The sequence below is a fragment of the Lepisma saccharinum genome, chromosome 12 (assembly GCF_977018435.1).
Source record: "Lepisma saccharinum chromosome 12, izLepSacc3.1, whole genome shotgun sequence".
In the NCBI taxonomy this organism is placed as follows: domain Eukaryota; kingdom Metazoa; phylum Arthropoda; class Insecta; order Zygentoma; family Lepismatidae; genus Lepisma; species Lepisma saccharinum.
The window spans coordinates 10827997-10972175 of record NC_139240.1 but is presented as its reverse complement, the minus strand read 5'-3'; the positions used below and the strand labels follow the sequence as shown (position 1 = coordinate 10972175).

The 144179-nt window shown below is 38.8% G+C and overlaps 1 long non-coding RNA gene across 1 annotated transcript; it reads left to right on the top strand.

The window, feature by feature from the left end:
- Positions 1-67319: 67319 nt before the first annotated feature.
- On the top strand, positions 67320-120850 carry LOC145996381 (uncharacterized). The gene is made up of 3 exons (XR_014442769.1): positions 67320-67362; positions 82589-82771; positions 120355-120850. It is a non-coding gene; the product is annotated as an uncharacterized LOC145996381 (long non-coding RNA).
- The last annotated feature ends 23329 nt before the right edge of the window (positions 120851-144179 follow it).

Below are 144179 nucleotides of genomic sequence, written 5' to 3'. Positions count from 1 at the left end.
TCACATGAAATAGATTAAGGAATACAAAGTAACTTCCATTTGCAGGCTAGATCTCGAGCAAGGGAAGTTTGGTAGCGAGGCTGTGATTTGACTGCTCACCATGCATAGCCACCTAGGTGGTAGGTAATATAAAGTACAAAGTATAAAATAGGATTAAGGTTTAAACAGCATTCCATTCATGTTACCATAGCCATTGCCAGATAAACTGCCGCAAAGGATATATTTATTCTATCCATTATCTGTTTTAACACTGTGGTATTGAAGTCTTGTTTCAATTTCTAAATTAGGCATGCTCTTAATTTTGAATATTATGGTTAAATATATCATACCAAACTAACATTAGAACAAGAATGGTATTTTGTTTACAAACGATGTCATAAATTGTGCAAATAAAAAGGCAGTCATTGGAAAAACTAATCTATTTCCAAATATAAACAAACTACATTTGACAGATCTCATTAAATCCAGTCAATATTTTTAAATTAACAAAGACAAGAACTTTAATTTTCAATAAACTTCTGATTTCATTTGGTATGCATTTGCCGAGTGAAGAAATTTGTTATTGCAAACCAAACAATTAAACTTCACAATATGTTATAACAGGTATGTATTTCCAGGAGTTTGTTTTTGTGTCATGCATATGTGTTTGTGATGATCCCTTCATCGCTCTCATATTATCATCATTCATGTCCATCTTCGTGATTAGCCAAAGTTGCAGATAAAAGTGTCGTAAAATGAACAAAGTGAAACCAAATCAAGAAATAAAGATAAACTACAGGGGGTCATGTATGCAAAGTCCAATAAACCAGTTAAAGGGTTCTGTCTTGTGTTCTTTGGGTGTGTTAATTAGGATGGTAATTTGTCAAGGGGTGGATAAAATGTTAATATTTCAGCTGCTTTGGTGATTGTGTCTATGTCTGTTATAATTTTAGTATAAATGTATATCTAACTTAAAATGCTAATTTTTGTCACCTTGAAATTTCTTACATTCGCACTTTGATAAATATAACCCAATAAAATAATTAATTCCCCATACCCTTATTCCAATTTACACTAACAAATATAAAAAAAAAAAATAAACCAGTTAAAGGGTTCCGTCTTGTGTTCTTTGGGTTTGTTAATTAGGATGGTAATTTGTCAAGGGCTGGATAAAATGTTAATATTTCAGCTGCTTTGGTGATTGTGTCTATGTCTGTTTCAATTTTAGTATAAATGTATATTTAACTTAAAATGCTAATTTTTGTCACCTTGAAATTTCTTACGTTCGCACTTTGATAAATATAACCCAATAAAATAATTAATTCCCCATACCCTTATTCCAATTTACACTAACAAAAATAAAAAAAACAACCAAAAATAAGTGCAACCTAAAGTGTGCTACTCTTGAGACTTTCACTTATGCATAAAATGTACATCCACTCTTCTTAAACATTATAATATTTTTGGTTACTTAGTTCTACATCTTTTTGTTCTTTGCTTATATAGTATGTGGTCGCAGCTGGTAGATTGTTACTAGCGATTCATATACATTACATGTACAGTCAACGGCAAAGATAATGTTGGGCAAATTGTCCACTGCCATTTTCATTTTCTTCTTTATTCTACATCCTGTGTTGTTTGAAGGAATGAAACTATGTTGGTTCGAAGCAGGCATTGTTCTCTGCTTATTGAAGTCATTATTTCAATTCGTCTTCATCACATTGTGTAATTCAGACCGAATGAAAATCATGGTGGACAATTCGCCTACTGTTTCTTTCGCTATTGGGTGTACATATATATATGTGTTCTGTATAGGATGCCGAATTAGAAAATTAAATTAAAAAAGGGAAAATATCATGAAAATAGTTATACACTAGACTCTCGCTAATCCGGCCCTCAATAGACCGCCCTCTCAGTAGTCCGGCCCACATCCGGCCTGTAGTCACTCAAGCAGAAATGACACCCACAACAATGAATTATCGTGTTCAACAATGTTGTTAGTTAAAAATGTTAAACAATGCTATACATACGTACAGTATTTGAAATTGTGACTTTCTTACAGTAAAGTTCAGTAGGTCAGTACATACTATGGCTTCTAAAAGGAAACACGTAAAGTTCAGCCGGTATAGTCCCTATGTGTTTAAACTACATAGTAGTACGGAATTTCCGACCCTCTCGATAATCCGCCACTTCCGCGAATCAGGCACCCATATGTGCAAGGAATGGCCGAATTAGCGAGAGTCTAGTGTATTTCTCATTTATGTATGAAAAACAATGTTGGGCATATGTCCACCCCTACTGAGTATGGATGCATTTATACTCTCCACAAAATTATTGATAACCCTCTCGCAGATGTCTGTCCTGATGCCTCCAATCACCCATATGCTTTCTGCCTTCAGTTCCAAAAGGTTTTGTGGTTTGTTGGCGTACACCTGTGATTTCACAAACAGTCATAAGAAGAAATCACATGACTTTGCCGGTCATTCCTGGGCACCGTGCAAAGAGATCACTCGTTGCGGGAATTTTTCATGGAGTTCCATATCGTAACCAGAACAAACGAGTCAAAACATTGAGGCTACATTAATCTGCATAACAACAGATAAGAACAGGTGTGACAACATCAAAACAAAACAATAGCACTCGATTGAAATTCGGCATCCTATACGGAACACCCTTTATTATCTTCAAATTATTGTTGTATTGTTATTTAATTTCTCTTCTTGTGTCATTTTTGCTAATCATGATGAGGATAAGTGATTATTGGATGAAATTGATGGAGACACACCAACGAAGAACATCTATGAACAGGTTGGGACTCAAACATGGGAATTTCAGTGACACTTTTGAAATGTGATCACCTGATATATTCAGCAATCAAATCGACTATAAATTGCCGTTCATTCTAATTCATAATAATTGTAATCATAGAAACAAAGCTTGATGGAAAATAAGATAGAAAACATCTTGCCACTAGTGGTCCTCCCGAGTCTCCCTATCATCAATGCTTGAAGTGGAAATTCCTAGTTGGGCTGGTGGAATGGTTGGGGGTAGGACGGTGCTTTTATGAACCAACATGGAAACAATGCAGTAGGTGGGAAGATGTCTGTGCAAATTATACAAACTGAGGGATGCTTTATGGAAAATTTTCCATGTTACCCGCCACTTTGAGCATTTGTAACAATTATATACACAAGTTATCCTGGATTAAATACACCTATGCAACAGTCTTGTTAGGTTGTAAATGAAAAACTAGTGCAAATGCTCCTCTTTTGTATTGATATACAGAAACATGTTTTTTTCTTACTTAAGCATAATGCTTCAAATTTGAAACCAATGATGGATGCATACGAATCTAGAAAGTCCTTTACAATGCCATGTCATGAACGGGGCTTAAAGTGAGCTGGAACTCCATTCTGGTACTTTTGTGCCAGAACTTAGTTCCTGCCGGTCATCCATTTTATTTACTACACTACAAAAGTCTGTCCATTCTTACATTATTTTTTGCAAACAATAGATGAAGAGAAAGTTCTTGTACTAAATTTGTCTCTCGTCACTGAGCAGTGCGGAAATTTTGAAAAAAAAATACTATACTTGGGCAAGTGCTCTCTTTTATAATCCAAATGACAACTTAAATTTTCTGAAATGGTAAGAGTCTAGTTTACATCCTTTTCCTAAGGAATACGTGTCATATATCGTTGGAAAGGTTATCGTGCAAAGAATACAACAAACTAAATCCCAAGGCAAGGAGAAAATCGAGAAAAACCGATGTTGTCCGGATATGCATGATTGAACGTACTGAGGACATTTATCGATGATGAAGCACATATTTAGGGGTGAAATGAGTGCTAATGGAACCTAACCTAACCTCGTAGGCATACCTCGTTCCCGTGAATGGTTGTCTGCTACCCTAAGAGATGTCGGAGCGCTGGCTGTCTGCTAGCACGGTTTTGAACGTTGCACTGAATTATCACTGGGGATAAACGTATTTTACACTATCTAGAAGTTTTTGGAACCTGTTGTTCTTTAACATGCATTCACAACGCAGACACAAAGACGAGCATGCAGTGTTGTTAACTCCCATCGGTTACCACCAAAAGGCAAGAAGGATGTAAACTAGACTCTAGCCTTCTGAAATAACAGATGTGATAGTTTATGTTTATATTTACTTTGTATGCAATAATAATAATAATGCCAATCACCATTATATTGTCATCATTAGTAGTAGTACTCATGTTGATTCATTTGTGGTTGACATTCTGGCTACTGACTGAAACCACTTAAAGCACTGGTCGTGAAGGTATGTCTACAAGCAGCACTAGAAATCAGTGCATTTTAAGAGCAAGCAGTTAAACAATACATAAGTTTGTAATACCAACAAATTGTATTTGGCATGCTGTTTCTTCTATTCTGCACTGTGAAACCTGGGATGCTGACTTTCAATCCTGGACAAGGCATGCATGTTTCTTCTGGTTTGCAGGAGATGTAGAAAATAAATATAGGTACCAACTTTCTGTGTGTGTGTGTCGACCTTGCGGGCGAGAATATTCACGACTGGGAGATGATGTGCTTTGAGATGGGCTTTTAGGTTACTGCCCTGTGGAAAAGGGCATTCAGGATGGATAGGCATTGTTTCTTGTGATGGAAGCTACGGACTGGTATGGGGAATTTATTTCAGAAAGGTTGTATTTTACATCACATATTAACACCATAAAAACAACCAAGACAAAGTTGGTTGTGACTTTGCATTGCTTGTTTTTTTAGGGATTTTTTTACACCGAAGCAACATGTGTCAATTGAGGATGAGACAATCCAATGGTGGCTTGTGCAGTGGATCAGTGTGAATTGTTGCTATTCATTCCAAGTGACACATCATTTTAGTGTGAAGTGTCTCTTTAGTTTCCATATGTACCAATGTTTCAGAAACTGGTTCTGCTCCCGTTTTCTGGGTAGTGTACTGTATTTGCTTCCATGTTATCCCACGTAAGAGTGAGACAGAACCAGTCTCTGAAACATAGGCACATACAAACACTAAAGTCAGTGGTTACATGTAGAAACAATTCAACATGCCACTCCTGACCACTTGACTGGAACGTTTGGTGGTGAGATCATGAGTCAACTTAACTTTGCTTCATGAAGATTGTATAATGAAGTTTATTGGTCTGTACAGCATGTTATCTTTTGAGGTTTCTTTATATAAAATCTTCTGTGCTCTCCATCCTCATGCCTTTTGTGCATGGCTTAGTATTTCAAGATGTTCATCATTAACACACACATTATAATACCATCGAAAAAATGCAATTTCTTTGCTATTATCTTTTTTAAACTTTAGGTGGGAGTTTTTCAGTAAATGAACAAGTATAAAAAATAAAATATAGTGAAGACAGCAGAACTACTTGAAGTATTGCATTAAAATCAATCATTTTTATCCAAGATAAGAATCATTTCTAAGTTCACATCTATGAAGCAGGATATTTGAATATTAACATTTGTTACCATTAGCATACTTCTTTCCATGGTATTATTTGTTCACCAATTAGATTCTGTATAAGACTCCATATCAGTTTTTTTATTCACGAACAAAAATTTATGAAGTGCGAAGGTAATAAACCTCCAGTACTTGTGGACATTCTGAAATTATATAGTTGCAGTTGCAAACTAGTAATCAACAGTGGCATGTCAGACACTCTGGAGAAACCGTTCTCAAATCTTAGTATGTAAGGTAATGGTCACTGGTATGTTGAACAATAAAAATAAATAAATAACAAGCTATAACATGGATACATTTACAGGGTGGCTACTCTAGGTACATGATAAAATTCAATTATAATTGCCAGTTTTCAAGACGAACTTTCAAAAAATTTAGGGATATACAGGTATTTCCATCTTACATATTACTGCCTCTCACCATCCACACATATATACAAAGAGTCCGTGTGATTCAAACTTATCCAAAAAGTCTAATTCAATTAAATTGTGTATATACATTTAAAATAATTTAAGGTGCATAATTTACCACTGCACCATTGTGAAATGTTAAATTTGTTTACAATTGTGTGGGAAATGCTATTTAATATATGTATTTATTTACTGACTAAATTTTAGATACAGCATGGATAGGCATTTTACGCTCAAATTGTCAACAATTTAAAGAGCAAAATTAAGAATATCATAAAAATGATTGACAAATTATCAAAAAATAAGTAACACTACTTGATTATTTACAAGCATGTCATGTGATGGAAGACCAAAAGGTATACCTAGTGTAGGTTTTTCTGTGTAAAATATATTTGTGATACATCCTATGTGCATAGGCACTCGAAAGTGGAATTCCTGAAGGTGTGTGTTGCAAGGAATTTTGCCATTAACAATTGTGTATAGATAATTGATGTCATTCTGCAAATGGTGCTGATAGGGAGTCTCTAAGTTTAAACACAAGAAGAGATGCAGTGTTGAAAGATTGTGTAATGAGGGAACCCTGTAACGAACTATAGCTACATAAAAGTGAATCGATTCAAAAGGTTGTGGGGGTAGCACATGATGCTGAGATGTTAACAGATCATCATTACATATTTGGAGGAAGATGCCTGACATGATCGTCATTGCACACGAAGCAAAGGTGTAACAAAAATTATTCATTCTAAGAGCACTGTTCAATGTGCTTGTTCACATATGAACAAATTAGTTTGCTTAAAAACCCTCTACAAGTAATTACAAAGTATTAATACAAAAATTGTTCCACATGTTTGTTTTAAGACACTTTTTCTTTTTTTAAATTTTGTTTTCTATGAAGTGTACATGCCATATCATGATTAATTATTATTGATATTCTGATTTGGATACTGAACGATAATATCTCAGTGGACAGGAATATCATTACTTGTAGGGATGTGACGAAGCTGAAAATTTACTGATGCCGATGTACTCACCGATAATTTTTGGAATCAATACCGATTCCGATACATAACATTATTAAACAGAAATGGGATGTTATTTTCTGCATGACAAAAATAAATTTGGTATGTACATTTCTATTGCATATCATATGTATATACATATATATTCTCAAGAGATGCGAATGTACATTTGCATCTACAAAAGGTTATGTGAACCTAGAGCTTTAACATTAGTACACAAGCAGTTCTTTGAAATGCAAAATGAATTCCTGTTCTGCCAGATTCAACTTCAGAAATACGAGATTTGGAAGCACTTCAGGAAGTAACCTACTTCTTCTCTTATCGCAAATCTGTTCAGCAACACTGAACACTCAATCACTGAATACTGATGCAGCAGGTATGCTCACGTATTTTCTCAGCACTTGCTTCAGGTTTGAATAATCATTTTTGAATTTCCAATACAACAGCAGAACCTGGTTCAGCAATGTACCGTTTTATTTCCGATTTATAGTTAGGTTGATCCTCTGAATGAGAGTTTGCAATAGTTTTATTACAAAAACTCTACAATAATGACGAATCATATCCAAATTTTCAATAAATCTTACAAAACTAGAATATAAAACTTATTACAAGGTAAAACTCTAGTATAATCTGTACCGGTTTAAATATCGGATTTTTGCCGATGCCGATATGTCAATTTCTGCCGATTTTCATACATCTGTCATCAGCTTCGGCACGTCCCTAATTACTTGATATTTGGGCAGGCTATTATTTCATGTTGGAAACCATAATTAATTATTTTTGTTTACATCTTCAAACAGCTGATAACATGAAATAAATAATGTTTATGTTTGCGAACATATTATGCTATGTCATACTTAGGACAACTAATAGATATGTGTAGTAATCCCAGGTAAGATTCCTGTACTAGGTACAGGGCCTCCCTGGTAGCGTTGCCACCTGGTAATAAAGGGGTTCCGATTTCGATACCCAGTGGAGGCACATAGTGGTTCGGATTCCACTTTAAACTGTAGGTCCAGTCCCGATTAGCCTTACTGTGCATAAAGTGGACTTAAAACAACAATTCAATTCAATGTACTAGATACATTGCACACTAGTACTTAAAGGTTCGAAAAGGAACGGTAATTTCAGTGCCGATTAGCCTGTCTGAGCATAAAATCAACGTTTGAAAAAGACACTCAAGAGCTCTTAGGGTTGCTGCAAGTTTTTAATTAATACAAAGTTGTGAAAAAACACAAACTGAAAAGTGAAATCATGTAGATAAGATCTTGAAAATATTCACACTGAATTTTCGTATTTATTTATTTATTAGCGTTCAGGTCATACGTCTAACAGGCTGATCTTTCTCATTTATTACCAAGAAAAGGTTTTAAATTTACTAGCATCTTTGTAATTTTATTATTAACATTAATATGCCGCCTTCCTTTGACATGCTCATTTTTTATTCATTTTGAATTTGTTGTTTTACATATATCTCTTTCAAGGAGAAATATAAGTAGTCAGATGCATATGTAAGATTTCTCCTGCAAATGAAACATACAACTTATGAGCTATGTTCATTTGCATTCGATAATTGTTATCCATTGTGTACAAATTCTGAATAAGAATTCACTAAATAAACTTCATTAAATTTTAGGAACATTTTTATACAAGGTTTCTATAAATATTTTGAAGCCGCTGATTTTTTTTCTGAATAAATGTACAAATAATTATGTACCATCTCACGATTTACATTGAAACTTGTAATCAATTGATTTCCTTTAGGTGTCTTGGCATGGGAATTGCAAATTATTCAAATTTGCCAGAATCAGGCATTATTCCAGTAATTTACAGTACTACTCATTGATAAAATATTCCAAGTATATCTATGTTGCTTTCCCTCTCGCAGATAAAAAAAATGAAACGCAAATCAAAGGACGTACAAGAATTATTTTGCTTACAAAGCTTCACTAAGTTGGAAAAATTTAAAGATTCATTTTACGATTTAAATGAATGGATTTTATTTTCTACTAGCTACAGTTACCTTCCGAGAAACGTACCATCAGAATAAAAACACTTATTTTCATTATTTTTTTTAGAAAATAGTGTACATTTTACAATTCTCATTAGGCTACATTTTCAACAAATATATCGTGTGGCTACAGAATATGTGTCTTGCTTTCAAAATACCAGCAGAAGACAAGTGTTAGGTCACTTCCGCCAAGTCGACCAATCAGGAGCAAGAATTGTTCCTCCTATGCTGAACTGAGTGGGATCCGTAAATATGCGGACAGGACTAGCACCGGAAGTGATGATGAAATCCTGATTAAGGGGCCTCGCGCAATCGTCATGGAAACAAATGAAGATCAGTTACCGAAGCCGTGTTGTTTGTTGTTGTCCTAATCTGTATATTAATTGAATATATGTTAATTATAAAGAAGAGTGTGAATAAATTGTCGGATTGATATCATTTTCAAGTGAAATCCTTTTACAAACTCCCGAAAGTGAGTAGACAGTTGAATCAATAATGCAATAACTAGAGTATGAAATTATGGTATTGAAAACTGGAAGAGGAGCTATGACGAAAGAAATGTCTGTAAGAGAAACCTTAGCATTGGCGTAATGTAATGATCGTTTAGTGCAAGATTCCAGCAATATGCAACATGTTGATATGGGTATGTACTGCGATGCAGTGATTTATCAGCACAAACCCCACATTTTTTCACAAATGCCCAATTTACAGTTATTTTGGCTCTAAATTTACCCCTACATCCCTCTAACTCCCTCTAAATGCAATGTTAGACCTAGCCAGATTAATATTTCCGTATAAACCTCTTCTGCGAGTGGTTGTAATGCACTGTTGTTTTTTTTTTACATTAAATAGTGCATTTTAGTGCAAGCTTCTTGAAATATGTTGATATGATTGTGTTATGTGAGGCAGTGATATATCCGTACAACCCCCAAGTTCCTTTTGTTTTATTGCGATTTCATCATGCTACGTACGTAATTTTTACATGGTTCGATTTCGATTTACGTCTGTTAACACATACTGTGGAGTTTGGCACCCTTGACCCTGTGTACACCCTCTATAGAATGTGAAAGGTTTTGCATGGTATATGAATATTTTGTTGTTTGTGAACGTTTTCAGTTGATTTTAGCTCGCGAAAATGTGCCACTGTGAAATAAAGTGTTTTGTTACCAATAAGAGCCTGAAAGCTTCGCGCAATTGAATCTAGCACCCAAAAAGACATTCTACAACAGCAAGTATAATTTTACATAGTTAGGTTAGGTTTGGTACCAATAGTTATTATCGACTTGTTCTTTTGCTATTTGAGTGTGCATACAAATGGTTTTAAAACTGCGGAAGCACTCCAAAATGGCAGGTTTTTGCTTTTGCTGGTCATACTTTATGATCGAATATCTCCGTTATTTGTGTTTTCCGCATGCTGCAACTAATTTTATATTATGCAAAACATCAAAATCTGTCGATTAATATAAATTTCAATGTAATTCTGGAGGGGTATGGTGGGTAAACGGCCCCATGTGCTTGACACCAGTCATTCGTGTATCAAAATGTTTGAAGATTTTGTTCAATACCCTTCTACAGGTGCCATGATTGCCAAAATACTGCAATTTAAAGGTGTTGAAAAAATTGCACATTTTGCACTCATACTTTCGTAGTTAGGTGGGTCAGGTTTAGTTCTTTTAGCATTTTCACATGGAATGATCCTGTTTAGAATTTGATGATAAATTACAGAACAGAAAGTTAAAATGCCATTACGTCCATGATGAAAAGGACCAAAATATATACTTTAGGAAATGAGTTCATGTTAATCCTAGTATAAATTCTGCTTTTGGTAACAGTTAGATATAGTGAAAACAGAATTCTTCAAATTTACCGGAGAAATTATGGGAAAGTACTTGCGGAATTGAGTTCCTGTGGACTTTTGGAAGCTGGGAATAGTGTTCTTTCAATTCGTGCAACTTATTTGGGCGGTAAATAATGTCATTTTTGACATTAATGTATCTCCGTTGCACGATAGCTCGTGCCACCATTACCGTCGACTACGTGAATCAAATGTTCCGTGCATTCGGATATGTAACCCCCCCTGTCAGTGTAGCAACCATGCAATCGTTTTAAAAGATGACATTTGAGCGAGTTTTTTTTTTCCAATTTAATTTTCTATTTTTGCCTAACCTAACTGAACCTAACCTAACCTTCTGTGAATGGTTTGTGGATCAATGTTAGCCTAAAAACAATCATTTTTCGGTTAATAAGTGTTAGTGTAGCAACCACCTGGTAGTTTTACAAGATGACGTGTGAGCGGTTTTTTCCCCCAATTTAATTTTCTTTGTTTGCCTAACCTAACCTTCCATGAATGGTTTGTGGATCAATTTTTGCTTAAAAACCTTTTATGAATAGTTTGTGCGGCATTTTTTGGTTCATAAGTTTGGAAAAACTGCATATCAGCTGACGATAGACAACGTGAGTCAAGATTTGCCCGCCATATTGTGTGTAACGAAAGCGAATTAGCAACGACCAATAAATACTTGTAATGTGAAAAATGTTCCGCTATGCATATAAGGTAAGTACAAATGTAAATAATTTGGAAATAAACGAGTTAAATGTGTTTTCACTATATCTAACTGGTACCCTGCTTTTTATACAGTACCGCACAGGTTTCTGAAAATTTGATCTGGTGTACCAGATATAGGCCTATGTATAGATGTAATATATGTAATAGAAGAAAAAACACTAATGAAGGCATGCTAGTAAATAAAAGAAAATGGAAATCCAACAACTTGAAATTTTCTGCTTTTTTTAATTTTTCATAAAATTCCCTCTTTACCTACAATTGGACATAGGTTTTCCCTGTACCAAGATAAATTTCCCTTCACATAACAACACTGCCTCTGCCAAGCACCCTGAAGCCTCATGTTTTTAAATAACCACTCGTCCTACTTTCTTTTCGTCTTCCTTACCTACAATCTGGGAGGAAACCTGGTCATCAGAAGGGTGTGATAGAGACCAGTTTTTAAGTTTTTTTAAAATAATTTACTTTAATTCTGGTTTAGAAGCTTGTTTTCGTAGCTTGCAGAATATATAATAAGCAATAAACCATACTGTAAATGAAATACAATATGAAAAAAGTTGGTTTACTAGATGTAAACGTGGTAATTGGAGAATGTGCCACTGTAATTTACATACACAGATATGGATATCCGAAAGGAGCCAAGGAAAATGACTGTCCACCTAAAAAACTACATATTTCACACATAATTTCATTTCAGTCACGGTAATTCATGTTATTTATTATAAATTCATTGAAGAAACATGATAATTTCAGACTGAAATACTGTTTTTTGAGGGGTAAAAATATTCCTGCCCACCCCCCTCGAAAAGATCCTGGAGATGTCCATGTACACAGAAGTAAGACAACTTATAGTAAACTTTATTTATATAAAAAGGTTAGGCAATACCAAATTCAAAAAGTTACATATATTTTCAACCAGATATGATGCATCATATACATAGCTTAAACAGTTTTTAAGTATCAGTAAAGTGAAGTGCTCCCCTGTGTTATGCACCATGCCATGATGGCGTATAGGGGGTGTGAGGTTAGGTCCCCACAATTTTTGATCACAGCCGAAGGTGGGGGTGATGTGATCAGCACCATGCCCCTGGCTGCCTTTACCCCCCCCCCTGAGTTTTCTCTAGGTACCAACTTTATACGATGCTGGGTGGGCACCGGAGCTGCTTGAACATGTGGAAAAATTCCTGGTTCTCCCCCGCTGGTGATCGAACCTGGGTCTCTCACATGGTAGTCAGATGCCTTAATGACTGAGCTACCGCAACTGCTTTTAAATATCAGTAAAGAAATTATATGGGTCATTCCTTGTCAGACCAATTTCAGAAAGTCTTGGATTTGGATGATGGTCCAGTTATGTATGGATAGGTTCTATACACACATTAGGTTTCTCTGAGAAATAGTTCTAAAGCTATATCCTGTGGAAGAAGGTGGTGCACAACAAAAATTGTGACCCATATTTGACCAATAAGTATTGTAGCTAACTGCAAGGTTCAATAACTTTGGAACTATTGATCAATCACAGCTTGTTTAGCAAATACAAAATCAAAATATGTGTTAAAAGGTCTTGCATGCCATAACAGGCATATTTTATGTGCATAAAGTTACAACTGTAATCCACCCAGGAACATGGTATTAATAGTAACACTGATGTCAGCTGAATAGACACACATTAGATTATTTCAATATCTATCACATGTGGCTGAATCTACTAGAAATGGAAGAATCACTGGAAAATGTAGCACAAAAATGGTGATATCCAAGCCAAGTTAGACACACTATCTAATCAGACTTCTCCTTAATGAGTGACATAATACTAACTTGTTATTGCAAGGCATTACTGTACAGTAAAGGTTTATAAACATGTATTGGGATAGGTGATGTAAACAAAGTTTTAAAAATGTTGATTCGAAATCTCCTTCATTGCCATGCGCCATGATCTCATAGGAAAATCATTTGTAAATGATGAAGCGTCGAAGGTGAACAAGAAAATGGATGCTCTGAACAACAGTGGTTCTCTACATTTGTAAGCCCACAGCCCAGTAAATTCGTATTTTCAAAGTTGATGCTCCGATCCCAACAATTTTTCTCACAAATATCATCCTATTTTTTTTCAACTTTATACATTAATTAATATGTACCCTTGAAATTTAACATTAGTACTTGAATTATGGAATATTCAAAGAGAGTATCAGACCGTGTCCAAAAGATGCAAGACCATACTTGAAGCGAGTATACTTCGAGAATGATCTTGCAGTGTGGTCTTGAAGGTGTTGACTGGAAGTGTAAATCTTTCAAACTGCACTTCGACTGTAGTGCCAAATACGATCAATAGATATAACCGAGAACACGTTGCTTTTCCACATTTTAAACACTTGTGTTTCACCACAGAAATCACATAGCAAATGTTCTTATACATACATTTCCACACATTTGAAGAACTGCAACAAACAACTTGCTGGCTTTCTACCTCTGCAATTTCAAACAAATGAACAACAACTCCACTTGTCATGTGACCAAGCCTGTAACTTGGCATGCTCTTTAAAATCTCTGTGTATGCCACTTGCGGCTCCACCTTGAATAACACACAATAGGTTATAAATGATGGTATTTTCCCTCAGTTTTTTTTATCACCCTGTCTCTGAACCACCCATCCCAATTCTTCCATCAGGCATTAGTACACACTCCGAGCTACCCACATATAAAATTGGTGGGAAATTGAAGGGGGGGGGTATGGCACGAAATTCGCTATTGAAGTAAGTAATTTATTCTTCTAAAAATTACATGGAACTATACATAAAAATACATTCATCTGAAACCTTATTTGAATGAAAGCTTACACCATTTTTAACAAAAGAAAAGAAACTTGAAGTTTCTATGGCAAACCTGAGGAAAGATACTACCATTTATAACCTAATGCGTGTCATTCAAAGTGGATCCGCAAGTGGCGTACACGGAGATTTTAGAAAGTGCGTTAACTTCTGAATCCCTAGACCAATCTAAAAAATATTGTCGTTTTTGTAATCAGCATTAAAAATTGTATAAGTATACTGAATTTAGTCAAAATCGGGGATGGTGGGTGACATGACCTGGATGAATTGACATCCAATGACACCGAAGCAAGTGACACTTGTTACTTGGCCTGTACTATTTTCTCAGGGAACTTTCAGACCGAAGCAACAAGTGACATGTGTCAGTCACTTGGAAGCAGACTCTCAGTAAACCATTCCACCTTTTAAAACAAAAGTGTGACAACGACCTAAACATGTCACTTGCATGTTGCTCGGACTACACTGTTTTCTCAATGGCATGCACGGTGAATGTTTTGCTTTATACTGAATGAGACTGTGTCGCTCGTCATCTGTGACTTCAGTCTGAAAGCTCCTTCAATGGCGCACATCATTTCACCTCGGTCTTGCTTGTGCATGCATGGTGGATGTTTGCTTACAGACTGAAGGGGCCCATGTCAGTTGTCATGGCCCCCCACTGTCATGTGTTGCTTTGGTCTGAATATTCTCTAAACTTAACAAGATTGTTAGCTACATCATCAGACATTAAGATTTAATTTAGCCTGTAAATCACAGAGAACAAATTGCTAGTACTATTGTTGTAAAAAGGCCGGCTTTTTGATAGAAGTTTCCTTTTATAATCACGAATGGGCCTCTGGAGTGGAATAAATTATTAATGTTGCCTTGTAACAAGAAGATTGAACCTCAGTGATCAGAGTGCTTCGGATCTCATTTCAATCTGTAGGTCCAGTCCAGAGTTCTAAAATAGGATTTTTTTGCTTGACATTTGCGACCAGTCTTATTTGCTTCTGCTTCAGTTTTAGTGGCATTGTTTCTCAACTGCTGGGCCGCAAAAATCCATTTCACCCAGGGATTGACAACAAATTTAAATCTAATTTTATATTTGACAGCAAGTCTATACATAATTGAACCATGATTATGCCAGAGTTGGTATATAAATATTAATTAAGGGTGCATATTAATTTCCATATAAACTTTAAAGATCAGAAATGTATTTATCAGTGAAATTGTTGGGATCAGGGCATCGACTTGTAAGAAATAAATTTACTGGGCTGAGGTCTCACAAATGTTGAGAATTTTGCAACAAGCAGCGAAAATACACCACTAGTTTCTCTGTGACCAGGGTTAGCAGCCATTTATCCAAATTATGCATGATGTACTGGAAAGCCAGAATACAAATATACATATTTTACTGAACACAAAATTTAATGTAAAGAGATTTGATACTAGACTTTCTAAAGGTAGAGCAGTATTTTCTTTTTTGCTTCATGTACGTGTTCGTATAACAAATTCAAACATCGTAAATAGTATCTTACTGATCATACTATTAGGTTATATTAAAAAAAAAAACATACACAACTACTCTAATTACATGAATATGTTTATACTACATAGATTTATTTAATAAGCCAACCAAAATATGAAGATAACACTCGGTAGGAACCATTTCAACAATGTTTATGTCTAGCTACGAATTTCATATTGTAAATTGTATTTTATATTATGAAATGAGTGTCCACTTTACAGTAGGGAGCTAAACGAAAACAATGAAACAGGAAAAATACTGCCAACTCCTGTATTTTCATTGATTTGACACACTTTTGTGAAAAAAGCCGCAGAAACCCATTTTTTCCCGACCATTTACAATTCTAATTCTGCATGGATTTTTCTCTGTGCACGTGAAAATAGCAAACTTTTGTGAATCAAAATTCCATTGAATTTATACATGTCTATAAATTCACTGAGGCACGTTTTTCACAGTTCAGCTTTATTTTTATCAAAGAAGGAAAAGGAAGCTGCGTGGAAAATAGAACAGAATTCTCTCAATCCGTTTACTTTGTTAGTATCCTTTGCAGAACAATCTATGACTGCAAGATAAAATATCTTGAAGTTGATGTTAAATTGAGTTTGAAATTGTTATACAATTAATCTTTCATAGATTAGTATATGCCGTAATATTTGTGATTTATGTTTGTAGATGTTAAATGGCAAATGTAAACTCTGCACCATAAATTAAATATTTTTTAAGTATGTACACCATTTAATTGAATTAGAATTTTTGGATCCATTGGAATGACTCGACCCTTTATATTGTTACTATATCTGTGTGTGGGTGGTGAGAGACGGTACTAATATGTAGGATTGAAATAGAGAGAACATCTATCTGCATGTACCCTTGAATTTTTGGAAAATTCGCCTTTAAAACTGGGAATTATACATACTTGAATATTACCATGGTCCTAAAGTTGCCATCCTGCAAGATCACTTAAACAAAAAAAAAATGTTTAAACAAAAAAACAACTGTATTTTTGTTTAGTATCACTTTTCTGTCACTTTTGTCTATTCATGATGATAAGAATGAGTGATGATATGGTGAAGAGACAGTCATACAGAACACCCATGTCCAGACTGGGATTCGAAACCTGGGACACCCACCATCTTAGCACACTCTGGTCACCCGCTGCCACAGAGGTCAACTAAACAAATAATGAATACTATTTAGGAACAACACAGCAATAGAATTATCCAAAGGCACCCAGAAAATTCAATAGTGGTTCTTTGCAAACAATTTTTGTCAGACAACAAAGAACAAGGAAAAACATGTTATGGTGAATGATACAATGGCTAAATGTAATGAAGACAACAGTATTGAGCCATGAGAGATAACACAGGTCAATACAAAAGAAGTAAAATATAGGTTTGTGATAAGGGATGGAGTTAAATCCAAACCTAAATTGTAATGTGGTACAAAGGTGTCCACAGGGGATTTTTTCTCAGGGAGACTCAAAGTAAGATTTCATATCTTGACCCTCAGTTACAGAAGTTGTTACCTTTTCTTGTTATTATTATTTTACAAATTATAAAATTGAACTTGAGTGAAAATACCTTGGCGCTGTTGACAAATTCTGATTTGAGTCCACTGTTTAAATAGAATTTGGATTCGCCTTGCTTCCTTTCCATAAATATCTATCACTTTGATGATGATCAATTCTTTATCATTTTGAAATTTTTCATGATGCATTGATATTAAGCAGAGAGCACTAAATCTGCTCTCCATCGTGGCACCAGCAATCAATGTTTTTATGAATCAAAGGTTACTGTGTAAAAGAAAAGTAATTCAAAATGACAGTATGTGAATTGCCAACTTGGGGGAATGATTTTCGACTTTTCGAGATCCCGAGAAATCAAGAAATTCCAAAGGATTGTGTTGGGAAATGGTTATTTCTTGGTATTTTTTCTGCTAAAAGTGTCTAAATTTTTTGAAATTAATGGTTTTTTATTCCAGAAGTGCAAAAACAATCACTTAAGAGGGAGGGGGATAGTGTGTAGAATTCAAGATTTTCACCGTGAGATCTCTTCGTCAAGATGGGGGAGGATTTTCTCTTTATCGTTAATCAAATAGACATGTGTGCCAATTGTTGCAAAAATAGTCGCATACTCACAGCCAATGACTCCAGCTCCTACAGTTCACAAATTTTGTAAGTTTCCCAAAACATTGGGGAGGGAAATCCTATCATACGGAACTGATAAAATTTGCCATTTCTGGACCAGTTTCGGGATGGGAAACTTGCAAAATTTGTGAACATGGTGAAAATCTTGAATTTTACACATGTTCTCATCACAAATTTTATCCTTGGACACCCCTAGTTATGGCAGTCAAATGTTCTTCCCTTACTTTGTTCTACATGACAGTAATTGCTATAACTTACAGTTTGCAAGTCACAAAAAAATATTACTCCCTCTGTCCCATAATTATTGTCCGGTACAACTTTCTTTGTTGTCTCATAATAATTGCCCGATATTCAAACTGTGACATTGATGTAGGCAGAAGAACATGAAACAAGGGAATGAGTCATACAACTTTACTACTCAAGGATCAGTACAAATTGTGCTTTCCATCTGCCTCTTCGGCTGTCATTCCTGTACTACCATTTTGGCATAGGGGACTATAATTATGGGACAGAGGTAGTAGTATTTATCATAAAATGTCACCACTTGAATTACATGGTATTTTCTCATATCTTAGCTTTTAACAAGTCAGAATATTTTAATAGTTTAGTAAAACAACATTGCAATTATGCTATTTTAGTTATGGTAAGGGCTGGACCCCGTATAACGTGACAGGTGCAAAATAGCCTAGGTGCTGACGCACCCAAATTATTCAAATGCAAATAAATGTATCTCCAGAGTTTTTTACTCCTTAAACCACTCTATTCTTGTGAAAAAATTGTTGCGATTGCTGTACAGAAATCTGAACAATTTGATTGAGTTGGTGTTTTAAGTCCACTTTATGCATATTAAGGCTAATTGGGACTAGACCTGCAGTTTAAAGTGGGATCCGAACCACTATGTGCCTCCACCGGGTATCGAACCTGGGACCCCTTGATTACAAGGTGACAATGCCATCGGGGAGACCAGAAATCTGAACAAGAATTCATAAAATCAGTAGGACGGAGCCATGTTGGTATCGATAAGTATCTTTTGAATTTTCTCCACTGTTGCCAATGATCTTGAGTGACTAGACGAGCAGCCAAGAGAAACAAGTCTTTAGTCAAGATATGTAATTTTCAATGGTTCATTAACCTTTGTGACTTGGGGGTCCAACACAAGAAGTTCCACGTAGATTTTCGAGAAATGCTGTACCCTTCTGGAAAGCAGATGACAAGAACCAAGGCAGAACTGATGTGCTGCACCCAAATGTAACATCGAAGGCATGTAACTGCCTAGTGGTCAATGCTATGTGGAAAAATGAAACAAATCATCCATTGCCAATTCTTGCTTGCAAACTCTTGGGTAAGAACGTGGACATTTTCAAAACCACTATATCATCATGCTGGGCCGATTCCAGAGTTCTTGGGAAAGGAATGAATGTCACTGTGTGGAGGGAGGGTTGTGGATTCCTACCCTTCTGTGTAAGTCTTTTGTGGGACTGCTGACTGATACCTACACTGCAGCGGCTTGTTTTTGTTGCACATGACAGAAAAGAATGGGCAGCAGGGGCATAAACAGAGCTGGTCAAATAAGCATTATTATTTTTCCGTATTTGTATATATTTCTATGTCATTTTCCTCACTCTCCAGGTTAACCCAAACAACAAGAATCTTGATTACATCAAATTGAAGTAGGGACGCTCATAATAATCCACCAATTTTTCGGTGTAACTGCAACACTTTAAAAAGGCTTGCGAACTTTCAAAAACTACTTCTTCTTTTTGCATCCTGTGGGTCTAGACAGAAGTTCACATAAAATGTCACAAGACATTTTAAAGTGCTATAATGCTACATGAGAACAATTTAGGAGTTATTTAATGTGATGTGATGAGTTGTCATAACTCAGTAACTAGACTTTCTTATTTTAAACTGCTGTAATTATATAATCACACAGCCCTCCATTTTGGGGGGAAAATTTGGGTGATTTCAAATCAGTAGGCGATTCTGAAAGTATAATAGTATTCTGAGTGCAGATCACAGAAATGGCATCCATTTTTTCCCCATCATGTCAGGATTTATCAAAATTTCACAATTAAAATTCTCACATTCACCATTCCATTACACTTATTACAGAATGCAATAAACTAAATTTAAACATGGGAAATTTCGGTTGTTTACAAACCAATAGGCGATTCTGGAAGTATTTTGAATGCTGATGGCGGATATGACAAATTTCTTCCCATCATGTCAGATTTTTCTCCACGTCATTAGGTACAAATAAGCGCCACCGTATTATAACATTCTGTTTTCAACACCTGCCCAAACACTCAATGTGTAATGAGAAGAAAGTAACACATGCCAATAATGTTTTCTCTTTGGAACAGTTCTTCAGGTTATGAATTGGGTATAATATCACATCTTTTTTATTTGGAGTTCTTCATCTTGTTTCATTTATACATACGTGTATACATATATATATCTGTCTCTCTCTCTGTGTGTGAGAGAGAGAGAGAGAGATATGAAGGAATTGGGAGCATAAAAATTGAAATCTCCCATTTGTTAAAGCATAGCTCTGAAGCTCATTCGTTGAATGCTCATTCACCCCAATTTCTACCGGATGCAGAGTCTAGTAATAAGAAATTTCCACTCGGCTCTGCACAGTCAGCAAGGCAATGGCCCTTACCAGCAGTGATTGCACCTCCACTATAACTTTCCACCAGCATCATGGGATACCCCTGGTGAATATCTTGAGATGCCAAGTCCACCACATCTCAAAGGAATTCTGAAGTATAAAAATAAACCTGGAGATGGTAAATAGACACCACCGACGCTGATAGACAAGATCACATCATCACGAGGTCGCAACAAGCATGCGGTACGTTCCCAGCAGTCTGGACTACAGAGAGCCAGAAGACAAGAAACCAGCCCAAGTCCGGAGAAGTAGCGGTCCAGCAATAAGCCACCAAAACTCCTGCCGCCTCCTATCGCTGTCAACATCTAGGCCAGCAGTCTCCAGCATCTCCCACCATCTCCAGTGCACCCATCTCTGCCCGACTGTAGCCGACGCCAATAGCCGAGGGCCAAATCATCATGCAAGTGGTGAGTATCATTCAACCGACTAAAGCTCCCAACATCCTTAGTCCACACCATTCAGGGTAGAGGTGGTCAAGCGTGACCAAAATTGAAATCTTATGTTTATTTAATTGAGCTACGTCCCGGAGTGACTCGATCCCATAATTAACCAGATGCCACACTACAATATATATACATATGTGTGTGTGTGTGTGACACACACTCACTCTTCAGATAGACCCTGCAAAAAAATAGTCCAATCTCATTAAAGAACGTTACAGGAGGCAAAATATTTGTTGCTATTTTAATGTTTCAAAGGTATTATACTAAAATTCTGTGCAAAGAAGCTGTTTAACAACACCTGGTACAAGTATTTTTTTTTGGTATACTCAATCTAAAATTTTGTGTCAAGACATTCTTCTGAGGACGACAACATCATCTTTCTTTAGATGACTCATGCACTGTAAGTAGACTTCTGTCACAATATCTTGTCAACTTTCTAAACCCAATCCTTAGACTTATTTATGCACAACCATAATTCCTATTTTCCATATAAGGAAGGGGGAACACTAAAATTTTGTTGAAATTCAGTTGAAATAGCAATGCTTACAAAGGGTTTGTGGTTGCTGTGCATGAACAACATGAGTATGATGATAAAATACAGTTGTGTGTCCAGTTTCTTAATTTACTGGGCTTCAATTCTTGCTGACAGTTTACACGTTCGATTGCTAGTTGACGAACATACCACTGTTTTATGCATCCATCCTGAAATGTTTTTTTGTCCTGATCTGTTGAAATAGTTGGTTCTATTCAGTTCCTGTTTCCACTTCAAAAATTCTACAAGAATTGTACATGCTTGCAGTTGTAAGAAATGTAATCAGTGCATTAAAATCTCATGGTAATAGAAGAACCATCACATCAGATAATAAATACTTGCAGTAGTGGAGTGTCAATAGAGATGGGAGACAGTGTCTATCTCAAACTTTTCATTAGTAAAAGCAAATAAAATATATATTGATTTCTTTAAATGCTGTATCTGGCAAAAGGATGAGTGTAGTGCAGTTCATAATCTGACAGTAAAAACAGAACACTAATCCAAAACAAACCGAACCATACCTCGCCGGAGGCTGCAGCAGGAATGGGATGAGTACTGATGGATGACGTCTGGTTTCTATTTATACAGGTTTCTATTTGCTATGCAGAAGTAAACTAGCTGATTGGAAGAATTTATTTAATTACTAGTATCGACACCATCATTCTTGACCGATCCTCTATTGCTTGACCAGAAGTTTTGTGGAATGAACAAATGATGTGATTGATTATTCAGTTTGTGTCCTTGATTTCTTTGTTTTGAGCTTCCTCCATTGTTTGTGAATCCACTAGGTTTGGAAAACAATGTGTATCTTTTCTTGTTAGGCACAGTGCCAATCATTATTAACTTCAGTAGTAAACATGGTATCCCCCATCTAGCAAAATTTTCCCAAAGCATCCTTCAACAGTCCCATTGTCACCATGTCAAACCATAAGAGCATCTCCCACAGGGTGTTTACCACAATAACATCCAAAATTCTTGACTTTTTCATGACTTTACATTTTCTTAACCCCCTTTTTTTTCTTAACATTTATTTAATTGTCCTCTAATTAGGTGTAGTTGGAAGTAAGGAAAATATATATTTTTATTCAATGAAAAACCCCTACCGCAAGGCCAGTTAAGATGAAAATTGAAGCTCTACTTTAAAAAGAGATTTAGACTTGCTTTAATTATTAATACATGTAAAACTTAATGCTTCAGCCTTCATCCTGGATGGGGAATGGCCACATTATTTTAATAGTTTTACAAAACTTCACGCATACAAGAATGTAATTCTTGAGAAATAGTGAACAAATCTTTACCACAACTCAATACAATTTATCAAATCCCAGTACAATGTACATTCACTATACTGTAAAAAAATAGCAACAATTCTTGACCACAAGCATAATTTTGTGACTTTTTCTTGACTTTCTTGGCCTACCTGTTAATTGCTTGACTTCCTTGACATTCCTAACTGATAGACACCCTGCCCCAGATAAAATTTTTCAACTTCAGGTGCTAGTTTAATGCAAATATTACATCAAACTGCAAATTATGCCTGCAGGCTTCCTTGCCAACAATTTTTTCTGGCCTTCACTACATGCATATTTATCATATTGGCAGGGCCTCCCTGATGGTGTAGTGGTAACCATCTTGTAATCAAGGTGTCCCAGGTTTGATACCCAGTGGAGGTACATACTGGTTCAAATTTCACATTAAACAGTCGATTCAGTCGCGATTAGCCTTACTGTGAATAAAGTGGGCTTAATTAAACTCAAACTCTTAGTGGGTGTTGTCGATGTTAGATACAAGCCTTTTGATCATATAAGCAAATATCAGGAAGTAGTTTGGCCCCAAGCAATATCATTAGCTCAGGAGTTTGACAGTCAACATGTTAAAGGATCCCACATTCAATTTGCAATGGAGATACATTACCCAGTGGTTCAGATCCAAAGAGGCCTGAAAACAAAATTTGGAGACCTTGTATTATTCTGTAATACTGTTTACCATCAAATCGAACATGGCTTCATTACGAATATTTGTTTTAATTGTTTTTACTAATATGCATTTTAACTTAGTGGGTCCATACACATGGTTTAAATTCATGTAGCAATAAAACTAATACATTGTGCGAGAGATTTGCATCCTTAAAGACTCTTATTCGTTTCTCAGACAGTGTATCCACATAAAGTTATTGTGTTAAAATGTAAACATAGGTTCCCTTGAGTTTGTTCTGAAGAATAATCCACATTTTTGAGATCTTAGGGAGAATTCACACCATTTCGTCATTTCGAAGTGACACCAAACTGACAAGTGATGGGAGACACTTGTAACTTGATGATTTCACCAACGGTGCTATGGCTTGGAAATCTCATCTTAATGGACTTAATCACAGTACACCCAATCTGATTAATTTATCATTGCACAACAACTATTCCCCACAGTACCAGACAGTGTTTGCTTCATCTCTACTTGTGGATATTTGCCTTCTGTTATTGAAGACTTTGTAATTTTTCAAGTGTACGCGAATCTCTATAATCATATACAGGGGCATATCCAGAAATAGAATCTTAGGGGGGGTCCAGCCAGGGGTGCCCATTCCCAATGGCATGCCCCCCCCCCCACATCAAGTATTTAATGACGACAGGGTATCTATTATTAATAATAATAAAATTTACTACATACGAAGTGAATCATGTTTTGCTTAAAATCATGTTTCACACACTAACAAATAGTGTTTAATAGAACGAAGAAGAAAAAACAGTTTCGTGGATAAAGTGAGTATTAGTTTCTCCGTATTTAAATAGTGTTTCTTACTGTCTGGTAGTAATGCAATATATTGTTTTTAGGAATTCACCACTGCATGTATTATTCTGACGGGAAAAAAAACAACTTTACTTACTGTACCAAAACAGTTTCTCACGGTGGAGTTCGACATGGCTGAAGATAGGGCTACATTTACAGTATGACTGGCACAGTGTGCACACATGCCTTTTGGGTATTGTTGATTTATTCACGATTGAACACATCTGCCACTCACATCATAACCTTGACCTGTGATTTTTTTCATGTCAAGACAAAGTTTGTGACATTGTTCAAAAAGAACTGATGTCAGATTTTCAGCTGACATATCACCACCCAGTGTGAAACTTGTAAACTTTTAGTGGATATTATTCTCAGAATCCACAAACCATGCACACAGAAAGAATTCATCTATACCTGCTACATCGTGTCTCATCGGGAAGTATTATGAATCAACCATAGTATTTTCCAAATTTGGGGTGGCATGGAGTTCCAGACCCCCTGGATACGCCCGTGATTATATACACACATGTATGCATGAAACAATATTAACTAATAATAAGCATGATCATTTGAAATGTTGTGTGTTCATTTATAAGGAAGTGATTAGGATGGAGGCACCGGAGCATGAATTTACAATACCAGACCACTCTCCAATTTCTGTAAAATTTTGCCTACTTACTAATTTCGGTGTCCTGATGACGTAACTGTAGTTCATATTTGGCAATCACTTGTTAATATTGTACATTTACGTCTAGAAATTGTAAAATAACCTTGCGATTTACCACGGTGATTGTCCCTACACAGCAATTCGGAACTATCTTTCTTTCGCATTTCATTAATGGTGTTCCTTTATGCACAACAATCTTGCTGACGTAAGGCGAGGAATGCCTACGAGGTTAGGTTAGGCCTGTTAGGTTAGGTTCCATTATCATAAATACAAAGAAAAAATAATATTTTAACTACGAGAACTATACCTTGTCTTGCCTGTTGATTTCTTCATGTTGGGAAAATGGCACCTTCCGTGGAGCTATTGTTCTTATGGTAGGGTTACGTTACGTTAAGAAAACATAGTTTATTTAGTTTTTTCCTCGATTTCCATACTTGACCGCCAATTATTACATGCAGATTCGTGTTTAGGAGTTCACAATTAGTGAGTAGGCGACATTTCATAGAAATTGGAGAGTGGTCCGGTATTGTAAACTAGTTCCGGCAACGATTATGGTCACCTTAAGACATTTTTGTACTGTAGATGTAATCTTGTATCATAAAAAAATTGATATGGATTTTGGAAGATTTGAAATGTATAGTTTGACGTTTTGTGAATCTTGTCATATGGTCAAATTTATTCTATACATAATTTCCAAAAGATGAAAACATTTTAAATTTTTGATGACATGTTTCCCCACTTTTGGCCACTCTGTGTCTAGTTATGGGCATCACTTTCTCCATCTCTAGATTCTCTACATTTTAGAAATTTCTTTCATAGGGGAGCTACTTTATCTGTGCCTTCACTGCCCCTGTTGCAGCCTCCCGTTTACACAGAAATCTGTGAATTTGAAGGAAGGGCTGGAATACATGGTAGGCACTATGATTGAATATTGTGCATTCATTTTGTATGATGTATATATCTGTATCATCAAAATTATTTTAGTAGTCAAGTGTGTAGTAGAGGATGATGTCAGTAGCAGTCAATTAACACCTCAAGAAATGTTTTAGAAGATACATAGAAAAACTAGTTTTACAACACACACATTTAATACTGTTAAATTTTGTTAATTTTAAATACATTTAAATTTTGACTGATTTTCATCTTTTTTATATTTTTTTTCCTTGCTGTAGAGGATATTGCAAGGATGAGATGAAATAGAACGGTCTCACTGCAGTACATGGGCTGCTTTTTTCCTCTAAATAGACGAACAAAATTTATATCCCTTGAAAGTACGTACCTTCTAAATTCATTTTCCGGTGGTACTTTTGCAATTACTATTATATTATTGCGCATAAAAAAAGTTTTTCCTGCTACTAAAAGCAATGCATTTCTCCATTTGTTCACGTCCATATTGTTTACACACATTTGCTGTCATTTGTTTCGGGGATTTCCTCTCCGCACAAGAGTTTTGCTACCTTGTCTTCCAATGTCAGACGAGGAATGCCTGCAAGGTTAGGTGAGGCCTGTTAGGTTAGGTTCCATTAGCATAAATACAATGAAAAATTATTCTTTGGGCTAAGAGAACTAACCCTAACTACCTAACAACGTAGGCACTTTTTGCTTTCACTAGATTTGTGCAGAAATGTGTGCCACCATGTCACTTTTTCCTTCCAAGAGTGCCCAACCTGGATACGAATTTCTCGTTTCTTTCAAAGAAAATTTGGTAAATGTCTGTTATATCGGAGACACATTTCTTCATTTTTACAGAAGAAACTACTTACGGAAATGAGTTTCTTTAAGCATAGAACGGTAAAACTGCCCTTGCCCTGGCCAGGGTTCGAATCCCAGACTTTCGGCAACAAGATCGTGAGTTTCATGAAAATAACTTCCCTTCCAAAGAATCGAATTCACCAAATCTTTCTTACGTGAATAACTTCCTCCAAATTTCCAAGCACTTTATACTGGTGTCATTTCAAGCTGCAGCAATCCACTGACATGTAATATTACCTTAATTTGTTGTACATTTATGAGCTCATTTGGCATGTGCATTCAATGGCTCTTTATATTTATTTGTAGGTTTTTGCACAAATGTCGCAGAGAAAAATTTCCAGAAGCAAATGCGATATCTTTGCCACGAAGTTTATATTTGCGTTTGCTTGTGCCCCTAATCCGCCTAATCTGTGCTTGTGCCTTTCAGTCGCAATGTTGCTAACTAACAACTCTCATTTTTGTTTAAAGAAAACGGCATATTCGCTTACGTCCATAGCTTCTTTCTAAGGCTAATTATTTTTCTGGGTTGGCTACTCTGATTTTGTGAGGCTCCGGAATCTGGATTTCATTATCACTTCCGGTGCGGGTCCTGGGATATGTGGAAAAAGAAATTTCGCGGCCGGGTAATTCAAGCGCGTACTTGTGGCATTTCTTCTCGTTTTGTGTACCGGATGAAATGGATCATATAAAAGCACTTGACGACGAGGAGAATAAGAGATATCAGGGCAAAGTAGAGGCCTTTGCATATCAATTGGATGAGCAACTAGGAAGTAATACGGCATTATTCCAAGATGAGATCCATTTGCTGATCGTCGTTTCATTGGCGATATTTGTAGCCTACATATTAAATAGAAAGTAATTTTTCCTACAGAGCGAGAGCGCTTAAATGCATACATTTATGTTTTAAGTGAAAAAGTGCGAGATGTACGGACATATAAAAAACGGAAAAAGGAGCTTCTTTTCTTCTTTCTTCAGTCAGGACGAGTGTCAGAGGGATGCGATAATGCACACTTGGTGGTTTCGTTCTCGTTTGAACGCAGAAATACAAAACGCTCATTGTTATTTTAAGTCAATTTTCTGCTATTTGTGTTAAACATGACGATGAAGATGAATAATAAACTGGAAAAATTAATGATGGGACAAACACAATGACACACAATTACCTCACCATGGTGTTCAAACCTAGGACCTCTTCTCCATCAATGTTGATTTGATTGATTGAGTTGGTGTTTGAAGTCCACTTTGTGCACAGTAATGCTAATCGGGACTGGACCTACAGTTTAAATTGGAATCCGAACCACAATATACCTCCACCGGGAATCGAACCCAGGACCCCTTGATTACAAGGTAGTGAGACTATCACTGCGCCGTGGGGGAGGCCTTCCTTCTTTGGAAAGGATTGATTTCTTAATTCACTTGTGCGTTAAAATGTTAAGAAGCTAACTCTGGTGCAACCTATCTTGACAGTGACGTAGTAACAGCATTACAAACTTCCATCGTTGATACTTTCACTGTCTGCACTAAGAAAAAAGACAAACAAGGGAAAGAATTTCAATAGTTTGAAATGCAAGGGAAGGAAGTCCAACATGTCGCAATGCGAGGTTTCTTTTAGAATGGAATCATGTAAAATAAAGAGCAATTAAAACTAGCACGATGTATAAATACAAGAAAATGAACGGAATCGGATAATGAATACGAGATGGCAACGCGCCTTTGAACGGAAAGTTCGCGAGGCTTGAGCACAAAAATATAGTTCCTTAATGAAAACACGTTACAGCGTATACAGAGCATATAAATGTGTTAAAAATATTAGATACTTAAAAACTTGTTGAAATGTAGAGTATTCGGCACGATTATTTTGTTGCAAGTCAAAGTTAAAATTATATATACTGCTCAGCAAAGAAGAGAAAACACCCGGAAAATATGCGAACTAAAATCCACCCCCACCTGTTTCTGTCGCGGTGAACGGCAGCAGACGAGAATATGGGGGAAAATTTTCTTTTTCTTTGCTCTAAAATGGCACGCTGTTGCCACGATGCCTCACAGCTGTTCTCTGACAGATTACATTCTGGTGGACCTGCCGCAAAACGCGACGTTCAGGATAGCGGTCAGTGGTTGAAGAAGTATGGATAGCGTTCGTGACGATTCCCGATTTAAATAATTAATGACAATAAAATCTATTGTCAAGGTTGTGATTCCAGTCTTATTTGGGAAGGTTCTGAAATTCTTCTCTTGCAACTTGCAGTACTCTGTCCAAATTACGATCCACATTTTGTGATGCAATACGACCCTTTATGATACCCCAAACATACTCAATAGGGTTTAGATCGCAATGATAAGGTGGAAGACGAAGTACGGTGTGGCCGTTTTCTGCTGCAAGAGTGTCTACCCGATATTGCGGGGGCTTTTTGTTGGGTTTGATTAGCTAATATAACTAATATATAATACTATATATATATATACTATATAATATATAATACTATATAATCCTAAGTCATTGCAAATAATGTTGCGAAGAGTTTCACGACTACCCCGAAAATTAATTTCTTTCTTTAATTTCGAAAGCACTTCATGTTCAACCGTATAAAAATTACCAATAGTTCTTCTAATCAAACACTTGTCAAAGTCGTCTACAACAATTCTACTCTTTTCGGCAGACCTGTGATTACCTGGTGTCGTAAATTTCCCCCCGGAATTTCCTTCCTTTCTAATTTTCTTAATGAAAGTGTCCGACATTTGAACTGCAGCCGCCGCACGCTTTGTAGCTTGATTGACCGGAAACGTGTAACATCCTTCTCTTGCTTCGTTGTCAAAAAAAATAACAACATTGGAAATCACCTCTCGGCTCTCACTATGTACGGTTTTGCCCTTCATTTCGGTACAAACAACATACACAACAGACGCACTCGAACTCAGTGACCTTTCGTCCATGTAAGTTTGGCAACATTGAAAGGTGTCAGAGGTCGAGCAGTTTACTACCCCCCACCTCCCACCCCACCCGACCCAACCCTCGATCAGCTGTACACAAAAACGTTCCGTTCCTCCTGTGTGTTTTCTCTGCGGACTCTGAGACACAACCAGGGCTGTTTCAGTGTTATGGGAGATTGGTTGACCGTAGTTAGTATTCTGTGTTTCTACTGTTCCTCGCGAACCGGCTGAAGTCAAATTCTTGTCCATATTCACGAACCTTTTCTTCTACTAAATTTTATTGTGAGAATATGAGTAGAATACGTGTAATATTTACAAATAGTACCAGCAATGTACGTATTCTGCAACTCTTTCATTTACACAGTATTTAGTTTCTAATTTGGATAAGTAGCTTCATCCGGCCGGCCAGTCTGCTTAAATTTTGAAATTGTGTCGTCTGATTCTTGTCGTTAGAATATTATTTTGGGGATGCGGTAAGTGTTGCCTAATGTAGTTAATGAAATCGTAATTGAACATTGTATGAAATCACTGCGTAATACGTATCAAAAGCTTTTTTTTCAAATGTGATAAAGAAGTATCGCCAAACGTGAACCAAATTCCGTTCATTTCATACATCAGTACAGGCTTGCATTCAGTATCGAAATCGAACTTTCTGATTGTAATTGTGTATCATTTGTTGTGTAAAATAAAAACTCCGGAATGGTAATTATTTTGCTAGTGAAAATAACCCTACATGCTATTCTCACCACCTGGTGAAAATAGTCGCAGCCTTTTTTTATTTGTATGTAGCTAATCCTTAAGGATCATTTGAGGTAAATGCAACTTTGTATTGAAAGCAGCATATTTTCAGTTACTATTTTCACCAAGTGGTCAACCTCGTTTTTGTGCTATTTTCACCTAAATTCATGATTTCCTCACAATGTGGGAATTATTTTATAAAACATTCACGTTCTCTTGTAAGATTTTGTTTTGCATTGCTTGTTAGGTTCTATGTCTCAAAAAATAATCATCTATACCATGTGATATCACTGCTCTCTCTAAAAAGTGGTAATAGTAATCAATAATCAGCATTTTTAATTTGTGTTAAGCTCTATGGTTAGTTGAGTGATTTAACTTGCAAAAATTGACCATGTGTGAAATATAATAGCATCTGTACTTAATAATAAAGGTACCAGTTTCATAGATTGGAGACACATTAAAATCTGATATTTTGTGTTTTGCATGGTTCGTACTTACCAATTGTGTATTGCGGAACATAGTTCAAGGTGCCATTATGCTTTTTTCACAAAAACAGACACTTTTTTTCTACTGAAAAAAAAGCATTTATCTAAGTGCTATCGAATACATGTAACGGTGCGATATCGCTTACTTTGTGAATGATATTGCTTCTTTTGTTTTCCAATATCAGTGTTTTCCAACCTTCTTCACCGAAAAATACCTACTATCATGTTCGTCATGTGTGCGAATTGTACATTGCTGACGGATAGTCCCACGAACCATTCCGATAAGGTTAGGTTTGGTCCGATAAGGTTAGGTTAGGAAAGCACAGTTAAAAAAAGGGGTGGGTTGGAAACACTGACATGATTTCCCTGTCAAATAGATACCACGATGAAAGAAAATACCTTGACTGACGTCGGAAACCTTAGATAAACTCATTTCCGTAAGTAGTTTCTTCTGTAAAAATGAAGAATTGTGTCTCCGATGTATGAAACTGTTACCATAATAAAGAAAAACTGGTGAAAATAACTTGTTCTGCTAGTCCCAACACCTCATGAATGTAGTTGCACATTTTTTTTTATTTTGAGAATAATTACTGAAAATCATGGTTCCCATTGTGTGCTGTTTTTTAGAAGCTATACAAAAGAATGCAAAGGTGCTTTCAGTACTGCAAACAACTGTGGGAATAACTTCGGAGAAACCTTTCTGTGGAAAAAAAAAAAAACACTTCAGAGTGTGATCATTTCCACAATTTATCTATTTTAAGATGAACATTTTTGTGTTCAGTAACATGCATGTATCATGATACACACAGTACAGTAGTTACTGATATAACAGATTAATCAAGTCCAGTGAGATGTATGAAAGTAAGTAGTCTGCTGAACACTGTTTATGCTATACTTCATTAAATACTAGTTGCTCATGTTATACAACTATGCGTAATAACTACAGAAAGGATGTATGGAGTAGCAAGGTCCAATATGAATTTTTCATTTTTGTAATGGTGCTCGCATGTCCTTGGGATAAAGCAGCCAAAGTTGATAATGAAGTCATGCATTTCTTAAAGTGAGTACATTAAGTACATTATTTTTGTTTGCCATAGCTTCGGTCGACTTTATTTCTGCAAAGTGTACTCTCATTTATGTGGTGAGCACTCTAGCATGTTGGCTACTGAAATGTTAGTGTACCCATTGGGCAGTTCCCAGTACATATTTTTTTAATAGTATTTGAACATGAAAACGCAAGAAAATTAATAGCACTGTACAGCATTTATTTAATTTCTAGGAATTATCCACCTGTGCGCGTGTTTTATGCACACATCAAGATAGAAGAGATACAAATGGAAAGTCCGGTATGGGACTTGGACGTGGGAAGTGTAATAAATATGGCACTTCTCTGTTTAAGTCTCCTATCAGCTGGCACAAAGTTCATCGTGGCGAGTAAATGATGAGTATTTGGTTTGTAAATAATCTGTTGTATGTACGAGATATTGTAGATATTATTTTATATATATGTAGATATTATTTTTGTTAATATTTTCTTAGTATTTTTAAAGTAGAAATATTAATTTTCAATATAAGAGGTTTTCATTCTTTCAATTGCTTTAAATGTTGAAAGAAGTCTACAAGGAACAACAATTAAGTTTCCAAAATGTTTTCATACTTTTCTTTCAAGCATATATGTATAGTAGGTGCTGCTGCACTTGCTACAATAAGGTATGAAATTTCACCTCAACTTAGTGGTCATTGTCATTACAGTAAATTTGTGTTAAAGGCTGAACCTTTTCGTAGCATTCAACCTAGTACTTCTTATTTATTTGATTTTTTAGAAAACTTCCGAGCATTCTCTTAGTAATTATTATATTTTTTCTGTACAGACTAACCTATTTCTAATAAGTGCCTTAAGGTATGTGATCTGATCAGTGGCGTGCCCAGGATTTCCGAAAGGAGGGGGTTAGGTATACATTTTTTAGTAGTCAGCACTCATTTTGCCATTTTTACCTGCATTTGATGTTCTTTTTTTTTTAGGAATACTGGGCCAAAGGGGGGTTTTTAATCCCCCACCAACCCCCAACCCCCCCCCCCCTTGGTCACGCCACTGGATCTGATCCCTGACAGTATTGGAATTTTTATTATCGAATGGAGCGTAGTTGCTGTACGCAGTCATTTTTTTCCGTTTTAATGTGTGGCGTGTGGCAAAGAAAATATTTTTTATTCATCTGTGTAAAATCTTGCAATACAATCCTGTATAGCCGAAGGATCAATCAGGAAAATATTTTTTTTGCAAATATGGATTAACATGACATAAATCATTCTGAATTCTTGTATACTTATTTCATCCCATTTCTCCACCCAAGAAAAAAAAGTTACCTATTTTAAGACTGTCATTTTCGTATGATGTAAATTTTTAAAAAAAAAATGCTTTTAGAGGAAATTATATATTTCCGCTCAAAGTAATAATTCAATTTCAGGAAGTTTTGGTAATAGTACGTTTTCCGTATAATTTTCGTATACTTTTATTTTTGTTTGATAGAAATCAATTTTAATGCGAAAAGTTTGTAATTAAACGAAAGCATTGCATATAATTAATTTCCGCCACTTCTAACTACGTTTAGTCAATTTGCGCGTATAATTTATTATACGCGCAAATCGGCTGAACGCGGTTAGAAAGTATCGGAACGCGAATGGTACGGAACACGATAGTGTTTTGTAGTTTCGACCAATCCGCGAGTCCTTGCGCATAGCGATCGTCTTCTGGTTTTTCTCCGACGGTGCTGCCGTCGGTGGTCGCGAGGAAACGACCTACCAGTGCTGCCATACTGTCGACCATTTTTAACCCGCAGCTGTAACATCTTGTAGTAGTATGTCTATGGACACAACTGTGACGGAGAGAATCTTTCATGCTTTGCGCGGAGTGATACAATGGTTTCGCATCAACCTGTAGTGCGGTCCCAGCTGACGTCACTGTCAAGCTAGCTTGCACTTTAGTATAGAGTCAATCTCGTGACGAAAGATATTAAACACGTTAAGAAATATATAAATTGTGTTCAAAATAATAAAAGAAAAAAAGCATAACACACACACATAACCTTAGCTACACAACCTACATCAATCAACATTTAGTAGATGTTAATGTGCCAATGAAACTCAGGAATGTTAGCTACATTTACTTCATTTTTGCTTGATTTAGCACATCAATATGTTTGGAAATTTGAAAGAATTTGTTGAAGGGAAGCTAATGGCATAGATCAGGCCCTAACCCAAAGGAGAGGCCATGGGAGCCATGCCCTCCCACGAAATATAAAATATTGATATGTGAATATGTAAAAAGCTACGGAAATAATATCTCAGATTTTTCAAATTTGTAAAACTAGATCAACTTGGTCCTTGTATAAACGAATAGGTTTGTTATGGAGAGAGAGAGAGAGAGGTTCCAGAAGCCTGCAGACTACAATATTTGAATTTGAATTCACACTTTTTAGTGCGTCAGCACTTAAAGGCTATTTTATACGTTATACCATGGTTATACAGGGTCCAGCCTCCTTACCTTATCTAAAACATGTATAAGAACAATTGTGTCTTAACTTGAATTTTCTTTTATTTGAATTTAAAATTTTAGGGTGAGTTAGCATCCCACAGATTATACTGGGTCCAGCCCCTAACCATAACTAAAATAGCATAATTGCAGTGTCGTGTTACTAAAATATTATGACTTTCTTTAAAAGTTGAGGCTGTAAAGGGGCACTCAACACACATAAGGACAAAAAGAAAACAGGACAACACACACAAAATTATGCTAGCCATGGGGCCAGTCGCCACAGCCTCGTTCCTCTGCAAAATGCAGTCCAGGGTGTACTATGTGGAAGTGAGGTTGACTTTTGGGTGCCTACGTGAAAGGGCACCCATTACACCACCCCGCAGACTGCAATATCAGGTAGTTCTAGTTGTATAACCACGGATGCAAGACTATCATCACTATCAGATGTCTCGATTTAGTGGGAACAGTCCATTCATTTTACTCCCTGTCCTGATTCTTTTCAGGAGTTGTGATATATATATATATATATATATATATATATATATATATATATATATATGTATATATATACAGGGTGTTTCTAAAGGTCGTTTACAACGCTTGGGAGGTGACTCCTCACACGAAAACAAGCAAAAAGTCTAAGTTCCATTTTTACGACTGAGGCTTCGTTTCCGAGATAGGAGCCTCGCAAAAGGTGACAAAGTGAACGTCACACCTAACTGGGACGAATACTATCACAGATAGAGAGGCGGTTCCAAGGGAATCATAAAGGAATCGTATGTGCTCAGTCCGGAAGTCACTATGAAAAGTTCACTGCACGCATGCGCAATGGAGTCCTCAAAGGAATTGGGGATTTCCAGCAACAACAATGCATGGAAAAGGTATGTAACGCAGCAAGAAGGACCGTGACAATGAGAAATGCGTTCAAGACAACACATCCCGACCTCAAACATCAAAACATGACCACCGAACACAAAATCCGAAAAGTTGAGCACGGTTGCATACCCCAGTTACACGCGAGGAATGAACGAATCATGTCATGTGGCATACGAGAGACAGGAGGAGGGAAAGAAAAACACAATATCAGCAGATTGCGACAACGTGTATTTTTACACGCGACAACTACGTAATATCCCCCCCCCACACACACAACAAACAACAAATGCTACAATATCTTACGCACAGACAGTCCGTGTCACTGTACACCAACTGAAGATGTCACTTTCACCACACAAAGGGGGTGGGGAGCAATACCAAAAGTGTTCGCACGCGATCATTGTGACGTAAAAGAGACCAGTTTTGGAAGCAGTAGTAATGCACCCCTTTTCAGTCCGATAAATCAATTGATTGGAAAAGATCGATCAAAGATCAATTGATGACGCAGCAGTTTTTTTCCGTCATAAAAGGGGCGGGGCTTATTTTGTAAGGATAAATTTGATTGGTCGTGACGTCATAAACGGGCGGGGCTTATTTTGTAAGGAGCGTTTTGATTGGTTGGAGGAGGGAATTCGGGTTTTTCCCGCGGGAGTTTCCGGTGCCTGAAAACAGATGGCGTTGATGAGTCAGAAAGTCTGGGGGTGGGGAGGAGGAAAAGTACGCGGTGACGGTTGGTTTTCTCGGAATTGGAGTACGTGTTTTCGGGGTCTGAAAACAGATGGCGTTGATGAGTCAGAAAGTCTGGGTTGGGAAGGAGGAAAAGTATTCGACGCGGTGATGGTTGGTTTTCTCGTAATTGGAGTACGTGTTTCCGGTGTCTGAAAACAGATGGCGTTGATGAGTCAGAAAGTCTGGGTTGGGAGGAGGAAAAGTAGGCGACGCGGTGACGGTTGGTTTTCTGGTAATTGGAGTACGTGTTTCCGGTGTCTGAAAACAGATGGTGTTGATGAGTCAGAATATGTGTTTTTGTGGGAGTCGCGTGACTGTTTGTGACGTCACAAAATGGAAGTCACGTGACCAGATTATATTATTAAATTATTATTAATATAAATATCAGTATTATTATTATTATGAATTGTTTTAATTTCTGTGACGCCATTTTGGTTGTGTTATGTTATTTTGGTGTGTGACGTCATATATAAATCGGAGTACGTGTTTCCGGTGTTTGAAAACAGATGGCGTTGATGAGTCTGAAATTCTCGGATTATTATTATTATTATTATTATTAATATTATGAATTGTTTTAATTTCTGTGACGCCATTCTGTTTTTGTTATGTTATTTTGGTGTGTGACGTCATATATAAATCGGAGTACGTGTTTCCGGTGTTTGAAAACAGATGGCGTTGATGAATCTGAAATTCTCGGATTATTATTATTATTATTATGAAATGTTTTAATTTCTGTGACGCCATTTTGTTTTTGTTACGCTATTTTGGCGTGTGACGTCATATATAAATTGGAGTACGTGTTTCCGGTGTTCTAAAACAGATGGCGTTGATGAGTCTGAAATTCTCGGAATTGGGTACGTGTATCCGGTGTTTGAGGAGAGATGGCGTTGATGAGTCATTCTGGGAAATTCCCCAGTTTTCGTCCTGTAGTCAAAATGTAAGAATTAAAACGCTTTTCAGCGCTTTTGGAGTTCTTATTTCGTCGAATAAAATGTAGCATAATACTGATGGAGTCCGCTGTACATGGTGTTCTTAAAATGAGAACAAATATGGGTAGTATGTATTGTAAATTGATTAAAATGTGTAAGTTTTTTCTGAATTTTGAAACTCTTATTTTTATTGTCAGCTCGTTGTTGTAGGTAAATTTGAAAAGTTGAAAAACCTGTCCGGAAAACTTTAAAGGGCTGTCCAGCCGGCCCTAATTGAACTAGAGTGAAAGGCAATTGTAGATTCGGAATCTGTACGTCAAGACCTTTCCATAGAGTATATGGACGGTGGTCTACGGTAAAAATAACAAAAACAAGATGGCGGTCAAGATGGCGGCCCCCATTGCCATAACGAGTTGGGATGACAATTAATTGTATAATATTACATAGTAATCGTGGGTGATGTTTATTGTCAGCTCGTTGTTGTAGGTAAATTTGAAAAGTTGAAAAACCTGTCCGGAAAACTTTAAAGGGCTGTCCAGCCGGCCCTAATTGAACTAGAGTGAAAGGCAATTGTATATTCGGAATCTGTACGTCAAGACCTTTCCATAGAGTATATGGACGGTGGTCTACGGTAAAAATAACAAAAACCAAGATGGCGGCCAAGATGCCGTCCCCCACTGCCAAAACGAGCTGAGATGACAATTATTGTATAATATTACATAGTAATCGTGGGTGATGTTTATTGTCAGCTCGTTGTTGTAGGTAAATTTGAAAAGTTGAAAAAACCTGTCCGGATATACACATTGCTCGCATCCGTTCCAGCAAAGCGTCCAACGCCCACGTGCCTCTCATATCTTCTTCCTGCCCTGGTACACTATGGACAGTCACCCCCTCCGTGAAACCAACTCTTTTTACTCTATTTATTTTCTTTACATCTAGACGCTCTCTGTCCTTTTTCTCTTTTTGCAGGTCTTTCTCCATTATATGCTAGCAGACTTTTATTCTCCTTTTCTTTAACAGTATGATGATGTCATAACCTCTTCTTAATCACCAGGCACATTACCATTCCACCCACCTCATCCCCAACAAACACGCCACACATATCACTCACTAATTCTAAGAATTGTAGCTATACACTCACACACCATCTGCTCTCATCCATTAACACCAGGGAAAACCTATCACCACACGGATAAAGACATCACACCAAAGCCGTTCGTAACAAACACCATTTGATCTTGTCCATTAACAGTCTGCAACCCTTGGCTCCATTCCAAGGCCAAGGGTCAAGAAGTATATATTACATACTTATATATATTTATAGAACATACTTTTTTCCGCAAATTATATAACCGATATTATAATATGCACCCTTATTAGTGGAGAGCTCAGTGCATAAAACGGATTTTCAACATCAGTTCAATCCGGCACCCGATAGATCGGACACTTTATAACATGCCCTCGTATATTTCTGAACAGATCAGCCTCGGTGCATAAAACGGATTTCGAATACCAGTTGAACCCGTCATTCGTTAAGAGTCTGGATATGAGATCATGGCGTTTTTGTGTGAGGCACAACAGTTCCTTGAAGGTGTTTGCAGGAGTTACTTGATGATTGTCGCAGGAGTTCCTTGTTCCGTGTCGACTCAACTTCTTCAACGAGGAACGAGGGATGCATCTTAAATGAATATAACGTAAAATGTGAAATGTCCTACGGATTGAACTAGTGTTTGAAATTCGTTTCTGCACCGGGGGTAATTGGTACAGATATATACGACGGCATGGTAAAAAATGTGGAATCCTCTTAAGGGCTGATCGATTGATTGAACTGATGTTTGTAATCCGTTTTATGCACCAAGGGTGATCGAAACAGAAATATACGGGGCTTGGTATAAGTTGTCCTATGTAGTGATTGAGTGACGGATTGAACTGATGTTTGAAACCTGTTTTATGCAGCGAGGATGAACCGTTTTATGCACCGAAGCTGATCGATACAGAAATATACGAGGGTATGGTATATAAAATCGCTATATCTCCACTATTAATTGAGCTAGGAGAATGGTTGATAGCTTGTAAGACTCGGAGTGAACTCCTCTTTCCGGTGAACTAGGTTTCATTGTTCTAGGACCGGTGGTTTCCTACTTTCTTTATTTTCAACTGTTTGAAATCCGTTTATACACCGAGGGTAATCGGTACAGAAATATACGACGGTATGGTAGAAAATGTGGAATCCTCTTAGGGGCTGATCGATTGATTGAACTAATGTTTGTAATCCGTTTATGCACCGAGGGTGATCGATACAGAAATATACGAGGGCTGTGTAAAATGTTTTGAATTTTCAAGCTCTTATTTCGCCGGATAAAATACAGTATAATACTTATGGAACCCACTATACATGGTGTTCTTAAAATGAAAACAAATATTGGTAGTATGTATTATAAATTGAGTAAAATGTGTAAGTTTTTGCTGAATTTTGAAACTCTTATTTCGTCGAATAAAATACAGCTTAATACTTATGGAGCCCGCTGTACATGGTGTTCTTAAAATCAAATATGGGTAGTATGTATTGTAAATTGATTAAAATGTGTAAGTTTTTTCTGAATTTTGAAGCTCTTATTTCGTCGAATAAAATACAGCAAAATACTTATTGAGCCCGCTGTACATGGTGTTCTTAAAATGAGAACAAATATGGGTAGTATGTATTGTAAATTGATTAAAATGTGTAAGTTTTTCTGAATTTTGAAGCTCTTATTTCGTCGAATAAAATACAACAAAATACTTATGGAGCCCGCTGTACATGGTGTTCTTAAAATGAAAACAAATATTGGTAGTATGTATTGTAAATAGAGTTAAATGTGTAAGTCGTGTCCAAGTAATAAATAGGGCGGTGTTTACATACAAAAGTAATGTTATTATTATTGCGTTGCACTATACTATGAATATTGTAGGGCGTAATCGTCTAGGAATTGTGCCTGTTTGAAATATGTTTAACTGAAAACATGATGTCGGAAAATAGAAGGTACAAATAGAAGGGATAAAAGATAATAGGATCTGGGAACGTTTCTTGTGTGGGGAAATGTTTGTTTGTTTGTTCTAGGTAAGAAATGTGATGTCTGTTGAAAATAAGGAGGATAAAAAGAGGAAGATGGAGTTCGATAAAAGAGGAAAATAATATATTCAAAAATATGAATTATTTTGAGGAATCTCGAATCGGTTATGTAACACTCAGAATAAAAAGAATTGGATGAATATTTACCATTACGATTATATAAATTTTGGGATAGAAGATAAAATGAATAAATGGGGCGCAACAAGAAAAGATTATGTGAGGGGTGTTCACAAATGAGGGAATTGCTGGCAATATTATTATATAGTAGTGGAAGTAAGTATTAAGGAACATACTACATTTTCGGAAAGGAGTTAAAGTTCAGGGGTATACCAAAAATATTGGAGAAGGGTAAGGGTGTTATTGGTTGGATTTAAAATAATGTGTGGCGGCGGAGAGTTTTGAAAATGTTATGTGATATTGAGAGGTGTATGGATATTAAACACCGCTAAGTTTGAATGTGATGTGTTCAAAATTCTTCTAAATATAATCCAAATGATATTCCTGTAGTTCCATATATGTTTCTTACAAATGGAGAGTAAATTCTTGTGCACACACGATTTAGTAAGAATTATGCAATTCAGTTAAGTATACAGCTATTTGATATATAAAAGGTGTCCTAATAGGGTTATAATAAATGTTTAAAGAGTCCCTGTTATATCCACACAATGCTACGGAAATTTCCATAATATGTTCCAAACAGGAAACATCTTTTGTACATTCCAATAACACCCAGAAAATGTTAAAAAAGAACAAGTTTTATTCATATCTAAATCGTGTCCAGATAAGATTCAAATGTAGTCTAAAATGTATTTTTTGTATCCACACTATAACCGAAGTACGTACAAAAATGTCTAACGGAAGTATATTGTCTAGATGACGTCCACTTGGTGTACCAAATATTCCAAATATGATCTCGAATTGCCCATAACACATCCAATTCTGGATATCCCCGGGGTCCTGTCCCAATTACCCTATATGTGCATAAAACTGAAATTAAGCAGCAATCGAGCCAAAAATAGACCCCGGTTCCAATCACCCTAAATATGCATGAAGTGAAGGTGGACACATTGGTCAAGATATTCAGCTTCATTATTGAAAGGAAAAGAAATGCGTCAGTAGTCGGTGATTTTGTAGAAAACATACATAGAGCGCAATATGTACCTTCGCATTTGTCGTTAAGAATTTGGTTCGTCTATCCACTTTTTATCATTTGTGGCCCCGCAGTATGCTAAAACGCACCTGCGAGGGAAAAGTAAACTGTCCCTGCCCCCAGTTTTGTCACTTTGCTCCCCTAGTTTGGATTTGCTCCATAAAACTTATGGAGCGCACTGTACACGGTGTTTTTAAAATGAAAACAAATATGGGTATTATGTATTGTAAATTAAGTAAAATGTGTAAGTGTTTGTGAATTTTGAAGTTCTTATTTCGTCGAAGAAAATACAGCAAAATATTTATGAAGCCCGCTGTACATGGTGTTCTTAAAATGAAAACAAATATGGGTAATATGTATTGTAAATTGAGCAAAATGTGTAAGTTTTTCAGAATTTTGAAGTTCTTATTCCGTCGAATAAAATACAGCAAAATACTTATGGAGCCCACTGTACATGGTGTTCTTAAAATGAAAACAAATATTGGTAGTATGTATTGTAAATAGAGTAAATGTGTACATCGTGTCGAAGTAATAAATAGAGCTGTGTTTACATACAAAAGCAATGCTATTATTATTGCGTTGCACTATACGTAGCAAATTCTTTCCCTCCATCTTTGCACTGTACTGATAAAGACGTTACAGAAGAATAAAAACTCTCTGCAGTGATGGTCGGAACATATGCACATATTAGATACGTGTAGGGTTGCGTCATTAACCGAACGGATGCAACTTTCTTGTTGGGTCTGCATGCCTGAGATAGCAAAAACTTCCTCTCAGAGTCTCCATAAAAACATAAGTTGGTTCACACTATGTTCCTTGTCACATTCTGCTACAGATGCATAGGCATCAGAAAATTGAACAGTTGCAGCCGGAAGAATGGAGAAGGTGCCAGCGGAAATTAGGGTGCGGATTTTATCCATAGTTCCCCTACACAATATTATTCCCTTAGAAGCATTGAATAAAATATTGAAATGTTCGGTGTGTGAATGTGTGTATTTTGTATAGTAAATAAAGAGAGTGAATTAACTTTATGCACTGAGGCTAATCGGAAGTAGAATGTATGGTTAATCGGGAGCAGAATGTATCTATGCGGATTGAACCGATGTTTAAAGTCTGCTTTATGCACAGATAGGTTAATCAGGACAGAAACAACTTTATAAACTGGGGTTATTCGCGAGCAGAAAGTATCGAAGTGGATTCCGCTTTATGCACGGATAGGTTAATCGGGACAGAATTCACTTTATGCAATTAGGCTGATCGGGACAGAAATATACGAGGCCATGGTAGAAATCAGGTTGTATAATAATAGCAATGGGATAGGGCCTACAGGCTTCAATTAGGATATCGATTAAACTTGGTGCATAAAACGGATTACAAACATCAGTTCAGTCAATCGATCAGCCCTTAAGAGGATTCCGCATTTTCAGCAATGCCTTCGTATATTTCTGTACCGATTACCCTCGGTGCATAACCACGTATATTTCTGTATCGATCAGCTTCGGTGCATAAAACGGTTCATCCACGCTGCATAAAACAGATTTCAAACATCAGTTCAATCAGTCACTCAAAAAAATAGTTCACTAAATTGGGCACTTCTTTTTCTGAAACCATATTTTTCTTGATACAATATACAAAAGCCCCCATTTCGGGTTGCAATTTATGATAACGTTCGTTCTTCAATTTCTGCAGAGACCAAAAAGGGAGTGACCAATAGCTATTTTCATTTTAAAAACACCATGTACAGCGGGATCCATCAGTATTATGCTACATTTTATTCGACGAAATAAGAACTCCAAAATTAAAAGCGTCTTCTAAATCAGCATTATTCCTTACAATATTTATAGTATAGTGCAACACAATAATAATAACATTGCTTTTGTATGTAAACACAGCTCTATTTATTACTTGGACAAAACTTACACATTTAATAACTCTAGAAAGTACCACATTTTCTACCATGTCCTCGTATATTTCTGTTACATTTAGCCTCTGTGTGAAACGGATTTGAAACAACGGTTTAAACCGTTATTCGGTCAGCCCCTCAAAAGATACCACATTTTTACAATGCCCTCCTATATTTCTGTTCCGATTAGTCTCTGTGCATAACACAAATTTGAAACATCGGTTCAATCTGTCATTCGATCGGGCCTTCAAAAAAATACCACATTTTCTACCACACCCTCATATATTTGTGTTTCGATTAGCCGTAGTGCATAAAACGGATTTGCAATATCGGTTCAATCCGCCATTTGATCAATCGATCGGGCCCCGAGAAGGTACCACCTTTTCTATTATACCCTCGTATGTTTATAAACAATTCCCGTTTCCCTTATGTTTTTACAATGAAATAAGTGCAGTTTAGCATTATATTCATTTAGAAGGTTGTATTCGTGCTGGATATTCTGGGTACCGTGTAACACGGAAGTTGTGTGAATCAAGTTATCTCTTTCATGCGGTCTCCAAAGAGGACGTTGTGGTCATCTCAGGAATGCTACAAACACGTTGCATCCGCTCCGTTATCCTATACAGAAGTGATATATTTGAATATGTTTTGACCATCACTGCAAAATTTTTATTCTTCCTCAACATCTTTAACGGTACAGCAGTTCTAGTACAACGATGGACGGAGAGAATTTTGTAAGTATAGTTCTACAAAATAACATTAATTTGTATGTATAAAACCATGTACCGTGGCATCCATAAGTATTATGTTCATACTACCAACATCCGTACACCATGTACAGTGGGATCCATTAGTATTATGCAGTATTTTATTTGACCAAATAAGAGCTTCATAAATTCAACCTCTATCGAATTCGCTGTCTGGAGGGTTTCGAATCCGGTACCTCTTTTATCAAAACATTGTTAATTTCAGGATTCGTGGTACTTTTTTCATTAAACTTTTGGGGTTTGTATCCTGTCTTAGGCATTCTAATATAATACTATTTATATACAAAAACAATATTGTTCTGTACAAAATCTTTTATTAACACATTGAACTTCTACAGAAAAGTACAAGTTTTCTACATATACAAACTTTTTATTTCAACACGTACTACAGGTTATTAGATATTTTTACATATTTTGTTACACTACTGGTAGATGTTAGTGTATTAGTATGTGTTTGTTACTCGTTCAGTTTTCTCTTTTTCAACATCTCCATCATTCGTTCATGTATATTTTCCCCTGTTTCCCCTGTCTTCTTATTTTCACCCTTCTCATTTCTCACACCTTTAAACAGCTCCATTAATTCAAAACATATTCTTAAAGATAGATGGGAAGGTACATATTGCGCTTTCTGTACATTTTCTATAAAATCGCCAAACACTGGCGCATCTCGTTTCTTGTCAACAATGTAATTAAATATTTTGACCAAACAGTCCACCGATACCTCGATATCTTTACATGTCTCTTCTAATTTTGCCAATAACTCTTCCGCCAGTCCATTTTCTTCACAGAAATTCACATAATTGCCGATGTGTTTTTCAACCTGTCTTGCATGTGTTTTGCTCCATAAGTTCCTTCGTTCTGTCGGACCTGCTGTTGTCTCCTTAATATCGCCATACACCAAATTGAATCCGAGAGGGAGTGTCGACATCTGAAATTAGACAGAAAATATGTTCATTATGTTTTGCACAAATTAATCACTTTTATATATTAATTCACACATATTTTCAGTAACACATACTCCATCACGGGGAGGCTCTGCGAAATGCATATTATCGACATCAGGCAGGCACTGAAGGCGCTGCGCATTTCGCAGAGGCTAGGAGGTACATTGAGCGGTACCTGGAGGAAGAAAATAGAATTGAGGAGGCCCAACAGCGTGCCTCCGCTATTTTCCGGGCTCGACGTACCCGGAACAGGGAAAGGCTCCACGCCAATCTCCGTCGGTATAGAGCCAGGTAATTATTTTTCAGTTTATTTCTGATAACATCGTTTATTCTAGCATGCTGTTTTTCCGATTATATAAGCTACATATCTGATAACTTTTCTTTCTAGCCGATATCTACATGGAACGGAATATATTTTAATTCTTATATTTTGTTTTTCAGAATGCGTAACCGAAATGACGCTAGAGCCAATCGGCTGCGCCAACTGGTGCCTCCTGTTACTCCTTCTATTTCTCCTACTGTTTCTCCTGTTTTGTCAGAGCAGGAAGAAGAGGACGACGTCCACCATCGATCACTGTTAAACGTCATCCTCTTCTGCATTAAACTGTTGATGACACAGGTACCGTTTTTATTTTCTCACCTTTCAACCTGTCTGCTTCAAAAGAAAGACGTATTTATGTTTACGATTCAAAAGAAAGACGTATTTATGTTTACGATTCAAAAGAAAGATGTATTTATGTTTACGATTCTCACTGTGTGAAGGTGATGATGGTCTTTGACCCGCGATTTGCATTGTTCTAGGTAGAACATTAAAACTAAATATTTGTCTCTTACCTTTTCAATTTTCTTCACTCTCGCAACAGATGTGTCCGTCTCGGTTATGATCTCCGGTCGGTATACTTCGATCAATAGTTCTGCGGTACGTACACAATTTCTCTTTTTATATAGTACTGTCTCTGTGACGTATTTTCGAATTATATTTGGCACGCATTGTTTCGCGCAGAGCATCCAACGCCTACGTGCCTCTCCTGTCTTTTTCCTGTCCTGGGACACTGTACACTTCCACCTTTTCCGTGAAACGTGTTTTTTCCTTTTTTTAACATCACTCGTCTCCACGTCTTTTTTCTTTTTATGTTTCTCCATCAACACGTACTAACTACCGCCCGAAACATGTTCTATCTTGAAAGCGAATACTTCCCCTCCTCCCCAACAACCAAATCGGGAAAACCGTGAAAAAAAAACGAAATTTTACAATCGCTCTAACTCCTCCCCTAATTGACGTAGAGCAACTCCGATTACATATTCGTAATCTGCACGTCGAGATCTTTCAGTAGAGTGGTCGGAAGGGGGTGTACGATTGAAAATAAAAAAAGTAGGAAACCACCGGTCCTAGACCTAGACCTGGTTCATCGGAAAGAGGACTTTGCTCCGAGTCCAACAAGCTATCAACCATCCTCCTAGCTCAATTAGGTGCCGAGATACAGCGATTTTAAGTTTTCAAAAAATATACCATATTCTCGTATATTTCTGTATCGGTCAGTTTTGGTGCATTAAACGGTTCATCCTCGGTGTGTAAAACAGGTTTCAAACATCAGTTCAATCCGTCACTCAATCAATACATAGGACGACTTATACCACACCCTTGTATATTTCTGTACCAATTACCCACGGTGCATAAACGGATTTCAAACATCAGTTCAATCCGTCGGACATTTCACATTTTACGTTATATTCATTTAAGAGGTATCACTCGTTCCTCGTTGAAGAACTTGAGTCGACACGGAACAAGGAAGTCCTGTGACAATCATCAAAAAACTCCTGCAGAACCCATCAAGGAACTGTTGTGCCTCACACAAAAACGCCGTGATCTCATATCCAGACTTTTAAAGTACGTCGCAAAAATGATTCCAGATGTGCGTCTCTATAAGGAAGTGGATATATTCCTTCTGCAGCATTCTTTCTCTCAGTTCATCTCCTCTTCATCTCCACATCGTAATGGACGGAGCTCAAGAAGTCTTCCGTATTGTAAGTACCTTTTTGCATTTTACTCTATGTCTTCTGACTGATTTGTAAAAATGGAATAAGTGCAAAATAGACATTCAGAACCAAACCTCTCCGATGGTGCAGTGGTAGTGTAGTCGTCTTGTAATCAAGGACCCCGGGTTCGATACCCTATGGAGATATAAGCGGTTCCGATTCTATTTTAAAATGTACGTTCAGTCCCGATTAGCCTTACTGTGCATAAAGTCAGGATGGTATTTGTAGAGCATGGGGGGGTTTCCCCCTCTGGGTACTGGTGTCCCCCTGTTAAATTTTACCCGTGGGGAAGATTTGTAAAAATGGAATAAGTGCTAAATAGACATTCAGAACCAAACCTCTCCAATGGTGCAGTGGTAGTGTAGTCGTCTTGCAATCAAGGACCCCGGGTTCGATACCCTATGGAGATATAAGCGGTTCCGATCCTATTTTAAAGTGTAGGTTCTGTCCCGATTAACCTTACTATGCATAAAGTCAGGATGGTATTTGTAGAGCATGGGGGGCCTCTGGGTACTGGTACCCCACTACTTTCAAAACTTCGTGGTATTTTTCATCAAATTTTAGGGTTTGTATCCTGTGTCTTTGGTATTCTAATACATTACTATTTATATACAAAAACAACATCGTTCTGGACAAAGTCTTTTATTAACACACCGAAATTCTATAGAAACATTACACGTTTTTTACATATACAAACAGATGTTTTATTTCAGCTCACAGGTTATCAGATATTTTACACATTTTTTGTCACATTTCATGATTTATATCATCTACAGAAACATCACAGGTTTCATTTTACAACAACGGTTACATACAGATGTCCGTTTATCAACACAGTGAACATCTGCAGAATTATTACAAGATGTAAGGGTCCCGGGTTCGATACCTGATGGAGGCACAAGTGGTCCGGATCCTACTTTAAACTGTAGGTTCAGTCCCGATTAACCTTACTATGCATAAAGTGGACTTAACACATCTAATCAATCAATTGTCACGAGATGCTTTTACATAAATGTCCGCAATATGTCCTACATACATTTCTATAGATATAACATATTAGTCAGTGTTAGATATTAGTGTATTAGTATGTGTTAGTTACTCGTTAAGTTTCCTTTTCTTCAACATTTCCATCATTCTTTCATGCATATCTTCCCCTGTTTCTCCCATCTTCTTATTTTCACCCTTCTCATTTCTCACACCTTTAAACAGCTCCATTAATTCAAAACATATTCTTAAAGATAGATGGGAAGGTACATATTGCGCTTTCTGTACATTTTCTATAAAATCGCCAAACACTGGCGCATCTCGTTTCTTGTCAACAATGTAAGTAAATATTTTTACCAAACAGTCCAGCGATACCTCAATATCTTTACATGTCTCTTCTAATTTTATCAATAACTCTTCCGCCAGTCCGTTTTCTTCGCAAAAATTCACATAATTGCAGATGTGTTTTTCAACCTGTCTTGCATTCGTTTTGCTCCATAAGTTCCTTCGTTCTGTTGGACCTGTTGTCGTCTCCTTGATATCTCCATACACCAAACTGAATCCTAGGGGAAGTGTCGACATCTGAAAATATATACAGTTTTTTTGTTAGATTTATATTGCACGCAAACTGCGGTTACAGTTATACATTTTTGTTTCAGAACCGAAGCCTCGATCTATACGAGGGATATGTCAACTACATGGCGAGTGCGGGGATGCAGGTGGAAAGCGAAAATCTACAGGCGGCACTCCATCGTTTCCACCAGACATCGGAAGCGTTTGGCGAGGAGCATCGCGCCGCAAACCATCGCATAATGGCTGAGGTTGCGGTCCGTATGACGGAGGTCTTCGCCGGGCTGTACAGGGAGCATGATGGATTCCTGACCCGGCGAAGTCAGGCGGAACGGGATCTGGATGCGGAGGTTACCGCTATCCTGGGAAGGTGATTATTTTTCTCGATTATATCTATTCTGTACTAATTTTATAGTTTTTCAGATAATGACCATCTATGAAAACCATTTGTACTAATTTTTAATTTTCAGACATATATATATACTATAGTATTTTTTCTACATTGTTTTGCAGGTTCCGGCATGCCTCTGATGTTCACACGGCGAATTTCGTGAGGGTTCTGCCGGAGCCCCTTCTCACAGCGATCAGGGAAGGTCGTGTCACCCTGATCCCTCCGGTCCCTGTCGCAGCACCTCCGCCGCCCCCTGCTGCTGCACCTCAGCCAGGCCCTGCCGCTCCGCAGGTCCCTGCTGCCGCTACTCCACCGCCCCCTGCCCCCAAGGCTTCATCTCCGCCGGCCTCTCCTGTTTCACCTCCCGTCATCGATATCGGTGCGGAAGCCGCTGCTTTGGTTGCAGCTTTTACGCCGCCCGTCATCGATATCGCTGACGAGGAGGTTGATGTAGAGTAACAATAAACATCTAAATACAGGTAATATTTTTCTTTTCTCACCTTTTATTCTGTTTCTTCCACTTCTGATGTATCTGTTTCAGCAATTATTTGAGGAAACTCTCTGTGGGGACTCCGATTCTCGAATTGGTCCTCTAGCTTACCAATACCTGAAAGAAACAAATATTTCTGTCTGAGTTCCGGATGGCATGAGGGATGGTCGGAAAATTCCGCCATCTCTTTCACATCTAATGCAGAACCTTTTATGTCTAGTGTCTCACCCAATTTATCATACAATTTCATATCGCACCTGAACCACTGCATGATTTCCACCATCTTCAGCATGGATTCCGTATATGTTTTACGGAATTCGTGCATCAGTGCCGCCACGTCATTGCTACCGACAACCATATACTTTTTGTGACACCCTACCCGGTACAACTCGGGAATTTCCACGTCCAACAGCTCGTCGAGGTTCTCATATAATACCAATTCTAAATTCCTTGTGTCCATGCGGTGCCTCTCGTCTGCCATCATAATGTACTTTTTTGCCAGACAGTATGGAGACGCATGCAGATGCGTCACATCTACATGTTCGGAATTTAATTCCGATTCCGTCTCCATACACAGACATTCCAGTGGTGCGATTCCCGACGCTACAATAAAAGGTCCTGCACGATATCCGTCTGCAGCTATATTACCTGCTACCCTGTTACTCCAAGAACGAAAAGGTAGATGACCGTAAACAGGTGCCCTCTCAAACCGGAAACGTGTCTCGCATAATCCGCTTTTCCGATCGTTGATGCAGTACACGTCGATCGGGAACCCGTGATCATTGCACTGCATCGCACACTCATCGGGCATATTTCTATTATAAAATGTAACCAAAAGGGATTCCCTGTATCTCACAGGGATATCGAATATCAACAATTTAGAATTTATACTCGCCGAAATTCTTTTTTTGTGATCTATTGTTTTTTTCAATGCGGAAACTGTTGCCGGATATGCAAGACACGTTGTCGGGCTGGGAAAGCGCTCCGTATACTTGTACAAAGGATTAATGTTAACTCTACGTTGCCGTTTCCTCGCACCGCCACCGATATTGTCTATTCCGCCATTTTTAATTTCCTCATATTGATGCTTTTCATAGTTTCTCGCCCCCCACCTTGCCCGAACTTGCTGTTCCGTCAGATATTCAGGAACTTCTACATTCGCTTTCCCTTCTCCCGTTTTGTTAGACGATCCTGACAATATCGGTGATTGTGGAGGTGTCGGTAACGGGCGTCGGTAACTAACTGCTGACTCCATCTGCGGTGGTTGATCGGAGGACTTCCTACAGATCAAGACACTCACCAGTTTCGTCAGCCACGATACCACACCCATACTCACCTTTCAGTTGCTTCACTCAATACCTGCTCGGACAAAGGCGATAGTTTTTTGCGTCGATGCAAGGTAAGTCTGCAGACAACGAAGTTCTCTCTTCCAGGTGACAGAAAGAACTAATGCTTCGACAACTGCGATGATGATTCGGTAACTTCGCAATCCACTAATCCTTTATATACTTCCCTTCCGATCTACGTCATCGATATACATTGCTCGCATCCGTTCCCGCAAACCGTCCAACGCCCACGTGCCTCTCCTATCTTCTTCCTGTCCTGGTACACTATACACAGTCACTTCTTCCGCGAAACCTACTCGTTTTGCTCTCTTTAGTTTCTTTACATCTAAACTCTCCGACTCCTTTTTTCTCTTTTTTTGCTGTTCTTCCTCCATTATATGCTAGCAGACTTTTATTCTCCTTTTCTTTAGCAGTATGATGATGTCATAACCTCTTCTTAATCACCAGACACATTACCATTCCACCCACCCCATCCCAACAAACACGCCACACATATCACGCAACAGTTTCAAGAATTATATAACACTCACACACCATCTGCTCTCATACATTAACAACCCGGAAAAAATATCACCATCTCGCGAACTTCGACGAAATAAAAGTTTCAAAATTCAGAAAAACTTACACATTTTACTCAATTTACAATACATACTACCAATATTTGTTTTCATTTTAAGAACACCATGTACCTACAGGGGGTCCATCAGTATTATGCTACATTTTATTCGACGAAATAAGAACTCCAAAAGCGGCTTCGCGTTTTAATTCTTACATGGAAAGGTCTTGACGTACAGATTCCGAATCTACAATTGCCTTTCACTCTAGTTCAATTAGGGCCGGCTATTCTCATTTTAAGAACACCATGTACAGGACGCTCTATAAGTATTATGCTGTATTTTATTCGACGAAATAAAAGTTTCAAAATTCAGAAAAACTTACACGTTTTACTCAATTTACAATACATACTACCAATATTTGTTTTCATTTTAAGAACACCATGTACAGGGGGTCCATCAGTATTATGCTACATTTTATTCGACGAAATAAGAACTCCAAAAGCTGCTTCGCGTTTTAATTCTTACATTTCGACTATGACGAAAACTTGGTTTTTCGAAAAATTCGCGTTCAATGCTAATACTAATTTCAAACTCTTTTTCTCCCCAAAGCAAACCAGAGATAATCTTCAGGAAAATGTTGAATTATTATGCTTTTCAGAGCCTGAAAAGCGTTTTAATTCTTACATTTTGACTACAGGACGAAAACTGGGGAATTTCCCAGAATGACTCATCAACGCCATCTCTCCTCAAACACCGGATACACGTACCCAATTCCGAGAATTTCAGACTCATCAACGCCATCTGTTTTAGAACACCGGAAACACGTACTCCAATTTATATATGACGTCACACGCCAAAATAGCGTAACAAAAACAAAATGGCGTCACAGAAATTAAAACATTTCATAATAATAATAATAATAATCCGAGAATTTCAGATTCATCAACGCCATCTGTTTTCAAACACCGGAAACACGTACTCCGATTTATATATGACGTCACACACCAAAATAACATAACAAAAACAGAATGGCGTCACAGAAATTAAAACAATTCATAATATTAATAATAATAATAATAATCCGAGAATTTCAGACTCATCAACGCCATCTGTTTTCAAACACCGGAAACACGTACTCCGATTTATATATGACGTCACACACCAAAATAACATAACACAACCAAAATGGCGTCACAGAAATTAAAACAATTCATAATAATAATAATACTGATATTTATATTAATAATAATTTAATAATATAATCTGGTCACGTGACTTCCATTTTGTGACGTCACAAACAGTCACGCGACTCCCACAAAAACACATATTCTGACTCATCAACGCCATCTGTTTTCAGACACCGGAAACACGTACTCCAATTACCAGAAAACCAACCGTCACCGCGTCGCCTACTTTTCCTCCTCCCAACCCAGACTTTCTGACTCATCAACGCCATCTGTTTTCAGACACCGGAAACACGTACTCCAATTACGAGAAAACCCACCGTCACCGCGTCGAATACTTTTCCTCCTTCCCAACCCAGACTTTCTGACTCATCAACGCCATCTGTTTTCAGACCCCGAAAACACGTACTCCAATTCCGAGAAAACCAACCGTCACCGCGTACTTTTCCTCCTCCCACCCCCAGACTTTCTGACTCATCAACGCCATCTGTTTTCAGGCACCGGAAACTCCCGCGGGAAAAACCCGAATTCCCTCCTCCAACCAATCAAAACGCTCCTTACAAAATAAGCCCCGCCCATTTATGACGTCACGACCAATCAAATTCATCCTTACAAAATAAACCCCGCCCCTTTTATGACGTAAAAAAAAACTGCTGCGTCATCAATTGATCTTTGATCGATCTTTTCCAATCAATTGATTTATCGGACTGAAAAGGGGTGCATTACTACTGAAGCGCTGCACAGGCAAGTCTGGCTCTCGTAGTCTACGTTTGACCTTCATGACTGCTGTTCCCGCGAGAGGAGCTCGAAGGGTTGGTTCTCAACGGCAGTCGTCCCAATCGTGTTGCAGGTGCTGGGATATGATCAGCAGTTCGCTCTAGGTTGTCATACGCATTGAAGAGTACTAGTATGTTGCATTGAAAGAAGTTGACGTGGTGGAGTGGGCAAGTCAAGTATCGCAACAATTGGTCTGTGGTGTTCGTACGGTGATACGGCCAATTTGTGCAGTGTGCCAGTGTTAAACAAAAACAATACTTTGCAGTTCCAGCTCCCTATTACACAGATGGCTGCGTATACGACCCAGCAGCTAGCAGACATGCATCTCATGTATGGGGAGGCACGTGGTAATAGCCGTGAGGCAAGGCGTCTTTATGGAGAACGCTTTCCACATAGACGTTTACCGTCTCACACCTTCTTTCAGGTAGTGGACAGTCGACTGCGTGAAACAGGGTCAGTGTTACCACCGCGACAAGAAGTTGGAAGACCCCGAAGTGTACGCACACATCAGTTTGCAGAAGATGTGTTAACAGCGGTCGCAGAACATCCTGGCACCAGTACGCGAGTGCTCGCTCGGGCACGAAACACGTCTCATGTGAATGTTTGGCGAGTGTTGTCAGATGAAGGAATGCACCCTTTTAAACTGCAGAAAGTACAAGAACTGTTACCTCGTGACTTTCGCCCTCGTATGGAGTTTTGCCAATGGTTGTTGCATCAGCTGGACACAAACCCTCACTTCGGGGCAAACGTATTGTGGACAGATGAAGCCATTTTCACCAGGATGGATGTCTTCAATAGTAGAAACAGTCATGTATGGGACTTTGACAACCCACATGCACTTTTTGTGGCCCATCACCAGCACAGGTTTTCAGTGAATGTGTGGTTCGGGATAGTACATGATCATTTAATTGGACCATACATTCTCCCTGTTCGCCTGAATGGTCGCACGTATCATGCATTTCTTAGTGAGGTTCTGCCTGAACTGTTGGAGACCGTACCTTTGGCACTGCGGCAAGAAATGTGGTACCAACACGATGGTGCACCAGCTCATTTCGATCGTAATGTACGACATTTCCTGCATGACGTGTTTCGCAATAGGTTCATTGGTAGGGATGAGCCTGTGCCTTGGCCACCGAGGTCGCCAGATCTCAACCCTCTCGATTTTTTCTTCTGGGGAGAAATGAAAACCCTCGTATACGACACACCTGTCACATCAGCTGAGGACCTCGTTGCTCGCATCAACGTCGCCGCCGCGACGGTAGCAGATACACCTGGCTTGTTTGCTCGTACTCGACAATCCTTGATTCGTCGCTGTCATCTCTGCGTAGAAGTAAACGGCAGACATTTTGAAAACCGTCTGTGATTATTGCCCTCGGCAAATACCAGTGAGAACACTTTTGGTATTGCTCCCCACCCCCTTTGTGTGGTGAAAGTGACATCTTCAGTTGGTGTACAGTGACACGGACTGTCTGTGCGTAAGATATTGTAGCATTTGTTGTTTGTTGTGTGTGTGTGTGTGTGTGGGGGGGATATTACGCAGTTGTCGCGTGTAAAAATACACGTTGTCGCAATCATCTGATATTGTGTTTTTCTTTCCCTCCTCCTGTCTCTCGTATGCCACATGACATGATTCGTTCATTCCTCGCGTGTAACTGGGGTATGCAACCGTGCTCAACTTTTCGGATTTTGTGTTCGGTGGTCATGTTTTGATGTTTGAGGTCGGGATGTGTTGTCTTGAACGCATTTCTCATTGTCACGGTCCTTCTTGCTGCGTTACATACCTTTTCCATGCATTGTTGTTGCTGGAAATCCCCAATTCCTTTGAGGACTCCATTGCGCATGCGTGCAGTGAACTTTTCATAGTGACTTCCGGACTGAGCACATACGATTCCTTTATGATTCCCTTGGAACCGCCTCTCTATCTGTGATAGTATTCGTCCCAGTTAAGTGTGACGTTCACTTTGTCACCTTTTGCGAGGCTCCTATCTCGGAAACGAAGCATCTGTCGTAAAAATGGAACTTAGACTTTTTGCTTGTTTTCGTGTGAGGAATCACCTCCCAAGCGTTGTAAACGACCTTTAGAAACACCCTGTATATATATATATATATATATATATATATATATATATATATAATTACAATGCCTATATATATATATATATACACACACACAAACACACTAGTGCGCGACAAAAATTGTAGTTGTAGCTGTAGCGGCGCTACATTTTTAAAGCTGTAGCCGTAGCGAAACTACAAAATGTCTGTAGTTGTAGCGAAAATTTCGTTACAGCTACATTTCTTTTCAGTATTTTGAGATAAATTTTGAATGTGGCAACAGCGTAAAGAAACTTCGACAATAACACATACTTTTGCAGGAGCTTCATAAACACAAAGTCTATTACATGGAAATACAGATAGTCTGGATTATAAATATCTTGATATTGGGCATTATAAACATTCGCGTATTTTTTTGCATTAGTATCTGAATAATTGTAATATCAAGATAACTAACTGACATCACAGACATGCCTATGCTGACATGCCTCCCCGATGGAGTAGTGGTAGCGTCGTCGCCTTGTAATCAAGGGGGCCCGGTTTCGATACCCGGTGGAGGCACATAGTGGTTCGGATCCCACTTTAAGCTGTAGATCAATTCCCGATTTGCCTTACTGTGCATAAAGTCGACTTCAAACACGAACTCAATCAATCAATCTATGCTGACATATATTCAGGCTAACAGCTACGAGTACCGAGTAGCGAACAGGAGTAGCGTAGCGAGCTACTTTTTGGTGAATGTAGCTGTAGCTGTAGCGAAGCTGCATTTAAAATGTAGCGTTTTTGGTGTAAGAAAATTAAAGGAAATTTCAAGACATTGTTACGTTGTTGAACACATTACTATTAGAATACTTCTGAGAATTGAATGTAAACAATTTGTGTTGCTGGTTGTTGGGTTGGGGAGTGGGAGTGGTTATCGATGAGTTGAGTTAATTTTGATCATAGTATTGCAACTCTATAATTTCACGTTTAGCTCTAGCTGTAATATTACCGTAGCATTGATGGTCACATCTAATAATCCAACAGCATTTCGTCCATCAACTTGGCAGAATGGTTAGCACAGCACGCTGCGACCGGCTGGCAGCGGCGGTGCAAGGATTAATCATCTAGGGCCCGATTGTATAAAGCAGTTGATCCTCGATTAGCCAGTAAAATTGATCTACAGTCAAGCTGAACTCTGATTTTGTGTTGTATAAAAGTTGAACTGAGACTAAGTCCCTGCGATTTGCAGTCAAAAGTTGACCCGAGATTTTTCTCCGATCAGCAGACATTGACCGTAGTTCAGCTGTTGTAATATGGCTGAACTAACGAATATTTGCTTGTAAAATGTGTTGCAAGTGAACGCATGCGGCAAAACGGGACAATCAATTCATAAAATCCTGTTACCATAATAATAAAGAAGAAGAAGCATGCACAACGAAGTGAACAATGATAAATATTTCTTCCATTTTCTCTTTCCATTTATCGTGTGTCATTCTTATTTACTGTTTGAAATACCATGTATTTTTTTTCTTGAAATTTGCTTTAAATGACTGCAAGAGCATATTGTAACATTGTTTGATTTCACGATCATAGAATTATAACTTGAGAGCAATCAAGTGTTGATTGATACAAACAGAAAATATGACCCGCTTACGTTTTCTTGTTGATGTCATTGTATTGGTTTGGTTTGAGTTGCTGTTTTTAAGTCCACTTTATGCACAGTAAGGCTAATCGGGACTGGACCTACAGTTTAAAGTGGGATCCGAACCACTTGTGCCTCCACCGGGTATCGAACCCGGGACCCCTCGATTACAAGACAATGACGCTACCACTGCGCCATTGGGGAGGCCCTGATGTCATTGTAAAACTTACGTTAGGATGAAGGGGGGGCAGGTTCAAGGACGTTAGAAATATTACAATTTCGCTTTACTGCATCCAGCCAAGTGTCAATGCAATTCAATTTTGTCCGCAGAATGGAACTGAGCATGTAACTTTGTCTATATCTACTGCTTTATGAACCGAGCGCGTTGCATTTTAGTTGGTAAAGCTTTCTCTCCTCCTGATATATAAATAACACCAGTGGCGTGCCCAAGGGTGGGGTTGGTGGGGGTTATAACCCCCCCTTTTGACTCCGTATTAGTTAAAAAAGAACGTCAAAGATAGGAAATGATGGCAAAATGAGAGCTGACTACCAGGAAATGGGTATGTAACCCAACCCTTTCAAAAATCCTGAGCACGACTGTGAATAACACATATCTTATTTTATTTCGAATATTATTTGTTTTGGGCATAATTTACATCCGAGAGGACAAACGCCATTGTTGTTTCAATATTTCTTTCCATTCGGGAAAACGCAAACACATTTTACATTTCACAAGTCACAACGTAGGTTATTCAATTAAGTGCAAGGAAAATTCCATATACCACTTACAGGAACTAATGGTCCACCTGTAACACGTTATCGTGTAATCACAAAATAAATATAATAGACATCTCCTCACATGAACAATAGCTCCAAATCCGAGTATAAGAAAGTTGTTATATCCCTTTATAGCATTAAAAGTAAATTATATTTTTTTTTAAAAAATCCATAATTTACGTGATTTAACTAAATTTGCAACTTGTTCGAATATTTAGTACGTCCAGCACCTCAGATTTATTCTTTATTCAAATATTAAATACATACATGTTGTTCAGTGTTGGACAATTGGCAACATCACAGGCACACTAGCGACACGTCTGGATTTGCCACGTTGCTAAACGTGTTTCTTTGACCCAAGATCAGGATTTGATCTAAGATCGACAAATCGACATTTGAACTTAGTTCATTCCCGGATCGTAGGTCAAATCTGATCTCCAGTTAGGGATGTTTGTATAACCGGCCTCTGGGGTGCTGAAGGGCCGCGAAAAGAAATGATGGGGGATGCGATGGTGAAAATAAAGAAAACATGAAACACGCATGCAGCCTTTCAAAGCTGGAAAAGCAAGGTGCCAGAACTAGGGAAGAAGGGCAAGGACAGTTTACTTTCCCTTGGTAGATAAGGTTTAGCAAGTAACTCTGCGGCGATAGCAGAACTTCCTATTAAAAGTTGCCATTAAAACTGAAAAGCGTAGAATTGGGCAACACAAGTAACGCACGGGGAAGCCAGGATTTTAGGATTTCGGTGTCCCATTTTTATTCCCGGTGACTGTACATGATACACATCAATATAACTGGAAGTCAATAAACTATGTTGTATCACAAGGAGAGGAGGACTAAAACAAACGTTTGAAATGTTTTTGCATTTTTTTCACGTTCTTTTCGAAGCTGAAGCAGACGGCCGCTAGCATTTATATTGAAGATTCAGAGAGCGAAAGTATATTATTACTTTTAGGAGGGGGAAAATATTAATTGTCATTCTCCAAGATTGTATTGAGGCATCCTTTTAATGATTAGTAACATAATTGAGAACGCGCTACTTTTAAAATGGGGCAAAGTACATGTGAAAAAATGTATTTTGAAAATCCATATTCCTGAAACTTTCCGACCGATGCGCTACAAAGAAAGTTGCGTGTTCTCCTTTAGACTGTCGTCATTTTACAAATCGTAATATAATTTTAACATGCTAAAGAAGAATTAAAGAGTTTAAAAAATAATTGATTAATAGACTTAGTTTATTTTACTTCGCTTATCTGTCACATATGGCTAATCGCAAAGATGAGGATGCGTGATGATATGATGAAATTGAAGAAAGGAAAGTAGACCCATGCGCCGGCGGGGATTCGAATCTAGGGCCCTTGGCATCGTAAAGCGTTGTGCTAACCACTTCGCCACGGAGGTCAGCATTATAAGGAAATAAACAGAAAATGACAATCATATGGCATCTATGATTTAATATGCGAGAAACATTTGCGATTATTGAAGTAACAAATAATTATTACAAGACGTTGTGATGAAAAATATTAATATATCTGAAATATCGAGAGTTGACCTTGCAGTCTCTAAATGTACTTTTAGGGTTACGCAAAACCTTTACTCAAAATTGCTAGTGTAAATTTATAAGCTATTGAAATTTAAAACTTATTCCTGTTCGAAAAAAGAAACTGCCAAGTCAAATTAATATTTCGTATAAATACATATATTTTTCTTTCATGAGGCCAGGACAGTATTTGGAGGGGACGGTGGCTTGGGAAGTCTATAGCCCCGGATCTCGATCTGCAAAGGGGCTTCCAGTGGGAAAACATTGCTATGAAATAGTCCAGAAGAAGGGGCGAAATGATTTTTTTTAAATGGCTCAAGAATACAAAGATATAAGTGGACATTTGACAAGCTTAGTCTAAAACTTACAACTAAAATCGTACGTGTGTGGGGGGTGGGGGTGGGGGATGGCTACGTGAGGTAACACAGTGGAATATGATTCACAATACTAAAATTAAAATAAGTATGTGGGAACAATAGAAATCAAAATATGTTGTAGCTAGTTACGGCGCAATAGAAAAGATGGAGGGGTAAATCATATTTTCCCGGAGCAATCATGTTTATTATTCCGTTGCATACGACACAAAAATGCATATTTTGGCTAAAAGAGCATTCATTCATTTATTTATTTTTGTCGTTTTACTGGGGGCAGTTAAGAGAGACAGAGGAATTGTAGAACAAGAATAGGGGGCCTTCCTGCCCCCCTATAGTGTGGTCACTGCCTATAGCTATGCTGGAGAAGAATGCACCAATGAATACGTTATTAAATAAAAAAGATACTTTTAAAACTTTTAATTAAATTATTTGTGAACTATGATTTAAATTTAGAGAGAGCACATACCTGTTTAATTTAATTTGGATGAGTTAACTTCTGAAGCCTGCCATTTCCGAGCCTTCTTCCTGTGTAACTGCACTGCCCTTTGAGCCCTAGCTGCTGCGTTCAGGTGGCGGAACGAGCAGAATACTAATTAAAACAAATATGTGATAAATATATTTTTTTAAAAAAAACAACAAAACAACGTGTTGAAGTTATTGACGGCGCCAAAGAAAAGACAGAAGTGTGCAGTGATATTTTACGGGAAGCAGTCACGTTTATTACACCCTTACTTACATTTACATACAATATTAAAAAGTTCTGCTTTTAGATCTCGCACAATGCCTTTTTCACAAAAATGGGCAATCTCGCATTTCTTTATATCAATCAAGCTGTGATATTTTAGTTTTCTTCCGTTAGTTTTCTGATAATAGTTTTCACAGCTTTCCATAGCATTTAGGCATGATTTCAGTTGACAAGAACAAAATAAACTTATTTCAAATCATAGAGCAAAAAGAAATCCAACGCGCTTAAGTTAAAACTCCTCTACATTGGAAGCCTGGAGAGAACAAAACAGGGGTTCCTCGTAACACGATTTCTTGAAAACCATTTTACACATTTGAATCAACTTTGTGATAAATTGATTAGAAAGGATGAATCTTAAAAGTAAAAGTTGTAACTTTTCCCTTGCTGCTATATTTTAGAAGATATTCGTTGTCAAATATCTCAATATTTGCATAAGGAACCAGCCTTTTCCGTGCCGAGTTTTTCCACGATGACGTAATGCATCCACGGACAACTGCGCATACGATCTGCGCCGACGAACGAGCACCCCCTGCGCTCAGGCCACTGTCCCCTAACACTCCGCCCACGGTCAGAGGGTATCCACACTATCTCTGCCGCAAAATTAGTTTGGTATTGAGAGCTGAAGGAACACGCGTCACGGTGTTGCCATATCATGCGGTACGGCACGCAGTGCAGGCGTCTGACGCTGTGTCGAGGAAAACATGTTATGAAAAGGAACAACAATGATGAAATGTGTTAATGTTTTTCGAGGAAAACGGAATAACAATGATGAATGTGTTATTGTTTCCTTTCTTCATTTCCATTTCCCTTACAACATGAACGAATTATCGAAACGAGCATTGTTTACAGGTTACCTTTTCAATAATCATTTCTTTCCAAAGTTGCCGTTAGTCTGCCCGTCTTTCAATTACCGCAACTGAATTGCACAAAGTCCAGTTGGTGGAGCGTCTGACTTTCACAAATATCCCGAGCGGCTCCGGGGTCGACTCAGCCCAAGTGAGTACCTGGGGCAAACCTGCGGTAAAGGCGGTTGGTGAAGCACATCACCGCATCACCTCCATAATATGGCCTAGGTCGAGGTCGAGAATGTGTGGAGCTCTACCTACACATCCCCATATGCCTCCACACTTTACTTTGCGTCCATTATTTTTTTTGTATGAGAATCCCAGATATTTTGACTGTCCTTAAAGATGTTTCCCCACCTTGAAAAAATGCCGAATCTTTCAACGAAACGCGCAGTTTCCCAACAGTGGGATGATCTTTTCTCCTATAATAAGAGTAAATATGGCGACGAATAGCATCTTGCTGAAAGGTATCTAAATTTGTCACGCGTTTACTGATATTCCTCTTCTTTCCTGGTGTTTCCAATTTTGAAGCCTTGCATTTATTTATTTATTTCTACCACATTATATTTTTCTTTCCCTATGGTAACAATAGTGTTCTTAGACACGCCGAAAGCAGCAGCAGTCCTCTCCAGAACTTTATTTACAGAAATGACTGGACCCCCATTGTTTTTCTCTCGCTCAAATTATTTGCGCTCAGAAGAAACCATCTCCCGCGTTTGTCCTTTGAGAATAATTCCTTTTTCTTTTAGTGCATGGCCTCTTTGGTACATTGTCGTCTCGAGTATTGTCTCCTGTGCTTGACATTCTTCACACAAGCTCACGACACACTCAAGCAGAACACAGAAAATTATGTACAAAAAATAACACACTAAAACAACACGCTATATACAACAAAGAATACTCTAAATTCAATAAACACTAAACAAACGGACCGGTTAAAATATCACAGCAGCGCAACGCAACAAACAAACAACACGTCCTCTCCCAACATGAAATCTGATCGCAGGAAGAATCAATCGCCCGATAAACGTTTTCTGTTGCTAGGTAACCAGGGCTTGGGTGAAACACTGGGAAGATTTTGATTGGCTTGCATGCAAGCAACCCACCCTCCCGCAGTGACGTAGACCCGATTTCAACACGTGCTTCCCAAGTGTCAATACCAAACTAATTTTTCTCCAGTCAATATACGATCAACATGAATCTGGTGTTGGTTTCTTCACAGAGTTCACAGATTTTTCTGTATGAAAAGCCTGCCGATTGTGCTAACTACAATGTTTAAGAGGTTTTCAACGACGGACTTGTCTGTTACAGCACTGGCATTAATTAGAAGAAATAAAGAAGAAAGAGAATTGCGAAGACGGGGATTGATTGATTTGGTAATTTACTTAGCTTTTCTGCCAGTTTTGACTAATTGTGAGGATAAGGATGCGTTGTGATATCACGAAATGGATCAAGGGACAACACAAAGAACATCAATTCCCAGACCGGGATTCGAATTCGGGGCACCTGGCGTCGTAGCGCGTTGTGCTAACCACTCGGCCACGCATTGATTGATATAGTTAATTTTACTTCGCTTTTTGTTCCACTTTTGGCTAATTTGCGAAGATGAGGATGAATTGTGATATCATGAAATTGATGAATGGGCACTTACGAACACTCACGCCCAGTCCGGTATTCGAACCCAGGACTACTTGGCCCACGGAGGTCGGATATTAAAATATAATACTGTTTATTGATATACTTTCGGTTTGAAATCAGCAAACTTTTATTTGCAGTAAACACTACTTTGTCGGTCTAGGTTTGGCATGAACATTTTCGGGCTCATTGTTTCATATCGACATTGCTGATCATTTCTTTTATCACAAAGTTTCCGACACAACACGTAACATTTAAACATCAGGTTCTAAGCCTAGTTTCAAGGACCCGATTGTTACGCACATCGTGTGAAAAGTAGTCTTCCTCGACTGAAAAAAAAATAATAATTTTGTTTAGTTTTCCGTAAACGAATAACAAATTGGTTGTTAATCTTGATTCGAAGAATGATTTTTATTCCTTGGCAGAGGGTTGACCACCTCTTTCTGTTTGCATACATGCAAATGACAATTTTGTTGTCCGGAAAAATATGACCGTCAACAGGTTAGCTTTTTGATTTTAGGATTTTAATTCATGCAAAAAAAGGTCATTATAACTAGTGCTTATGGATCATATTTGTGGTTATTCCCCTATTGAATTTCTTTCATTGGGTATAATTGTTACCCCCACACCCCCCTATACGCCTTCATGGCGTGGTGCTATGCACAGGGGAGCACTTTACTTTTTTTTTTTTTTTTTTTTTTTTTACTTTTGGGTATAATTGTAATTTGGTTGTTTCGATCTGTTTTTCTTAAATCTATTTTACTCGGGTTCATGAAATCGCATATTTTAACCGATGTTTTACGAACAGAATTGAGTGGAAAATATTTTGGGATTTTTTTGTCAATGGCCCCATCAATCAATTTTATCTATACTCGCCTTTCCCTGTGTTGCAATAGGTCTTTGACTTCTGTCCGCTCATCTTCTACGCACAAAACTAGTTACGTATCCTCTGCAACGGGCTGAAGACTGCTACTGAACCGTGGGTTGAGCGATATAGACGTTCACATCAACGATCAAGCTTCGGCAAAGTCAAGCTCTGCCCTTTGCTCCGCCCCTCACGCTCCAGTCAAATATTCCATCCTCCACCCGATCGTGACCGAAGTGCGAGCTGAGCGTGAGCGACTCGAATCTTGACTAGGGGCGTGCCAAGTACCTGTTTAGGCGATCTCCTACTCTGGCGAAAAGTTTGAGCATTTTCCATGTAAGCTTAACTTTGGTCACGATTATCTCGAAAACCAGTCAACTTGAAATGGTAGAATGAAATTTGTGAAGTGTGTTCCGAACCCACAAAAATATGAAGTTGGGATGTGATGCGAGAATATGCGTCAAGCGAGGGTGAATTATGTTTCTAAATCTAAAGCAGTGGCGTTCTCGTAACGGGGCTGGTTGTGGCATTATTATTGTTATTGTAGAATACACTATTGCCGATTCTTCCATTATGAATGTAGATACGGACCATACTTTATAAGTATAAATAACACGTTGTTTTGTTTTTTAAATTCGACTTATGTACAGAAAAAATAGCCAGTCTACAGCTTAAAGTGGAGTCAGAACCACAATGTGCCTCGACGGGGCATGCCTTGATTACAAGGCGATGGCGTCATACCACTATGCCAACTGGAAGATTTCCGTATAAATACATATATTCTTGGGATGGCCAACAATGTAAAGTTCGGGGTAATCCGAACAGGGTACCTGGATCTGTATCTGGATAATTCTGACAATGATGAAGAATGGGGATTAGATGAAATTGTTGAACGGCTACTCACAAAGAACTCCTATGATCTAGCCTGGTTTCGAACCCATGGCACCCGGCGTTTTAACACGCTATGCTAACCACTTTGCTCGCAGTTCGGCCCAAGTGTCCGGATTTCGGGTTGTGGATGTATGCATTTTACATAATGGGTACATTAAGAGACCAATTAACTATTAAATCAAACATTTCGAAAGCTCTTATCACGAATGCAAAGAAACATTTCAGGCACAAATACAAGTACTTATGCCAATATAATATTTCAATTACTTGTTGTGTCGCTTCGATTCGAAAGATTGCATTGACTACTGAGGGGTTGCTTGCAAGCGACACGAATATTTTACACCGTGAAATTATTCTAAAGCAAGCCATTCACCGCTTATCCGAGAACAACAGACTGGGGCTACACGATGCATGGTATTGAGAAAACGGTTCAGTCTACGTGCCTTTGTAGTTTCGATTCGATTCGAAAGGAAACTTTCAGACTGAAGCGACAAGCTTCACGTGCTTCTTGGAAACCAACTTTCAGATATAGACAAAACCTGCCGAACCGAAGCGACACGACAAATTGCAGGTATCGATTGTCGCTCGGTGGGCCGTTTTATCACGTGCATATTCTCGCCTCGGTCTGTTGTTCGAGCATGTGTGGTGAGTGGTTTGCTATAAATAGAATGCTTCTGTGTCGCTTGTCTCTTTGGTGTGAAATACCCATGTTTCTTATCGCTTCAGTCTGAAAGCTTCCTTAGGGAGAATTCACACCGAAGCGACACGCAACACGTGCAGTTTGAGGATTTCACCAGCCGAACGCATACTTCTGCGACCTCCCATGCCACTATGGTGTGAAACGTTGCTGCTGATTGGCTCGTTCTCATGCGACACGTGTCGCTTGTCACTTGTAGCTTCGGTGTGAATTCTTCCTTACTGTTTGAATTAAATTCGTGCAAGCAAAAGTGGCATGCCATATCTTATCATAGGTTATCCCTAAATCCCTCAGGCGCCAAGGCGAAGACGAAGGCACATATATTTAAGAACTGGTGATATTGTTATGATGTACGCTGAAGTGAATCTTTTCCAACACATCTGCAGAAGTAAAGAGCAATACAAATAATAGCATTCTATTTCCTCACTTTTCCAATTACAAAATAATTGAATATATCTAAACTTTTGTACGTTTTGAGTTCGTTGTGTGTGTACTGCCCATGTTATATGTCTGGATGTACAACTGGCGGCCACAAATACACGATGATTTGTATTAATCTAATCTGCTCTGCAGTTGATCAGCCAAAACATTCAACCAGTCCACTCCTTTATAGTAAAAACTTTAGCAAATGATTATCGTCGCACAACTGATGGCATACTTCGTATGCCGCGGTTTCTGTATTGGAAACAACAGGGGCTGGCCTAAATCGGAAGTTCCGGTGCAAACGGGCAAGACCGTCACCAATGTTTATGTTTACATTTTTAACAGGGTCTATACATTTTATCGTGAATGCTTGAGCTTGAGTTTGTGTTTTAAGTCCACTTTATGCACAGTAAGGCAAATCGGAACTGGACACAGTTTAAAGGGGGATCTGAACCACTATATGCCTCCATCATCGAACCTGGGACCTCTTGATTACAAGGCGACAAAGCTACCACTGCGCCATCGTGGGACATTATCGTGAATGCAACTAAATATTGACATTAACAACAATGTGCACATTTTTCAGTGTGTTAAGCGATGATGTAGGCCCAGTCCCGATTAGCCTTACTGTGCATAAAGTGGACTTAAAACACCAACTCAAACCAACTCTTGTTAAGCGATGAACAAAACGGTTTCATCCATGCAGTATCCAATTTAAAAAATATTTTAAACACCTGCAAAAAAAAAACATAGCCAGGTGTTTTAAACGTGACCCACGGGTATTCACCATGATATGTTTGTTTCTTTGTTAATTCAATAAAAAATGTCAATCACTGAACAGATTTCTATGCACAATAAACTGAATGACACACATTAAATGAAAAGGCATAGTTACAAAACACGCAAATAACCACAAACCACAGCCACTGAAACATCAAGTTTGAAAATGTGTTTCACTCAAGTCTGAAAAAATATGTGTAAAACACTTTGTTTTAAATGTTTTAAACATTTGTGAAAAAACAAAGCCATGTATTTTAAAAGTTTAAAACACGTTGTTACTTTTGTAAACATGCCAACCCTGACTTGGGAAAATGACTTCTCGACTTTTACTGATATATGGCCGAGTCTGCTGCCACGCACGTGTCAGCAGTAAGAATAAGCATCAAATTTGCTCCTGCCACGTAATTCGTCTGCTAAGAGGATGGTACAGATCTTAAGACGAGATTAAGACGATAGAAATGCAAGTTTACAATTAGTGGGAATGAATGTACAGGTAATTTAGAACCTTTTACTTTAGAAAGCATTTAGCGATATTATTTTTTGCTAACAGAACCTAACCTAACTACGAGAGCATTTAGGTTTATTATTAGAAGAATGCTGAGGGACCTAATCTTAAAACATTTTTGTGAAAGTAATCACTACAACTTCACAATATGTGTTACAGACGTAATTGCATACATAGCATGATGAAATCACGATAAAACAAAGACCGAGTCTACTGCCATTCTATGCTACTGCCACGCGCGTCTTTTTTGAGATTCCAGCAGAAAAAGAACGTGGCAGCAGACACTACCCTGATATATGGAATTACTCATGAATGATGTGTAATAAGACCATTGGTTTTAAATCGAGTAAATAGTCTGTGGAATGATCTCTGGTCGTGAATCTGAAAATGTACGTAATAACATTATTAACTATTTGATAATTAGTAATTATCGTATGTAGTAGTACATCCAATTGTCAACCTCGTTGACCCTGGATTGTATTTTGCAGACTATTGAGGCTCTGGCGTCTGAACCTACGACCAGTATAATCTTATCTTCGCAGGCCCGTGGGTGTGTGCGTTTTGTCTTTGTCCTTATGTTTGCTAAGTGTTCCTTTACAGCACCTTTTAATCGAAGTCTGAATGTTTTAATATTTTAGTAACGACATTAGGCCTACAGTTAATTTAGATGAGGTAAGGGGCTGGATTCCGTAGAACGTAACGGGTGCAAAATAGCCTTTAATTCAAATTTAATAAATGTCGTCAATGATTGCATGTGATTTGATTACATTTCAGGTTACTGATTACAGTCTCTTGATTATTACACTTACAATCATTAAACCCACACATGTTAAGAGTATATACAATAGAGACAATGTATTAGTTGAACGTAATTAATAACATAAATATTGGGAGCGATTTTACAATACAGGGAATTTCTCCATTTTGTTTGAAATTCGGCATACTCACTAATTTTGGCCCCCTAATCACGAATCTGCAGTCAAAATTTGGCGCTCACACGTGGAAATAGCAAAATAATCGAAATTAAGTTCTTATTTCCACACCCTCGATTTCCGAATTTCCCGCCGGTTCCGGGCTCCGCCCCTGGGGTAATCGACCTACCGCCCCCAACCGCTATCGCGGCCCCGCCTATATCTATAGACTCCCTGTTAAGGGCATGTTAGAAAGTGGACGGATTCACCTGCCCCCAAATAAGCGCCAAATTTATACGTGAGCGCCAAATTTTAAGTGCAGATTCGTGATTAGGAGACCCAAATTAGTAAGTAACCGAAAATTCAAACAAATTGGAGAAATTCCCTGTATTGTTAAATTATACCAAATAGGAGCAGAAATTCCCTGTATTGTTAAATTATACCAAATATTGTAATAGAATTTAGGGAGCAATTACAGAATACCGGGAGTATCTCCGATTGCTTTCAAATTCGGCATACTCACTAATTTTGGCGTCCTAATCTGAATCTGGGTACTTATTTACTATCAGTCGGACAGATTTCTTCATTTCTACAGAAGAAACTACGGTAAATATGCGATATCGCCTGGACGGATTTCTTCAAATTTACAGGAGAAAGTACTTACTGAAATGAGTTTCTTTAGCATTCTGGACATTCTTAGAGGTATTTTCTTTCACGGAAAGGGTAAAATTTTCGTTTCCCCAAAACGTCTTTTTTCAATTTTACAGGAGAAATTACGGTACTACTTTACTATACCTGAGACACCTGGGAATGATTTCTTTCGCACCTTTTTACATTGCTAACGTACTATTCTGCATTCCAGAACACTTATTTAGGTGAAATAATGGAATTCGTAACGAAAATAATGGATATTTCTTACATTAACGAGTACTTACTGTTGTTCCTTATTTCCCACAAACCATCCACGGGTAGCCCCAAAAACCATTGACGTTAGCCCAAAAATTCATGATACCTCCACGAACCATCATGGGGACGAGGTATGCCTACTAGGTTAGGTTAGGCCTGTTAGGTTAGGTTCCATTAGCACTCCTTTCGTTCAATTTAGCATATAAGGACAATACGAGAGCGTATTGTGCTCTCGTGCAGAAAGCAAATGGCGGCAGCAGCAATAGCGCGTCGGAAATAGATTTTCGTACAAAACCACATACATTCGCATTAAAATGGATCAAAACTACATTCCCGAACATCAACAACGCTACAGAAAATGATTTGCATATGTACTTTCTCCTGTAAATTTGAAGGAATCCGTCTCAGGTATAGTAAAGTGTTACCGAAATTACTTACCGAAATGCGGTAAATCATGTAATTTTCGACATTAATTTCATTCCGATGCACGAAAGCTGTTCCTTGCTGTCCGTCTACTACGTGAACCAAATATTTGCGAGCGTTTCATGACGTAACAACCGGTCAGTGTTTCCAAATACGCTGTTTTGTAACTGTGTAACAGTTATAGAACGTAAATAAACCTGCGTTACTGTTCATCATTTGTCATAACGAACTTGCGACACCATGACATGCAAATGATGCGTGGTGAAATTCGATGGGGTTCAAAATCCAGTACAATTTGTAATTCAACATGGAATTTTAAGGAGGGATTTGACAATTCCGGGAATTTCTTCATTTTGTTTCAAATTCGGTATACTCACTAATTTTTGCCCCGTAATCACATATCTGCAGTTAAAATTTGGCGCTCACACGTGGAAATAGCAAAATAATCTCAATTAAGTTCTTATTTCCACACCCTCGATTTCCAAATTTCCCGCCAGTTTCCGGGCTCCGCCCCTGGGGTAATTGACCTACCGCCCCCAACCGCTATCGCGGCCCCGCCTATATCTATAGACTCCCTGTTAAGGGCATGTTAGAAATTGGCCGGATTCACCTTCCCCCAAATAAACGCCAAATTTATACGTGAGCGCCAAATTATAAGTGCAGATTCGTGATTACGAGGCCCAAATTAGTAACTATCCCAAATTTCAAAGAAATTGGATAAATACCCTGCATTTTAACAAGAAATTCATGATTAGGAGGCCAAAATTAGTTAGTATACCGAAAATTAACAAAATTGGAGCCTTTCTCTATATTGTCAATTTGCTCCGAGTAGGTGGAAAAAAAATGCAAAGTACGTCAGACTTTTTCTTTGACATTAAATGAAAGTACGAGACGTGTATTACCTATTTCACAATCAGTTGCTAAGTTTTAGGTCAATCACTTATCGCACAACACTCTTGCTACCTTCTGTTCTGACGTCAGGAGACTGAAGTTTATTTTTAGGCTAAAGGTCTATGTTGTTATCAATATCATTACAATTTCAGTAACCACGAAACGTCTCTAATTCCCTTATTTTCTTATTTTTCACATTCATACTTACGTATTCTGCATACTAGAACCTAGATATTTTGCTATGAAGAAGGTTGCAACACTGCATAACCACTGATCATGGACTACGCTAGTCAAGATTTCTCCGCCATATTGCGTGTAACGCAAGCAAAAGCGAACAAAATAAAAATACTCGATATTTCGAAAATTGAGACTATTTGCCTGCAAAAAACAAAACGCGAAGTAGAAGAATCCTTACGAATGCAGAATATGTGAGTATCAATGTGAAAAATACGAAAATAAGGGAATTAGAGACGTTTGGTGGTTACCGAAATTTTAATACGGAAAGTAAAAACTTCGTAGTTTAATGCTGCCGAACAAGAATTAATCACTTTTTACGTAAGAAATTGGCATTGTCTGCCACATTATGCCGTTGTTTCCATTGTGTGTGTACAGATGGCGAGAGCGTTGAAAGTCACGCGATCTCTGCAGTGTTTCCAAACGTGCCTTCTTTTAACAAAAAATTCTATTTTTAACTATATTCGCCGCGCTTTCTTTTTTCGATGAATTTAGGGGTGAAATGAGTGCTAATGGAACCTAACCTAACCTTGTGTGAATGGTTTGTGGGGCTAACGTCAATGGTTTGTTGGGCTACCCATGGATGGATTTTGGGGCTTGTAACGTTCTACTCGCTTTAGTTCACTGGATATTTGCAAGCTACCATAAAATTAAAAAAAATGGGAGAGGCCGTAGATTAAGTAAGCGTTTTGTCAGTAGAACGTACATTACTGGGTTGGAGGCTTTTGCCACGTTTTTCGCGATGCCTCAAATAACACTGGAAGTTGATTGGTTCTGGGTCAAAAATCGCCACAATAAAGTTTACTGTATGAATAGTTACTTCACATCTAATGTAGTTTCAGAAAGACACACCTTTCCCAAAATGCGTCACACAATAACAAATCCATTCTTGCAATCTGCTCCCCTCTACCATCACTAAATACATACTACATGCAAAAATACTAGACACTTTTTTGAATGTTATAATCAATTTCAAGTTTTTTGCAAATATCAATAAATATTCATAGTTGCATTTATTTTGATAACATATCTTTTATTGCGCGTATACTTGTCTACAATTGTATCAAATGATAACGCAAACAATTATGAATTTGCAATGCTACGCAAGTCGGCAATTCAACAGGATCGCCCTATATATATCCCACACAACAATTCAAAATTTAAATGTTCGTAATTTTATACATTAACAATTTCTTTGGTTCATCCTATATTATATACATATATATATATCACAGAAAATATGAGATACCAATGTGTCTAAAGTACATTTCTTTGGTTTTAATTAAACAGACTCGTTCATACAATCGCTAATGCCTCAATTAAGCTGGCGTGTAACTAATCCTTCACTTTGACTACAATGTACGATCGAAAGTTACTTCTTTCATTTGGACCAGCAAAACTTCTTCAATATTATACTATATCAATTATGCTTATCGTGTCGATTACGATTTCAACAAACTCGCGTAATTTTCAAATTACGTAATCAACTGTTGCATGCCTTCAATTTACAGTTACAATGATAATATCATTTTATAAGTTGCTCGTAAAAAGGGGAAGCAAATTGATAAGCTAGGTAAAGATTGGGAGTCGCACTACAAGACTGTGATTTTCCAGATTTACATTTTTAGCAACCAATAACGTGTTTTTGCATTCATATCAAAAGCATGAGATGCATGTCATTGATTTAACACGTGCCGTTTCTAATCATGGTAAAAATTTACTATCCTTCGGACACCTCTAATTTTTTCGTTTCGTCAATTTTTGACATTCGTACTTACGTATCTGCTTCGTGGAACATTCCTGAAGGAGTATGATCGTTGTTTTGATGAAATTTGAACTATGTTTCCTAACCTAACAGAACTAACCTAACCACGCACCAATGGTTCGTGGGGCTAGCGCCAATGGTTCGCAATTATTTCCAATTTCTAGATCCTGATACTAACATGAAACCAAATTTTAACTATGTTTCCTAACCTAACAGAACTAACCTATCCACGTGCCAATGGTTCGTGGGGCTAGCTATTCTCCGTCGGAGAATTAATTTTCAACGAACAACATGAATTTCAGCTATGAAACATTCCCACATTACACAAAACACCTTCCCGATGTTCGACAATGCTACAGGAACTTATTACGGTAAGTAGTTTCTTCTGTAAAAATAAATAAATGTGTCTGAAGGATAGTAAACAAGTACCCTAATCATAAAGTACATATCCTAATACCCAGTGGTCACTCGTAACCTCCTTACGTAACACAATGCAAAAATTATCGGCAAATTACAAACCAACAAATTGTTCCGATTACTTCTTTACTGTCACGTAATCTAACACTCAAAAGTACGGCTGCAAATCAAGTTACACGTACTTGTGCTATTTCGGCATTCGAAGTAATTTCAAAGGGTAAAAATGGGTACTTGTGAAAAAGACACACGTTGCACTATAAAGTTCACTACTCATACCTGTATAGTAATGTAACGTGTCCTAGGCACGAGACTTCCAATTTTCTATGTATCGGCAAACATGGTCAAATGGCTTCCTTCATGAAATGAAGTCCCAAATTACGTCTTCCCATCATAATTTTTTGACTGGCTTCTAACAGAAGGAGCTCTTCCCAATTCTCCTTTGCTTTCTTCACCAAGCGTCATCTAAGTGCTTTCTTCACCAAGTGCGGGCTGCATGCTTTCTTCACAAAGCATCGTCTAATTTGGGTAGTCGAAGAAACCATTCCCGTTGATGCAGTATACACCATCGCTATTTTCGTGGAGTAGTGTAGGAACGCGGCACTTTACTGCATGTATTCCTGTAGTCAAAGTCAGAATGGATAGTACCTTCCGTAATGTTCCTAGTCCAGTAGTGTACTTGTTGACTAGCGTGATTGAATGGCGAGTGCGATTACGAGCTGCCGTAACCCACTGGGACATCGTCCATCAGGTAACGCTGTTACGTCATACATACGCTAAGTAGCCTAGTGCTGCCATCTCTTACCATTTCAACGAACTACGTGGTCCATATGCACAAACATGGGAGCAATCAGGCGACAAGTGCCAGCGACAAACTTGTAACGAAATTTATGTAATAATAAATGCGGAAATACGTTACAGGCTTCAATGGTTTGTGGGGCTACCCGTTGATGGTTTTTGGGGCTATCGTGCATGGTTTGTGGAGGTAAACATGAAAAAAAATAATGAAATAGTATGTAATTTTCCATCATGAAGGTTTGAAACACTGCTTGCGCACTGAAAATCTACAAATTACAAGCTGGCGCGTCATGACGTATGATGATCCATTACGAGTGCACGCCATATTGTCTATTACAGAGGCGGAACAAGTAAGACAAATAACACCCTGTAACACGATTTTTGTTCCTTTGTAGTGAGTTTTATTTCCTAAAGGCTTCTGACTGGAAACCATAGAAAATGCCCATTATTCCCCTCAAACTTTGTTTTTGTGACCAGGATAGTGTTATTTTTTAATTTTATCTGTTTTCAATGAGAAAATATACGAATTCGTGTTTTCCTTTTACATAAAGAAAAAAAAAACACATATACATCAAAAGCGACATATATTTGCACTCTAGTTGTGAACAAAATTATTGTAAAAGATTTAAAAATGAGTAGTTTTCCGGGATTTACGATTATACTGTACATTACTTTCACGAATCAGCCCCCAAATATAGGCTCCACATCATGTTCTCGTTATACTGGCCTAGGTAGCGACGTTCGAAGTCCAATATATCTTGATGGAAACGCTCACCTTGCTCCTCCGAGTACGCTCCCATGTTATCCTTAAATGTATGAAGGTGAGCATCGAGGACATGAACTTTCAGGGACATCCTGCAGCCCATTTTGCCGTAGTTCTTCACCAGAGGCTCAACCAGTTCCACATATCTCTCGGACTTATGATTGCCCAAAAAGCCCTTAACCACTAAGACAAAGCTGTTCCAAGCCTCTTTTTCATTCTCACTGAGCTTATTGGGAAATTCTTTGCTTTGACAAATTGTTTGATCAGGCCAAATTTAATATGGAGTGGAGGCATTAGCACCTTGTGGGGGTCTACCAGTGGCTCCCACTTGACGTTGTTTTTTCCCAAGGAGAACTCGGTCCTCTGTGGCCAGTACCTCGTGTTGTAGTGCGCTTTGGTGTCTCTGCTGTCCCATAGGCAAAGATAACAAGGAAACTTGGTAAAACTGCCTTGGAGACCCATTAGAAATCCTATGATTTTGAAGTCTCCGATGACTTCCCATCCATACTCATCATATTTCAAGGTATCTAGCAATCGCTTTATGCTGTTGTAATCCTCTTTGAAGTGGACTGAGTGAGCTAGTGGAAGAGACGGGTATGTATTTCCATTATGAAGAAGCACGCCTTTAAGACTTCTGGACGAACTGTCACTAAAGAGGCGCCACTCATTTGGACTGAAGTCAATTCCAATTGCTTCAAACAGACCGGTGACATTGTGGCAGAAGCAGAGTCCCTCTTGACTTATGAAAAAGCTGGAAAAACTTTGATGACGCTTCCTCTGATCTGTTATTTGCACACTTTCATCTAATAAATTCCACTGCTTAAGCCTGGATGTCAAGAGTTGAGTTCTGCATTGGACTTGGTGAGACCAAGATCTCTTATTAAGTAGTTAAGATCTTTTTGATTGGGGTAGTACGAGTTTCTCTCCTCGGCTCGAAAATTGTAAGTATCAAGATCAATGTCTTCCTCGCTCTGACTTACTACTCTCGTCTGAAGAGGGCAGCTTTTTCTCTGGAGGAGTGGGCACGGGAAACTCAGGGCAATGTGGCACAGGGGCGATTGACAAAGGTATATCAGGATATATAATAGCTTGCGCATTCTTTCCAGCCCGACGTTTGGGAAAAATATGCAAAAGTAGCAATTACTTGAGTTGTCAGTGGGTTCCCGCCAAATTCTTGGGATAGCGAACTTCATGGCTCTCTTTTCTCCTCTGTACCATCCTGCAAAAGACAAAAGACAAAAATAAACTAATGTGTATTTTCACAACATATTTCACATATGAGATATGTAAAAAAAAAAAAAAGGTAAAGTGTTCCCCTGTGCTTAGCACGACGCCATGAAGGCGTATAGGGGGTGTGGGGGTAACGCCCCACACTTTCTTGATCCGGTCGTGAGTGGGAGTGATGTGATCAGCATCACGCCCCTAACCACCTTTACCCCCCAGGGTTTCCCCCAGGTACCCATGTTATTCGACGCTGGGTGGGCGCCGGGGCCACTTCCACCGTTAGAAAAGTTCCCGGATTTGAACCGGCCGGGGATCGAACCCGGGACCTTGAGCATGGTAGTCAGACGCGTTACCGACTGAGCCACCGCGGCTATATGATATATGTAGATATATATATTTAATACGCACAAAATTATATACTTTTATTAACTTTGTCAATCAGGTGCACAACTGCACCCAAACCTTGTGACTTAGGGACACTACTATTGATTAGGTGCACAAGCTACTTACAAAACAGGATGTACAATTCAACATTAATGTGGGTAAAAATAAAGTATATAGCAGTTTATTAAATGTTAAACATGTAAGGTATTAGTAAAAGTAATTTTTCAAAATACATTTGAAATAAACAAAAAATTCTAGGCCTCTTCAAGAAAACCCTAAATATTTAATATATAATTGAAATTATTAAAATTTTACATTTTAATTTTCCGTCTTACCTTCCAGAGTTTTTTTTTGCAGTTCTCGCAGGTGAAATGAGGTGCCCTGGTTTTGTCTTGTTCCCCTACAGACATGCCGAAATATGCTCTGTATGCTTCACACATTTTAGCAGATGCTTTCACAGAGTACTTATTTCCTCTTTTCTTGATAAAATGGCCACAAACACATAACAAAATTCGTCTGCCATATACTTGCAGCCTCTTGATGGCATTGTAAACGTGTATCTAATTAGGCAGCTAGGACGACAATGAACCGCTTCAAAGTGCACGATTTGCACTATTGTTGCTGGCAGAATGCCAAGACCTATCCATTTCAGTTATAGGGGAGACCAGTATATTGCTACAGCATGCAATATGCCACGTTATTTATCTTCTTTATTCGTAATGAGAAAAAACGTGTACTGAAAAGGTTAAATCTCAAAACATCATTGTCCTGGCTACAAAAACAAAGTTTATGAGGAATAATAGCCATTTTCTATACTTTTCGAACACAAGGAATTAGGAAATAACAATTATTACCCAGGAACAGAACAAAAATATTTTTTTGTTACATTGTGTAATCAATCGTAATATGAAAAGTTGACAGTATTTTATGAAAAAAGGCATAACTTCACCTTAAAGAATGTTCTGCAAGTCAAAATAAGTAAGTACCAGTGGTAAAATTAAGGAAATAAATGAGTGAAAGGTGTCCGGGCGTTATCGCATATTTACCGAAACTACTTACCGTAATAAGTTCCTGTAGTATTGTCTAACATCGGGAAGGTGTTTTGTGTGAAATTCAGGTAAGTTTTCCGAAATGAATTCCTTCAAATTTAAAAGTTTGGTGCTCATTTGGGGGCAGGTGACTCCGGTCAATTTCTAACATGCCTTTAAAAAGGAGTCTATAGAAAGAGCTGGGGAGCCGGAGCGGAGGCGGGGCTGCGTTAGGGGTTGGGGGCGGTAGGTCAATTACCCCAGGGCCAGAGCCCAGAATCAGTGGGAAATTTGAGTCAAAAATTTCAAATGAAAATAATTTTTTAGTTTAAAAATCGCACCGATTCCGGGATGGATAGCTCTAAAAACCATTCACGGAATGTTCCGCGAAGCAGATCGGGAAGTACGAATGTCAAACATTGATGAAACTCAGAAGTTATAGGTGTTTGACAGATAGTAAACTTTTACCAAAAATGCAAATGATGAACAGTAAGAACATCTACTCTAGAACACTGAGTTGTAGCTTCTTAGTTCATGTTGAGAAGCTAATGGTGTACGAGGTGGGGAATATGTCTGTACTAACTCCACACCTCTTATTGGCATGGAGCACATCAGGGAGAGCTTCACCTCTTGCTTTTAATATTGACAAACTATTGATTCATTTTTACTATTGTCTACATTGATAGCGTATGCTAATTTGAAATGGCAAAGTATAAATTATCAAAAAAGTTTAGAAGACGAAGGGGCGGACAGTGGCCTTTTTTTTTCTAAAAAAAGAAATTTAAAGCATATTTTCAAGTTATTAATTTAAACACAAGTACTCTGATTGGAGACAACTTAGTGTAATGTTTATTTGCAGAAAAGTGGATGGAAATCCCGTCAGTGTATTTTTCCCTGAGAGATTCGTAAAAAAAAAAGTATAGAGAGGGGGATAATACTGTCAATTTTTACCTTAAAGTTAGAATATTAAAATTTGAATCTCCGCAAAACATTCTAACTCGTTTATTCCGTGATTTTTAATATTTGTACTTACCGATTCTGCATTGCGAAAGATTGTTTCACATGGAGTTTTGCTTTTTAAACGAAAATAGTTTCTATTTTTGACAATATCGAGTAATTTTTCTTTGTTGTTTTTTCGCTTCCGTAACACGCAATATGGCGGCCACAGGTTGACTAGCGTTGTCGATCATCAGTGGGTATGCAGTGTTTCCAACCTTCTTCACCAAAAAATATCTAGTACGACAAACATTTCATTAAAGTACCTAGTACGACGAACTATACATGGATAGCCCCTAAAACCATTCAATAGCCCCACGAACCATGCATGGCAAAGTTAGGTTAGGTTAGCTTAGGTAAGGTAAACATAGTTGAAATTGTTAATGAACATCAGAAAAAATCAATAACTCTACGACGCATTCTGCACACGTAATTTTTGGCAAGTTCGTACTGAAAAATGATGCACATTCACGTACGTTCTGGAACGTTTGTAGAGTTACAAAACAGCGTGGTTGGAAACACTGACCGGGGGTTATGTCATCAAACACACAGAACATCTGATTCACGTAGTGGAAGGTAATGGAGGCAAGAGCTTTTGTGCATCAGAGATACATTGTCGAAATATACATGATTTACTGGCCGAGTAAACTGAACGAAGGGAGAAAAGAATTCCACGACCTTTCTAAAGTCTACAGAAACTCAGTTCCGTAAGTACTTTTTAACCACAAAAATGCTGTTATCATCTCGCGATAATGTACACCATTGACAGTTACTGCACTCGTTTTCGAAGAAGTTCGGCCCAATAATTCCACCATGTGACGGGCTCACGGAATCTGACCTATGTCAATCATGGGATCATTAACTTAAACTCAAACCCTAATGCAACCCATCCTATCGGTAGCGCTGGTATCGGTGACAGGTATATTACAATGATAAATTTTCTAAATAAACTACCCACAATACCCCAAAATTATTGTTTCAGGAACCTAAGACAAACCCTCATAAATTCCTTAGTTTTACAGTATTCCCCTATTTATTTCCACATTTACATAAGCACAAAGATTACCCATAGTGACCCATGAGAGATGAACATTCCCCCTTTCTGGGAAAGAATGTTAACATTAATACACATACAACTAATCAACTACACCCTGCATGATCTTTTGGGCTGAAATGCAAAAACATAGATCCAAACTATATATTTTTATTCAGCATCCAGGACATATGTATATATTAATTCAGGGTGGCGACAGACCTGGAAAACCTGGAAAAGTCAGGGAATTTGAGGAGTCAAAAAAAGTCAGGGAAATGTCAGGGAATTTCGTATTCATTGACTTTTAACATTTTTTTTTATGTATTTAAATATATCGTTATGGAACTCTGCATGGGAACAGGAAATCTCGTTCGTAAGTTTCGACCTCAACTTTTAGGCCCCTTTTATGCGCAACACAACCACGGCACCAGAAACCAGAGATGGCAGGAGGAGAGAGAGAGAGAGAGAGAAATTTCTCTCGCCCGGTCTTCTCGGCGGGAATTTTAAATTCGAACACTCTTTGGAGGAAAATTGTTATAACTCAGCCACTATGGGAGCAATCTACTTCGGATAACTTTTGTTTTTCAGCTAAAACATCAGCGCATGCAACCGTGTACAATTCAGAACGCCAAACCGAGGAAGGGGGTTTGCGGGGTGCGACACCCGAATTTCAATGGAAATAAACATAATAATCTGGAGTTTGCCCCTTCTTCTCCCACTATTTTGGAGAGAAGCCTCAAACTTTAGTATTCTTTTCAAAGAATGGACATTTCTCAAGAGAATGAAACATGTTTCATGTTCTTGGGTGCCATACAAGTTGAATAATAAGCCAAAATGTTAAATTTTTACGAAAAATAAATAATTTGCATTTTTGGAGGAAAATTGTTATAACTCGGGCACTATGGGAACAATCTACTTCGGATAAGTTTTGTTTTGCAGCTAAAACATCATAGCATACAACCGTGTACAATTCAGAATGCCAAACTGAGAGAAGGGTGGTTTGGGTGCGCGATCACCGAATTTCAATGAAAAAATAACAAAAATCTGGAGTTTGCCCCTCTTCTCTCGCTGTTTTGGGGAGAAGGCGCAAACGTTAGGTTGGTCATCAGTATTAATTTCCCAGGCTTGCTCCAGACCTGTGTCAGAGTTTCCACCCAAACATAAGAGTATGAAGGTCCAAAGAGCACATTCATTTTGTAATCAGCACCACGATACCATATGGTATCATCGGGCGAGTTCGACCTTACTCTGATGATACCATATGGTATCATCGGGAGAGTAAAGGTTAAGCCAAAAGTTGCAGAAATGTGACGTGCAATAAACTATATCAATCTGTCGATCAACATTTAAAATTTAAAAGGTTTATGTGCATATTTGATTCAGCGGACTTTATGTGTAGACTTTGTAACCGCAACTTCCATGTTTTACTTGTTGGCAGCACAGTTCATCCACTTCCTATTCCCCCAGCAGATATGCTAACTTCAGTGCTAGTATAATTTAGAACAATGGTTCTCAAACTGTGGTACGCGTATTCCCAAGGGTACATGAACTTCTCGACGGGAGTACACACTCATCTCAGAGAGTGGTTCTCAGGGTGGCGACAGACCTGAAAATTTGAGAGGTCAAACAAGTCAGGGAAATGTCAGGGAATTTTGTCTTGATTGAAGTTTTTTTTTCTTAAGCAATGGAACGAATGTTCCTTCGAAAGATGTCGTTATGGAGCGCTGCATGTGAACAGAACATCTTGTTGCTAAATTTCAGCCTCAACTTTTTGGCCTATTTTATGCACAACACAACCATGGCATCAGAAACCAGTGATGGCAGGAGGAGATGGGGGGGGGGGGATTTCTGGAGGGGCAGAAAAATTGATAGGCCTCAAAATATTACGTGGAAAATTCATTCATTTATACATGTCTGCATGGGAGTAATAAAGGAAGGGACAGAACTGTCAACAGATGGAGTGGTTGTGGGGGGGGAACCATCCGATAGTTGTCGTAGTACGGCATTTTGTCGGATATTCTGAAGGAAAATGGAAACAAATAAGGTCACTTTGCAACCTGTAATTTGTGGGCCTGTCCATGGTGCCGGACGCTACATTCGCATGTGTGTATGTCTCGTTTTTCTTGTATATTATCAGTACCCATATTTAGTTGTCCTTATTATAATATGGTTGAACAGAGGGTAAAATATACAACATTGTGGAATATTAGAAATTAAATTTGAGCAAATATACACTGAGGTGCAAAAAAAAAAAAATGCAACACTTGAAAATTTTACAGACAAGGTGATATACTCTATGTGATCAAAAGTATCCGGACACACCGCGAAACGTGTGTTTATCATAGAGGGCGACACAGTACTGCCATCTACCGCGTGGAACACATAGTCAGTCAACTCAGTAGTCTGCAGACAGTGTGAGACAGCAGTATGGGATGGTCTGAGGAAGTTGCAGACTTTCAACGTGGTCAGTTGGTTGGGTGCCACTTGTGTAGGAAGTCTGTGTGTTAGATTTCCACCCTTCTAAACATCCCTCTGTTCACTGTTTCCGATGTTATATTGAAGGGATGTGTACAACCAAAAAGCGTGCAGGCCATCCTCCCATGTTGACCTCTAGAGACCATCGAGTGTTGAAGAGGGTCGTACAGCATTATCCTCAATCATCCATCGCCACCATCACACAGGAATTCCAAACTGCATCAGGATCTACGCCAAGCACCATTACTGTGTGGCACAAGGTGAGGCAACTTGGTTTCCATGGCCGAGCAGCTGCCCATAAGTCAAGCATCACACACACAAATGCCAAACACCGCCTCGTGTGGTGCAAGGAGCATCGAAACTGGACCATAGAACAGTGGAAAACCGTTGTGTGGAGTGATGAATCACATTACACAATGTGGCGATCCGATGGTAGGGTGTGGGTGTGTCGAATGTCTGGTGAACGACATCTACCAGCCCGTATATTGTCGACAGTAAAATTCGGAGGTGGCGGAATTACAGTGTCGTCATGTTTCTCCTGGAGGCGGTTTGGCCCACTTGTTGCTTTACAAGGCAATGTCACGGCACAAGCTTACGTTGACATTTTAACAGCTTTCATGCTGCCTACCGTCGAAGACCAGTTCGGGGGATGACCATTGTGTCTTTCAACACGACCGAGCACCCGTCCATACTCCAAGGCTTGTGGGGGAGTGGTATGATGACAACAACGTCCAACTAATGGACTGGCATGTGCAGAGTCCTGATTTGATTCCCATAGAAAATCTCTGGGATGTTTTGGAATGCCGACTTCGTGCTAGACCACACCGATCCACATCAATACCTCTTCTCATTTTGGTGCTCTGCGAGGAATGGGCTGCCATTCCTCAGGAAAGTTTTCGGCACCTGATTGAAAGTATGCCTGTGAGAGTGAACGCTGTCATCAAGACTAAGGGTGGCCCAACACTGTATTGATTGCCAGTGTTCCCCATGGAGGGTAGCCCAAACTTGTACTTTATTTTCAGGTGGGTGTCCGGATACTTCTGATCACATAGAATATTTAATCCAAACTCTTTATGACATGCTTGTAATTATAAGTTTTGCAGAAAATTGTGTATTTTCTTCTTGCTACAATATTTCTAACACAGAAAGAGTAATTTCTTTAACCAACTTGCCATGAATAACGTAACGTAACGTAACGTAAACTGTACAGTCATTGTGCACACTAAACATTTCCCATGATTTTGTGAAATGTTTCTTCCACTTTGATCTCAAGCATATTCTTCTGACTCCCTGTAGCACTTCACGAGATTTTTTTTACTATTCCGATCATATTCAATAATGTGTGTTGTTCCCTCTGGCATCAATTACAGCATGCATCCTGTGAGGCATACTCCTTATGATGGTAGCGATGTCCGGCTGGTTGATTCGCTCCCATTCCTGTCTGAGGACTTATTGCAGCTCTTGCAGGGTCTCTGGGCCATGATGGCAAACATAGGGTTGAGATCTGTACTACATGCTGGCCACTGCATAACTTCAATTCCAACATCATACAGGTAACAATTGACACATTGTGCTACATGATGATGTGCATTGTCATGCATGAGCATGAAATTCTCACCAATGTAGTGAGCAATGGGAATAACATGATCTCCAAGGATTTCTTCAATGGAGCGGTGTGCCGTGAGTGATCCACCATCCACAAGTACCAGGTCTGTTCGTGCAGTCAAGCATATCCCAGCCCAAACCATCACAGAGCCACCATTGAATGCTGTCCTTGACGAAAATGTGCTCGGTAAATACCTTTCTCCTGTCCTTCTCCAAACCTTTATCCTTCCACCTGGAGATCTAAGGCTAAATCCAGACTCATCAGAGAAGAGAACTGCTCCCCACTGCTCGTCATTCTAGTCACTATGGTGTCTTGCAAAACGCAAGCGATTCTTTCGATGTCTTCTTGTCAGTTCTGGGCGAGTAGCAGGTCTCCTGGATAAGAGTTTGGCATCATGCAACCTTCTTCTCACAGTCCACTTGCTGACATTCACACCTCTCACTTGTTCAAGCTGATTTCTGACTTCAACTACTTCAGCTACATTGTGCAATACCTTCATTAATTCAAACGTTACCAAATGTGTGTACACACACATATATGCATAGACTACAGTGTAAAATAAAAATATACAATCTATACTTGAGAAATAGAAAAAAAAATCATTTGGGTTACATATTTTGCGTTAGATATACACTTAAACAGAAACCCTTGTTCTTGTGATATGTACACGTTAATTATTGTGGTGCCTCACTTTCTAATGTTTTAGGCTACTGAAAATTCAAACATTCAGGCAAGTCTTCAAAAAAATACTGTCCTCTAATTTCAGTGGGTGTTTGAAATGTTTGAAGTATCATATGTTTAGAAACAGTGTCACTGTCATCTGTGCTAGGAAACACAAAGTAGATATTTCTTCCACATTTTTTCCTCAGAAATTCTACTTTCACATTCCCATTTTGAAGCACTCGTATAACATGGCCCATAAATACCTTGTCAGCATTTATATTTATATTTTATAGCAACAAATTCACCATTTTGTAAATTTTCCACTTCACAATTTGTACTAAAGTGCGCGTCAAATCTCCTGCATATGGCGATAGCCAATAGCAGCGCACTGCAGCGGTGCCATGTCGAAATCTCACACGGAAAAGAGACAGCGTGGTTGAGAGAAACGTCATGTCACAGATCTAGGCAACGCCGCACGTCTGTGATTTGCTGGTGCTGTTCAGCCTTTCAAGGCCATATGCAGGAGATTTGACGCACACTCTTAAGTTCTGGTCATGTATGCCTAACTGCTTCTATGGCTTTCCCCTGTGTGAGTGACCACTTATCCCCATTACTTATCTGATCATGTGTTTTCAGAAGGATAGTGCTGTTGGATAATGCTTCAATTACATGGTAAGATTGTGTTGCTGGTATTGTATAAATGTCCCTGTAACATTCATCTAACTGCACTTTATTGTCCGCAATAGTTTTTTCAGTTACTAAATTGCAAGAAATATTAGGGCAAACTTTTGATGGCAAAAGTGCAAATTTTTCTGCGGAGTTGACATCTACTTCACCCATGCCACACTTGTATTTTCATCAAACCACCCACCCCATCTACAGCTCCTTTACCGTGGCTTGTTGCAAAAAAATACCATGAAAAATTGAGGGAAAATTTCTGTTTCAAAAGTGTTATATTAAGAAAGTTAAATTTACTCTTAAACTGTGATGCTGCTCCATCTGAAAAAAGTATTATGTTTTTTACATCTGGCACAGTTTTAATCACTTCTTCACATATGTAGCACAAGAACGTATACACAGCATACTTGTCATGGTTTAAATTGTCACTGACAATGCAGTAAGATGATGATTTGCTTCCGCACCAGGTCACAACAGTAAAAGGTGTGATCTGGGTTTGATTCCAATGTGCACTTTGAATCTCCTTTTGGGCATGAGTTTACAATACTGGACCACTCTCCAATTTCAATGAAATTTAGCATACTCACTAATTGAGACCTCCTAATCACGAATCTGCATCTAATAATTAGCGGTCAAGCATGGAAATTGTAAAATGACGTGTAGAAGTTGTAGAATAACCTTGTGAAATACCATGTTGATTCTCCATACAAAGCAACTGACAACCATGTTTCTTTCGCATTTCTTGCCGCACAACAGTTTTCCTACCTTGTGTTCCGACGTCAGATGAGAAATGCCTACGCGGTTAGGTTAGGCCTGTTAGGTTAAGTTCCATTAGCATAAATACAATAAAAAAGTATTATTTAGGAATGTGGACTCGTTTGATTAGGCACGTTTGGCAACGGTGTATTGTACGCTGATTTTTTCATGTTGGGAAAATGGACCTGCTGTTCTTGCGGTAGGGTTACGTTAGGAAAACATAGTTTATTTCGTTTTTCTCTACATTTCCATACTTGACCGCCAATTATTACATGCAGATTCATGATTAGGAGGTCTCAATTAGTGAGTATGCGAAATTTCATAGCTATTGGAGAGTGGTCCGGTATTGAAAACTTGTTCCTCATTTTGATATTGTGCAGTATAGTTTTCAGATAAATGTACCTGAACAACAACTAAACCATGACCACTTTCTTTTTTAAAACGTTCAAATGCTTTGCTTTGTGTTCTCTTAATGAATACATGTCTCAGAAACTGTGGCATGTCATTTAGAAGTAGTGAAAGAGCATCATCAATGGAATCACTGTTCAACTTTAACTGCTCTGCCCTCTAAAACTTCCCAGGAGTGCCATGTTACCAACTTGCCTTCATCATTCTTGATCCGTTGTTGGAGTTTGTCCTTCCAGTCACTGCAGTTTTTACAACTCAACATCATGCACTGCTCAGATTGTTCATGACATACAGTCTCTGCAATAAGTGACTTGGTACTTTTGGGGAATTCAGAACATATACGGCTTATTGCTGTCACCAGTAGACTCATATTTTCATGGTACCTGCAAAGGCAAACATTATGTGGAAGATCAGACAGAAATAAAACAAATGGTGGTCTCAGTGCAGCAAATTCGGACTTTCCAATTTTCACTTCAGGATGTTCCATCATAAAAAGAGAATGCGCCTCACGAATAGTCATCAACAAGTGTAGTTTTTGTAGTTTTTCTTATCCAGATGATGATCACCAGGGCTCGAAAAATCCTGGTCGCTAGGTCGCCATGGTGATTAAAAATTTCAGCCTGGCGACTGTGATCTTTTGCTGTTATATGTACGATATTTTGATGATTCTAAGTTCAAATTGCAGTACAGCGTAAGTTAGCATTTTTTTTTTTTTTTTTTTTTTTTAATCAACAATGTTGTGAGCATTCCATAGAGTCCATAACAATTTCTTACCCTTTGTCCCGCAACACCCCTTTTCCTGCTTTCTCAAATAATGTAGTGATGTTTTGAATACCATGATGCTCAGCATCTTATACAGTGTGTTTCAAAAGTCGCACAAGCCAAACTTTGAAAATGTGGTATATCATAAAAATCATAAGAGATATTTACACCAGGTTTTCTGCATTATAGAGCCTCATTCATTGAGATATTTTTCAATGCTTAAAATTATCAGTTCACTCCATATAGAAAACTATATAAATTAATAACTGACTGAAAGCACCACTCAATTTTTTTCAGAAATGAACTTCTGAGTAAGAAAAATATGTAAGAAATTATCGAAGGGTCATAATCAGACATTTGATGACTGATGCCATGTCAGTCTGTCATTGGCGACCAATATTGGTCATGTGCAACATTTGATGAATTTTTGACTGGCGATTTTATGGGTTGAGCAAAAAGTGCCATTTTGGGACATATCTTCGTATATGGCAACACTAGCAGGTCGAAATATTGCCAACAGTTGCATACATGTGTCTAAGTATTGGCTATACATTTACGTGAAAAATCGTAAATAAAGATTTTGTGCTGAAATTGGACTCTTGACAGAATCCTAGGCTGTCCCTGTTTACATTGAATTATCTTCGCTCATTTTCGCTGCTACTGTGCCTCTTTGTTCTAATTGATTCAGTATGGCGTATTCATTGGAGCAGTGTGTGTACATTTCTGAAGAGTATTTTACTACTCATTATGTGCAAGAAGTTTTCCCATAAAAATGCCCTCCCTGCTTCTGCTGTAGCTATCTCACAAAGCAACTGTTTTACAACCAAACACCAACAAATGATCCCACAAATTGTTTAAGAGTTGGTATTTATTGTTGAAAATTAGTTCTCAGATGTCTTCAGCAAATTAACAATGTTTTTTAAAATAATGTAATTGCCTTTATTTAGATAAATGCTAACATAAATTTATGAACCCAGTGATGGCCTACAGGATTAGTTTAGTACAGAAAACCCGGTGTAAATATCTCTTACGATTTTCATGATATACATTTTCAAAGTTTGAATTGTGCGACTTTTGAAACATACTGTAGTACAGTCCGGCCAAGGAAGACGAAACTACCTGGAAAGGACGATTCCAAACGCGAGAGGGGAAGCAGGGAGATGCCCTCCCCAAAACTACCCTGTGGTATTTCGCTTGTTGTGTTTATTACCTCTTGCTGTGTTGTGTTTGTGATTTGTGATGGCTCTTACAATTCACAAGAAACCGTTTCGAAGTGGAATGAAGAAAATTGGGACGTTTTGGCCCCCTGTTGCACATTCTACAAAACACCCTCGTTATAGTAGAAAATGTCACAAACCATTCAGTTACTGCATTTATATTTATAATGCTATATAGCTACAATAATACTATTATTAGTGAATACTATCCTGATTAGTGCTGTGTACATTTGTGCTAATTGAAATATTTACTAAGGAGGTCAATTTAATTGAATTATCTGAAATGAAGCTACTGGTTTACAAGTGACGTTTTGAATATGGTCCTGATATGTTCTGTTTGCTGTATATGCATAGTTTTAATTTCGTTCTGAACCCTTACATAATTCGTACATCTCTCTATGTATTTTGGCGGCGATGTTACTGCGCTGAAACTTCATTGTTGTTTCCACAGCAGACGATTTTCAAGGAAACCGCTTCCTGCCCAAAGTACCGTCACCCCTATTTAGCCACTGAACACGTCCGGTTGGCGCATTCGCACATCCGTCCATGGTCTCGGCTAAGGCAGCCAGACAATATGCACAATTGCTAGTAGGTGTTTTCCGAGCGCCTGATTTTCAGAGCTGGTGCCTATTTTTAAAGAAAATTTTTCGAGCACTGATGATTGCACTGTTATGGTATATTTTTTACCAGGACTTACTCTACTTATATCATCTCTAGTAAAGAAATTATATACATCATTTTTGGTTTCATCAGAAATACTACATTTGTTAAGAGGGGGTCAGTTCTATATTCACATGTTTTGTTTTTACCTGAAGGTGTCTTTTCCACTTGAACTGCCGTGCACAGTTTTTTTTATAACCGCAACTTTCTTTGTAGGGCTCCTTGGCAATTGCCTCTTCAAACATTTAAGAGCTTTGCCCAATGATTGTGGTGTACGATAACCTGATGGACGTGTAGTTGATGTTTCTGGTTTATCAGGAATTTGCTTCTGTTGTTGCTGTTGACATTTCTGCCGGTATTCACGCATTCGTAGTCTTTGCTTTTCCCGTTTCATTTTCTGCTCAAGTGGAGTAAGCATTGACTTCTGTAATGCACGCTCCTTCTTTTTCCTTTCCCTGTCCTTCCTTTTCTCTTCTTCATACTTTCCTGGATTTTGAAGCAGCCTTCTCCTTTGATCTGCTTTTTTCTCCTTGTTTGTTTTAGCCATGAGTGCCTGCAAAGAAAAAAATAGAAATAAATCAGGAGTGGATGTAATCTTGAGATTTTTTTTTATCAGTTTGTGTATTTCCATAACAAAATTCAGTGCTGTACTAAAAATGCATTTCATGTGATCCTAAGATAAAAATTGGGAAACTAGTTTTTCCTATGACAGAGACAAGTGTAATTTACCCAAAATGTTTTATTGCACAAACTGATTCTTAGGCCTAAACAAATGATGTAATATAGCAATCTGAAATGAAAAACAGATTTCCAAACTCAATTCTGGCCCCAGAGTAATTTAGCCTGTGTCATACTTATATGAAATCACTCCCAAGTTTTGAGTGTATTATGTTAGGTTACTTAAGAGAGTTCATTTTATTTTGTGTAGGCCAAGATTTGTTAAATTTTAAAGTATTCATTAGGCCTACTGTTATATTTCAAAACTAGCTTACCCATGTTCAAATAAAGATCTAGGTCTATGTAAGTAATGCAAGTGAAACCTTTTATATTTTTCATGGAAATAATTTTCAAACAATGTAGGCCTACCTAAATTAAAACAAAATTCAATAGGACTACTTGAAACAGAAACAATGGAAAGTAGGCCTAACAATTTTAAAAAAAGGTGCAGAGGCTTATTAGTTGTATTTGTAGCAAGGTGCCGGATGCTACAGGTTACATTTGTAGCATCCGGGACCTTTAGAATTTAGAACTACCACAAGAGATAATTAGCAGACTACATCTAACTTCACGTGACTTAACCATCATGAATCTGCTTTGCATACAACAATTCATGATCATTGAAAAATTATGCTAAGAGTTGTTAAAACTTTAATAATTATTCAGTGCCGGATGCTACAGTAAGATCTTAAAAGTTATAATTTGTTGTACTCACCTACTGAAACTTCAAATTCCTGGTATCTTCACTTAAACATGCACAGTTGGTTGCTTCTTTGTAATTTGTTATTCAAATGTACCAATTTTACATTACTTTGGGTATTTTCTCTTAGAGTAAACCTTTAAAATGTTGTTGCATTCTTGAAGATTAGACTTCCACCTTTAAAATGATATAGGATATGTTATACTTTGCATTAGTTAAAAATAAGCTCACTGGGGACCACTTTCCATGGACAGGTCCTTGTACAATGTCGTGGTACAGCTTGAACATTTTAGGCTCCATTGATGCATACGATTTTTGTCAGATATCGCAGTCCGATTAATGTTGAACTTCGACAAAATGTCTCACTACAGCATGGAGCAAAAATCGCAGGCATGGCACTCTTGTGGAAATGAATTTTGTTGGATGTCTTCGGATTGCAACATCTGACAAAAATCGTATGAATAAACAAAGCCTTGTATATCCGAGATTGTCTGGTGTGGTACCACATTTCATTGAACAAATTTTTTGGATTTGTTTATGCATACGATTTTTGTCGAACGTAGAAGTTTGATATTTGTCATTCTGCGACATCAGACAAAAATGGCATGCATTGCTCTTTTGTGAATCAGATGTTTCTTGGATGTCCCAGTATGACATTTTTTGTTGTTTATGATGTTTATCGAATGGAACATCCAACAAAATTTGCATGCATAAACTGAGCCTTATTAGTACGCTGCACTACTGCAAATATGCTGCCAGATTTTATTACTCTTCTGGCTCATTTAATCTTACTTAATGTAGCAATGCATACGAAGGTTTTCTTTCATCATCCAGGTGTAATACTGGTTTTGCACAAGTTAGTGTACGTTTACAATGACATTGCACTATTCTTCGATATCAAGAAGAAACCAGCAAATAGGGACATATATGTTGAAGAATAATATCATGAAAAAGTAAAACAGAAACCTGTATTGGTAAATATTATACAAATTTGACAAGTGCATACTCCCAACCTCAACACTCCCATTGCAATTTATGACCCCCTCTGTCCTGTCTGTTTAAACTCATGAGAGATGGTTATTAATTTGTCACTGAATGAAGTTAATGTCCAATGTTATGAAATAAAATACAAATAATAAATCTTTTAATATAATTACTCGAATCATTTCTCTGCCAGCCCTGCTAAATTTTCACTTTTCATCTACTGATTTATACGAGGGACATCCAGAAAGTAAGTTCCAATTAGTAGGGACCTTGATTTTCCTCAAACGCAATAACAGTAAAAAATGGAAATTGCTGCAAAGTAGTGTTTGTGAATGTGCAGTGATGTCTGGACACATTTTTCACCCATTGAAAATAGCGAAATGATGCAAATTTGGCATAAAATGTGAATTGTTCGCATTTCTCACGAATTTAAAAAAATGTGGTTTATCGATGAAAAATACTGCAAAATCCAACATTCTTGTCTTTTTTAGTCTTAAAAAATAAAATATGCCATATTTGTGCACGTAGAACATGCAAGTTTTCCAACATATTATCCAAGAGAAAAGTATAATCCATGTTATACATGGAATAATCCCGACAGCCACATTAAATCACACATATCCCATGATTTTTTCAACTTCTATCAGAACAATTTGCATCACAGAGCAAAGTGGCAGGGTTATGACAAGAGATCGAGTGTGTATCTACCGTAATATGGGCCCGCATCATCATTATTTGTCGCCAGAAGTGGTGCAATTTTAGCGAAGATAGAGTGCTCACCTACCGTCGCAGGATAGCCGTAACATCGGCATTTATTGAGCTAGAAATAATATTTTAAAAAATCCTCAAAAATGGGTTCCAACATATTAAACTATCACAAAAATAGATAGACCATGTGACCTACAAAAATAATAGTTTTAAAAGCACAATGGAAGTATAAGTTTTAATATATTTGGCAGAAATAAGTTCTAAAATAAAAACCCGAATTTTGAGAAACTTATCAATAAAAACAAAAAGAAATGCCAATTTTTTGTGCTTTAATATATCGTTATCTGTTACGTGAGATTGATTTAAAATGTTTGGGTGTGTCGCCTTTTTTCACCCTTCAGTATATACAAGCGAAAATCCCTTTACCTTAAAATTAGAAAGGGGGTATAAAAAATAACTTCCAAGGTATCAAACTCTCACGGAACACGGAAAAATAACATTGAATAGTAAAAAAATAAAAAGAATAACCAAAAGAAAACGAAAAATCAAAGTCCCTACCGATTAGGCATATATAAGGAAGAATATCAGTAATAATTTATTGCATTCTAACCTAATTTTTGGCATAATCACTACCTTTGTTCTGGCAGTTGTCGTAGCATGGCACTAAATTTTGTATGCCGTGGCATATGTGTCTTATAGCAAAGACTGGAACTATTTGTACTAGAGTGCAACTGTCAAAACCTTGTCCTGCCAGAAACCTCTTCAGGTGAACAAAAAGGTGAAAGTTGGTACATGCAAAGTCGGGACTGTGGTCCAAGGTCTCTCATGATGTGATACAAAAGAGCCCACATGTTCTCAGCTGTATGGGGTCGTGTACATTGGATTGGTCTTGCATGAATTGTCTGCAGCATCGTCTGACCATACTATGGCTCACGATTTCCAGCCTGTACATCTCACACAATTTCTGGTGGCTATATGCTGGATTCTGAGCATGCAACAATCTGATTAGAGTCCAGCACATATATTTCTGCCGTGCGATGCGCGACAGAACTAAAGAAGCAGTGTTGCTAGTGGAGCAGATAGAAAAATCGCTGCAGTGCGCCGATGCACAGCTGTTACGTACAACAAGGAAATTAGAGAATTCAGGTCTATCTAACGTTGAGTTTTAAACGTCATGCATTATACTAGGACTAGGATTAATATGTACTAACAACTGGCTTTGTATGTAGCTACATACATATGGACTAAAAATTCGCAAAATACGAACTAACACATACGTAAAATTACCAAAAATGCTGCAAAGAAGACTTCTTCATACGATTCCTTATTTGAGTGATTTCAAACAAAATAAAAAAATATTATTTTTCATTGCATTAATGCACTGGTGGCGTTCTAACTCTTCACTTCCAAAACCCGTATACACTGGTACGGAACTGCAACGGCAGATAACAACATGCCAACGTGTTAAACCGCGACAATTGGACCACAACACTCCTCCTCAAGCACTATTATTATTTCCTCTCTGTGATCGGCGAAAGTCGGTTGCCTTTGTTCTACATTTACAAACGATGCCGGCTTCCACAACAATAACAAGTACATATACTGCCACTAGACGATAAGCTGCGCGGCTTTTTCTTTTGCTATGAACCAGGGCTGGCGCTAGTCATTTTGCCTCCCTGGGCGGCGGCGGTAGATGCCGCTCCATTTCGACCCCCCCCCCTGCCATTACGCAGCAACGGGAAATTGAAAATCAATATATTCCTAAGTAAAACATCAAAATATAAAATAAATAATGAGACTTCTTATGCTATTTCAATACTATTAAGTGCAAAAGAATATCTCGCTCGACCATGGTTTTCAATAGGCTTATTTTTCTCTTCTCTTCAAATTTTGCCACCCTGGCCGGTGGCACGGTTTGCCCTCCCCTTCCGCCGGCCTTGCTATGAACTTGGTCACCCATCAAAGCATGGCAATTTTAACACAGAAATAAATATGCATCGCATTAAGCAGCAAAAATGACAGCCTCCTCTTCCTCCACCTAAATCCCATCTTTCGCAGCAAACGTCGCAAACTCTCTTGACTTCCCGCAAAATGTATGTCCGCCTGTAATTAGACATGCAATTTTTTCAATGTCGGCACTTCATTTTCACGCAGAGCGTAGTCGTATATGCGCCTACGGATAACGTTTTCATCAAAAGCATCCACTGACGATTTGGTTGCTGGTCTTTGTCGTTCTTTCCCGGGAGTGTGGAATGATGTGGACGGGCCTTCTGACATCTCAAGAGATTGTCGTTCGTTCATGATAGCCCTGATTGTTCGTTCAGGAACTCCAGTCGCAGCCGCTGCTCTCTTGCCAAAATGCTGTATTGGGATGCTAACACCTTGACTGGCTTCCTCCTTCATGAACTCGTGCACGTTGCTTAGAATTTCCCGAGCTTGGCTATGCAAGGTTTTTGATTTCAACTTTGACAGAACTGGAGGTATTATGGAATTTAACGTTCATTAACAAACACACACTTTCACATACAGACACGCAATACACGCACACAACGCCAAACCGGTAAAATACTTAGTATGAAATAAAAATATGGTGCTTCCAATCCAACAAAACTCACCGTCATTTTACCTGCCTTTCCCCTTCCGTGACAGAAATAGTGCTTCATTATTACAGTTGGCAACACTAGTTACTAGCTAGCCAATGAACATGCACTGCATAAAAGAAGCAACCACTACGACGTGCTATATTGCCACATTACCGTCCCTGCCGAACGGTGTGAACTGCGAGCTGGAGCGCTATTCAATTGTTTTCAATGATGTTTGCGCGAGTGTGTCCAGGAATGGAATGACAATATGGCAACAATAGCGAAGGTTGTAGAGCAGGGTAGAACACGTGATACTACGAGAGAGGGAGACAAAACAAAAATTGGTATCTACGCAACGGCAAATTTATGTGTGTTGTACTCTACCTAACATATCTTGCAGTCAGTGGGAGACTGTGAGAGTTGTCATATTTAACCTAAAACGGTTGCACTGCGACTGCACCAGATTACAGTCACTTTTTCGTGCCTACATATACGTGTTGCACTCCAACTACTAGCGTCGCATACAGACGCCATTGGAACTTTTTCTGGATGCCCCTCATGTATAAACTTTTGGAACCTGTTATCAATAGCGTGTTCCTGTTTTAATATTTGATTAGCTAAATCAGGCACCTGTACAATGAAGTAGATTCTCCTTCTATAAATTGCTTGCTTTTGATTTTTAATACGTCCATATATACCCTTTTCGCCAGCAATAATGGTATAACTGCGTGTACGCAGTTTCACAGTATTTCACTTGGATATACTGTGAATGTTTGTACTGAAGGAGACATCCCATTGATAATGAAGGAAATATGACACTTTGTTTTGTACGAATCAAGAGAAGTAGGTTAATGCATCAAAAAATAAGTCTGCACTCATGGTTCTTGCAAGCAGAGGGTTCTAATCCTCAGTGGAAATATCAACATATAATAACGAAAAAGGCTAAGGAGATTGAAAAATTACAAAATTTATTTTTCATCAATCACACTTCACACTAATCTCATTTAGTCATAATTTTAAAAATAATCAAATATTTTATTGAAAACTGGCTACATATAAAAAATCCCAGGTAACGGTATGGTATAGTGAAAACACATTTCACTAGTTTATTTCCTAATTATTTACATTTGTACTTACCTGTTATGCATAGCAGAACATTTTTGAACGTGGGATTACGCTTTTTCCTGTGAAAAAAGCGTAATTTTTCACATTACAAGTATTTATTATTCGTTGCTGATTCGTTTCGTTACAATATGGCGGGCAAATCTTGACTCACGTTGTCTATCGTCAGCTGATATGCAGTGTTTCCAAACTTATTAACCAAAAAATGCTGCACAAACTATTCACAGAAGTTTTTTAAGCTGAAATTGATCCACAAACCATTCACGGATGGTTAGGTTAGGTTCAGTTAGGTTAGGCAAACAAAATTAAATTGGAAAAAAATAATCACAATGCAACCTTCACTAATTAACCGAAAAATTCCGCACAAACTATTCAACGAAGGTTTTTAGGTGAAAATTGATCCACAAACCATTCACGGAAGGTTAGGTTAGGTTCAGTTAGGTTACTTGACTTAATTCCTGTTGTTCCCTGTGGAACATAGGGCATCAACAAAGCATCTCCACCTGGTTTTATTGACGGCAATTCTCTTCACTGCATTCCAGCTCTTTCCTTCCTCCAAGGCCTCAGCGTGAACAGATCTTCGCCACGTCTGTCTAGGCCTCCCTCTTTTCCTTCTTCCCTGCGGGTTCCAGTCTAGTGCCTCTCTCTCGACAGCCTCATTTTCCTTCCTCAACGTATGCCCTATCCAATTCCATTTTCGCCGCTTTATTTGTATGGACACCTCGGTTTCTCCAGATTTTCTCCAAACTTCTTGGTTTTGAATCACATCTGGCCAAAAGATATTCAAAATTTTTCTCAGGCAGCGATTGATGAAGGTCTGTAATTTAGAGGTAATCGTTTTTGTTACTTTCCATGTCTCAGACCCATACAACAGTACAGACTTAACATTACTTCGAAAATACGAAGTTTGGTCTTCATAGATATCTTCTTGTTTTTCCATACTGGATAGAGCCTCACAAAGGTGCCATTTGCTTTTTGGATTCGTTGAGAAACATCCTGTGCCGCCCCTCCGTCTTTTGCCACCACACTACCCAGGTAAGTAAAGCTATCCACATTTTCAATAATCTCTTCACCAATATTAAACGGGTCTGTTTTTGTGGAGTTAATCCTCAGTGCCTTGGTCTTCTTGGAGTTAATCACAAGTCCTGCTTTTTTTGCACTTTCTATCAGATCTGCTAGTTTTGTTTGCATATCACCATGTGCTTCAGATAAGAAGCACAAATCGTCTGCAAAATCAAGGTCTTCTAGTCTGTTATTCAATCCCCATTGGATACTACGTCTTTTCCCTCCTATTACATTTTGCATCACTGCATCGATCACGATCAGGAACATTGTAGGTGATAATATACAACCTTGCCTCACTCCAGACTGCACATCTATTGGTTCAGATACACGGCCTTCATGTATAACTCTACATGTATAATCACGATAAGTTTCTCGGATAAGATCAAGAATTTTTGTGGGCACTCCATATCGTTTCACTTCCTTCCACATTGCATTTCTGTTGACCGAGTCAAATGCTTTCTCGAAGTCAACGAAAACTGTATAGAGACGAGAAGACCATTCTATACATTGTTCCAAAATTATCCGCAAGGTGTTAATTTGATCAATACAGGAGCGATTTGGTCGAAACCCTGTCAGTTAGGTTAGGCAAACAGAAAATTAAATTGGGAAAAAAAATTCACAATGCAACCTTCACACATCATCTTGTAAAACTACCGCGTGGTTGCTACAGCTACACTAACAGGGGGTTACATAATCGAGCGCACGGAACATGTGATTCACGTAATCGACGAGCTATTGTGCATCAGAGATACGTTTATGTCGAAAAATACATGATTTACCGGCCGAATAAGTTGAACGAATGGAGAAAACACTTTTCACGAGCTTCGAAAATTCTACAGAAACTCAGTTCCGTAAGTAGTTTCTCCTGTAAATTTGAAGAAATGTGTTTTCACTATACCATACTGTTACCAAATCCTGTAATCCCTTCCTAGCTTGTGAATTGTAATAATTTTCAAAATTCAAAATTTGCAGTTTGAATGCAAATCATAGGGAAATGAAGTACATTTCATGGAAGCTAATATGGGTACTTAATACAATACATACCTGGATCGGTATGACTTTCTTATTTCCATTTGCAGGAACATGGATTTGGTTTATAATTGTCAGGAAGAAAATGTAAATTTTGTCCTGGAAAACCTGGAAAAGTCAGGAGATTTTATTTCTGCTTGTTTGTTGCCACCCTGGGTTCTTCATCCATGGTGTACCGAAATAGACTAAATTTGGAGCAGAATCTCCTCTTGAAAGTTTCAAGTGCACAACAAGATTTGAAGAAACAGTGTCAGGCTATGCAAGCACATCCTTCTCACTACAAACTCTGGGGATTTATGATAAAAACTCCAAAATGGGGTTGACAGTTTGTTTACAAACTTATTATTATTCTTTACTTTTTATCAATAACTCGGGAGAAAATGTGAAAAAGTTTTTTTTACACTTCTTAGTATACATGTTTTTCACATTTTTATTTTTGTAACTAATAAAGATTCTAAACATAGGTACACCTAATAAAATAATAAATGTAGGATTCTAATGTTAATTTGTTTACCATATTTCCACATGGCAGCCCGAATGCCATTTTGCTCTATTGCAGATACATGCCTCCAACATATCAACAGTACTCTTGACATTGTTTCACGAGCCATCGCCATCAGCGACGCAGAGCACCTTCATGAGGAAATAAGACACCTGCGTACAGCTTTCAGACAGAATGGGCACAGTGAAGGCATTATCAACAAGATGCTAAAGAAAGTAACACACAAGAACAACCAACGAACAAACCCGGATCCATCTGATGACCACGAAGACAAGAAGACAGCCATCGTCTCATACACCGGTAACCTCTCTGCAGTCATCAGCTGCATTATTTCAAAACAGAACATCAAGACAATCCACAACCCGCCATCGAAAGTCAGAAGCAGACTTCGAAACCCCAAAGACCACCTAGGACAGAAGACACTCGGGGTTTACCATATGGCCTGTGCCTGCGGTAAAGCCTACATTGGACAAATGGGGAGGACAATCAAACAGGGCTGCAAAGAACATGCCACCAGCTACATAAGGAATTTTCATCCCAAAAAATCAGGGTTAGCAGAATATTCAATCCAGGAGGGCCATAGAATTGATTTCACAACCACCAAGATCATCAATAAATCATCAAATTACTGGGACCGTCTCATCAAAGAAGCAATAGCCATACATGGGGAAAAGTACAACCTGAACAGGGACCGGGACTCGAACTGGACCCAGCCTGGTTAGCGATGGTCGACTGGGAGCGAGGATGTCTGAGAAATGCCACCTGATTAGCCCGCCACCTACACCGGACCCCTCCCACACTAAATACATATAACTTCATTCCCTGAAGATGAGTGACAGCTCTCGAAAGCTCGGAAGCCTTTCTGGAAATCATCTGGCTGATTGCCAGAGAAAACCTCTTCACTATTCGCCGCCAGGAAAGCTTCAAGAATTATTCCCCCACAAAGTGTTTCACAGACTTCTTTCCAGCATATTTCTCAAGAACTCACTCTCCACCTTTATAAGTTTGTTGTTGGTAATCATCAAAAATTTCTTCATGTGAAGGGTCATTTTCTTCAAATGGTTCACTTCTCTCATTACCTGAACCAAGAGATAGTATCGGTACTTCATCACTTTCTTCAGCATTTGCAGTCACTTCATTTGCACAGGGAGGAGAGTCATTATCACTTGTCTCATGACAAGTTCCACTTACACTCATGCCAGGAGATAACTGTATCTTTTTTCTGGAAGTCTTCACCATAACACAGTGATTTGAGCATGTCTTTAAGTACACTGGATACAGCAGGAGAAAACTGATTACCAGTACCGGTAGAAGGACCAGCTGTACTTCCATCTACATTTGAGCTACTGGTACCTTGAGGCTCTTCTGAAGATGCTGGAATATTTTTTAGGACAGAAGCAGGGTTAAGTGGGAAAATCCCTGCAGTTTGAAATCCCTTAATCATATTTTGGGACATGTTCTGTTTGGCAACGGACAGCAACTTTTTCAGAAGTGATGGGAAAATACTTCTTGGAATAGATGAGCATGTTCTACCAGCACCACTTTTCCATGTGAGTAGCACTTCCTTCCATGCCTTCTTCAGAGGCCCATACACGGCCACATCAAGTGGCTGTGTGAGATCGGTACTGTTTGGTGGTAAACAAGTGTAACGAATGTTCAGTTTTTTGCACATGTCAAGAACGCGAGGCGAAAAATGTGATCATAGATTGTCACCAATCAATACAAACGGATGTTACGTTCCTAGCAACTTTCCTCACCCTATACTCCTATAGTCGGGAGCATGGAGTCTCTAAGGGTCTACACTGAAACCTATCTTCAGGGTAGGTGCAGAACAAATCCAACCAACGTCGTGAAGTTTTAATGAAAAGTTTATTTACTGCTTGAGTGTTTACAGCCAGTGGTTAGGTAACTCGCAACTGGAACTTGGAGATCAATGGTTAATAGATAATTTTGAACTTTCTAGAAAGGTCAAACTAGGGTGGCCCAAACCTAGGGTTTTACAGAAGAGCGGCATACACCTATTCACTTCTTCCTAGACTTGGAGTTATCACCCGAGATTGCCAATTTAGGTTTTTACAGAAGAGCGGCTTGCACCTATTCACTTCTTCCTAAATTGGAACTTATATCCCATTCGGCTAACCTAGGTTTTACAGAAGAGTGGCATACACCTATTCACTTCTTCCTAGATTAGACCGTTCCTATTTGGCCAGTCTAGGTCTTTAAAGAAGAGCGGCTTGCACCTATTCACTTCTACCTAGACTGACACCAGAACAGACCTCCTTACGGACCAAATTCCTTCGTATTTATACCCAAAGTTCCAGCCTCGAACACCTGTCTTTAGGTAATTTCTTATTACAATACTCTAAATTACAACAGAAAGATATTTGAAAAATACATAGTTTGGCAATTAATAATTTACAAAGAAAGTTTACATATTCATTTGAGTTAACAATTATTTCTGTAACGTTGATAAAATCTTACATTTTGGAAATATACAAATTTAAACGTTCCGCCATTTTTTAATTACAATTAGAGTAGACCTAGTGGCCCGGTACCAAGTCAACATTTGGGGCTCGGTGGGGCTCGCAGTGTTGACAACAGTTTACTCGAAAAAATCACCAAGGTTTTTGGTCTAACCTAACCTAAAAAGCAAGGAACTGACAATTTTGCTTGAGAGTTCACAAACCGGAAGTGGGGCTCGGTGGGGCTCGCAGTGTTGACAACAGTTTACTCGAAAAAATCACCAAGGTTTTTGGTCTAACCTAACCTAAAAAGCAAAGGAACTGACAATTTTGCTTGAGAGTTCACAAACCGGAAGTGAGGCTCTATTGCCTTAATGGATTTCTCTCGTAAGGCATGTGTTGTCAACTTCTTACCCGAAAAAATCACCAAGGTTGTGGCGCTCGTCGTAGCCTTTTATGATGTATATTTTGAGAGCAGAGTTGGCAACACTGTGGGTTTACTGTAGCTTTTTATGAGGAGGGGGGGTTTATTGCCCCCTGTTTACATCTGGCAACACTACCGTAGATTGACAGTGTTGTTAACCTACTGGGTTTTTTTTCACTAAATTTTCATCAAAGGACCTGAGGGGTCCATGTATTTTTTATGTCTGGCAATACTGTTGGGGGCCTAGTGTCGGCAACACTGTGGGTTTACTGTAGCTTTTTATGAGGGGGGTCTATTGTTTTTTGTTTACATCTGGCAACTCTATTGGATGTTTTTTTTTTGAGGCTCGAAATTATTATTTGAGGCTTGAAATCATCATTTGATGCTCGTCGGTGTTGCCTACCCACTCTACAAAAATTCTACTATATCGTAACAATATGATCTTTCACTGGCTAAGCTAACCTACAAATAGGAATTGGCGGCACTGACTTATAAACCAACTGGGTCCTCTTGGCATGTTTTTTCATGATGTGTTGCTAGGCTATTGAGCATCTTGGCGTATACAATGTATATATTTTGAGAGGGGGGTTATAGCTTTTTACGCTGTACGAATACTGGAAGCTTGACAGTGACAACCAACAGAGTAGGTAACACTAGTTTCTGACAGTGAATTTGAAATAAAATATTAAACAAAATACATGAGTAAGCACTGTAATTACAAATAGTACTAGTGTTATGCCCCCCAACTCCAACTGGACAACTGGGGAAAATAATTGTACAACAATTTGTACCTAATTGTACAACAACTTGTACCTAATTGTACAACATATACACAGACATAAAAGAGAGAGCCTTCCCGTAACTTACTTCATGTACAATTTATATGTTTTTACAACTGTGAAAAGAAAGCATATGTGTTCTGTATGCACACATTTATTCTTATTTTTCGAAGTTGAATGAAAGCACGTGTTTTTACGTTCTCGTAATACTGACCTTGCTCCACTGATTTTAAATTGCTTCCATCCGCTTTTTTTTCTGTGTTATTTCCGCATGCACGCAACATTCGTTTTCAATAGACAGAAGGAGTGTTAGTATAGCAGGCTCCGAGTTTTACAATTTATTAAATTAAACAATAATTTATGTAAGAATATACTTGTACTTACCGAACACAAAATAATAAAAAGCACATGTGAATATTTGCGTGTGTTCATGTTATATGACGACTGAGTAAAAAAATAATGTTGACTCCCCGAAAGATAAAAGTTCCTGGTTCGACATCAGATGCATGCAAATTTTATGTTTTGCTCTCCAAAATCTTGATTTTTATGTTTGTGCTATTTGTTATACAGCAGAGGAGAAGAGGGGAGAGGGAGGGGAGGGGGTACTATCAGCGCCATCTATTAGCAAACAATAGAAATAAAAAGTAGGGTCAAACTTTTTCAACACCCAAAAATTTTAAACGTCCTCGCGTAGTAATACGATCAGCAGAAGACGTTTAAAAGAGTACTCTTAGTCGATAAAGCTAATTGCTAGGGCCCCTATATTGCTAAAATGTTCTTTGATTTGCATATTTCTCATACCGCCATATGTTGTTCTAGTTGACTTCTTCCAAAAAAATGCTAATTAGCGAGAGTTAATTAAGCAAGGCAAGTAAAAGAAGCAAATAGGACAATATGTGGCGGCGTGGAAATATGTAAAAATTCGATAAAATTCGAATTAAAATTGGGGGATATTTTGCATTTTTTTTCTTATAATGTACAAAACATTTACCGTACATAATCTTTTCTATTTACAACAGTATAAAATAAGAGGAATGTGTGACAATATCCATATTAATTAGGAAGGTATGTTGTATGCTAGGTTAGCTAATTGTGTCTTCTACAGCTTCACTGTATAGAGGAAAGATGGAAAAAGAGAGCTCTACAAAAACTAACGCTCTTAACAATATTGTACGCCCCCGTGAAAATTATATATAAATAAGGCATAAGCGTATTATCTGCTTTCATGTCAGATTTTCCCGACCTGTGAGCTGTAGTGTTTAGGTGACAAGCGACCTGCTGAAATATAATACTGTTGACAATATTGTACGCCCCGTGAAAATTATATATAAATAAGGCATAAGCGTATTATCTGCTTTCATGTCAGATTTTCCCGACCTGTGAACTGTAGTGTTTAGGGGACAAGCGACCTGCTGAAATATAATACTGTTGACAATATTGTACGCCCTGTGAAAATTATATATAAATAAGGCATAAGCGTATTATCTGCTTTCATGTCAGATTTTCCCGACCTGTGAGCTGTAGTGTTTAGGCGACAAGCGACCTGCTCAAATATAATACTGTTGACAATATTGTACGCCCCGTGAAAATTATATATAAATAAGGCATAAGCGTATTATCTGCTTTCATGTCAGATTTTCCCGACCTGTGAGCTGTAGTGTTTAGGTGACAAGCGACCTGCTGAAATATAATACTGTTGACAATATTGTACGCCCCGTGAAAATTATATATAAATAAGGCATAAGCGTATTATCTGCTTTCATGTCAGATTTTCCCGACCTGTGAGCTGTAGTGTTTAGGCGACAAGCGACCTGCTCAAATATAATACTGTTGACAATATTGTACGCCCCGTGAAAATTATATATAAATAAGGCATAAGCGTATTATCTGCTTTCATGTCAGATTTTCCCGACCTGTGAGCTGTAGTGTTTAGGGGACAAGCGACCTGCTGAAATATAATACTGTTGACAATATTGTATGTTCGTGAAAATTATATATAAATAAAACTTAAGCGTATTATCTGCTTTCATGTCAGATTTTCCCGACCTGTGAGCTGTAGTGTTTAGGTGACAAGCGACCTGCTGAAATATAATACTGTTGACAATATTGTACGTATATTGTATTGTATAGGAGACTAGAAGCATATAATTTGGCGAAAAAAACCCAAATAAGGTCATAGAAAATAGTTAAAAAAGTGAGCAATTATATTTTGCATTGCACAGCATTTGGTATTAAATAACATACCCCCAAAAAATCTCTGCATTATGCGTTCATGTAAAAAAATTGCCCTACGTGCCAAATTGCTGTGTCAAGTAAACATTTTCAAAGGCACTGTCGTACTTGTGTGCCGGGAAAGCGAATATGTGCGACCAAACTGTGCTCTAAGTGTGGAATAAATTTTTCTATTGCCAACTTCAAGTTGTTTTTTTTTTGACACGTATATATATTATTATTTTTTTTAACAGAGGAAGAAAGTCCGTGCTTCGGAAAATGCGATGATGTGCGTAATGATATCTTCCTTCTCCTGCATAGACTTGTACCAATCTACTGTGTACCGTCTTCTTCCCTGCATCGCCTCGTGCAGTTCGTCCGACCTCTCGTTCAATTTTTCCCCTGCAGCCGAAAGCAGAATGTTGAGATCACTGCACCTCAGGCCGCTGATCCCCCGAAGATGGTCCTTGAGAACCATTTCACAAGGGATGCGAAATTCCGGCGTCGTTCTTGCTATGATTACAAGTTTCCCTACATCCTTACAATCTCCGTTTACTGCGTGTTTAAATATTTTACATAGTAGCTCGGGCGGCAAATCAGTTATACGAGACATGTTGTTATTATTATTATTTTTCACTCTATGTTATTTATATACCCCACCCCAATTTTTGTTTCGTGTTCATGGCGATGGTGGTAGAGTGCCACACACGTAAATTTGCCGTTGCGTAGAAACGAATTTTCGTTTCGTCTCCCTCTCTCTTAGCATCATGTGTTCTACCCTGCTCGATAATCTTTGCTATTGTTGCTACATTGTCATTCCATTCCTGGACACACTCGCGCAAACATCATTGAAAACAATTGAATAGCGCTCCAGCTCGCGGTTCCTACCGTTCGGTAGGGACGCTAATGTGGCAATATAGCACGGCGTAGTGCTTGCTTTTTTTATGCAGTGCATGTTTATTGGCTAGCTAGTAACTAGTGTTGCCAACTGTAATAATGAAGTACTATTTCTGTCATGGAAGGGGAAAAGGCAGGTAAAGTGGCGGTGAGTTTTGTTGGATTGGAAACACCATATTTTTATTTTATACTAAGTATTTGACCGGTTTGATGTTGTGTGCGTGTATTGCGTGTGTGTATGTAAAAGTGTGTGTTTGCTAATGAACGTTAAATTCCATAATGCCTCCAGTTCTGTCGAAGTTGAAATCAAAAACCTTGCATAGCCAAGCTCGGGAAATTCTAAGCAACGTGCACGAGTTCATGAAGGAGGAAGCCAGTCATGGTGTTAGCATCCCAATAAAGCATTTTGGCAAGAGAGCAGCGAACAGCAGCAACAAATTGTTCATATTTCATAATTTTGGAATTATTCAAAATAAATAAATTATGTAGCTCCAACATCATTTCAACTCTGGCTCCGGCACGTGTTCTTGTAGAAATTGCATAGAGGAGGCTGTTATTTTTGCTGCTTAATGCGATACATATTGTTTTCTGTGTTAAAATTGCCATGCTTTGATGGGTGATAAGCCTATTGAAAACTGTGATCGAGCGAGATATTCTTTTGCGCTGAATAGTATTGAAATAGCATAAGAAGTCTTATTATTTATTTTATATTTTGATGTTTTAGTTAGGAATATATTGATTTTCAATTTTCTGTTGCTGCGTAATGACCGGGGGGGTTGAAATAGAGCGACATCTGCCGCCACCTCCCAGGGAGGCAAAATGACTAGCGCCGGCCCTGGTTCATAACAAAAGAAAAAGCCGCGCAGCTTATCGTCTAGTGGCAGTATATGTACTTGTTATTGTTGTGGAAGCCGGCATCCTTTGTAAATGTACAACAAAGGCAACCGACTGTTGCCGATCTCAGAGAGGAAATAATAATACTGCTTCAGGAGGAGTGTTATGGTGCAATTGTAGCGGTTTAACACGTTGGCATGTTATTATCTGCCGTTGCAGTTCCATACCAGTGTATACGGGTTTTGGAAGTGAAAAGTTAAAACGCCACCAGTGCATTAATGCAATGAAAAATAATATATATATTTTTTTATTTTGTTTGAAATTACTCAAATAAGGAATCGTATGAAGAAGTCTTCTTTGCAGCATTTTTGGTAATTTTACTTATGTGTTAGTTCATATTTTGCGAATTTTTAGTCCATATGTATGTAGCTACATACAAAGTCACTTGTTAGTACATATTAATCCTAGTCCTGGTATAATGCATGACGTTTAAAACTCAACGTTAGATAGACCTGAATTTTCTAATTTTATTGTTGTACGTAACAGCTGTGCATTGGCGCACTGCAGCGATTTTTCTATCTGCTCCATTAGCAACACTGCTTCTTTAGTTGTTTCGCGCATCGCACGGCAGAATTATCTGCGCTGGACTCTACCCAGTGCGGCGACCCGTTCACCCAGTGATGCGTCTCTGCTCACGAACCTTTCGAAAGCTGCGTGCTCTAACTTTCTGTCTGCTTCGTGACGTGCATCCAGATCCGTCTGCGTGGTGTTGTAGGCGATGTCGTGATCTTTGCATGCGGCATCCAACGGATTCACACCCTTGTCCCCTCTCTCCAATTTTTTCTCAAGTTTGGTACCCGGTCCGCAGTACTGGTAGCCAGGTAGATGCATCTCGAAAGGTAACTTGTTGATGATGTCGTTCACGAGTCCCTTTCCTTCGGCCACGTTCCAAAATTTCGGAGGCAGCGTGTTGATGATTTTGATCAGGTAACCTATGCCCTTGTCGTCGTTCACGATGAAGTTGGAAAGTTTCGTGCTGATCATGTCCACGATGCCAACCTTCTCGTTGTAGAAATTACGGTTGCCTGCATTCTCTTCGCCGGCTATCACCAACAATCGGTCCACGAGCTTCCTTACGTCGTCCACCCAAACGAATTCTTTGGGTAACGTGTTGTAGCGTTTGACGCCGCTGCCTGTTTTGACCTGGTTCCAAATCGGTTTGATGAGATTCCTGTACTTCTCGCCGCTGCTCGATTTCACCCTATTCTGCGAGGCGTCGTTGTTCTGGTACAAGGCATCCGTCATGATCAGAATTTCCTTGTAACTTTGGTAATCTTCGTCGGTGTAATCTTTCGGCTGCTTTTTGGCGACGAGTTCCCACAGTCCCACCGTACCCGGATACCTGTTCCAACTATCCTTGTCGCCTAAATTAACTTTAATGTCGTTGCCTTCGAAGGTCACCTTCGATTTCCCAATCTTCCACACCACACCACCGCCTTCGCTGGTTTCCATGCTGGGATACAATCCGAACACTTCATCCTTATCGAATTTCCCCGTACTCAGGTAGTCTCGTGCCAAAGGTCCCAACTCGATTTTATCCGAAGACGACGTGCTGCCTATGGCTCGACGTCGTGCCGGTGCATCCTTCAGTTCGAACGGCGTCGAAGGAATGCTCGAAATAGGCGTGGGTACGGCGTAACTTTTAGCTGCGAGCGGTACGAGTTCATTAATCAAATTTTTATATTTGTTCCGTGACACTTTTAATTTCTTTACCTAGACTGCTGATGGCATCGATCACAGGTTGATCCTGACGTTTCTTCTCTTCGTAGAATCCGCGATTCTCGGATTTCCAACCTTTGAAGCGTTTCGCGAGGTAATCGCGAAGCTTGAGATTTTCGTCCTCGATTTTTCGTTTCGTCATGACGTTATTTATACACGTTGTTTCTCACAACGTTGCAACGTTTAGAAAGTCGTTGATTTTGTTTCTGTATTTTCCGTCGTTGGGTTTCTTCGTCATGTCGATCGTCACAAATCCGAAATCGTCACCGTTCCAGCAAGTAGAGCAGCAGCCTTCCGAAAATTGATTGTAGTTCATGTCTCCGCCTACGTAGTCATCGTACGCGTGCTTGAGGTTGGTGTGATCTTGACGAAACAAACATATGAAATTAGCGTTGTCGCGCACTAACTATTTTGGAAAACGTTTGAGCTAGGTAAAAACAATCCATTCCTTTGTGACGACCTTGCGTGAAAAAGTTGCGAATTTCATTTTGATTTTCCAGGATGGCGTCGTCGAACACAACAACTGAATTTTCACGACAATCGTCGAGTGGTTTTATTTCCGAGGCGAACGTTGCAATGTCCAGACCATCGTACAGTTTCATCAGTTGCTGGTATTTGGATTGCTCCAAACTTTTCGAGAACACGTACAGGTGCCTGTTCTTCCAATCTAACCAATTCGGTGCGAGGAGAAAATTGTCCACGAGCAGTGTCGTTTTCCCACACCCCGAAGGACCTACGATCAGACAGCGGATGCTGTCGGGAAGCAACTCGCCGTTCTTTTTCTTCGTTTGACTTTCCGGATCCGGTAGACGCTTCACCACGTTCCACGTACTCACAAGATCACTTCGTCCGCGTCGATCCAACTCTTTTCCGGAAGTCCCAGCCATTTGACCAAAAGTTTGTCACCTTTCCTACGCAATACTTTCTCGATGAGGTACGTGTCGGGGTGTTTCGTTTTAGAGAGTTCCTCTTCGTAAAATCTTCCTTTCAAAATCTCGCCGCTACTATCTTTTATTATATACGTGTGTCGGTTTCCAGGTAGAACTCGAACCACCGTAAAGAGTTCCGTGCTCCAATTTTTTGTGAATCCCTTCTCGAAGGTGCGTTTGAATTTGCTGATCCTCACCTGGTCTCCAATTTTGTATTTAGCTTTTTTTGTCGTGGGTGTGTACTTTGGACAGTAAACGGTAGAAATTAAACGCCGCTCGTCGGACTTGGTAACGTCGGCTGGCTTCATGCCTATCGTTCTGTGTACTGTATCATTATAGGTGTCGACGAGTTCCGGCAGGATGTCGACCCATTTGTAATTTCCCCGAAGCGTGAATCGTTTCCACATGTGTGTTTTCAAGGTTCGATTGAATCTTTCCACGATGCTGGCTTTGATGTGACTGAAGCTCGAATAATGTCGAATCTTGTGTTTTTGAATAAACTTTTGGAATACGGCGTTGTAAAATTCTTTACCGTTGTCCGTTTGCAGAAACCGTGGTTGTCTGCCGCCGCTTTCACGAAAAATTAATTTGAATGCTTCCGTGACGCACGTTCCCGTTTTCGCCTTCAAAGGTAGAGCCCATGCGAATTTCGAAAACGTGTCTATGACGGTGAGAAGGTACTTGTTGCCCTTGTTGAATTTATGTACGTTTTTCAAATTGACGCTACTCATCTCCACGAGGTCGCTTTGCCAGAGGTCGTCGATGCCCTTGGTTACCACAGCCAAACGTTCGTAGTTGCGGCGTGCAGGTTTATGCAATTCTTCGACGATGGCTTGCCTAGACATTTTTTTGTTTAGAGATTACGTTTCAAGAGAAGCACAAGCGTGATGGGATTCAAAGAGGGTGGCACTTCGCTCGTGTTTTGAATGATCAGCTTATCGCCGGCACTCACGTCGAAAACGGTGAGATCTTCGTCTTCGTGTATTTCATATATGTTGCGCGTTTCGTTCCAACGTGCCAGAGGAATGTTTCCCGCTTTCTGGACACCACGATTCGATATCAAGGTCATGGTGGGAACGCTAGCTTTTCTGCCGTGAGACCAGTACGAAAATTCGTTTATCTGAATCGTGCCATCGAGGAGAAACTTGTAGTACGGATGATAAGGATGCAACATGTACAGTTTGTTACCTTCGACGAACGTGGAGATTCTCTGTTGATTGGGTATGCTGTTGATTTCGATGGCTTGCAGAGAATGCAGTTTAGCGAATTTAGTGTCGACGCCGAGCAGATTGCTGTGAACGTGTCCGAGTTTATTTTCGATGGGTAGCAAATGCTCGATTATGGTATCCGTTACGGCAGAAAACGACGGTTTGATTTTCACTTCCACGTTCAACTGCTTGTAGTTTTCGTTGAGTTCTTGCAACTTGGCACCGAAAGAGGCCAGCGTCGATTCCTGCGTGGATTCCAGCACTCCAACTTGATCTCTGATGTTGACGACGATGTTCTGAAGGTTCTCGACTTGATTCAATTTCGAGCTCTTCTCGGTAAGATCGCTCACGATGCTTCGCATCTCTGTAAACTGCGCGTGAAGGTCGGCGACGCTCTGCGAAGTGGGCAGCGTCGACACCAGCGAACTAATTTCGTCTCGAATCTGTTCCACGTTCGCCGTTTCCGTTTCTAGTCGTTTCAGCATTCGAGATATGTTTCTTTTCAAAGCGTGCAATTCTTTGGAGGTGGGGAGATTGGCCACTTTACTCTCGAGATCGCTCAATAAACTTTTGATGTCGCTCGAATCGGATAGTGCCGTCACCGCCGTTTTCAATTTTTCCAAATCTTCGCTCGAAGGTACGCTCGTCCGTAACGATTCCAAGTCACCCTGTATGTTGTCGAGTACGTGATGAAAATGAGCGAGATTGGATTCGACGTTTAAATTTTCTAAATATTCGATCTTCTGCTGAACCGTGCTCAGCGTGTCTTGAATGCTCGTCAACGCTCTTGCTTCAGCGTGAATATTTTTAATTTCTTCGTTGATCAATTCCAAGGACGCCTGAAGCGTAGCGATGGTGGTTTGAATGTGTTCGAAATCTTGATAGGCCTCCAATTGAATTTTTATGTTCGCGACGCTTTTACCGATGACCTGCAGTTCGTCCGACGATGGTAGGTTCGTCATTGTATCTTCCAAAGTCTGCAACTTGGATTTAATTTCTTCCAACGTGCTGGTGAATTCTTCTTGTAATTTGGAAACGACGACATGCAAGCGTTCTGCATCTATATCGTTCACCACGGTTTGAAGTTCGGAGAAATTCTTTTCTATTGCGGAAGTTCGTTCTTCGATTTCGAGTTTCAATTTTTCCAAATCTTCATTTTTCGATTGAAATTGCTGTAATTTGGCCAAATCATTTTGAAGCGAATCCACGCTCAACTGTATATTTTGAACGCTGTCGTAAGAAGGTACGTCGACATAATTTTTTATGAGCGTTTTCAGTTCGGAATCGATTTTCAGAATGGGGTCGAGACATTGCGTTTGGAGCGTAGCGATTTCCGACTCTAAACTTTTGTTTAAGGTTTCCTGCAAAGCGATCAAATCGGTCCTCAACTTCTTAACTCGAATGTCCAACATGAGAATCTCTTCTGCGTGGTCTACACGCTTGGTGTTGCCGAAAATGTCGTTAGGCATTTTTGGTTAACGGTTATTTATAATAGGATAGACGATTCGTAATTCTACGAAGAGAGGAATGAGTTTGTCGTAATCTCCGAGGAGTTCCATGTAAAAATAATCTCCTGCAGACACATCGTACGTAATGTTAGAAAGCATCTTGTCGTGCTTGATTCGAAAAATGTTCTTGCCGGTAGAAATTTTGATTTCGCCTGCGTTTTCCGGATTCACGGTGATTTGAAGTTTCCCGTCGATCGGAATTTCGTAGAAATGTAAATTGTTATTAAAAACATAAAACATCTTGCCCACATCGTCATTCAGTTTCGTCCAAATGCTGTTGAGGTGAATGATCAACAGACCGTTGAGTTTAGGTAACACGGAAGGTAAGAGGTTATTGGAATTTGGCGGTGCAGTCTCCATGTTGATCTGTTTGCGGAAGCCAAAAAGATTCATTGTCTTTGTTAGTTATTTAAGAATACGGTCAAAGTGTTTTTTGTAATGACACGCAAAGTTTTTTTTTGTTTGCTTGCGTCACAATACAGGCACGCGCGCGCACGTGTGTGTGTGCGACACATTGTTCCCGAAAGAGGTTTACAAAAGTCACGATATATAAACATTTGGTCCCACAGTTGGAAAATTACGATAAGTTGCATTCAAAAGTTTCAAAATATCATATAGTAGAATTTTTGTAGAGTGGGTAGGCAACACCGACGAGCCTCAAATAATAATTCAAGACTCGTCGGTGCTGCCAATTCCTATTTGTAGGTTAGCTTAACCTGTGAAAGATCATATAGTGGAATTTTCTTCGGATGGGTAGGTAACACCAACGAGCCTAAAAAAAAAAAACATCCAATAAAATTGCCAGATGTAAACAGAGGGCAATAGACCCCCCTCATAAAAAGCTACAGTAAACCCACAGTGTCGCCAACACTAGGCCCCCAACAGTGTTGGCAGACATAAAAAATACATGGACCCCTCAGGTCCTTTGATGAAAATTTACAGTGAAAAAACCCAGTAGGTTAACAATACTGTCAATCTACGGTAGTGTTGCCAGATGCAAACAGAAAGCAATAAACCCCCCTCATAAAAAGCTACAGTGCCCCCACAGTGTTGCCAACTCTGCTCTCAAAATATACATCATAAAAAGCTACGACGAGCGTCATAATCTTGGTGATTTTTTCGGGTAAGGAGTTGGCAACACATGCCTTACGAGAGAAATCCATTAAGGCGATCGAGCCCCACTTCCGGTTTGTGAACTCTCAAGCAAAATTGTCAGTTCCTTGCTTTTTAGGTTAGGTTAGACCAAAAACCTTGGTGATTTTTTCGAGTAAACTGTTGTCAACACTGCGAGCCCCACCGAGCCCCAAATGTTGACTTGGTACCGGGCCACTAGGTCTACTAATTAGGTTAGTTCATCAAACATGGATAATCTTTGATTGGCAAATCTATATTTACATCATAATAAATGCTCGTTGTCTTAAGCGAGCTGTCTTCATTTGATAGTTACAGAAAGGTGAATACATTAGTTCAACAACGCCTTGATTGGCGCGTTCATATTTGCGTCACAACATGTAGTATCACGGACATTAACAATGACTTGAGGTAACACTATATCAATTTTTCTTTTTAACACGGCATTGCAAAGTTACAAAATAAGTAAGGTCGTAACAGGTTCCCCCCTCTGTAGTTTAAAGGAAAATTTGAGAAACGAAAGTGAAACAAATTTTTCTTTCTCTAAACTCTTTGCCTTTCTTATACATTTTTTTTTATATATATACACCAATTGCGTTTATTATTTCAAATTAAATGATTAGTTCAGTACAACTAATAATCATATTGTTTCCCAAATATTAATGCTTTATCAACATTTATAACACAACACTAGAAATTATATGGTTAGATTTCAATTAAGTACATGTCTTAAATACAATTTTATATTCAAATTTTAAACTGTTAAATCAACATATCATACAATTCTCAAACGATAATATTTGATCACAACTTTTTAAACGGCTTTCTTTTTTTATTATATATTTTTTTTTTCAATTCAACACAACAGTTTTTAAAGAATTAACAAACAAATACAACATATCAAGGTTACACACATTTAGTTAAACAAGAATTTGTTGCTTGATTAATTATTTCCTGTAAAGGTGATGTTCAGTTATAAGCTATTTCAGTAATCACCATTTTTTCTTTAATTAGGTTTTCTTTAAAATAAACCGCATCTTGTTCCAACTAAACAATTTCTTCATTTCTCGCTTGGCACCATTCCGACTTAACTTTAGTTTCTTTGCCAAGAGTTGGAGGAAAATCTTCTTGTTCCTTTTCACTTCCGGGCTTAGCTCCAGGAACCATCCTTGCCAATCAGGGACATCCTTTTTAGGAACCTTGTCTTCCTTCAGGGGACTAGTAACTAGCGGGGCAGGTTGATCGTCATAAAAATGGTCATTAATTAGTTCAGGGACGTTTACTAACTCCTTGCGCACTAGGGTTATCAAAGCTTCAACAGGAAGGTCGTCCACTAGCTCATCACAGGTTAGTTTGTTAACGTTTTTGTCGTTCCCAACTTCCTTAGAGACTGCCTCAATACTAGAGGAAAATTTGTTTAGTATGTCTCTTAGTTCAGCCCTATGCTGCCTCTGCTCAGCTTCGATCTTCCTAAAGGTATCCTGTAGTCGTTCGTTTTCCTTTCGCCTAGTTTGGATCAATATTGAGGTAAAACTTTTGGTAAGATCCTCTAAATATCCCTCTAATCTTTCATTGTCAGAAGTCCAAGCGTTGGATTGTTGAAACCACTGTTTGTAGGACTTGTCGAATTCCTCCACTATTTGTAGTTCTGCTAAGCTTAACTCTTTGGGTATCTGAATAGCAGAGCTCTGTCGTTCAGCCATGTTAGTTCTCTAACAATCTTGATACGTAATGCTTGACCGTTTATCATAATCTCGCTTTTTAAAGAATTTCGAGCCAGACCTAGACCTTTATGTAATAATTATTGATCTCTCTTTTTCTCAGTAGAACCTTTTTAATTCAAGAGTTTCTCACTCTTCCTTATTATTTGACCTCTCTTATAAACGTTTACAATTCAAGCCATCTTTGCTAACGCTATGAGGACTCAGCCTCTTAAAATAACAATTTCTTCCTTTAAATTGTTACAGCAATTTATCTTCTATCCTCGAAGAGTAAGGGAATCAACCTTTTCCCCTGGTAGCCCTTCCTTGGCTTACCAAGCAATAACGCTTACTCGGCTTATGGAAACATCCTCGGTTCCCTGTGATTAGTTTATAAGGTCTTTCTTTTCATTCAGGTTCTGCACTATTATTAAATTTCTGTTTTTCTAGGTTCCAGTCCTCCTCGGCTCGAGCTCCACTTCTCCAGCAATTCCTTTCTACGTTCGGCTGAACAATTAATTTTTTTAAGGTTGTGGAAATTCTCCTTTCCTAAAACTTCCTTCGTCCAGGGATCCCTTAGCAAAGCCACATTATTCCCTATTTCTATTATTTCATAGGAACCTAGGAAATATTCGAAAAATTTGGCGATTTCTTTGTTTGGTGCCGAACTCAGTTTACGATTTCTTTTTAACACTAAATCTCCGATGTTCAAAATATATCCGCTTTGCTCGCCTTTCTTGTTCTGAGTTCTTGGTTTATATGAGGCCAGGAACAATTTGGTTTCCCATTTGATCTTTCCTTCGTCTCCTTTTAAAGTTGAGTATCTCAGGAGAATAGGCTTTCTGTCTTATTTCTTCTTCATTGGCCATCCAGGCATCAATGATTACTTGACTAATACTGTTTTCAAAGTCCGACGTATTTTTTCCCGTCAAGGTATTTCTTCCTAATAATTCTTCTTCCACCAGCAGTCCTTCTTTCATTAAATACAGTCTTTGGTTTTTTGTATCTAAATTTGCTTGATATTTCTCCAAAAATGGGTAGCCCATCAATAAGTCAGCATCTAAATTCCGACTTACATAGACCAAATCTTCAAATACACATCCCCCAATTTCAAAGTGAATTCTTCTACATCCTACTATTCTAGAACTTTCCTTTCCAGTAAAATCTCGTAGTTTCACTCCGGGACATTTCTGAAGTTTAAGTCCGGGTAACCTGTCCCGTAACTTAAGCCAAATTTTATATTTCATTATAGTGCATTCACTCCCTGTATCTATAGTGCACTTAATTCTTAATCCTAAAATTTGGGCGAAAATTTCTGGTTTCTTGGACGACAATATTCCCCTATGTTCAGGTTCTTCTATCTTTTTCCATTCTTCATTTTCGACTTCTAATTCTAAATGCAATACTTCTAAAATATCTTCGGTGAGGAAATTGTCGGTACTCTCATTTTTCTCCGATGCAGTTTTCCCTTCCGTTGTAAATGAGAGAGCTTCATTTACAACGAGGGTTGGTTTAAATTTTGATTTCGGAGCATTGAACCTTCCCAAGCTGGAGCGACAGGATTTAACTCAGTCGGGACTTCTTCAGTTTGGCAGGAGATTTCCTTTGTATTAGAATTTCTATTGAAGTGGTTGTTGGGGAAACGGGATTGGTTCCATGGTCGTCTATATGGTTGACTTCTATTGCCGTTGCTATAGAAATTCCGGCCTTGGTAACCCCTCTGGTTTCTATTATTTTTCCTATTAGGATTCTGAGGTGTTCTGGTCGCTCCTTCACTTTCGTTGTTAAACCTAGACGAGACTATATTAGTCTGCCTAACTCTGGGTTGAAACTGCCTTCTGTCTTCCACCTTGGGGTTATCTCCCCTACTTATCTCCAGTTGTTCGGAAGCTTCATATCGACTAAGATAATTTGCTAGTTGTTCCATGGTTTTAGGATCTCGAGTCAATACTAGTTGTCGAACTTTCACCGGAAGTTGGCTGATTATCAAATGCAAGACTTCACCCTGATTTACTACTTCCACCAGATTGCAGTAGTTTCCATAGACTTCCCAGCAGTATTCTTCTAACGTTAATCCAAGGGACCTCTGAAATTTCTTATTCCTCAACAGCTGCATTTCTCGTTGTTTAGCCTCTAAAGAAGCATACTGCTTTCGAAATGCATAACAGAACTGATCAAAACTCTTCCACTTCCTTTCATTTGCTATAAACCAGGATTTGGCCTTTCCTGTCATTAAGGAAGGTAAAATTTTCAACCTGTAAAATTCTGAAACTTGCATTATATCTAGATAGGTCTTTAAACTTTCGATGTATCGTTCGGCCGAGACTGAATTTATTTCTCCAGAAAACTTCTCTAAGGCTTTTATATCTGCCAGTCTAAAATTTTGACACTTGGATTTCCTAACTCTGTTGTTAGTCTCTTCTTCCGAAAGGTGATTGAAGAATTCTTGTGACTTCTTCACTTTCTTGGAGCGTCGGCTTCTATTCAACTCCGAACCTTCGTCGGACGTAGCACTTGAGGATGAGAAGTTACTTCTTTCAGTATACCTCCTCTTAGATACACTAGCGATAGGAGTTGCCAAATTGGCAGAGTAAATCCTCTGACTTTGGTCTACTGATTTAGCACTCAAAGGTAGACGTTCTAATTTCATGGCCAAAGAATCTATTTCACTAGAAGTTTTGTGAAATTGCCATTGTACTTCCTTTATTTCGTCTTCCATTTCCTTTCTTCTTTGCAGTTTTTCTTCCATCAAGCTCTTGGTAGTTTCAAGCCTTAAACTTTCAAATAAGCTTGTTAATTCCGTTTCTTTTGTTTTCCTCTGACTTTTTTCTTCATCTATTTCTTCCAATAAGGCTTTCTGGGTTGCTTCCATCTGATCTTTCACTTCTTGACTCATTACTTGTTTAAATTCTTCCATTTCCGCCCTCATTCCCTTTTGGCATTCTTCTACAGTTTTTTGTAACTCATTCTTATTGATCTTACACTCTAATCTTACTTCCTCTATTAATTCTCTCATCTTTTTACTATCTTCTTCTCTTTCTTTTTGTCTCTTCTCTTCATCTTTCTGTCTTTTCTCTTCATCTTCTTGTCTTTCTTTCTGTCTCTTCTCTTCATCTTTCTGTCTTTTCTCTTCATCTTCTTGTCTCCACGTTTTCAATAAATCTATCATTTGGTTCGCAGATTCAGATTTGTTTTGACAACCTTGGCATTTAAAACTAGTTCTATCAACATCTTCATTCGTGGCATCCATATTCAAACAACTCAAGTGGAACAAACACTCGCATTCTTGACATTTGACAGTTCCTTCTTCGGACTTGGAGTCATCAGTGCAGCACTTAAAGGTCGCCATGTTTAATTTTCTTTGTTCCCCCCTTAAATACCTTTTAGACATGACTAAATACTGATATTTGAGTTTTCACACTTTTAAAATGTAAGTCCTTTTTCTTGAAGAATATTTTCCAAACTAATGAAGTGTTTAAGTTATTGCTTCTTATAGTAATCTTCTACTCGTCGTTGGTCATCTTCTTCAACTGCAGCGGTCAGGATTCTTCAGCTTCTACGGCGCTACTGCAACTTCGCTTCTAACGAGGACCTCTTCCGTAATAGCCGTCTGGCTGGATTCTTCAATTGTCGAGCCTCTACGTTGTATACCCAGTATCCAACGTCGCTGGTTGAAGTTCTAAACTGTCGTGGCCATCACGATGGGCGCCAAAAAGGATCTGTTACCTTCCTAGCAACTTTCCTCACCCTATACTCCTATAGTCGGGAGCATGGAGTCTCTAAGGGTCTACACTGAAACCTATCTTCAGGGTAGGTGCAGAACAAATCCAACCAACGTCGTGAAGTTTTAATGAAAAGTTTATTTACTGCTTGAGTGTTTACAGCCAGTGGTTAGGTAACTCGCAACTGGAACTTGGAGATCAATGGTTAATAGATAATTTTGAACTTTCTAGAAAGGTCAAACTAGGGTGGCCCAAACCTAGGGTTTTACAGAAGAGCGGCATACACCTATTCACTTCTTCCTAGACTTGGAGTTATCACCCGAGATTGCCAATTTAGGTTTTTACAGAAGAGCGGCTTGCACCTATTCACTTCTTCCTAAATTGGAACTTATATCCCATTCGGCTAACCTAGGTTTTACAGAAGAGCGGCATACACCTATTCACTTCTTCCTAGATTAGACCGTTCCTATTTGGCCAGTCTAGGTCTTTAAAGAAGAGCGGCTTGCACCTATTCACTTCTACCTAGACTGACACCAGAACAGACCTCCTTACGGACCAAATTCCTTCGTATTTATACCCAAAGTTCCAGCCTCGAACACCTGTCTTTAGGTAATTTCTTATTACAATACTCTAAATTACAACAGAAAGATATTTGAAAAATACATAGTTTGGCAATTAATAATTTACAAAGAAAGTTTACATATTCATTTGAGTTAACAATTATTTCTGTAACGTTGATAAAATCTTACATTTTGGAAATATACAAATTTAAACGTTCCGCCATTTTTTAATTACAATTAGGTTAGTTCATCAAACATGGATAATCTTTGATTGGCAAATCTATATTTACATCATAATAAATGCTCGTTGTCTTAAGCGAGCTGTCTTCATTTGATAGTTACAGAAAGGTGAATACATTAGTTCAACAACGCCTTGATTGGCGCGTTCATATTTGCATCACAACATGTAGTATCACGGACATTAACAATGACTTGAGGTAACACTATATCAATTTTTCTTTTTAACACGGCATTGCAAAGTTACAAAATAAGTAAGGTCGTAACACGGAGCACGATTCGAGTTTCGTCTTACCCATGGAACGACTACAGTAGTAAACCAATCTGTGAAAATTGTTTCTTCGAACTACCCAGATTTAGAACGGTTATAACATGCACCATGAGGACCTCCTTGACGTCACTCATTGTACATTTCGTGGGCCTTGTAAACTACGTATGAAGGTAACATTTCTTCTGTGGCTGTACCGCAAAACATTACGGATGTCACAGACTTCGTGGTGTTGATCACATGTTCAGGCCGTTCGATTTTTCTCTTGAAAAACATCCTTTTCCTGCCAGGGTCATCGTGCATTCCTGTCTCATCATAATTGAACATGGAACAGGGTTGTACACCATCAAACGTTTTCACTAAATTATTGAAGTAGTCAGTGAGTATTTCTTGCAAAACCGCTGCCCTGGGTAATTTTATGTTTTGTGGCAAACTCCGAGTTAGTGCGTGTTTGTTTCTGTCCAAAAAGCTGTATGACCACTCTTCACAAGGGAAATTATTTTTAAACCTTGGCTCAACATTACCTTTGGAATCTAAATTCGCCTTTACCAAAAGACTCAGCTGCAGTGAGTCAAATGGGAAACCCCAATCACCAATAACAAACAGATGCTCAACAATGGCACTTTCATCATCTTTACTCAGCACAGGCCTTCGACCAACACCGCACTCAATATTTGGATTTTTCAGGTGCGCATGTAATGTTCCTAAGGACACACGAAATTTTACTGAAACACTTCTAAGTGTATTGCCTTGTTTAACATAGTCTATTGCATTTTGAAGATCTTCTCCTTTGTATTTTTGGCTTCCACGGCCACCTTTCTTCTTGTATTGTCGAACCATTTTAGAGTCTGTCAACAAATCTCAAATCTGAAAGAAAACAAATACCGGTAACTCAGAATTTGAAAATAATTGGCAGAAACAAAGAAAAATGAATTACAATTTCACACACAAGGTAGAAATAGAAATGTTGTTCAGGATACCCTGCATTTAATGTCCGTTCAGCATTGCCCCAAAATGTGATGAAAATGGATACCATTTTGTTCAAGTAATGCAGAACAGTTGCAACATACACTGCTAAATGACTATTTAAATTACTAGTATAAATCACTTTCTTTCAGCTATGGTATACCATTCCAGGACTGCCGACTTTATACAGCAAATTTTACAGTAAAATTTGCGTCTCAAATACAGCAAAACAGGTTCATGCAATACATAATTTTTTCACGCATTGTATGCACATAAATATGTTTGTCATAACACATGCTTTTAGTGACATATTTTTAAACAGCACCACAATAAGTAGTATTACCGCAACAGTAGTAATTACTGTTTTACCCTATTTTGTTCAGGTTTACCCTGCATGGTCGGGATTAACCCCATTTGACGGTAACGTATTTTTCAATGACTTTTCCACATGCTACTCCTACTGCTGCTGAAACAATGTGATTTATTATTTTACTGAAAAAAATATCACAATTAGATGGTGGATCATTTGATGTATGACCCAGCATTGAATTTCTTTTTAAATGTAATTTATTTTAAAAGTAATGTTGTAAATATAAGGGATAAAATAAAATAACAGCATAACATATCCAATGATCTTCAGCTGGATAAAAGATGGCATCTTCCTAACTTGCCTGAAGGTATTGGTTGCACCAAAGGTTAAATTCTACCCGAGGTTTATTGAGCTTTGCTTTAGGTAATATAAATTAACTATATCCCATTTTGTACAACTAACTAACTAACTCTCTAACCTTCTTAAACCCAAAGGTTCATGACTACAGCAACACAGGCCTTCCATCTGTCCCTATCTTGAGCAAGATCTATACTCTTTTCCATCCCTACCGATTTCCTTTAAATCCATCTCAACGTTGTCCCTCCATCTTTGTCTTGGCCTTCCTACTGGTCTCTTACCATCAGGTTTCCCAACAAGAATCCTGTAAACTCCCCTTTCCTCTCCCATTCGTGCAACATGGCCTGCCCACCTAAGTCTTCTTGATTTAATTATTCTAATAATATCTGGACATGAATACAAATTATGTTTATTTTTACATGTTCCCATTTTGTACAGATGAGCCCAAATGAGAAGAATGAGTACATTGTGGTGTGTTGTCAACTTTCAAGTGCAGAGTTATGTTTTACGTCTTACTGTGTTCCATTTTCATAACAGGCGCATGCTATTTTTAAAGTGCTAGAGTTCATTTTTGATGAAGAACTTGACAAAGTCTTCGTGTGTGCTGATTCGCTTAGTGTACTCCAAAGTATGTTACTCTCTCACACAGACACCCTATCTTGAGACTGTTTTTGTTTTCTGTTTTTGTTTTTCAGTGTTGAAATTCTCTTCTCGTGGGCCCCAAACCATGTCACTGCTGCAGAATGGCTGTTTTTGTGAAGTGTGTGTGCAGTATCTGAACTCTGGGCAGATAATGCTTGAGCAAAGTGACGTGACACCTACGTTGAAGAGAGGGGTTTTGCTCGTATTCCAGCGACACACTAGATGAAGTGAGATAACAAATGATACGGAAGGGCTCCTCATAAGGAAGACAGGCTTTTCATTATATTGTCTTTCAAGGACGAGATAACCTGCTTTTTGGCAAGAACAAGATCTACTATGAAGGGAATATCAACGAATCTTTTTTTGTAAAACTTATTTCGCTTATCCCAATGTTTGTGCAAACTGGCTATTTCTTTTTCCCATTACTCTTGTTATTGAGAAAGGCATCTTCATTTCAAGTCAGTTGGCATTTTATTTCTAGTGGATCATAGAAATTTATGCACATATATAGCAAAGCTGGACTGTTATCACTTATTAAATTGTATGAACAATTAATTGAATATTGTATTTGTTTTAACCCGTTCATCCAATGGTTTTGTTGCTTACAAAAAAAAAGTTCTCAAAGATCCTTTTAAGGTCTTGATACACTTTTCAGCCAAGTTACTTTGTGGATTATAAGGAGAACAAGTAATGTGTTTGATGCCTAAATTGAACAAAAAAGAGATGAAATATTATGAAGCAAAATAGGAAACGTTATCAGAAACTACTACTCCACAACTAACAAATAAGTGGTTCGTTGAAAGAAGTTTGTCCCAAATAACAATCACATGTAAGTAACGGGTGGGTCTAAACTTACAAGTGGTGATAAAAAATCCAATCTTAGTTTACTTGGCAACATTTAATAACAAAAATGGTGTGACACGAATCGTACAAATTACTTAAATTACTTCCTTGTGTCATCAGCTATCCAACAAGGTACAAATGTTGCTAACATTCTCATTTGTGTACAAGAAATAATACTTCATTCATCTTCATGTGAATGGAATCAATGAACAATACAATTAAAGAACATTACAAGTCTTGCTCAAAGTGGGCACCTCCATTACGAATGCAGGCACACAGGTTTTTACGGACATTTGTTCTCTTAACTCATGATGTGATGGTGTCCTTGATGTGTTGACCAGCTGTTAAGATCCTCTCCCTGAGCTCTTCTTGCGAGTTTACCTGTGTCTTGTAAACTAAGTCTTTCATGTGGCTCCAAATGTAGAAGTCTCAAAGCATCAAATCGGAGGATCGAGCCGACCAAGGAATCCGGCCTCCTCGGCCAATCCATTTCTTTGGGTAATTTTCATCCAGCCACTATCGCACTCCCAGATATGGATGGATGGGCCTCATCAACAATCATTTGATCGAGCCATTTTTCCTGCCCCAAATCTTAAATGGCATCACTTATGAACATTTTTTTGAGGAACGGGATGGCAATATTGGAGGATGTGCCTCTAGCTACAAGACGTGACAAGATTTCCCAGCATGATGGCTGCCCAGCTCAATCCCCCAATCGATTTGACGCCTTGCGACTTTTACATTTGGAGCCACATGAAAAACTTAGTTTACAAGACACCGGTAAACTCGCAAGAAGAGCTCAGGGAGAGAATCTTAACAGCTGGTCAACACATCAAGGACACCATCACATCACGAGTTACGAGACCAAATGTCCGTAAAAACCTGCGTGCCTGCATTCGAGGTGCCCACTTTGAGCAAGACGTGTAATGTTCTTTAATTGTATTGTTCATTGATTTAATTCACATGAAGATGAATGAAGTATTATTTCTTTTACACAAATGTGAATGTTAGCAACATTTGTACCTTGTTGGATAGCATGACACAAGGAAGTAATTTAAGTAATTTGTATGCTTCGTATTATACCATTTTTGTTATTAATACGTTGCCAAGTAAACTAAGAGTGCATTTTTTTATCATCACTTGTAAGTTTAGACCCACCCGTTACTTACATGTGATTGTTATTTTGGACAAACTTTTTTCCAACCAACCACTTATTTGTTAGTTATCAGAAAATGCTGAAATGTGTGCCATACAATGAGCTGTTTTTTCTCAATTAGCATTTTTATGTGGAAAATTGCAATTAAAAAAAAAACAATAGAAATTGGATTATCTCTAAAACTACTAATTTTCGGACGGGGTATCATATGATCAAATTTATTGCAAATTGCCTCTACTTTAACCCCTTTCAGGGAATACATCTAATTACAGGTCACCCTGTATATCACATAGGAGGAGCGATTCTCTTTTGACGACCTGCTCTCTGTATTCGAACAACTTCCGTCTCCTATGGTTTTTTTGGGTGATTTTAATTGTTATCATCGGGGTGTAAGGGGTGACCTTTGACGTAGGTGCCCAAAAGTCAACCTCACTTCCACCTAGTGCACCCTGGACTAATGACTAACGAGGCTCTGGCGACTGGCACTATGGCCAGTATAATTTTTTGTGTGTTGTCCTGTTTGTTGTCCTTGTGTGTGCTGAGTGCCCGTTTACGGCCTCAGCTTTTAACAGAAGTCAGAACATTTTAACATTTTTAGTTACGCAACGCTAGAGTTGTTATTTGTAATGATAAGGGGCTGGCCCCTGTATAATGTGACGGGAGCAAAATAGCCTAAGTGCTGACGCTCCCAAATTTTAAATTCAAAATCAAATTAATTGTTATCATCGTTTATGGTGCTCCCTGCATACAGAGTCCTCGGGGTCAGATTGTAGATAATTTCCGTGAGGCGTCAGGTTTAACATTGCTGAATGATGAAACTTACACATACTTCAGTCTGCAGTCCCAGCCTTGCTCCTACCACCTCTTGGAGCATTTAATCTGATCTCTGTGGGAGTGATCATTTCCCTCTTTTTCTCACCTTCGACCATTTTCAGCAATCACGTGAACAACTCCCCCCCCTCACTGGCGTATCAGTCGGGCTGACTGGGGTGTGTTTGAACATGCAGTTGACCTTCAAATCGATTTTGCATCGACTTCGCCTGCTATCGACACCCTAGATATCTTCTTGTCACTTCTAGTCCTTGACGCTTCACATGCCTCGTTTCCACACCCCAGTGCACCTGCGAGACATCGCCCAGTCCCCTGATGGACTGCGGAGATCAGTGCAGGCATGAAGGACCGTAATGGTGCTCTAGATCGGTTCAACAGGAACCACACGGCTGCAAACCTCGAGCAGTTCCGCATCAAGTGTGCCCGTCGGCTTTCGAGCCAGTAAGATGGCGTGCGGGGTCCAATACATGTCTTCTCTGAAGAAGCAGGCTTCGTCGCAAGCCATTTGGACCAAAGTACATCGCATCCAGGGGGATGCCTCCACTCCTCTGAGTGCCCTGGAGCACGATGGGACCTTGTACACTGCATCCGGAGACATAGCAAATGTCTTGGCCACGCAGATTTCTGATGCTTCGAGCTCGGGAAAATTACAAAACATGTTTCCGCTGTCAGGACCGACATCGTCTAGTTTTCGGAAGTCGTAACACCGAGCCATACAAATCTCCATTCACTGAATGGGAGTTCGATCAGGCGCTTCGTGATTCGAAGAATACAGCTCCTGGAGTGGACAGAATCCATTACGAGATGCTTCGTCATCTGCCCAGTAGAGCTAAGCTTTTTCTTCTCACGGTGTTCAACAGGCTTTGGTTGAAGGATCTATTCCCAGTTTCCTGGAAGGAGGCAATTATTGTTCCTATCCTAAAGCCAGGCAAAGAGAGCACCACGGCTTCTAGTTACAGACCTATCGCCTGCGTACAAGCTAATGGAGTGCATGGTAAACAAGCATCTCACCTTGTTTTGGAGGAAAACTCCCTTATTCATAACTTTAAATGTGGGTTTCGCTCCAATTGTTCTATGCTGGACCATCTGGTTCACCGAGATATACAACTCTCCATTCACTGAATGGGAGTTTGATCAGGAGCTTCGAGATTCTAAGAATACAGGTTCTGGGGTGGACAAGGATCCACTATGAGATATTTAGTCATCTGCCCATTGGAGCTAAAAATTTCCTTCTGGCGGTATTCAACAGGATTTGGTTGGAGGACTCTTTCCCCACCTCCTGGAAAGAAGCAATTATTGTTCCCATCCTGAAACCAGGTAAACAACGCACCACAGCCTCGAGTTACAGGCCTATTGCCTTAACTAGTTGTGTGTGCAAGTTGATAGAATGCATGGTCAACAAGCGTCTCACCTGGTTTTTGGAGGAAAACTCCTTGATAAGCAATTTTAAATGTGGTTTTCGCTCCAACTGTTCCACACTGGACCATCTGGTTCAGCTGGAAACACACATTCAGGATGCATTCCTCAACAAGGAACATTGAGTTGCAGTTTTTTTTGACCACCAAAAGGTGTATGACACAACTTGGCGCTTTGGCATCCTAAAGCAGCTCCATTCTTGGGGCGTTCGTGGCCATATGGCGTACTTTATTCAAAACTTTTTCTCAGATCGTTCTTTCGGCATACATGTGGGAAACTGCTTTTCGGATCTTCATGAACAAGAGAACGGTGTCCCACAGGGCAGTGTACTTCGTGTGACTGTTTGCCATAGCAGTAAACAGTGTTATGGCAAACATTGTTGCCCCTGTACATGGTCTCCTCTATGTAGACGACCTCACTATCTATTGTCGCTCACGGAATCTCGAGTCAGCTTCTCGTCACCTCCAACTGACGATAAACCGTTTTGTTGAGTGGTCATCCCAAACAGGTTTACTTTTGTCGTCAGCGTACATGTAATTTAGATCCTGACCTGTACATGGGAAACTCCCCCTGCACTTCGTGAATGAGGTCCGTTTCCTGGGCATCATTTTCGACAAGAAATTAACATGGCTACGCCACCTTCGCCAGTTAAAGTTCTCTTGTCTTCGAGTTCTTAAACTTTTACACATTTTATCTCCTACTTCTTGGGGTGCTTAAAGGATGGTACTGCTCTGCATGTACCGTTCACTCATCAGGTCAAAACTAGATTACGATGTGTTGTGTACTCATCTGCCCACCCATCTAGGGTTTGCACCCTAGACACCGTCCATCGTGCTGGTATCCGTGTGTGCTCTGGTGCCTTTCGTACCAGTCCAGTCACCAGTTTGTATGTAGAGGCATGTGAGGCCATTGTTGTCTCTGCGAAGACAGCAACTGGTAGTGAACTACTTCCTTCAACTCCGCTCGATGCCCTCACATTCTTTGTATCACACGATCTCAGACGAGAGTAGACTTGCAAGGTATTTACTCCACCGTAGTGCTACTAGAGCATGTGGTGTTCGTGCAAACGAGAACTTGTCAGCCGTTGGTGTTGACAGTGGGGGTGTAAGGGGTGCTTCTTCCACATAGTGCACCCAATTGTCAACCTCACTTCCACATAGTACACCATGGACTGCAGACTAACGAGGCTCTGGCGACTGGCCCCATTGCCAGTATAATTTTTTTTGTGTTGTGTGTTTTGTCCTTATATGTGCTGAGTTCTCCTTTACAGCCTCAGCTTTTACCGACAGTCAGAATATTTTATGATTTTAGTTTTGCAACGTTAGAGTTGTTATGTGTAATGATAAAGGGCTTGGACCCCGTATAATGTAACAGGTTCAAAATAGCCTTAGTGCTGATGCACCCAAAATTTTAAATTCAAATCAAATCAAACATTAATGGTAATTTCATTATATTGCTACATTCTACAGAAAGAGCTTTTATGTTATATCTTCTACTCTAATTCTCTTATGACCACCGGGGTGTAAGGGGTAAACTTCCACATAGTACACCCAATTGTCAACCTCACTTCCACCTGCATTTTGCAGACTAATGAGGCTCTGGGAACTGGCCCCATGGGCAGTATTACTCTGTGTGTTGTCGTTATATGTGCTGAGTGCCACTTTACTGCCTCAGCTTTTAAGCAAGGTCAGAATACTTTAAGATTTTTATAGTTGTATGGCATTACAATTATGTCTTTAGTTATGGTAATGGGCTGGACCCCATATAGTGTGACGGGTGCAAAATAGCCTTAGTGCTAATGCACCCAAAATGTTAATTTCAAATTCAAAAATTCAAAATTCTTATGATCACCATATTTGCACAATATATTTTATTCCATCAAACTGACTCAAAAGTACTAATAATATAAATACTCGATTGTTTCAATCACTATGAAAGTGATTAGCCTAGTAACAAAATTCACGAACAATTGCAAGTTTTCCAGGAAATTTGTTAAGTTTCAAGGCTAAACGATGCCCATAATTTCTTCCTTTTAGTTGAAGAATGTGTTTACATTAATACCATTAACAATATAATAAATCAAATGTATGTCCATATTAAAAGCTATAGAGTAATTGTAATTTAAAAAGAGAACCTATAATGATAAAATAGAATGATCATAAAAACTTCAAAAATTTGTTACAAAAAATCAAGTCTTTTGTAAAGTGGGATGAATAAATCATGTGTCACCATGCGTCGTCAGTCATTTCTGCTCGGAAGAAAAATGGAGCTAGAACATTAAAGGACCTGTCACCATTCCTTATCAACAAGCAAGTGGACTATGCCACTGGAAGTGATGTCCCAGACATAAAAAAACTGCGAAACTGAAGACTCCTTATCCAGACATGTACAGATCGCCAGACTAACAACCTCCTTAAGTTTAGAACATTGGGCAACTTTCCTGTTCGGGTTGAACCTCACCGTCAACTGAATAGTTGTAAAGGTATCATTCGCCACAGAAGAGAAAATCCTTGAAGGGCTATCAGATGAATATGTCACCGCAGTGCAGTGAATAAAGACTCGGAAGTCCAGAGACCTTGTATCGACTGGCTCACTCATTCTCACCTTTAATACGACCACTCTCCCGGATAAGGTACGGGCTGGTTATTACAGACTTGATGTCCGGCCGTACATCCCGAATCTGATGCGGTGCTTCAAATCTTAGCACTTTGGGCACACTCAGCCTTCCTGCAAGGCGGAGTGACCTTCCAAGTAGTACACCCAATTGCAAACCTCACTTCCACATAGTACACCCTGGACTGCATTTTGCAGACGAACGAGCGACTGGCTGCATGGCCAGTATAATTTTTTGTGTTCTGTGTTTTGTCCTTGTGTGTGATGAGTGCCTCTTTACAGCCTCAGCTTTTAACATAAGTCAGAATATTTTAGTTACAGTTATGTTATTTTAGTTATGATAAGGGCCTGGACCCCGTATAAAGTGACGGGTGCAAAATTCATAATTCAAAAATTCCTGCAAGGCCACTACTGTCATATGTGGCAAATGCAGTGAGCCCGAACGTGGTACAGAGCTATGCTTGTCTGGATCCATTTGCATTAACTGCAAAGGCTAGCACCTAGTCTGGTATCAGGACTTACCAAATTTCTGATAGGAAAAGTAGATCTGAGAGTTGGTTGTCTAAATGTAATGTTTCATTTCCTGCACACAATACCAATTAATATAATATACAGAGGTTGCCCAAATGATTCATCGGGTTGGAAAACACTGTGTATTTACAAGTATACGACGTACAAAGATGGGTGATACATGAAAAGATAGATAAACTCACCAAGTTTCTGGTACATTCTACAAATGTTCAATGTATGCACCCTGGTTCACCTGGCACACATCCAGATGGTAATACAGTTCCCTCCATAAGTTCACTAGCATATTTCCGTCAATGTCCGTCACAGCAGCAGTGATGCGTTCCAGCAGTTATTGCAGCATTGTTGGCATTGGGTACATAAACTTTGTCCATCACATAACCCCACAGGAAGAAATCACATGGCATGAGGTCTGGCGACCTGGGGAGGAACATGGCAACTGAGGAACATCACCCAAACCAGCGTGCCCTATCCAGCGACGTGGCAGTTCTCTGTCGAGAAAGGTGCGGACAATTGTGCTCCAGTGAGGGGGAGCCCCGTCCTGTTGAAAGATGAAAGTAGAGGAGTCAGCAGTCAGTTGTGGCAACAACCACAATTGCAACATATCCAGGTACACGGAACCTGTCACCATCTGCTCGATGAAGAAAAAGGTTCCATACACCTTTGTCGTGGATATGGCACAGAAGACATTCACTTTTGGCGAATTCTTTTCCAACTCCACACAGACATGCAGCAATTCAGTACCCCCCACACACATTGTGACGATTCACCTGTCCCGACAGGGTTTAAGGGGTGCTCCTTCCACGTAGTGCACCCAATAGTCAACCTCACTTCCACAGAGTACACCCTGGACTGCAGACTAACGAGGCTCTGGCGACTGGCCCCATGGCCAGTATAATTTTGTTTGTGTTGTCATGTGTTTTGTCTTTATTTGTTCTGAGTGCTCCTTTACAGCCTCAGCTTTTAACGTAAGTCAGAAGATTTTAATATTTTATGATTTGAGTTACGCTACGTTAGAGTTGTTATTTGTAACGATAAGGGGCTGTACCCCGTATAATGTGACGGGTGCGAAATAGCCTTAGTGCTGATGTACCCAAAATTTAAATTCAAAACAAATCAAATCAAACCTGTCCCGACAGATGGAAAGTCACTGCCTCGTCACTGAATATCAATGTTCCCGCAAAGTCATCATAATATCTTCCATAGCTTTCTGCATTCGGGTACAAAACTCCAATCGGCTGGCATAGTCATCTGGAGTCAGGTGTTGTAACAGTTGCACACGGTAGGGTTTGAAATTCAAACGCCGCTGCAAGAAATTCCACACTGTTTTCTGCGGAATGCCCAGTTCACGGCTTGCACGAATGGTTGATTTTTGTGGGCTGCGCTCAAAGCTCTGTCTCATGCGCTCCACGATTTCCTCAGAGACACACGGTCGCTCTGTGCTTTTCCCTTTACATAGACAACCAGTATCATGAAACTGGCGAAACCAACGCAAAATGCTCTGGTGACAGGTGCAGCTTTTCCGTATTTGTGTACGAATGCACGCTGAACACTCATAACCGACGAACACTTCGCATATTCTAACACACAAAAACTCTTCTCCTGCATTGCCGCCATCTTGTAGAGTGCCATCACAGGCCTGCCATCTAGCATGCACCCGAGCCATGAGGCGGGCTTCTTCAACTTGGTAAGTGTATCTATCTTTTCATGTATCACCCGTCTGTAATTTATTATTGAGAATACACCTTCAATCTACATACCGTAATCACAAGTGTTTCTAATAACATTACTTAAAATATTCAGCTTTATATTACATATTTTCTTGTTATAATTATGTATTCATTGTTATAGATATAACAGAATTTACTTTAAACTATTGTATTAATCAAATAGGTTATTATTCTAGTATAAAGAATTACCAATTAAACTTTCTTAAATCACTAAATGATAACAGATATTTAAAAATAAATAGTTTTATCCTATGTAAGTGAACATTGGTTAAACTGTGATTGCACTTGGTATAATTAAATTTGGTATATGATCTACATAATACTAACAAAAATGGAATGAAAGTATTTACATCATAGAACACTGTCACCTTGCGCACGGACAGGCTATTTCACCTTATCACTTTGATGACACCACACACTATTTATACTTCGGCTGAATATGAATACATTTTCATCATCACAGACCACAAACACCATTTGTTTGCAACTCACACTCCTTACACTTCAGGGGTGTAAGGGGTGACCTTCTTCCACGTAGTACACCGTAATGTCAACCTCACTTCCACCTTAGTACACCCTGGACTGCAGACTAACGAGGCTCTGGCAACTGGCCCCAGGCCAGTATAATTTTGTTTGTGTTGTCCTGTGTTTTGTCCTTATTTGTGCTGAGTGCTCCTTTACAGCCTCAGCTTTTAAAGAACGTCAGAATATTTTATGATTTTAGTTATGCAACGTTAGAGTTGTTATGTGTAATGGTAAGGGGCTGGACCCCATATAATGTGACGGGTGCAAAATAGCCTTAGTGCTGACGCAACCAAAATTTTAAATTCAAATATCAAAAAAATCCTTACACTTCCACTGAAAGCACTTAGTTTCATTATCACGCAACACGATTTTTGCACAAGCACTACTTTCTAACAACACACACTTCACAAAATAAATTTTTGTCCTCAAAATTATTTGCACTACAGCATAGTGAAATGTGGTCAGTGTGTACCTAGTGTCTGCAGGTATTGCACAGGGCCCAGTCTATATAATTTCCAGTTGTTATTCTGTTTTTACATCCGCAGGACAAACAAATGTTTACCATATTGTCAGATAAGTGGATAACCCGTTTCTGAGCACCAATGTGGAACAGTTTCGGATTGAATGTTTCCTCCAGGCTACTTGCTTTTAAAATTTGTCGCAAGTAGTACAAAATGAAATTTCCTGAACACTTTGAGGTGCTCAATTAGATAATTAGATAATTTAACTTCGCCTTGTAACGAACGATAAGAATTTTTCGAATGCTAATTTATGATTACTTTAATTTAAACCATATGGATTGAAAAAACACACTGCACGACTTGTCACGTCCACTACAAACAAACACCAATGGTTGTTACTGACATGAAATGGCATATACAGCAGAGATTTACTCGAAATCACGGTGGAGTTAATTGCGCACCCGGCATAGAACGGTTTGCTAAGCACTGTCGTTGCTAACTCGCAAGGAATGTAACATACATCTTGCCTTTTGCTCTCTTATCATCGCTGTCGCTACTGCATCTATTGCGGAATTCATGAGCCATTGCCCGGTACGTAATGTCCGGAAATCAGTGATGTATAGCTTCACGTTCCCAAAAATGGCTACGTCATAATCATGTTTCACGCGAATGTTCATGGAGTGATTCACATCCTGCATCAAACCATTCGGAAGAAACTTTATGTCAGAGACCTCTTTAAAACGTTTCCCTTCTACGGTTCCGTCACTAATTCTCGGGGTAGAACCTTTCAGAACATCAATGGGTTCTTTTCTGTCTTGGGGAATATCCTTATCTACTGATATTTCCGTAAGTTCTGTGATGTTCCTAGGAAACATTTCTTCGCTTTCTACTGAAATCACTTTCAGACACACGTGTACTGAATGACCTTCAGTTGTGTCAACCTTAATTTCAGTCTGGGGTTTTGCGTCCTCTTGGTTTTTATCACTAGTAGATGCAAGAGCCTCTTGCTTCAAGTACCTACTGTGAAAGTAACTTGCCTTTGTCTTTCTTACCTTCTTACACCAATTTTCTGTTTGAAGTTCTTCAATATTATCTTCGGTACTCTAACGTTTTCTTCTCACATCAAATGTAGGGGGTATTTTCAGAAGAACTTCTCAAGTGATAACCTTTAGAGCATCCTTCATTATTCTTATGAAACGCCCTGCTTTCAAATGGCTCCCGCCTGACGTGGCCATGTTCTTAACGAGGTTAAACCACGATTCCACTAGAGCGTTGCTTAGACGGACAGTTTCCCAACCATTGTCTGGTATTAGGAGACCCGACCACAGAGGAAAAAACGGTAATTTTTTCTTCAATATATGAACGATCATTGCATTACAAAAATAAGGATTTCCCTCGCCTTCTTCTGAATTTGAAATGTCAGGTGTTATCCTCTCAAAATGCTGAAAAAAAAGGACTGTCTTTGTACGTTGCCTTATGTCCGTATGTTTCCTCGTTTAATTCGTTAACATTTTCATCATTCCTCTTTCTTCTTCATCCGGATCAATTGATGAAAAGTAGTCTTTCGTGTTCTTTGAAAGCGCCAGTGACCTGAGAACTTGCAGAGGATTTGCAACACTTTCATGAACACACTTATTTTGTAAAACAATAGCACGATTCAGATACACTGTTTCTTTGTACTCCAGTGACCTTGAGTCAAGAATAAGTGCAATACTTTATAGTATTAATCTCTTGCATTCCTTATTCATTGTCTCAATTTTTACACCGTGTGCATGAAGTGCACACAGCATAAGCTCACTGGACAAGAAATTAGTCACCCCATGATAAATCACATTAATACCATGTAACTCCGCCTCTGGCCTTGATAACCGCCTAGATTCAGTTAGGGAGTCCATAAGGTTCTGCAGATACGTCGCATCCAGTTTAAGCCACTCGCTGAGGATTAGATCACGCAAATCCACCAAATTTCGAGGATTCTGATTTCGCCGTTTAACCCGCTGTTCCAAAAGGTCCCACAGATTTTCAATGGGGTTGCGGTCATGTGATTTTGCAGGCCAGTCGAGATGTGATAGTGTGTGTGTGTGAGAGTTCATCAAACCAGTCACATACACTTCTAGCCCTGTGCACTTTGCTGTTGTCATCTTGAAAAATGGGGCGGTCAAGAGCATACTCATCATGAAGATGTTGACTAAAGAGCAACACCTGATCATAGAGAATGTTCAAATAAACATGCTGGTTCATGTTAGTGGACACCTCAATGAGGGAGCCCAATTCATGGTACGAAAAACACCCCCAAAACATCACAGTCCCACGTCCGGCTTGAACCTGACCTTCCACACACTGAGGATGAAATGCTTCATGTTTCCTTTCGGTGCACTTGACGCCGTGCGTCATTTGAATAAAGGCAAAAACTTAATTCGTCGGACCACATCACATGCCGTAAGTCAGCTACTGTCCACGTTCAGTGATTTCTGGCCCGTTGAAGATGTGCAACTTTATGTGCCTGTGAGAGCAAAGGCCTCTTGCCGGATACCTGACTCCAAATTTGCATTGCATGCAGTTCCCGTCTCAATGTTCTCTCGCAAACAGGTTGAAATGGAACTTCATTAACGGACTACACCAATGCCTGTCGGGTTTGGAAGCGATTTTGATTCACAAGCCTTGAAACTCTTCTCAGGTCCCTCTCAGTTAGGATCTTTTTCCGACCACAATTCTGGCGTCGTGATACATGGCCACACGTTGAACAGTCCGCTGCGAAACTTCAACAAATCGGGTAACTTCACTCACCTTATGGCCATGGACACTGCCAAACATGATTGCCCCTTTTGTCCACGTAACTCGAATGCTGCGCCTTCTGTATTTGTTTAACGATTCCTCCGTGGTTCCACGCTAGGGTGACTAATTTTTTGTCCGGTATATAACATATGAGCGACTTTCCTTTACTTTTCATTTCCGTATAGCAATGAGGTAACAGAGCATCAAGTACTGATACAGATTAACTCTGTTGAAAGCCCACAGTACTGCATTTATTAACGCGCGGCTGAAATCACAAAACCCACATCCAAATAGAGGCCATACAGTGGTTTCTTCTGCACAAAACCTGTTGAAGGAAATCAACATATGAGAAATGCTGTTCGCGTCGTGCGAAGAACTAATCATTTCAAATAAAGGAATGTTTTTTTTCTCCTAGATCATTACACCCACGTAGTACAAAATTCTCTTTTCATTTCTCATTTTGCGCACTACGGATCCAGTCGCATCAAAAAAGACTGTTGGGGTGTAAGGGGTGATCTTCCACGTAGTACACCCAAATGTCAACCTCACTTCCACGTTAGTGCACCCTGGACTGAAGACTAACGAGGCTCTGGCGACTGGCCCCATGGCCAGTATAATTTTGTTTGTATTGTCCTGCTCTTTTGTCCTTATGTGTGCTGAGTGAGCCTTTACAGCCTCAGCTTTTAACAGAAGTCAGAACATTTTAAATTTTTTAGGTATGCAACGTTCGAGTTGTTATTTGTAATGGTAAAGGGCTGGCCCCGTATAATGTGACGGGAGCAAAATAGCCTCAGTGCTGACGCTCCCAAAATTTTAAAAATTTTAAATTCAAATTCAAAAAAGACTGTTGGCTTCCTTTTCGCCATTGACACTGCCTGCAAAATTCGCACCTGGTAGTGACTAAAGAAATGGACATAAAATTGAGTCCTGAATGCCTGATTGTACTGCTCTCTGGTTCCTTTTACAAGATCGTAATTTTTCTGCATATGGTGTTCACACATCAAATCGAAAAGATCATCTCGAGATAAGTCGTTTCTAGCTTTTACCTCTGACCGTATTTTCCTGAAGACATCTACGGATTTTATGCCTTGGCACATACCAGCTTCAATCGCTTTGCGTTCTGCTTCCAATTATTTTCTGCTCTATAGGCTTTTTGTACAGAAGCTTTTGCCTTGCTTTTTCTCTAGTGCTTCCATGCAATTGGCAAGTTTTCTTTCCTCCTTGGTGGTTCCTTTCACCAAAACCAACTACTTCAAACATAACGCTCATCCCGTCCACTGGTTTTTGCTCGAGAGGCATCTTAAATCAAACTTGCAAATATCACCAAAAACGGTGATTTTTCACTTCGGGACTGTTCGTTCACCCTGTATTTGTTACACTCCAATACGCACTTGTTATACACCTTTTCGAAACACTCATGAATATAATTCGTCCAAGATGATTCATGTTGTTGTGAACCTACCTCGTAAATGTTATTTCATTCATCCCAAGCCATTGAGAATGTAACGAAGAAAGCAGGAGACGGGGTTGTCCCTTTTCATTTTCTTCGAATCCCTTGCATTTGATAGCGAGGAATTGTTACATACAACAATACTCTCGTTGTGACTCTTGTCTGAGATAATAGACAATGATTCCGAATTACCGTAATCTTCACATATTGATTCAGCCTGTTTATTTTGCAGGTTCAAAATGCAAGATTCATTGTTACCGTCTGTAATGGTTAATGTGTCTTGAATATTAGGATATTCAATGGCAACACAAGTTCCTTCTTTGACTTTTCTACCGAAACATTAGATTTTGAAGTCGTCAGCACAGGGCATAAGAATGTCTTAATTACTTTCAAGGCTAAAACAAGATCTTCATTTACGTTCTTTTTCACAATTTGTTGAACATTTCTTGCACATTTTCTTCATTTCCCAACCATACTTTGTACAAAAGTTCCCTCCCACGAATGTCATTCTTGTTTAAGAAATGCAAAGATGCACCACCAAAGACTTATAAAGTTTCCGCATCAACTTCACTGATCCAACTTTTCAAGAAGCTTGCAAGCTCTTTGTGACGATTAAACTTTCGAGGTCTTCCTCTCTTCATTCTTTCTTCATCCATATTAAAGAAATACATTACCACCATGTACAATATATATATATATATATATATATATATATATATATATATATATATATATATATACACACAATAAGCACATAATTTCTGTCAATTCACAGGTGTATCTCAACTCCTGTAAGATCGCTTACCTGACGTAGGTTGCCACCAGTATTACTACTGCCAGAGCTGCTCCCAGTACTAAGTTCACACCTCGTCACATCAGTTGCAACTGATATTTTCGCGGACCATTATTACGAAATGCTGGAGGCAACACAATGTCGACATCAACCACCTCTGCTTTTATTGTTGATTTCTACTTTCCGTTATCGCTTTTTACACAATGGAAAGTGTTATAACCACTTGCTCAATAAGAATGAGTAAGTCTGAAGTGGGAACAATAAACCTTTGTTTGTTATCACATAGTACTAGTCTTTTTCAAAACAATTGGGAAAGTGAAGGAAACGAGATAGAAACCACCACTGTCAACACAAATTTATTAGTTTAACAATTTACTCCATTTGTTGTGTTTTAATCTACAAGGACATGTCAACATGTATACTTATGACTAAGAACACTTATATGAAGGATAATTACGCAAAGAGTTTTGGGTAAAGTTTTTATTATCTGTCTGTACTGACAGGCTAAGAGTACTGGACCTACAGTTCAAAGTTTAATCTGAATAATTATGTACTTCTACACAGGATTGAACCCGGAACCTTTTCATTACAAAACGACTGCCTGTCCACTCCTCCATCGCAGAGTCTCAGGCATTATGCAGGACTCACCATAAAGTATAGCTGACAATCTGTATTCATAAACCTCAATAAAATTATGTATCAACAGTGGCTTATAAATACATTTTTATACTGAATATCACATTCGATCCACCATGAGCTAGGCGTGTCTAGAGCTCTCTTCGAAACTAGAGATTCTGGGTTCGAATCTGCACAGTTTATCCATAATATGCATTATTGTTGAACACTTTCATGTCAATTTTATCGAGAAATATACATTTCTATACTGTGACATGGTAGATCATGTGCATAATAATATTTTTTCATAGGGTGTTGCACATACAAACTATTTTTTATGTGGGTTCACATCAGTGAACAGTATGCCAGAATTATTAGTACTGTACATCCTTTATGAAACACTATGGATGATTTTTTTTTACAATGTATTCTTAGTACTAACTGCACAGTGTTGCACTGAAGACAATATATATAATAAATGACCAAAGAAAGTTACAATTAAAACATCTCAACACTGACATTCATCATTTCGTCCTTTCACATTAACACATTCTCTGGAAGTTAAAATGCATTTAAGGCAACGGCTACTCATGTGGCTGCCAGTGAAAATTCTGCGTACTGTATTTACATACTTGCGTCAGGTTATCTCAGGACACCGCTGAGTGGACGGAAAAGGAGAACCGCCTTACAATTGGAAGAACATCGAAAGCTGAGGTAATTCAAAGGAGGTCTTATTCCAAAATCGTCAACTTTCCGCTTGATGTTTGCAGATACGTCTCTGTAGATACGTTTAGTTTGTGGGGAGGATTTCCTGCAACGTACTGTTCAATTTTCAGTTCATTCAATCACTGTTCTTTTTTTTTAAGTTCTCTCAGAAACTTCCAGATTGCAGTTCACAAGCTATCTGTGCCAACTCGCTATGGAATTGTTTGTTCGAGGGAGATAATTTGTAACAGGATCATGACAATTCCAAATTTGTATGGGAAAGAGGGACCTTCTACGTGCACCATTTAATTGTGGACGGCCAATCCAGGTGTCTTCAAAGTAATCTATATATGGTTTTACCTGTAAAATTCAGAGTCCATGAGCAATTCAAACGATGCTATAAGATCTCCTTCTGGGATGAAGGCCAGAGCTGCAAGTTCACGCAGTTGTAATGCGAAATCTGCATCTTCTAGGTGTCTGCTTACCAGATCTGCATCATGCCGTATTTGTCTCCAGAGGCACAGGCTGAAGTGAAAAAAGCAGCCCCGATTCTTTATTAAAGAGAATGCTGTTAAAAAGGCATTCTGAGCAGCAGTTTTAAAATGAGTCAAAATTGATCCTGGAGCTAAGTTTGGCTGCTCTTGCTTCAAAACTTGAAGAAGGTGTGTGTAGGTTCTTTGAATCTTGAAGGAAAAGAGAGCATAAACAGTTGGGATGATATTATTGTATGCTACAGCGTGTATGGTGTACACTTGCTGAAATAAAGGTGGGCATGTTTTGAATGTACCATCTGAATACCAATTCCGGCATGTGCTCATGTACTGCAATTTCTTCTTGTGGAAAAAAATAGCATTCTCTCTACATGATTTCCATTGTCATAGAGTAGAAATGGGTTGCAATTGTGTAATACTGTGTATTCCTGAGTCAGCACTAGGTCCACAACCGAAACTGGATTTGGTGGGCCTGCTTGGACCTCAATCCTGGCACGTTGTAAGGTTGTTTCAACCTGCATACTGGCAGTAAGTTTCCTTGAGCTGCTGCAGATGTTCTCACAGAAGCAGCAGCTATTATTTAAAGCGTGCATTCTTGTGTGCTTCAAGCATGTTCCTTCACATCATGCATTTTCTGAAAAACAAGAGTTAATTTTGTTATAATCAGTCTTTGTTATAGACAGTCTACCATACACAGACGATCAGTAAAATGGTGCCCGCAGACCACAGAGACGAATAGACAAAATCAAAATAAAGAATTTGTCTCAATATGATTTTTGTCGTTGGTGCGTCGTTTCGCTGCTACGAACCTTGAAAAAAAAAAAGTTACTTTTCTCCTGTGGTGCAACAGCATGTGCCCATGTTGCTATGAACACACATGTTCTGCAAATCTAAAATTTGTTAATTTGAATTTCGTATCTTAACCTACATTTCATTTATTTGTATATAAAGTCGGAAGTGGTTGGAAACTAGCTTTTTTCCCATGGCTTTTTTGGTGAGGCTTTTCCACCAAAAGTGTTTCAAATCAATTAAAGTGCATTACTTGACTGCGTTTCTCTTATTCCACAGTTTTTATTTATCTCTGCATTGTAAAATGAACAACAACAAATAAAAGAAACCAACTTATATCTAAATTTAAGGGGTGTAAGGGGTGACCTTCCACATAGTACACCCAAATGTCAACCTCACTTCCACATTAGTACACCCTGGATCGAAGACTAACAAGGCTCTGGCGACTGGCCCCATGGCCAGTATAATTTTGTTTGTATTGTCCTGTTCTTTTGTCCTTTGTGTGCTGAGTGCCCCTTTACAGCCTCAGCTTTTAACAGAAGTCAGAACATTTTAAATTTTTTAGTTATGCAACGTTAGAGTTGTTATTTGTAATGGTAAGGGGCTGGCCCCCGTATAATGTGACGGGAGCAAAATAGTCTAAGTGCTGACGCTCCCAAAATTTTAAATTCGAATCAAATCTAAATTTAAAATACAACTTTCGACATGGGGTGTAAGGAGTGACCTTCCACGCACTACACCCAAATGTCAACCTCACTTCCACGCAGTACACTCTGGACTGCTTTCTGCAAACGAACGAGGCTCCGGCGACTGGCACTATGGCAAGTATAATTTTGTGTGTGTGTTGGCCTTCCCGATGGCGCAGTCGTTGCCTTGTAATCAAGCTGCCCCGGGTTCGATACCTGGTGGTGTCACAAGTGGTTCGGATCCCACTTTAAACTGGAGGTCCAGTCCTGATTAGCCTTACTGTGGATAAAGTGGACTTAATACACCAAATCAAAATCAGATCAAATTTTGTGTGTGTTGTCCTGTTTATGTCATATTTCACTTAAAGGTAAAGTTCGCCATGCCAGAGCCCGGCAGTTGATCAACACTGCCCTAGTACACTGTGGCCCTAAACCTGAAGTAGAAACTGAAATAGATTGGCCATAATGACAAAAAAGTACATTATTTTTTCTTCATCTGGCTTTGTGTCAGTAAGATTTTGCTTCTTCCAAGTCCACTTTATGCTCAGATATATGCTTATTGTGATTGGGCCAACAGCTTTAAATGTCACTTGAACTACCTTGCATACATTGGAGATTGAACCTGGATACCCTTGATTACAAGGTGACAACATTACTTTATGCCATCAGGGACACAAATTCTTTTTGTTTTTTTCGGTTTCAACGAAGAATTGTCAATAAATAATTTATGAAAGAGGCTGAATGAGGTCACTGAAGTTCAACCTTTACAGCGACATGACTTATGATAAAAATATCATTTGAGGCGAGAAAAACTGGATTTTTTTTTTAAAAAAAATATACATTGGCCATAGGATATTGGGGTAGATGGCCATGTAGTTTTCGAAGTTAACAAACATAGCTAAAAGGGGTGTAAGGGGTACCTTCCACGTAGGCACCCAAAGGTCAGCCTCACTTGCATGCAGTACACCCTGGAGTGCATTTTGCAGACGAACGAGGCTCTGGCGACTGGCACTATGGCCAGTACAATTTTGTGTTTGTTGTCCTGGTGTGTGCTGAGTGCCCGTTTACAGCCTCAACGTTTAACGGGTCAAAATATTTTAAGATTTTAGTTATGCAACGTTAGGGTTGTTATTTGTAATGGTAAGGGGCTGGATCCCCATATAATGTGATGGGTACAAAATAGCCTAAGTGCTGACGCACCCAAAATTTTAAATTAAAAAAGATCAAAGCATAGCTAAAAGTGTATTAACACAGCAAAAACCGAACTTCTGTAAAATAATGTATCGCACTAATAATGAAGTTTCTGCTTTCTAAACAAAAGTAAACCATTATATAATTATAAACTGAATTTCTGAAAAAGAATGTCTCGCACAAATAGGCTAATGACAACAAAACAAATTATTAGACAGGGTTTTTAACAAACACATTTCTACCAACACAAACACTATCACCTTTCGTTTTTCTTTGTTATTATTTATCCACAGGGTAAATAAACATCAATGACGGTAGTGCATGTTTCACGCAGCCAACGTTGGCAATGGACGCACTGAGTCCAATATTTTCTCTTCTTGGTGTTGTCATAGTCTTCACTACAACCAACACATTCGTTAGTGAGATCCACAAACTCATCACAAGAGAACTCGTCTAACATCCACTCTCACGTTGGAGCTTTAGCTACTGCTAGAAATAGATCGTTTCCTGAGACTCCTTTGCTTCGATATCTGATTACATCTGGACTGACTATTGCTAGACTTTGCAATTCTCATTCTCACTTTTTCTATATTCTCAGGGGAAGTCAAGAGAGTGGCATGAAGCTTTCTTTTTTCAGCCTGTTTGTGGTGTAAGGGGTGCTCCTTCCACGTAGTGCACCCAATCGTCAACCTCACTTCCACATAATTCCTTTTGAAAATTGCGGACGGGCAAAATAAGTCCACATGGGATGTAAGGGGTACCTTCCACATAGTACACCCTGTACTGAAGACTAACGACGCTGTGGCGACTGGCCCTATGGCCAGTATAATTTTGTGTGTGTTGTCCTGTTTTTTGTCCTTGTGTGAGCTGAGTGCCCGTTTACAAGCCTCAGCTTTTAACAGAAGTCAGAAAATTTTAAGATTTTTAGTTATGCAACGTTAGAGTTGTTATTTGTAATGATAAGGGGCTGGCCCCTGTATAATGTGACACACCCAAAATTTTAAATTCAAATTCAAAATAAGTCCACACTGTTTTCACTTTTGATGGTATCATCAAATGTTTTACACATATTCCAAATTGGGGATATTGCCAGAGCGTTGGTTCTATTACGACGGAGGCTGAAGAGTTGCCTTCTTGGTCGTAATTTTCTTGAGGGGACGTAGAAGTCGCGCTGTGACAGGGCGAAAGGATCTTCAATGAGATTATTTAAAATTTTGTGGATGAAAATAAGCTGATTCATGATGCGTCTGTTGTTGAGAGTTGTTAGGTTAAAATATCTGCGAAGGCTCCCACGGGATTGCATTTGAGGTGAATACCATCTAGTTTGTACTTTAGGTGTCTTAAGAATTTAGGGGTGTAAGGGTTGACCTTCCACGTAGTACACCCAAATGTGAACCTCACTTCCACGTTAGTACACCCTGGACTGAAGACTAACGAGGCTCTGGCGACTGACCCTATGGCCAGTATAATTTTGTTTGTATTGTCCTGTTGTCCTTATGTGTGCTGAGTGCCCCTTTACAGCCTCAGCTTTTAACAGAAGTCAGAACATTTTAAGACTTTTAATTCTGCAACATTAGAGTTGTTATTTGTAACGATAAGGGGCTGGACCCCGTATAATGTGACGGGAGCAAAATAGCCTAAGTGCTGACGCTTCCACAATTTTAAAATCAAATTCAAATTCAAATTTTAAAATCAAATTCAAATTCAAAATTCAAAGTCTTAAGAATTTACTTTCAATTTGTTCTGTTTTAAATCTTGCTGGGTTTGAGGGTGCCACACTATGCTTGCGTATTCAATTTTCGCTCTAATGTAAGCATTATAGAGCATCATTAAGCTTCTGACATTTTTGAACTCTTTGCATGTACGTATTATAAATCTCAGAAGTCTGTAAGCCTCGTTTGTTATGAAGTTTACGTGCCCGTGAAATGTAATTTGGAATCAAACAGAAGTCCTAGACCTTTGATTGTTTCTACCCATTTTAATTTTTGTTTATTTATGCAATATTCGTATTTTATTGATGTAGTGTTTCGAGTATATGGCATTTGGTAACATTTTTTACTATTTAAGATTAGTTTGTTGCTTTCACACCATTCCACAAGATTGTTTATGTCCGCTTGTAACTCTGTGCAGTCACTGTAACTGAAGATTATTTTGTATATGTTTAAGTCGTCCGCAAAAAGTAATTTACCCGATTGATTCAAATGTTCATGAGCGGTGTAAGTACACCCAACTGTCAACCTCACTTCCACATAGTACACCCTGGACTGCAGAGTAACGAGGCCCAGGCGACTGGTCCTATGGTCAGTATAATTCTGTGTTTTGTCATCCTATGTGCTGAGTGTCCCTTTACAGCCTCAGCTTTTAACCAAAGTCAAAAAAAAATTAAGATTTTAGTTATACGGCATTACAGTTATGTATTTGTTTATGATAAAGGGCTGGACCCCGTATAGTGTGACGGGTTCAAAATAGCCTAAGTGCTAACGCACCCAAAATTTTAAATTCATATTCAAATAATTCAGATGTTCATGAAGATCATTTATGTACATGAGAAAGAATAAGGGACTAAGGTTAGAGCCATGGGGAACTCAGGGTGTAGCTTCAAAATTATCGGAAGTATTTCCCTAAAACGTGATGTACTGTTTGCTGTTTGTTAAGTAGGATTGACACAATTGTAACATCGGATTCGATAGATTGTATGATTTCATTTTTTCTATTAAGATTCTATGGTTTAAGGTATCAAATGCTTTTGAAAAATCTGTATATATTACATCTACTTGAACTCCGCTAACCGTGGTTGCGATAGAATGAGTGATTTCTGATAGGTTGGTACAGACAGACTTTTTACATAAGAAACCATGTTGAAAAGGAGAGATCACTGATTGTATGTGATAAGAAATGTGCTTGTAAAACATTTGCTCTAAGAGCTTGGCAGGTGCTGCCAGGACTGCTATCGGCCTGTAATTCTCTACATCATTTTGCTTCTTTGTTTTTGATATCGGAGTAATTTTTACTAATTTCCAAATGGTGCCGTGGTTGAAGTGCACAGTGGTTGAAGCACACTTGACTTCATGGCCTTGACTGCACCTAACTCTCGGTTCGCGTAAATGGTCGTATGAATAAGATAGTAGATTGGAGGGTTGTCACTCGTAGGAGTGTGTTACAAGAGTGAATGTCGTATGATTTAGTCAAGTGTGTAATGGAGGTTATCGAGAAGTTATCGAGACAAGAAACGGCAAACCTTCCCTCATACTGGATGGATATCGGTACCGTCTTTTTAGGATAAGCGAGAGCATCCGATGCTGGAGGTGTATCAAAGAACGGGCGATGAGGTAATAGTGCTATTATTATTATAATTATAGTATAGAAACAATATTGTTATTGACTGATTAATGGATTTGGTGACCTAAGTTCACTTCATGCACAGTGAGGCTAACCCGGACTGAACCTGAGCCCGTGATTATTATTATTATTATTAGCATTACACCAGATTTTGTTGACAAACAAACTTGGTGAAGGTGCCTCGACTACTGTACGTGAAACTTACCGGAAGTGTTTCCTAAAGCTCTCTGCTTAGCATTGTCGTGGATTTGATGTTTTAAGTTCACTTCATGCACAATGAGGCTAACGTGGACTGAATCTGAGCCAGTGAATATTATTATTCTGTGTATATATACGAGGGTCGTTCAAGTCAATCAGGGAATTTTTTTTTCAAATAAAAATAGAACAAAGTTTGGTAACTGGATTTATTTTTCCACATAACCTCCTGCTAAAGTTATAACCTTATCCCGTCGTCTAACTATCGCATGGGAATGCTTTGGCATGGAAAAATTTATCATTACGGCGGAACCATTGTAGAACAGCATTCTTCAGGGGTGTAAGGGGTTACCTTCCACATAGTACACCCAAATGTCAACCTCACTTCCACATAACTACACCCTGCACTGAAAACTAACGAGGCTCTGGCGACCATGGCCAGTATAATTTTGTTTGTGTTGTCCTGTGTTTTGTCCTTATGTGTGCTGAGTGCTCCTTTACAGCCTCAGTTTTTAAGAAAAGTCAGAACATTTTAATAATTTATGATTTTAGTTCTGCAACGATAGAGTTGTTATTTGTAACTATAAAGGGCTGGACCCCGTATAATGTGACGGGTGCAAAATAGCCTTGGTACTGACGCACCCACAATTTTAAATTCAAATTCAAATTCAAACAGCATTCTTCACTTCATCATCAGGGGTGTAAGGGGTGACCTTCCACGTTGTACACCCAAATGTCAACCTCAC